This window comes from Mauremys mutica, chromosome 13 (assembly GCF_020497125.1).
Source record: "Mauremys mutica isolate MM-2020 ecotype Southern chromosome 13, ASM2049712v1, whole genome shotgun sequence".
Classification (NCBI taxonomy): domain Eukaryota; kingdom Metazoa; phylum Chordata; order Testudines; family Geoemydidae; genus Mauremys; species Mauremys mutica.
This window is the reverse complement of record NC_059084.1, coordinates 12,719,057-12,863,235: the sequence shown is the minus strand read 5'-3', so window position 1 is coordinate 12,863,235 and position 144,179 is coordinate 12,719,057. Positions and strand designations below refer to the sequence as shown.

The 144,179-nt window shown below is 41.7% G+C and overlaps 2 protein-coding genes across 5 annotated transcripts; both read right to left on the bottom strand.

Annotated features, from left to right (window-relative positions):
- Window positions 1-47,655: 47,655 nt before the first annotated feature.
- CBLN4 (cerebellin 4 precursor) lies at window positions 47,656-54,514 on the bottom strand. The gene is made up of 3 exons (XM_044986397.1): window positions 54,156-54,514; window positions 51,316-51,432; window positions 47,656-47,991 (listed from the first exon to the last, which is right to left on the bottom strand). The coding sequence occupies exons 1-3, from the start codon at window positions 54,444-54,446 to the stop codon at window positions 47,794-47,796; spliced, it is 606 nt and encodes a 201-aa protein (XP_044842332.1). The 5' UTR covers window positions 54,447-54,514; the 3' UTR covers window positions 47,656-47,793.
- Window positions 54,515-71,043: 16,529 nt separating this feature from the next.
- Window positions 71,044-128,379, bottom strand: LOC123347285 (formin-I-like). Of its 4 annotated transcripts, none has more exons than XM_044984697.1 (18): window positions 128,256-128,379; window positions 112,272-112,403; window positions 109,340-109,426; window positions 105,257-105,430; window positions 103,151-103,299; window positions 99,363-99,539; window positions 98,368-98,764; window positions 95,625-95,787; window positions 90,148-90,259; window positions 86,454-86,544; window positions 85,797-85,883; window positions 82,953-83,105; window positions 80,318-80,447; window positions 80,175-80,207; window positions 78,446-78,549; window positions 76,714-76,797; window positions 73,627-73,793; window positions 71,600-71,717 (listed from the first exon to the last, which is right to left on the bottom strand). In XM_044984697.1, the coding sequence occupies exons 1-18, from the start codon at window positions 128,325-128,327 to the stop codon at window positions 71,714-71,716; spliced, it is 2,316 nt and encodes a 771-aa protein (XP_044840632.1). In that variant the 5' UTR covers window positions 128,328-128,379; the 3' UTR covers window positions 71,600-71,713. The 4 variants fall into 4 exon arrangements, with proteins under 4 accessions (XP_044840634.1, XP_044840632.1, XP_044840635.1 ...); XM_044984700.1 differs by having other exon boundaries at window positions 73,627-73,722; XM_044984699.1 differs by lacking the exon at window positions 73,627-73,793 and having other exon boundaries at window positions 71,044-71,717.
- Window positions 128,380-144,179: the final 15,800 nt, after the last annotated feature.

Genomic DNA, 144,179 nt, shown 5'->3' with positions numbered 1-144,179 from the left:
CTATTTGCTCAGAGCAGGCCTTGAGTTTCTGTGGCTCTTAGAGAAGATGGAATACAACTGCTTTTGTTTTAAAATGGATTGTAAGAGCCATATTCTCCTTTTAATGCACATCTGTGGCTCATCTTGAGAACAGAATCTATCCCTCAGAGTTTAAAGCAGAAAAAAAAGGATACATAACAGAGAAAAAGTGAGCATCTGACAATTTATTTGTAAGATGAAAGGAACAAAATTGAAGTGCAGGTAACTTATTCTTTTTTAAAGTTTGTTATGAAGGACATGAATTATGCTTTGCTGTTGTTTCATCAGTACAGAAAAAACACAACTGTTTCTACAGTTGAAATAAACCATTTCACTTGCTAATCAAGCCACTGAAGATGTTTATTCCTTGTTCTTCTTTTCACTAGTCCTCTATTTTCTACTCTGATTCCCTACTCCCCTCCCCTGCCATGTTTCTTTAACTTTCTTTGTCTTAGAGCTGGGTGAAATTTCAGATGAATGGTTTATTCAACAACAAAAAATCAATTTCTGTTGATGTGAAACTATTTGCAAATTTGATGCAAAATTCACAAAACAGTGAAAATTTGGAAATTCACAAAATGGTCAGAGGAGGAGGAGGGTGTGGTGGTGCTGATTTCCTTCTCTCTCACTTATAGCCTCTAGCCCAGTACTTAAGACACTCACTTGGATGCAGGAGACCCAGGTTTGAATTCATACTCTGAAACAAAATGGACTTTTTTGATTCACAAAAAAATTGGAAAAAATTCAGATTTGGTTCAACTTGAACGATTTTTTTTTCAGTTTTTCAGAACTGCTACCAAACCAAGTCATTATTCAGTCAGCTCTACCCCTGAATGCTAGTAGATTGTTAAAAAAACTCCAGAATCCTTCAAGGTTTCCAGGCACTTCACCTCCTTCACACTCTGCTCAAAATTAGAAGGTTTGTGTTATCCAAGAACCAAATCCAGTTTGCATTACTCATGTGAGTCGTCCTGGTGATATAAAAACCATTGCAATTGATCACTTGAGGAACACAAGCAGTATTTCATCCCAGGGCAGCACATGAAGATACTAACATGTTGAAATTAATGGGAGTCTTTCTGTTGACGTGAATGGGCTTTGGATCAGGTGCTTGATGATATTTACTGCATATGTTTGGCTAGATCAGGGGTCGGCAACCGGTGGCTCGCGGCTCGCCAGGGTAAGCACCCTGGCGGGCCGGCCCGGTTTGTTTATCTGCCGCGTCGGCAAGTTCGGCCGATCGCGGCTCCCACTGGCCGCGGTTCGCGGTCCCAGGCCAATGCGGGAGGCAGGAAGCGGCGCGAGCCGAAGGATGTTCTGGCCGTGGCTTCCTGCCTCCTGCATTGGCCTGGGACCGCGAACCGCGGCCAGTGGGAGCCGCGATCGGCCGAACTTGCCGACGCGGCAGATAAACAAACCGGGCCGGCCCGCCAGGGTGCTTACCCTGGCGAGCCGCGAGCCACCGGTTGCCGACCCCTGGGCTAGATAGTACACACAGACCCACAAAGGAACATTAGAACCACCATATAGAGTAGACCAATTACTTGTCAAATCCAGTAATTTGGTTTATATAGCCAATACATGGTTGTTCCAGGGAAGGTTTGGTCAACCAACAACAACATCACAATCCTAGTGCACTTAGGCCTGGTCTACACTGGCGGGGGGGGATCGATCTAATTTACGCAACTTCAGTTACATGAATAACATAGTTGACGTTGACGTACTTAGATCTACTCACCGCCGTGACTTCATGGCGGTGAGTCAACTGCTGCCGTTCCCCCGTCAACTTCGCCTGTGCCTCTCGTGCTGGTGGAGTACAGGAATCAACAGGAGAGTGCTTGGGAGTCGATTTATCACATCTAGACTAGATGCAATAAATTGAGCCTCGCTGAATCGATCGCTGCCTGCCAATCCGGTGGGTAGTATAGACATACCCTCAGTCATGTATGAGAGAAGAATGTCCTCATGGTGAGAGAAAAATATTCTTCCTGACCACAGCCAATGATTACTTTATGCCCTGAAGCATGAATAGTGATAGTAAAATAAGTGTATTAAACTTATATATCATTGACTAAGTGAACCTAATTGTGATTTACTTTTTGTCTTGGAAAAAAATCTTTTATTCAAGAATCACAAGCACCAGAAAGAACAAATCAGTATTCAAACACCACATCTCAATCATCTGCAGAAGATGGATTACAGGCTTCTAAGAAATGAGGGGGTAGCAATATTTTAATTATTTTTAATTACACCATAACAAAAGCTGTTACAGACCAAAGAATACCTTAAAACTAATTATCAGTCTGAATATGATATTAAGAAAGGCTTTTCAAAGCTTAATAGAAATAAAAATGGATAGGACAAAAAATTTAAGAAAAAAAAAATACTAGAAAAGAGAATAAAACAATCTATGGAAGAAGACACACAACCCTTCTGGGAGGATTAGGGGCACTGACTTGAATAGCATAGTGTTGGATCACACCCAAATATATCTCCAACTGAAGGTATGCACTGAAATCAAATATCACCTTCTGTATATTCAGGAAAAACATTATTATACTTCTGCCACCCCTGCCAGGCATATACTGTACTATACTTCTGAATTTTCTAGCCTAGAAACCAGGACAACGTTCATAAATGTTTAGGTCAGCCTTTGAATAAAGACCCGAATAACTACAAACTCCAAGTAGTGCTTTTAAAAGAAGAATTTCAAAGTTAATACCATAGTGAGAATGTGAATTACTGCTGCACCTGGCAAAAGCCTCTCTCTTCCCCTGAGTGTTAGGAGTTCTTAAGAACATAAGAACGGCCATACTGGGTCAGACTAAAGGTCAATCTAGCCCAGTATCCTGTCTTCCAACATTGGCCAATGCCAGGTGCCCCAGAGGGAATTAACAGAACAGGTAATCATCAAGTGATCCATCCCCTCTTGCCCATTCCCAGTTTCTGGCAAACAGAGGCTAGGGACTAGCCATTGATGGACCTATCCTCCATGAATGTATCTAGTTCTTTTTTGAACCCAGTTATAATTTTGGCCTTCACAGCATCCTCTGGCAAGGAGTTCCACAGGTTGACTGTGGAAAAAATACCTCCTTTTGTTTGTTTTAAAGCTGCTGTCTATTAATTTCATTTGGTGACCCCTATTTCTTGTGTTATGACAAGGAGTAAATAACACTTCCTTATTTACTTTCTCCACACCAATCATGATTTTATAGACCTCTGTCATATCTCCACTTAGTCATCTCTTTTCCAAGCTGAATAGTCCCAGTCTTATTAAGCGCTCCTCATATGAAAGCTGTTCCAAACCCCTAATCATTTTTGTTGCCTTTTTCTGAATCTTTTGTGTGCCCACCAAAGGTTCGGTCAATATTTTGCTATCTGGTCCTCTGAGGTACATGGGATGTTTTCTTACATCACTTTCAGAATAACTGTCTTCCAGCACTGCTATCCCCCAAGAATATTCTGAATCTTAATGGAGTCTCTGGGATGGATTGTTTTGAATAAAGGACTCCATTGGTTCCATCCCTGGCTCTGCTGTTGAGATGCAAAGTCGCAGCCTCGCTGTGTCTCAGGTTACCCATCTATAAAAGAAGCATAATACTTATCTCCCTTGCAAGGCTATTGTGGGGCTGGTAATATACCAACTCCCATACAATGGACTGTGTTGCCCAAACCAGAGCTGAACTAAGTTTGTTCATTGAGTAGTGAGTAGTAGTCTTGTCATGCAGACAAGAGAGCACTGGTGTATTTGGTGCTCTTTGAAGAGATGTTGAATTGGCAGATGTGGAGTGGAGAATCCACATGTGATTAAGCCAATTCTTATTCTGAAAGCATTTAAACATGTGCCTAATTCCCACTGAAACTAATTGGACTTAATCACATTCTTAAGTGCGTTGCTGAATCAGGGCATTTAGCCACAGAACAGGTAAGGAGAAGAAGTGCAAGCTTTGCCCTCACCCACCAAAGGTCATTGGGGAACGCCATGTAGGGTGAGCGAGGGTTGCTTGGATTTCATACTACAGCACTGGTTTGTCACAGGATAGTAAATGAGGGCCTTCCCAGCTCAGTACCAGTTACAGCATAATGTGTGACATAATGTTAAGTAACACACTCCCCTTAGGGAATTAAATGCCAACCACACACAGAATTTCTGATTCACTCTGGAGTATTGCTGACAAAGTTTAATCTCTAGCCTGGTGTGAAAAATTTCACACAGACGTTGGAAAAGTGAAAAAAAATGTAGGTTTTGCTGTTTAAGCTGTTTTCTATTTTAGCAAACACAGCGGCTGAGGGAGTTCCAGATAGTTCTAGCTAGTTCAGCTTGATAACAGGAAGAACGAAGAAAGGACAGATGGGTGACAGGAGTCTATGCATTTTTTTCTTAAATTTAAACTATTAGGCTGAGGGTTTTTTATCTTTGTTCCCAGCAGGTAGCACCTTTTTCCCCAAATAATCTCTTTGAAGTCAATGGGACTATTCATGAATGAATTCCTATTAAGCATAAATAAGAGTATTAGAATCTGGCCCTTAATTATTTGCTGGGCAAAGTCATTGTAACACAATATCTCTATCTGGTGTTTAATTTGCGATATTCCTGCTTTTCAACAGTACCACATGCAAAAATGCTAGGCATTTCACTAGACATGTTCTCATTATCTTCAGTTGCAAAAAAAGCAATTTTCACAGTTAAAAATTGCTTTTCCTGTTGAAGAGCTATCTCTCTCCAGCTTGAAAAAAAAAAGCTACAGTTGACTTGCTTTAATTCCATATCCCTTTGCCTCAGTTAAATAAAGTCCTATGAATTAGAAATCCAGATTGGAGAAATTCATTGCAATGCAATGTGATCCCAGAGAAAAAAAATAAAATTAAAAGTTTGATCTTAGACAGAGTTGGCTAAATTAATTGTTAATAATCTTCCTGATATATCTAGCTCTTAGTTCTGTTTCCATGTTATGATTTTCCCCAATTGGTTTGTTGTAATTGTTTAATGGATATTTTGTGGAAACAAATTTTATCCAACAAATTGCTTGCAAATTTGCATGAGCATTAATTATCCATTATTTGTGCTGCAAAACTGATTAACTAGATCACATGATATTCTTTCTCCTCCCCAATTGAATGACCTGAGCATTATAAGAAGTGGAGTTTCATTTTTGTTTGCAAATTATTCACAAATATTTGTAATGTTGGACAAAGGTATGAGAGCACGTCCAGTGAAAGTACTCATAAAATATGTATTAATGTGACTGCTCAGGATAGTCTTACTGATTAAAACTTACCTGTCCAAATATATGCAAATAAGCAAATATGAACACCGACAAAGCATATTCAAATTTCATTTACACAAAAATGTATGAACATTTCTCTCTATATTCACCTCATCAGAGACAGAATATTAGAAAAATTAATGTAAAAATATACAAGTTGTATGAAAATATTAGATTAATGACTGTTATGTTACCATTCTTACACTGACAGGTGATAAACATAATCATTTTAATGTCTAAGCTTTTAAATCTGATAATGTTTGTTGCACTAGCTTTAAGCTAGAGGAATACGTAGACTGAGGGCCCAGTCAACTCCCATTAAATATAGTGGAAAGATTCCTATTCACGACAGTGACTCATGCCCTATGTTTGTTTACACAACTAAAGGTGTTTTTATTTTAAAATGAAATTTTAGGCTTTGAAGTAAAACAAATTTTTAGACTCTCCCTGCATAAAATCCAGCACATCTCCTTACGTTCAATTACTTTAAAATAACCATTTTTTAATTCTTTCTTGTCCTTAAAGATATTTGCCACATCTGGTAAAAATGCTGAGAGGTTTGCAGAAAGACATAGATTTTATACAAATACATGCAACTACAGAGAAGCTGCTTTCTGATAACTATTCAACATTATCGAGAGGGTATTTATGGTGTCTGACTGCTGGATTCTGTGACTATGGGTGTGGGCCAGTTATCTAGCTTCTGAACATTCTATCCTGTGTCCAGAGGTTGGAGTGAAGGAGGCCAGAGCTCAGCCGAGACAAAGGTAAAACAAAACCAAAGGACTTAAACATAAATTCACCAGCCAAGACAGAAGGTGGTGTTGGGCTGTCTTCCAATTTACAGCTTCTGGGGAGACAGTTCAGAGGTGAGCTAGGAGGATAGCATCTGCCACAGGGATGGGGATGCTGATGCAGTTTTGGAAATGACCCAACATTTAGAATGCCTGGAGATGAAGTCAAGTAGGAGCTGCAGAGCTTGTGGGGGGAACGCCACTCACAGAGGTGAGGCACCTGAAGAAACACAAGGCTAACACAGCCTCAGTGAGAATCTACCAGTTGCTCACTACTGATTCCAAACTAAATGAGATCCATCACACTCTTTTGAGGAGGCACTTTCTTTAGGTATTCAATATCTTTCCTACGCTTTTTCAGTAGGTCAATTTACTCAATAAATTAAGGGTGAAAGCCTGGCTATGCTGAAATCAAAAGCAAAACTCCTATTGACTTCAATGGTTCCACCCCACTCATAAGAGTAGACCAATGATTAACACCCACTTGTCACTAATTCCATAGAAGTACTATTGCTCTGTCTTTAGAACACACAATCCCAACTGAGCTGCTAGGAGTTCTTAGCAATGTCTACACTAGCACTTTTGTTGGTACTGAACGACATAAGTTTCCCCAACAAAAGCTCCAGTGTGAACAGTGCTATGTCAGTAAGGGATGCTCTCCCGCCAACATACCTACCACCACTCATTGGGGGGTGATTTAATTATACCAACGGGAGCACTCTCTCCCTCCAGCATAGAGCAGCTATACACAGGAGAACTTACAGCAGCACTGTGCCGCTGTAAGGTCTGTAGTGTAGTGTAGTGTAGTGTAGACACAGCCTTAGTCGAAGTGGTGCTTCATTACCTGAACTGGAAAAGCAGCTTGTACTGCATCTTGTGTTTCCTCCTCTGGCATTCTTGCTAGGAATTTGCTTTGAAACTGGGGTCACTGAGCACATTAATAAAGAATTTTAAAATAAGCTTATGAAAATTTTATGATACATATCACTAGCTAGTCTTAACAGAAAATAGTGGCGTTGATGGTAAGGAAAACAACTCTGCTATCTACTGAAAAAAATAAGGCGGTGTGGATTTCAGTGACTTGGGAAATATATGAATCACCCCAAATTATTAATAATTACGCTAGATAATGATACATTTAATAGAAAGGAACTAAAAATGTGCAGCATATTTTTACTGACAACATGTTTCCATGTTTAGTATAATTATAGAGCAGCACAGGAAAGCATTTGATTTGAGGTATTAAATAAGTGATGAGAATTCAATAAAATACTGACTTGGGTTTTTAAAATATTTATTCTTTTGAAAGCGGAAGAAGAGAGAAATAAGATGATTGTACAAAAACATGAAATTGTGGCTCTCAGGTTCAGTGGATAGTCCAGCTTGTTTCTTCTCCTAGTAGCCCAATGAAATGGAACCACATTTTAATTCAGGGTGCACATAAAATAGTCAATCTGCTGTTCCAAATTGTGTTATAACTTACCAAGCAAGTATATAATGCAGGATAGTAACAGAGTCCTCAGCATAATTGGATGATAGTAAAGTGTTCTCCTATTGTAGTGTAAGAGGCCTAGAATCACCGTAATGGCCTAGCTGGAGGTGGGGAAAAGAGGAAGACGAAAGCAAACAATAAGCACCACACTTTGACATGTCTGAGGCAATCTTTTCCAAGACATTTTTTTTAAATCAGCAATACTGTTTTTGCCCCCTCAACGTCATAGTCAAACCAATCTTACAGCCTCAATATACAGAACTAAATTCTGGATCCACATGCAAGTTCCCTTTGACCTCAAGGACAGGTGGTCTCTGACACGAGAATTGGATTATGAGAAGAAGTGGTTACATAAAGCATTGGCAATAAAAACGCAGATGCTGAAGAGAAAGTTAGTCCAGAGCTCGGTTTATTCTTCTGCACTTGACAGAGTCTCAGTCTGATTTGAACCTCAGTCAGGGATTTGATGGTTGATATGTTACAGAATATGAAGATACCTGGAAGGAAATGAGCTTTCAATTTGACAGGCTGTAGTAAGGCTAATTCAAACCATTTACCCTGGAAAGCTCCTGCTTCAATTGCAATAGCTGCTTCCAGGTGTCACTGACATTTGGAAGAGCAAGATTTTCTTCTCTCTGAGTGACGTCTGCATGTTGTGTTCAAAACTTGAGCAAGTGGGCTTTGCACAGGGTACCAATGTGGTGTGATAACTGGCATAGAATTCTCTGGCAAACACTGAGGCAGAGTATGGACTCCTTCTTGAGCTATCACATGTCCTGGCCAGAGTCTCTGTATAATTCCCTCCGATTGCAACCCTTCTTTCTCCCATAGAGATTTCCATGGTGCAAAAAGGAGACACAGGGAGTGTGTGTGAGACCAAAATGCATCTGCCTTATCTTGAGGCTTCCTCAGCTATGGAGAGAAGTGGGAGATATGATCTTTTTAAAGGTAATTTCTACTGTTTCTCCCCTGCCCTCTTGCAATGGCATAGATCGAAGGTCCAGTCTTGTACGCATCCATCAGTTGCAATAACTGTTAGAGCCCTGGTGCTGCTGGTCTTGGGTTCATGATGGTAGTTTTGGATTACATAGGCTATTTCCAGTGAAATGAAAATTTTAAAAGCTGCAAATATTGGCCACAGGAAGTTACTCCTCCAAAGGATAAAATCCTAGATGGCAGCCACTTTCACAGGTTTAAAAGCTTTTTTGAGTACCTAGAATCCTGTACAGACATAATCAATAACAACTTCAAAGTTCTGAATTTTTGAATGGAAAAGGACATGATTTTCTTGAAAATCTTACAAAAAATCCATACTTTGTTTTTTACCAGCTCTAAATAATAAAGTGAAGCTGACATATTAATGCAATAGTTCACAACCATGTTTAGTCTTCTCTCTTAAATATACAGCGATGGATCATCAGCAGGAGTGAACCAGCTCCATACAAGTCAATAACAACACAAATGGTGGATTCTCTGTACCCTCAAGTCTTTAAATCTGAGGACTTCCGTAACTCAGCCAGAGGTTCTGGGCCTATTGCAGGAGTGAGTGGTGGAGGTTCTGTGGCCTACAATGTACAGGAGGCCAGACTACATGATCATGATGGTCCCTTCTGTCCTTAAAGTCTGAGTCACTAGAATTGTGTCAGTTTACACCATCTGAGGATCTAGCCCATAAAAAAAATAGAACATTTGCCCAGAAAAATTGTTATACGGCAAGATAAATTTCTGGTTTCTGATGCATCCCAAACCATTATAGCAAGGGAAGCTGCCAACATTGGTATTATTCCAAGAGATTTCAAAGTTTAAGTGCCAGTTAACAGCATTTAATGGGTTTATTCTCCTATGCATGCATGCACGTTATTTCCATTAACACTAACGTGAGTTATGCATTTCACATCCTGAGCATGCTAGACCCCCTTAAAGATTACGTTACTCACTTGCTCTACCCATAAAACCTCACTTGGTAAAATTAGAAATGTGTAAAAATCTCCTACTGTTTGGGTACATATTAATTAAGAGCCTTCCACATTAGGCTGAAGATTTTTTTTTTGTATAACAGTTCAGTGACACTTTTATTAGCTGAGAAAGCCACTCCATGAATTAAAACAGAAACACAAAAATAAGTTTGTCATTTAAAAATAATTGGGCTCTATCTTAAGTTTTTGGCAAGAGTTGCATTTGGACATTGAGCAAGCTTGTATTATGGATGACATTATGTGGCTTAGTACTGACCACAAAAGGCCTTACATTTGGATCTCGCCAGTTTTCTAATTCTCACAAGCTAAACTAGGCCAATTCTAGTCAATATTTGGATAGGAGCTCACCACTATGTCATTCTCAGAAGACCAGTATCACCACTCAGATCAGACCTACTTAGTATTAATACTTTTCACTGTCCATAATGTTCTAAAGATTCTGAATATGAATCCCAGCTCTGACTTATGTCTATGACTAGATCTATAAAGGATCATAGCAAATCCCTGGAACCAAACGCCTATAAAACTTTGAGGAACTTTGGATCTGGATCCCAAATTTGGATCTCTTTAGTTATTTATTTGGTTTTTTTAATAAGACACAGGACCAGACTTTTAAAGATATAAGGTGCCTGAAGATGCACTTAGGTGCCTAAATCCCATTGTGACTCTAGCCCCAAGTACCAAAATCTCATGGAAATGAATGAGACCTTGGCTCTTTTGGGAAATCCCACTAAGAATCTATCTGCAAATGTAGGTGCCTAAATACCTTTAAAATTCTGACCCAAAATATTAATTAGAAAGGGCTAGCTAGGATATTCTGCTTTGACTCATACGTTGGCATGGCACAGTGTATATCAAAGGAAATAAGCCCTTGCCGCATGTTTTAGATTTACACTTCTCTGATCTGGCCACTTTCATCATTTAGGGTTTGCTGTCACACCATTTCTTACCTTACAGGATCTGGGTATGAAAAGCAGGGTTCAAAACCCGTGACCTCACTAGGACAAAGAAAGAGTGAGGATACAAATTTAATACATTAATAATTTACAAATAATTTTGTCCAGTTATTTCTAATAGAAAAAATCAATTCATCCTTTTTTTTTCTTTTGCTTAATCTCACCTGGCTTCAGAACTCTACTTTTGCTTGCTTTAGTTTATAAAATGTCGGGGATACCGCAGAGGTGGGAGGGTTGGCATGCAGTTTCAGTTGTAATTGTCATAATCTTGACAAGATTAATGTTTTGGGCAGAGTAGAAGAGAGAGGAGAGGAAGGAGGAGAAAAATGTAGGAGAAGTACAAGGAGAAAAAATTTGAAGATATAAGTTGAAAGATCCAGGAGAAAAACAGGCAATTTGTCTAGTGGCTAGAGAATTGGAGTAGACATTAGGGAACAGGTTCAAGTCTCAGCTCTGTAATCTTAGGCAAGTCATTTCCTCTGTCTGTGCCTCTTTCCCTTCCCACCCTTTGTCTCTCTTCTCTGTTTAGATCATAAGAGCTTGAGAACAGGAATTGTTCTCTCATTATGTGTGTATATATAGCGCCTAGTGTAAAGGGACCCAGATCTCAGTTTGGGCCTTCTGGTGCTATTACGATGAAAGAGGAAAGGAAGATTGCTAAAGAAGTAAAAACAAAAACTTTTTGTTTTGTCTTTATAAATTTCAGGTATTATGTATTTAAAACCATTCTAGAAACAGAAAATTAGAATTAGATTAGAATTTAGGATGAAAGATGTGTCCTGAAGGGAGGAGAACCGGGAAGTGCTATTTTAGGAATAACATTGCGGAATATATGGAAGAGATTAGTGATAATGAAGGTATAAGGATTTGATTCTCTTACTGTTTGGGAATGAAACTGTGTGCCTAACTTGCATGGGCAATTACAGTAATTGTGCATGCAAATTGGGTAACTGAATATGCAAATATATATTTACATCTATAATTACCTGATTGGGATGCACAGCCATGGGAATTGCTCAGTCAATTTAGGAAAATAATTACGCATGCATTTTATGAATGGCATGGCTACACTATATGAAAATCAGTCTCTTCAATTCATCTAATCTGAGGGCATTGCAGGACTGTTATGCAGTATATGTAATTTAGTTTGTGCCTCTATGATACCTGTACTTTGTACTACGTTCCCTACAATACATTTTACTTAGACCTTTCCAGCTATGCATTTAAATGTATACCCATGGAAAGAAGATCATATCAACCATGTTCTTCCTGTTAATTGCAAATCCTTGTTATATCTGCAGTCTAAATTAATTCTACCAGCAACCATTACTTTCCATGATGGCGGAATATTCCATAAATAAATTACCAGTCCAGAGAAGGCAATGTTTGGGCATAACAGGGAGACACACAAGGTTAGCTATTAAACCATTACATGTGTGGGCTTTTAAAATAGTGAAGAACACTATGGATTTCCAAAAATTGCTGAAGGAATTTGGAATCTTAAGTCCTATTATCAAAAGTGACTCAGGCACTTAAGATCTTAGGTCCCACTGACTTGTGATGAGACTTGGGCCCAGATCCGCAAAGCATTTAGGTACCTAATTCCCACTGAGGTCAATGGGAATTAGGCACCTAAATATCTTCAAGGATCTGGGTACTCTTTATTCAGAAAAACTCCCTCTGAAGTTAATGTGGGTGAAAGAAGTTCAGGACCAGGCCTCCACTTGTGTAACGTCAGGGCTTTTAAATATGGCAAAGCTTAATATACAACTACAGTAAGAAATATTTGGGAGTTAATCTGGCTTTCCAAATATAGACGCACCTTAATAACCACATGTTTTCTAGCTCTGATGGCAAAAAGGAGTCTATGTTTATTTACAAGTGTCAAATTACCTGTGTGCCACTGATTTACAGTGAAAAGAGCTAATTAATACAACATATTTCAAGCAGCAGGACAGTTTTTGCTACATCTTAAACAGAACCCTTGTTATAAACTAACATACACAAATACAAGTAATAACAGTAAACGCTCGGCTGGTAACAGTGAATGGAAGGATTTGAAGTCCGGAGTCCACAAACCTGACACATTGGGAGGATCAAAAGACAATAAAAACAAACTACAGTACCATCTCTCTTCTTGGCCAGGGGATGAACCCCGATTGTCCCATGGAATGAACCCCGACTACGCAATGAGGATGGTTCTGAAATCCTGGACAGAACCAATGAAACTGGAATGCTGGACCACAAGAACACTGAAATGTTGGAACACAGGATGCCATCATCACCAGGTAAGTGGCTTGTCCTCTTTCTTCTGTCTTCCATCTCCTATGCATTGTCCTGAGTAGGAGTACACGGACTTGCTGATGGAAATGCAAACGGGTGCGTGCAGTGTATGACACAGAGGTAACCTGGTATCATACACCACAATCCTGGCCTAGCTAGGATTCCTTTCAAAGGCTGGCAATGTTGGAGACACTGACTGTCATTAGGATGGACAGCCCAGAGCAGGACTGAGGCTGCCACCTAAAAAGTCTGCAGTTGCTAGGCAGATTATTCAGTCATGTGATCCTAACTGCTCCATGCCTTTTCCCACTCTAATTTGAAAAAGGCAGGGGATGAGGGGCAGGAAGCTCTCCGTGAAGGAGGGGGCCTAAAATGGAGTCCTAGTTGTTGTTTTGTAAAACAAGATGGAGAACCATGCCAATTAAGATTTTCCCTCAACAGTGCCTCCTCAGGAACTGCATTTCAGCTCTGTTAAATGAAAGTATATTCGATGTATGTGGTTTAAAGTTGGCATGCAGAAGTTCATTGACTCACCACCAAGAAATGGTTCTGAAACTTGAATAGACAGGCCCAAGTTTTGTAAAACTTGATATGTTCCCAGTTCACTATGAAAGCCAGTCTCCCTCCTTTTCCTCTAAGGATATCCCCCAGGCAGACAGGGTTGCTGGAACTAGGGGTGTTGGGGTGTGCGACAGCACCCTTTGCTTGAAGCAGTTTCCATCATGTACAGGGTTTACAGTTTTGTTCAATGGCTTTTAGCACCTCCACTATAAAAATTGTTCCAACACCCCTGCAGGCAGTTTTCAAAAGAAGATCTATACTATTGCCATATATATGGGAAAATGCATAAAATGATCTGGAAAGCACTATAAGAAGAATACATGTTCTTTGTTTTGCCCAAATGATATAAAATCAAAAAAGTGCTCTCTAGCCACCATATCATGGAGAAGACAGATATGCAACCATGGGCAGCCCTCATGAAACACTATCCCTACAGAGGCCCTATTTTAGGCTGAAGGAAGTTTGGCTGACCTGGAGTCATTTTCTAAAGAGAGATTCCACTACATCATAAGCGATAAAGTCCCTCCTCCACAAAAAGGTAATGTTTCCTACAAAGGAATGTTCATCTGCTCAGTTCAGGGCTCAGTTATTAAACCTGTAGGCTATCATATTTTAGTCCACAGTCCGGAATGAATTTAATTCCTTTCTGTGAATTAGGAGGCAGCTCCTCAGCTGACGTAAATTGTCACCACTCCATTGAAATCAACAGAGATATGACAATATACATCAACTGAAGATCTGCCTCTAGGTTTCAGTGTCTTGTGTCCATGATTCCGCTCAGCTTAATAAGGTTAGAATGTGACTTGAAGACTATGGAGAGAGTCCTTGGATGAGTGGAACTCTAGATTTTATTTCTTTTAGGCAAAAAAATTAGGGGGGAGAAGGGAGGTGGGTCAAGATGGAAGTGGCATGAAAATTTCTGAAATGTCATTGTTTGCCAATCTTCTTGAATGTTAGAAGAAAGCAGCAGAGACACTTATCTGGCCACCTTCTTTATATCCAAGATTTAGCCACCATCTCTTGGAGGTCAGAGTGTAATATTGAGGCCACTGAAAGCAGGTCAAATGATTTGTATTATTGGATTACAAATCACTGTGAAATGGAAAAAAAAATCTTAAACCACAGGATAATTTATGCAGTAATTGCCACATAATGAGCGAGTTCAACAGCAGATAATTACATGGAAAGTATTTAAATGATAACTATGTACTTTAAAAAATTGTTGCAAAATTGGGTTCATAATTAAATTATAATTATAGCAAACTCTAGACATTGATCATTCACAGAGAAATTTGTATGTTTTATTTTCAGTGTTTTGTAGCTTATTCTTTCTGTGTGATTCATCTTCTTTTTCATATTCAGTGTTCCTTTTTCTATTGCATGAAGGATGTTACCCTTTTACATTAGCTTGCATATTACTAATTATAGAGAATATTTTCAATTAAATATTAAAGTTCCTGTTGAAATAAGGTTCATGAACATGTAAATTCTTAACCATGTATATTTTGTAGGCATTGGAGGGGGATAATCTGATCATTTAAAGTATGTGAAACAGCAATAATAAGCTATGATTGGGAAAGCTTGGGACTAGCTCCTCAGCTGATGTAAATTGGCATAGGTCTGTTGGTGTGACACTGATTTTTACACCAGCTGAGGATCTGGTCCTTTAAGTCTGAGACCAATACGTCCAATTGCTCTTTATTTAGCACTTTCAATAACATAAGTTTTCTACATGGGGTAAAAGGGTAAACTACAGTACAGCAGAACCCCTATTTGATTAATTAATTGGTGACTGAGAAGATAAAATAAAAATTCATACAACTGAACATCTCAATTACAGTAGGTACAGTGCATAGGTTAATTAATTAATAATTCAGTGATGATTTACATAATAATGGTAACCAATATATACAATGTACCTGATTTTTCTTTGCCGCCAAATCTCAGTGTTTTTAAACCTGTACAGGCAGTTGAACGTTGGCTGAAGGACTGAAGTCACATTTGGTGTCAGCAAGATGATTTCAGCAGTTGAAAAGAGGTTAATCTTTATAGATAAATATTTGTTAAAAAAAATCAGGGTTCTATTAGTCTTTACACGTCAGTTGTATCTTTATATGAAATAAGGTTCTTTAAGGAATGGCATCAAGCCAAGCTGCCTCAGGAGAAGATCAGGGAGAGATTGTGCCTCAGGGAGAAAGATAGGATGCAGTGTTCACTATCTGCTGAGGAAATGTATTCCCCCACAGGCACACAGAGGGTGCCGTCCTGGGCTCCCTCAGGCACAAGGAGTGTAATTGTGGCTGACCCTTGCCTGGGGTGAGCAACAGAGGAGTCTTCTTGTGTTCTCCAAAACTCCTGCAAAAGGACCGTTCATGATCTGGTGCTAATTAAGCCACTTGGCTCTACTTGTAAATAAACATATTTTCCAATGAGCCTGTTCACTAATTTTCGAGTGCCTGACTTAAGATGTCTGATTTTCAGAGTTGCTGAGCACCTGCAGTGACTTCAGTTGGATCTGTGAGTGCTCAACAATCCTGCTGTCATACCCTAGATTTCTCAGGTTTGGCCGCCCAAAAGTCAAGGCACCCAAGTGAGTGGAGCCCTTTTGAAAATGTTGGCCTCATCATTTTACAGGTAAGTAAAATAAGGAGTACATGGTTAAAGTGACTGACTCTAGGTCACACGATGATTCAATGATAGAGCTTGGAATGGATCTCAGATGTTCTGGTCACTAGGCCGCCTTCTGTTTCCCTCTGAAATCTCTCTTACAAGGAAATTTATGTTTTGGATATAGAAGAACTATGGGGATCTTCCCATCTTGGATTCATTCACTGATGAAATAATGAATAGATGAGAGTTATGGGATCTGCTGGCTACTCGTATGGCATTTATCCCTCTTTTGACTAAGCCTGTTACTACTATTGTTAAATGGAAGCAAGTAAGGAACAGCCACTGTTTTTTAAATTGATGCTGCTGTAAATGAAAAGAGGTTAATGCTCTCACTTAAGTGAGAGAGCTTGATCTTTGCAGGTTTCAAAGAGGAAACACTTTTTAATAGCCAGTGCAAAAGATCAAACTTGATTTCTTTGAGTTCTGTTCTGCTGATAAGAGATCCTTTTAACGAGCTAATAATATGAACAGGATCTAGTATTTGATCAGTTTGTGAGGATGATGAGGAATTTTGAGGAATCTGTAGACCCACCAGTAGCAAAGAAGAAATTAAAAGTCCACAAAGCAGAGTCAGGGCCAAATCCTCATCTGGTACAAATAAATGTAACTCTACTGGAATATATCAATTAATACCATCTGAGGACCTGGCCTTCAGAATTTAAGCAACAAGAGAATAAGCACAATACACTGCAAGACTCATAAGGTCTGATTTGGTTTCACTTACAGCCATTTTATATAGGTGTGGCTCACTTTGCTTTCATGAGGTTTCTCTTGGCTTATACCAGTATAAATGAGAGAAGAGGAAAACAAACCCAAGGCAAAGATTTTTTTTCAAGAAATGCCATCTCTTAGTGAGTCACTCTCCATTACTTTAAATATCTCTCTACACACAGATGTCTGGTAAACTGCATTTCTCACAAAATTAACTGTCCTTAACATCTCCAGCAAAACCTCAAATAAATATGCAGTAAATACACCTCTCCTGCTCAGTAACACATTCACAAACCCTCTCCCACTGACAAAGGAAGACCTTTATCCAGGGTTGCAGAGACCCCTCCCCCCCCCCGGCATTTGCTTATGCTCTTCAGTGGCTAATGACAATATTCACTTCCCACTCACAGGGATTCCATTCCCTCCTCTTAAATATGAACCCTGGACCAAATCTCCCTGTGAATATATGCTTATGATATGAATATGACATAACTGAGATGTACTTTATGCAAGATGGGTCTTGTAAGATATCATTGGAAAGGTTATAATTTACTGAATGTGATTATCCAATTTATATGCCTGTATCATTTCTATATTTCAAGTTAGGAATATTGACTTTGTATCTGTATTTCAACTATGCTACTTTGGGTGACACCCACTGCTAACACTTCAGATACAACAATGGAAAAGCCAGACAGGGCTGATGGCCCATCAGCGAGGACAATGGACTGTGAAAAGGCTTGGCCTTCCTGCAGAGATTCCATACTGCCACTGACTCATGGACCCTGTGATACTACATAGTCAGGTGGTCTTGTCACCTGATACTAAACATTACCTGTGACTTCTTGTACCTTTCCACTGAAAGGGTCGGGGGTCAAGTTTGGGAAACAAAGGATTCCCGCCTTATGTAAATCCTATTTAAGGGTGGGGAGGAAGGCAAATTGGACTCCTCCTCCTCCCCAAGGCCTATCTGCCCAAGAAGAAAGATTGCTAAAGCCACCTGAAGGGAAGGCAAAGGTGAAGTCCAGACTGAGACAGGGGTCCAGTCTGAAAAGGAATATAACTGGAACTCTGAACCACAGAAACTTTGCAACCTGCCTAAAATTACGTTTAGGGTGGGAATTTATATTTTGTAACCTGTTTCTTAAGTATATTGAGCTTAGCTTGCATATTTTACTTTATTTGGTCAGTAATCTGCTTTGTTCTGTCTGTTATCTTTTATATTCACTTAAAATCCACCTTTGGTAGTTAATAAACTTATTTCTTGTTTATAATAAAACCCAGTTTATGCAATTTCTAACGGGGGGCAAGAAGTGTGCATCTCTCTCTTCACACTGAGGAAGAGGGTGGATTTTTATGAGCTTGTGCTGTGCAGCTTTTTCTATACAGCGCAAGACAATATTATTTTGGATTATCTCCCCAAAAGGGGTCAGTGCTGGGGGAGGCCTCTCAAACAGAGCTGACTTCAGTCTGTGTCTGCAGCGGGGTGTGGCCTACCTGTGTGTGTGCTTCAAGAGGTCGGAGAGCCTAATTCAGCAAAGCAGGGGGAGGGAGCCCAGGCTGATTGAGCAGGGGCATCTCAGAAGGGGGGACCAACCCATCCTACTCCCAACTCCCACTGAGAACAAGGACATTGATCCACCTCCAAATAATTGGTCCTCAATCACAAGCACATCCATGCCTGACTACATGACACTTCGTTCTACCCACAGATACACTACATGTGGGATAGAGAACTTGTCTGAGACTCCTCCCCATATATAACCCAAAGCAGTTCAATAGGCAAGCCCAAGTCCTAGGGCTAGCCCAGCATTTATATTTGCTTGTGTTTCCTTATAGAGAAGTTTTCTGGATGTTTACATGAATGGGGAATTTAGCACAGTCTTTTACAGTATTTTTAAACGTGTCGTCATGCTGGTGACACACCGAATAAATCTGCCAACCAAAGAGATAACGAGCCTGTTTAGTTAAAGGCATTTTTTCTTTTCTACATTTCCATATTCACATCTATTCCTGCATTTACATGTAGTTATGATGATTCTATACACAATTGTTTTTTCTGTACAAGTGTGGCAATTGCATGCACAAAATTCGGTGCTTATTTTAACACACATATAAATCTCAGGTCTCTGTCAATTTGTAGCTGGCTCATATGCCATCATGTCTGCTTTAAAGGGTATACAGAAGAAAGACTTGTGTTAAACTCAAAACATCTCTCTCAAATTACATTCCTTCTATAGTCCTCACCACTTTTACTTAGGGTGAATGAGCCCCAACCCTAGAGCTATACTCAACATAAATCAAATCCATCACATTAATGTCAATGGGAGTTACTTATGCCCATAGAGAGAAAGATACCCCTTCGGAGGTCTTCTCATGCACAGAGAAATCTTAAATTATTATTTTTAATGCTTTGATTGAATGACACATCTCATTTGTGTCATCAGAGCCCTTTCCTCTTGCCTCTTCTTTCAAACTGTACGAATCTGTCAATATTTGCTTTAGGAAGAGTCACGTGGAAAGCAGTGTGGCTTTGGGAGTACATGTGGGTTTTCTGACCAAGTACAATGCTTTAGCAGTGCCACAAGGGAAAACAGCTCCTTGCTGTGAAAATAACACAACACAACAACGTCTCCTGTGACAGGTATTATTTTGGTTTTTGCCATAATTTTGCTCCTAGCTGGGGTTATGAGCAAAATGGCAACACTTCCATTCTGCACTGAGTTGATTCAGAAAAAGATTTGCTTTTTCATAAAAAGAGTGGACAATATGGTCCCTTGGTTAGAGGATGAGGAGGAGAATGGCAGTCAGGCTCTGACAATGACTTGCTGCTTAACATTAGATCTGTGTCTTCTCATTTGAAGAAAGGGGATGAACCCACCTAAAGATGCTGAGGCCCTTTCTTGCTCATTCAGTGCTACTAGTAGTTCTTGTGGCTCCTGACACAGTGTTCAGGGAATGCAAGGAGCTATGTTATGGGTACAGAAAGAAAGAGTTCCTTATGCTCTTTCCAACTTGCCTACTATGTATCTATCCAAGGGCATAATTTAACTTTAAACAGGTATTTGAACAGATTACTACAGGCCTAATCCGTTCCTTCATTGTATGGGGTTATTGGAGGGAAAGAGATTTGCTTTGAGTCATTCTGCCCCAACCCAGTAAAATAGCTCTAAGGGCCAGATTTAAACATGAGCATTAGCATTACTGAAGATGCAGCTAGGTGCCTAGTAAGATTTAAGTGCCTGCGTAGGTTAGCACCTAATTCCCATTAATATCACACTTACTCAATGCTAGCACTGTTCCAGTTCAAACTCTCTTCCTCGTGCCTCTTCACACGTTTGGCCTACTACATGGAATATTGCCCCAAACTAAATATAATTGTATAATATAGATAATAAAATAATATAATTAATATTTGCCTTCCCCATCACATGTACATGGTATCTTTATAGCAATGATGCTTAGTGATCCAAGAGTACAGTCGGCACTTTCTTCTACTTTCCAAAATCAAGGCAGTCCCGGTTCCTATGTGCAAACCCCCAACTAGCTGTTGGCATCCAGGTTCTTCTATCCAGCCTTGATAATATCCAGTGGCACATTAGCTGCCACTCTGTGAAAATCCTAGTGACGGTACTAGTTTCATTCTCTCAGATAAGAAAAATGTGACCCTGATGGATATTGTCCACTTCCTCCATATGAACAGAGTAGGGTAGCTCTGCTATTGAGACCAAAACACAAAGTTTAGTTATACATTATCCATGATTTTTAAACATAAACAGCTTTTGCTTCACAATCTCTCATGAAAGAGAATAGACATAATGAAATAAATCAGCATGGCAGCAGAGCGGCCTTCTGTTAAACCTTTTATTTGCATCATTGTGATATGAATCTCTATCTCTTTGCTCTGATAAATATTTCACTCTCTCCCTCCTTCCTGCTCTAGTTTCCATTAGCACTATCCCAAATCCCTCACATTGTATTACGGGCTTGTTTTATTTATAATTAAGCAGTGGTGCAGACATATATATTATTGCATTTGATAAATATTCTCAACTCTCTCAGTAAGTTGGGGATTCTAAACAGAGTGCATTAAGGTTAATTACCTAATAATTTACATCACAAAATGCATCCGCAGACACTTTGATTTTCACTAATTGTGGCATTGAACAAAGTAAACAAGAGTTTGCTCATATTCCAGTAGCGTGAGTCTGTCAAAAGGAAGCTTTATAGGAATTTGTGATGTCCTTTCTTTGTCCTTGAGCGCAGTTTCACATGAACAGGCTTCTGTAGGGCATGCACTAGAGTACCGGCATCTCACCATATTGGTTTTATAATGATTTTCTTTTCTTAATACAATTCAGATGTCAAATATAGACCAACCAAATGTTATTGCATTTTAGGATATCAAAAGTGTTATGCTACAAAAGCAATACTAATAAGGTTTGATGATAATTCCCAGGGTTTCGGACCTAAGTGGAAGGACATACAACAAAGAACCTGAATGGCAGTATCTTGCTTACTGTTCTGTTAATCTGAGACTTCATAACAGAGCATGAGCCACATCTCCAGCTACTGTAAATCATTGTAACTCCATTGACTTCATCAAAATGTTCAATACACTAAATGTTACAAGAGCAATGCTTAATGCTGGCAATATATATATGTGTCACTCAACCTGTAACTCCACTCATCATCGTTTGGTTTATATAACTAAATAATTCTTTCTATCAAATAGAGGCTGAGAAGCCCAAACCTGCAGCCCTTGCTTCCCACTGAAGGCAAAGTAATTTACTCAGAGAACCAAAAGATTCAGGTCAAGGCCTAAGGATTCAGTGCACTAGCAAGCACATTGGTCTGAATTTTCCAAGGAAAGCAAAATGGGTGTGGCTTTTGCACCTGCGAAAGCATTAATTTGTAGGCACAAACATGCCTGGCCCCTGAGCTCCTGGCCCAGGAGGCTCGCCCTCGGCCCCTCCCCTGCTGTCTCCCCTCCCCTGCAGCCTCAGCTCGCTTGCTCCTCCGCCAGTGCAATGCTGTGGGCAGCGGGGCTGTGAGCTCCTGGGGCAGCACAGCTGCAGATCCCAGCCTGACCCGGTGCTCTGAGCTGCGTGGTGGCAGCAGTGGCATGGCTGTAGCACCACCAGTCACTGGTGCTCTGGACAGTGTGGTAAGGGGGCATGGAGTAGGGGGAGTCGGATAGAGGGCAGGGGAGTTCGGGGTGGGGGTCAGGGGCGAGGGTGTGGATAGGGGTCGGGAGGGGAACAAGGGGTTGAATGGGGACGGGGTCCGGGGGGGACAGTCAGGAAGGAGGGAGGGTTGGATGGGGTGGCAGGGAACAGTCAGGGGCAGAGGTTCAGGGGGCAGTCAGGGGACAGGGAGAAGGGGTGGTTGGATGAGGCAAGGGTCCCGGAGGGGGCCATCAGGAATGAGAGGAGGGGTTGGATGGTGTGGCGAGGTCCAGGGGCGGTCAGGGGACAGGGAGCGTGGGTGTGTGGTTGGGGCACGGATCCCGGGGGGGGCGTCGTCAGGGAACAAGGTGGGTCAGATGGGACAGGAGTCTCAGGGAGGGGCGCAGATAGGAGGTGGGGATCGGGCCACGATCCCCTCCCCTAACCAGCCCTCCATACAATTTACGAAACCCAATGCAGCCCTCAGGCCAAAAAGTTTGCCCGCCCCTGATCTATAGCTATATGTAGATATAGATGACATGAGTTTCCCAACATTGAACACAGACACAATACATAGGAGTGATGTAGATTATTTACAGACTCCTGTGAACATACTACATTAGTCTTTAGAGTAACTGTGGGCTAGCTATGTTGGAAACAATGGTAACCCACTGACTGTGCACTACTTATTACCCATACCACGCTATCTCCAACAGAAATATTCAATAATTCATGTCACCGTAGTAAATATTTATATCTTATCCTTCAGAAAGTTGATATTCTGGCTTCATCATTTGACTACTATTATTTTTTATTTAGATCTTCTCCTGCATTTTCCAAAATAGCTTTTCTTTACTAAATTCATTGCTTTATATTCCCTCCATGTATATTCTTAATTCTCCTTGGAGGAAAAATCACCCCTCCACAGATTGCTGCATCTGCCTTGTACTAGCACTTAAATTCCTTTTAATCCTTTTCTCTGGACAGGGATGAATTTCACTCAGTTACCAGATGTTTTATCACTAACTTTTTGTGACACTGACTATAACAACAGTCTGACAATCCATTAAAATACAAGAAGTTAAGGGAAATGTAGGTTATTATTCTCTAGGGTTACAGAAAACAATTCACACATTTTTGACAAACCTACAGATTTGAAATCACTTATTTGGGGTGTAAATTGAAAGTGAACACATTAATTGCATTGAAGAATTCCTCTTCAGCGTCCCAGAGTTCTTTGACAATGGTATTTCACTACAGTGAAAGATCTACACTGCACCAGGTATGTCACCCTGTGTCTAAACGAAGGATAAAAAGACCAAGCACAGGCACGTGCTTGTAAAAGGATGCTACAACCAGAGATGAGTGAAGTGTCTTTTCTTTTTCCAATGAGAAAATTTCTCATTCCACGTCCATTTTGAAATTTTTCATGAAAAAAATTGAATGAAAATTTTTCACTTTCACAGCAAAATTTAAAAAATACAGTAATTTTAGTTTCATTTTTGTTTATTTCAACTTTAATAAAAAATTTGGTTTCATTACAATTTTTGAAATCTAAAAAAATTAGTTTTGCCTTCAAGTTTTGGATTTTTTGTAGGGGACGGGGTCCCTCCTGCCTATCCCTGTTTTACTTTTTCGGGGAGGGGAGGGTATAAACAAGTAAAATAAAATTGGAAAATCCCACTTTTTCAGACGTTTTTACCACTGGAAAAAGTTGGGGGAAAAGAAAAAAATCTTCATATACTTTCCAATTTAAAAAAGTAGAGGGGGCGGTAAATCATCAAGAAAGTGTTTTCCCCCTACTTTATCAGACTTACGCCCCCCGCCCAACTTTTTCCAAAATGTTGAGAAGAGAAAGTGTATTTTTCACATTTCTCAACTTTCCCAACTGACCTTCCAGTGGAAAAAGGGAGGTAAAGTGAAAAAAAGAGAAGGTAAGAGGGAAAAAACCCAGAACAAAAAATTGAAAACGAGATTTAGAAATAAAAGAAAATCGTGCAATTTGAAACTAAACAAAAAAAGTTGTTTCATTTCAAAATTTTCAGTTGAATAATTGAAATGTTTCATTTAAAATGACATTTCAATCAAAATGACATTTTTGTCAACCTCCCATTTTTCAGTAGAAAAAAATTCAGCCAGCTGTAGTCACTACTCCCTTACCCCTAGAAGCAAGAGTAGAAAATGTGAGGATTTGTGTCCCTCTGAGTCATGAGATTTTCCTTGGACAATGGTGCTTCATGCTAACCTTACAGTTCAAGCTCTCCCACAGTAAGTTAGTGGAAAAGCTGGTTATAGCATTTGTGAGTGGGTGGGCATTTCTGAGTTCTCATACCAGCTCCGACATTGACTTTTTGTGGCTAAACTTACCACTTAACCTTTTGTATCTCATTTTTCTCCATCTTTAAAATGGAGATAGTGCTTATGTAGCTACTTCCTTCAGGGGGGTTTTATGAATATGATTTAATCAAAGCATATACAGCATTTCACAGATAAAACTCATAGATGTGCTAAGTAATAGTATTATGGGGTTGTTTTCTAGTACTATATACTAAGCATCAGTATATAGTATTTTTCCACCATACATATGCAGACACTCAACATGAGCCAGATTCCATAACCCGACTCACATTGAGCAATACTTCCTTACCAACTAAACTCATAGACTCAAAGGTCAGAAGGGACCATTATTATCACCTCGTCTGACAATGCAGGCCACAGAATCTCACCCATCCACTTCAATAACAAACCCCTAACCTATGTCTGAGTTATTGAAGTCCTCAAATTGTGGTTTGAAGACCTCATTCAATATTACTACTTATGTAAATGTTACTCAAAAGTGTGAGAATCAGGTCCTAAATATGTACAGACAATATTGGACCTGTACAATTATTCTTTAATTAAAAGAAAGATCATTAGAAAAAAATAATACAGACTATGTATACATTTGGCACTACAAACTGATTAACTTTCTTTTAACACATACTAGAGTTTTCACCTTTAAAAAGCAAAAATCATTTAATTTATGAAGCGACACAAGGTGGGTGAGGTAATATCTTTCACTGGAAGAAATTCTGTTCATGGAAAAGACACGCTTTCGAGCTTCACAGAGTTCTTCAGGACTGGAGAAGAAAACCAGTATGACCAAGCTAAATACAAGGTGGGACAGATTATTAAGCAGAAGGGGTTCACATATGTTGTCGGCGATTACTTAAAGTGAAATAGAACAGTATTGTTAAACCAAGGGTGATTTTTAAAGAAAAGACCTTAACGAATCAGGCAGCATCTTTTTCTCGAAGATACTGTTGTTGCAACTGGAGTTGAACTGTGCAGTCTTTATATTTAAAGGGAAATCAATGTAATTGATTAAACAAAATAAAAGCTGCTCCCAAAGAACCTATTACTAAATCTGGCCATTGAAATAACACTGTTTTTAAATCAAACTGATGAAAATCAGTGAGAGGTTCGTATGGCTAAACATGATAACTAAAATGTACAATGGAAAACACAATTATGCATTTTATGAAGAAAACATATGCCACCAGTTTGAAAGAGCTTCTTATCTTCCTGCTTTTTTCTCATGTAAACATCATCTCTGCAGTGAGCAATGTGCTGGGGGCCTTTATTTAACTGTAACATTTTAATGGATTTTTTTTCTTTTTCCGGAGGATACATGCAGCAGTCAATCAAATTATCATCAAAGCCCTATGCACAATGAAAATATCTGGCTTAGAATGTTTTTTGATGGCACAGCCCACATATTTAGTTTTGTATACCTTTATAGTGCAGTCCTGAGCTTCCATCCCTTAATACTTCAACCTAATGCCTTGTATATTGGAAAAAATTTAGTAATGCCAGGAAAGAGCTAAAAGGCTATTTTTCAATTTTAGTAGCACCATTCTAGCCTGGCACTGAATTTCAGTTTTAATAGTTTTATCAGTCTTACAAAGGCTGACATTAGATATTTAAACTGGCATCCAGATCACCAATGTAAATGTACAATAGAATATTTGAAGGCATGGAATGAAATAAGTTATGCCCTCGCCTGATGTAAAACAATTTTTTTTTATCACACGCAGAGTTTCTGCTGCATAGATTTGTTTCAGGAGATTGTCTTTTTAAGAATACCATCATTTAAAAAATATCAAAGTAATTGTCAAAGACACTATTAATTTTACATTTTTTTCTCTGGTAGTCATGATAAACAAGCTGTTTTTAATGTTTTCACACCTGCTAATAAACAATTTGGGATTTTCAAGCAGAATTAATTGTGGAATTTAAAGAAAGGATTTTAAAATTGAAAATATGGGTTTTGCCACTTGTTGTTATAGCTAAACTCTATGTGGCTTATGTCATAATTAAACTCAGGGGTAACATTTTCAATACATTATTAAGATTTTCATTAAACCTCATGTAGGGAAATATATGCAACAAAAGCTAACACTTCAATAAAAATGATGATGTATTTCATGATTATGCTACAGTAAAACTCAGATGGCTATCTCAGTATGTTTCCTTTACATTTGCCAGAAGAGCTGATTAAATGAAATTTTAAATGAAATTGAATGCTCAGAAATGTAAGGGCTCTACACTTTGTGAAAGAATAACAAAAGGTACCTGCATTTATTAGGCAGTCAAAGCAATGTATTTTTGCTCCTGATTTATAAAACAATTAAATGAAATTAGATAGTTGCAAGGCCAGAGTTGGTTCTGGCCCAATATACAACACTGTGCATGGGAGGCTGAGGAAATATTCCTCAAGTTGTCATAGGAGACTTTGCTTGTTAATGAATCACTCCTAAGAATCTCAAAGAACAGTGAAATCGCATAATATGAGAAAGTTGTTACATTATATTGACCTGTCTCTGCTTCAACAGATGCAAATGCTGCTGCCGCTTCTGCTCCGCAACATACAATAAGATGCATTTTACTAAAGTCTGGAAAAGCTGCTCACTGATAATAGAGGACTAAATCCTGAAGTTCTTACTCAATTATTTATTCAGTTTCTTACTCAGGCAACACTCCCATTGACTCCAGCAATCACTGAGTCAAAATGAAGTAAGGACTTTGAGATTTGGTCCAGTATGTGGAGGCGTTCTTAAGTAGATAGTGAGACTGTTACCAGTCAGTGCTTTTTGATCCATGATTTGGAGATGTCTACTGATTTTGATTCCAATAAGCTTTTCTGCCACATTCCTAGGCTTTTTATTAATAAAAAGTTCTCAGCTACTGATCCTGCATATTTCTTCTGTCAGTTTTAATTCATTATTTCTATCCCTTTAAGTCAGTGTTCACATAGTTTTTGTATTAGTATAACTATGTCTGTTAAGGGTGTGTTATTTTTATTGTATAATTATATCAGTACAACCCCTAGTGAGGCCATGATATATGATACTATAAAGGTGCTTTATGCTAGTTAAGTTTAGTACCCCTCCCAGATGAGAGAAGTTGTACCACTATAAAGCATTTCTATACCTGTATAACTGTAGCCCCATCAGGAAGGTTGTACAACTTGTGTATGTAGACGAAAATGTAGCACTTAGGTAGCTGGGAATTAGCTAGCTTCTATCTGCTTGGTACAGGCTCGTTATTAGGGCCCAGGTCCTCAAAGGCACCTAATTCCTATTGAAATAAATTCAATGAAATCATTTCAGTGGGAGTTGCATATCGAAATACCTTTGAAGAGTTAGGCCCAGAGCTCCATTAACTAGGGCTCCGTTGCTTAAAGTTAAGCCTATGCTTAAAGTGCTTTCCTGAATCAGGGTCTATTTTTTGGCCACTGGAGCCACTATCACAGGGAGCAAAGAAGGAGGAATGACTAAATTGGACTGTTGCCTGGAGTGAGTCACCAATATCTCACTTCTTGCCAGGACCTCACCTGACTTGCCTTCCGACGTGTCTTTCCTGATCTCTCTGTTAGTCCCAACCCATCCCTCAGGCTGGGAACCAGCAGGTGGGAGGCCTTAGTGTTTGTGGTTTATACGGTATTGTTTGATGTCTTATTCAGTTACCTGTTTGGGACTCTGACTGTATTTTCAGTAGCACACTAAGCATGGACGAAAGTGGAAATTATAAATACAATTATTGGGACAACATTTCTAGATGTGGCGCACACACAACTCAATTTGGCTTTTTGTTTTGATACTTATCATTGCAGGAAACTCACTGAACAACACTCTGTTTGCAAGAGCCATCAAACTATCTCAGCTTTATGTTCCTATTAGTTAGCACTGTGGATTTCCTATGCCCTGACCCCATCCTGGGTGTGTAGAGTGTGGTTTCTGATCCCTATAAGGTAATCACTGTGAGAGCTTTCTTTACTGTCATCTCATACGGACCATAAGTGTCTTCCCCAACACCCACTGTACAGGTGGCCTTCTACAAGCAAACAGATTGCATAAGCCAAACTTTCTTCTCTGTGTCCTTGTCTGCAAACCCCTATGCATTTGATTTTCACTGGCACTGCCTGTACCGAACCACTGGTTCTATAGGCCTTACCCAGACAGAAAAGATATTTACCCAAATAGCAGAAATGGTGTGGGGAAATATCCATATTTTAGAGGTGGACCAAGGAGGAAGGATTCAGATCCAGATAAGGTATAGCTGGGGGTCAAGAATAAAACAGATAAAGTTCAGGTACAGATCTGATTGCACTAAATTCTTACATCCTTGTGAAATTTCAAGCCCATATCGTGGAAGATTTGGGGCTGAAATCTATTGAGAATTTCAGCCACATCAAAAAGAAATCCAAAATCCAAAAAATCATCAATTTAGGACTTTGCGAATCAGCCTCATTATTTGCAAATATAGCTTGTATTTGAAAGTGGTCAAAAACTCTCACATACAAATAATTGCTGGTCTCTGGAGTACAGGCAAAATATCTGACTTCAGTATCCAGGTGCTTTGAAATTGCTCACCCAACCTACATGCTTTTCTTTCTGTTCCCTGATTACTGCTGCTTAAAATAGCAGTCACTCAGCTAGGCACAGAATAAACAATGTCTACGGCAATAAGTGATAGATGAACACTGGAACATGCAAAACACACTAAGCTTTCTCCATGTGTCACTAACTAGGATAGCTAAAGGATTGTCTAAAGCTCCAGGATGAAGACTGTGATTGATAAGTACACTCCTCTGGCACAGTGGAGTAAAGCTCATCTGTGCAGGAGACAGAACTTTCCCGGGGGATGGTCTAAGCCTGTGGAATGAACTCCCCCAAGAACAGCCTATCACAAACCTCACCACTTTCAGCTCTAAGTGCAAGGCACATTTCTTGGACTTAGCTCTCTGTAACATAACATTGCAACAGGTACATTTATATATATATATTTTTTTTAAATAAGCCACACTACCAAAACAAGTCACTCCACTGTCCAAGCTTCTCCCTCTGGGGAAAGGATGAGAGCTCAGATAATACATGACAGATAAGTAGTCATGTTGCTTAATGCATTATTGGGAGACACTCAAATATTACAATGTGAGCTCCTAAATAGAACAGAACAGAATACTTTCCTAAGGGCTTGACTACATAAACATTTAGTTTGCAGCAAGCAGGGGTATGAATCTACCCGACACTAGCCACGTTTCAAAGAGGACTAGATCAAAGCTTGTTAATAAACTGTTAATGAATGTCAGCAGGGTCCACATGGACATTTAGTTTATGGCAGGCTAGTGCAGGGTAGGTTCATACCCCAGCTTGCTGCAAACTAATTGTCTGTGTAGACAAGCCTTAAGTCTCCTACTCCTGCACTAATATGTGACAAAGAGAGGCCTGGTACATTTAGGGCAGGAAGCCGGGGCTATGTATTAGTGGCTCAAATACAGATATTTGTTGTCAAATACCCTATTCAACCGAAGTCTCTCGGAGCTTTGCAAAGTTGTAAATGTTAACAGGTTTGAATGAGTCCCAGTATTTATGAAATGTCCATGATTTTTTTCCCAGTAGCTGACCATCTTTAAAAATAATCCCATTCTAATTTTGATATCCCTTGTATCAAAGCCACAGGGATGGATTTGGATACTGTGAATTGAATCCAACTCTTCTATCACCTGAAATGTGAAATTCAAAATTCTGGCTAGAACCTAGCTTTCTCTCATCACTGTAACACAGAATGCTTTCAAGTGGAAGTTTTCTATTTCGAGACAGAATATTGGATTTTAAGAATCTGCATGTCATTTAGATCATCCTTTGAGTGGATCTGTTCTGGACAGACTATTATAATAAAGCATAAGGCTTCTTTTTAGTGCATCTCTAGGTCACTATGCAGAAGAAGGTTAGCAAAGACATGTTTTCCCTTAGTCATACATTTAGTTGTCTTTATTTCAGCTCTCAGCCCTGTAACTCAGCCTGATCAGCCAGTCCAGCTCCTCTGACACACAAAAACCCTGAGGTCTGCAAATTCAGTAACCAAGGTGATGCTGAGACCACCTCTTTATTGTAGTCCCAACTAAGCAACTGTTGGTTTTCCATAATCCCCCTCACACTGCCGGTTTCTGAAGCTATCAGTTATTCAGCATTGTGCTGACACGGATGCTTTCGTAGTGAAGTGGAATATTGCACACTGATTCTAAGGTATATAATCTCAGGACCTCAGTATATACAGAATGCATTCAAATATATTTATTTATTGGCATTTCCATAGCCTATGGCACCAAAATAATGAGAATATGCATAACTCTACTGTAGAAGGCGCTCATATTTTTATAAAGATAGTGGAAAGACAGCAAGACTGGGAGCTAAGAATTTCTCCAGCCTAATCCTGGCTTTGATACTGAGGGATTCTGTGACCTTAGGTGAGGCATTTAACCTCTGTTCCTCAATTTCTCCAACTTCCAGAAGAAGAAGAATACTTACCTTTCTCATAGGGCTGCTGTGGGACTTAACATTTTTACACTTCTGTTGAAAACATAAAGCACTGCAGAAATGGTTATTATTATTAGTACTACTACTGTTACACCAGTAGAGATTTGGATTCAAAGTGTGGTTTAGGTCATAAATTAAAATTATTCAAGATGTCTCACTCTGGTCTTGATTTTTCATATCGTAAAGCAATAAGAATACACTAATGAGCACAGAATTTCTAAAATCTGAATAATAATCCAAACCTCCCATGCCAAATTCCACAAATGACACTGATGCTTTGATCTGGACGCACATGTGAATGAACAGACGGCAGGATGGATTTAAGCAGCAGGCCACAATTTTATTAATTTAACACTGAGGAAGGGCACTATATGCGCGCGCGCAGACACACACACACACACACACTCACTCACTCAGCTAATGTGAGGAATAACTCAAGTTAGGTCCTCTCTGGTCTATCCCTAGGACTCGGATCATTTCTGCGTCCTCACCCATTTGGGGAGATCTCAGTCCATAAAGATTTCAGGTCTCACCTTCTCCTATAGACAGAAAGTCCACCAACAAAATCCCAGGTCTCTTTTAAATGTGGGAGTTGACCCTTTTAGTCTTTTTCTGCACTGGACACTGGCTGCAGGTTATGACAAGCTAAGCAGTCTTACTGTTCCTAATATATATATTACACTTTCATGTCCGATTCCATTCAACCTGACTGTGCCTCCATGATGCTAATCCCAAACAGGTGATCAATCAGAAAAACATAGCTCCTACACTACAACGAAGGGGAGAGTGGGCAGGGCAGCTAAAGTGGGTAAGAGGCTTTTGAAAAGCTGGGGCAACTGGTCCCCCCAGCGCAACCAGACGGCAGCAGAAGACCCAAGAAGGAGGATAGGCCAGGTCCTGCCTCAGCAAGCGTGTGCTTTTGCCTTCTCGTTCCCTTCCCAGCACGGTCTCTTATCTGCACTGGTCCAATCACCACACCTCTCATTGATGGCGGGATATGAGATGGAAGCGCCTTTCTTTTCTCCATCCCTCAGCTGCATTCAGTGGATACTGGGCACTTTGGGTTAAGCCTATTGACTTTTCTTGAGTTAGTCATTATTTACAATGGGGCAAGCGGAAGGAAAGTCGGGCCGTGTCATATAAAGGCCATGTTGCAGGAGAAAGAGCTGCTGCAATTTGTTTCTATAAATGTAATAGCCTGACCTAAAGGAAAAGTCATCCTTAATTGTCTCTATTGTACTACTCTAACTATATTTTGTTCATCATGAGGCCAGTGCTCTAGCAACTCCTCACAACATACCGTAAATTAATTATTATTTTACAAAACAGTTCTTGGTATCATTGCAAACAGCTGTTCTATAACATCATCTAGCATTGCATTTAGAAAGCTAAACTGGTTCTCCTTATCTAGTAGGAAAGAATTAGCATTTAGCCACCAGGATGCATAAAGACATGAATAATCCAGCTCCTAAATATTTCAAAGATAAATACCAGCCACTAACCTTAACTCATGGAGACCACATCAGATAGAATGCCAATGGGAAGTTGTATATTCTGAATGCCAGTATGATTTTTGACAAAACATCCTCAATATACTGAAGTACAAGATATTTTGTAACCCATTCACTGCCAATATTCCTCTATCAGTCGCTAACTTGATTGTTCAAAGGAGAATTAAATCCTATGGACTACATGGATATCAGAAAACAGTTATACTCTGCCCAACACCCCATCCCCACACCCCAAAGGGCAATAAGACCCTACAAAATTAATGTCAAGATATGCTTTTATCTGCATTATATTAACACCATGCCCATTCCATATGTAAAAAGACATAATCTTCATGGGGGAACATAAATGTAGGGGCCAGTTTCTGATGAATATCATGTGCATGAACTTATGCGTCTCCCTTATCTTCACAGCCATACCCCATTACATTCCCAGGAGATCTGTAGCATGCGCTCCCTCCCTGCACCCCAACAAAAAAATTTTTTCAAATGCCCAAGTTGCATCCTGCATGCCTGTTCATGGCTGCTGGTTTTCTGCCAGGCACATATGTCAGGATGACTTTGTTCCTCTTGCTAAATATGACAAATCCAGGCATGTACTAACTTGGCCAATATACCATGGACCTGGTTCTGCTTTTAGTTACTTTTTTTACACCTGTGACGTTCTGTCGATGCCAGTCAATTTATTCCTGCAACACACTGGGTTATGTGGGACTGGAGTCAGGCTCATAGTGCACAATGTAGCTCTGTTTTCATAAGTATTAGATATAGAGGCAATGGTTGCAGCAGGGAAGTAGGTGTCACGAAACCTAGATTCTGTGCCCATTTCTGATACTGACTCACTGTGTGACTTGGGGCAAATCAATTAGCTTTTCTGTGGCTCAATTTCCTCTTCTTTAAACCAGAGATAACTCCTTCTGCCTTCTGCACAGTGTTTTGAGATGTTTCAGCTGAGAAGAGCATTAAGCATAGTGTTGTTATTGTCATGTCTCAATTAGGGAGATTCTCGGTTCTTTAGAACCTGTTCACACATTTGAACTATTTATGCAGGAAGAAATCAGCGGGTCAAAACACCCACTTTCCTTCTGCTAAAAGGAATCCTTTCTTTTCCATGTTTTTTCCTGACCACCTGTAAGTAAAATGCTACTTTTGCTCTGAAACACTAGTTACTTTGCTGTAACAGTCCATTTCCCAATGCTTTGTCAGAGCAACACTTTTATTCCTGGCCACGAGTACACTACATAAATAAAGCAGGTAAGATTTTCTTTTAGGGATGGCACATCTGGTGGTGGTGGCCTATAGCATGGCAACACATTGCTTAGCTCAGCGAAGGTGCATGTCTTGGTGCTGCGGCAGTGATGCAGGGTCTCTGTGTGAGGAGCGTGTTAGAAATACTGGCAAGAACTAACGTTAAGGAAATTCCCCATGTGTGTAGGGAGTATCTAATGCAGAGCTAGCACTGTTGCTCCATCCATCCAATCAAACAAACAAACAAAAAACACCCGCACGAGCACAGACATAGTCCAGGAGAGAATATTCTAAAGGCTAGTTTCTAGACAGGCTTGTGGTGGGATTTTCAGAAACGCTTCAGTGATTTAGCACCTACTGAAAGTCAATTGGGCTTGTGCTTTTGAAAATCCCACTTTTGGTCTTCCCTAAGTGTGAGTCTTTGAACAGAGGAAGAAGGAATAATTGTGTTCACAGAATTCCTGCTGGGGATTCCACTACTTCAACACCTCCCTTTTCACAATGCCTAGAACAGGGAAGTGACTGGAGATGGGACAGGGAATGGCCAAAGGGCAATACTCTCCTCGGGAACTACCCCCCAACTAACACAAGTTTAATCAGCCCCCAAGAACCCATGAGGTGGGCTGCCATTGCACAGAATTAAAGTTGAAGAGCAGCCACAAAGGGACAAGTTCTGTCTTACAACAGGATCAAGTTTAACTCAAAAAATGGATTGCATTGTAGCTAAAGCAGTGTTCATGTGCACACAAATTCTGGATTAAAGCAGGCTGAATGTATTCTGCACATCCTGTTTCCCGGAAAGAAGGTGTGGTTAGAATACCTTCTCCCTGACCATATGTGCACCTTCAGTACAGAGCTGTGGAGCTTGTAGGATGAATAACATAGCCTATGCTCATATATAAAGGTTTCAGTTGGTCATCAGTAGGGTCAGGAAGGGATTCCCCCCACCCAGTGAATTCTGGGAGGGTTTTTAATCTCCTTCCTTTGAAGCATCAGGGTTGGCCACAGGTGGAGCTGGGAGATTGGGTGGGGTGAGCCAGGGCACCCCATTCTCTGTCTTCATTTCAGGTGCTTGAGTGGCTGGTTCTTGGTCACATGCTCAGGCCCTAACTGATCACCTTGTGTGGGGTTGGGAAGGTCTGATTGGCAGGTCCTTCCTCTGCAGCATGTGGGTGCAGGTCACTTGCCAGGATTATCTGTATATATTTCATTTAATTATTTCCCTGCCATTGTGGGGGCCTCAGGGCCCAGTGCACCTCCGTTCCTCCTATTCACTGCCTGTGGACCATAAACATGTAGTGTCCTGCGGGTCTCATTTACTTTGATCTCATTTCAATTGTTGAGTGTAGTGTGTGGGTGCTGGGTGGCATTGGAGACCTGGAACAGGCATCAAACTAGATGATTGAATGGTCCCTTCTGGCCTCAAACTCCATGACACTGTTGGGACAGTGCATTGCTAAAAAGGAAATGTGAGGTGTGCAGCTGTGCTCACACCTGCCCACTCATGCTGTCTATTTTGGTCCAAGGTGGAAGAAGTAGAGCAGGTGAAATGACACATTACCCAGTCAATTGGCTATACATAGCTGCATTTTCAGAATTAGCACAACTCCTTTAAACGTGGCCACACACAGTTCAGGAGCTAGCGCACTCCATGTATTTGGAAGAAGCAAGGACTGGGGTACAAATATTTTTACAGATCTTTTTGCAGAAGTTTTTCTTCTGTTTCTTCTGTATACGCAAGCGTGTGCAGTGAGCCAGGAGTCTGCCTGATTTACAAAGGCTCCTGCAAACTGAGAGAAGCTGTTCATCTTTGAGGAATGCTCTCAATTTACCACAGCGAGTGATATGATGTTTATTGAAATTAATATACCAAATTAATTTCAAAGGTTATCGCCAAGGCCTAGCTTAAGGGGAGTAGTCCGATTTAAATCAATAACAGTCTATAGCACCACAGCCCCCGTCCAGCAAAACAATTAAGCACATGCATGGCTTTAAAGCATGACATCAACCCCGATTAAAATCAGTGGAACTATTCCAGTGGAGGGTAGGGTAGGGAAGCCTGTTCTCCCCAAACAACCTGCCTCCTGTCCCCATCTGCCCTCTCCCACTTCCCGCCCCCTGACAGCCCCTTTCAGAACCCCTGACCCATCCAACCCCCCTGCTCCTTGTCCCCAACCGCCTCCTCCTTGGACCTCCTCCTCTGCCTCCTCCTTGGACCCCCCCATCCAACTGCCCCCCCCAGGACCCCACCTCCTATCCAACCCTCCCTGCTCCCTGTCCTCTGACTGCCCTGACCCCTATCCACCCTTGACATGCCCCCCCTGGGACTCCCACACCTATCCAACTGCTCCCCTGCTCCCTGTCCCCTGACTGGACCCTGGAATCCCCTACCCCTTATCCAACCCCCCAACTCCCCGCCCCCTTACCATGCCGCTCAGAGCACCAGGACTGAAAGCCACACCACCCGGCCGGAGCCAGCCACAACGCTGCACAGTCTAGAGCACCAGGGCAGGCCGGTTGCTCTCGCGTCTGCACTGCCCGGCAGGAGCTTGCAGCCCCGTCGCCCAGAGCACTGGGGACATGGCAAAATGAGGCTGAGGGGGAGGGGGGGACAGTAGGGGAGGGCTTGGGGACTAGCCTCCCTGGCCAGGAACTCAAGGGCCGGGCAGGATGGTCCCGTGGGCCGGATGTGGCCCGCGGGCTGTAGTTTGCCCACCTCTGAATTATTCCTATGTTCAAAGACATATAGATGCTTAAGTGTTTTGCTGGATCTGGGCCTACTTATGTGTGTAAGGCTTACTTGTGTACGATACTGCAAGATCTGATCCATAATTTTAACTAGTCGTGAGTTTTTACATTTCTTTACTTTCTTCCACTCATACTCAAGAGATTACCATACACATAGGAATTCCTCCAGTAGGCTGTTTGCCTTGCAGAACCCAAATATCATAAATAATGTTTATTCTTTTCAAGTTAATTTAAGTTGGAGTTGGTATACCATCAGTTCAAATCTCTCTCCCAAACTGAATTAATCTTTATTCAGCTTTCAAGTGTGCTAAATTGTTAAGATATTCTAAAACGCCTCTTCCCTAAGACTTCTGAGTGAAATACTACATTTATTCAATAAAGCAGTCTGGATTTACTAGGCCAGTAGTAGTAAGCACTTTTTACTTTCCTCAAGATAAATTAGAGTTGACTGTATACTTTTTTTTTGCTACAACTGCACAAGTTTACAAGTCACAATTGAATTACCAAACCGAGGAAAAGAAAGATTATTCCTGGGGGTTCTGTGCAGGTTGCAGACTTGTTTTCTTTTTTAAGAAGGGTTTAAAGAATTAGCAATAAATGTTATCAACTGCAGCTAGAAAATGATGCTGACTTATTACTTTGTGTGGGCCCTAAGGGGGGTCATGAAAAGCAAATTCTTTAGCTGAGCTTTCCAACGGAAAGCAGAAAAAACTATAACAATGACTGTGAACATCTTAAATTCAGATTTATTATATAGTGAAAAAGATCAAGCTCATAGAAGGCTGTGGCTTGACCCAAGAATTACATAACTCTCCAATGCTTACATGGTTAGTGATATTTTTTTTTAAGCATCATGTTTTCATTTTCACTAACAAGGTGCGGATTTTTCTATTGACAAGCCTTCATAACACTGGAAAGCACCAGCTCTTCCTCCTTCCACTGGCACCATTGTAATTAAAGTATACTAGGAGGGTGCCCAACTTTATTTTAAACACGTTGGGTTAAATTCTCCGCTGATCTGGGCTGTTCTGAGGATAAATATCTTAAAGATTGTGAGCCGCTTTGACACTCTGGTGATGGAATATTGGATTTACACACACGTCTATTTTCTGCGCTCTAGTGGCAGGCCGACAACAGGGAAATAACCTCTCAATGGCAATTTTCCTTTAGCTCAAGTGGTAGAAACTTGTGCTCGTGAAATAAAGATCTTGAGTTTTATCCCCTAATTCAAATACGTGTGGTAAAACTTGAGACCGTAGCCCATAAAAACAAATCAATTAACAGTCCCACTGCCAAGCTTAACCTTTTTTCCTCTTGTCTGGTTCCTCGATTCGACCCAGGCTGTCTAAGACTCCACCCAACCTCTAATGCCTTTATACTTATTGCCTGGCCTTTTATGATTCATGATCACTCCCTTGTGCCCTCCCAATGTTCTTAACCTTTTTATTTTTCCCTGAAAGCTAATAGTCTAATAATCAGAAAACAGCACAAATACTTGTTTAAATTGTTTACTTAAGAGTTAGAAGTAAATAGTAGAGCTGGTCAAAAACATTTTGTTGATGCTTTATTGCATCAAAGCCTAAATGTTTCATAGAAATGTATAAGTTTCAGTTACAATTTTGTCAGCAAGGATTCTCAGGTTCAGGATAAAATCTGAAAGACTGAGACTCACTTAGATGAGGGAAACTGAGATTGACGACTCTGCTCCAAATCAGGGGCTCGAATCTGCGTCTCCTACATCCTAAGTGAGCAACCCAAACTCCACCATATTGTATATTATAGGGTTACACTCTCTCATGTTTTTTCATGAACGTTTTTCAAAAGGTGTCTTTTTCATTCAGCATCAGAATGAAAACAAAATCCCTCCGCCCCAAAAATATCGCAAACCAGAATTGTTTTCTGGACAGTCCTAGTAAACAGGTTCTGCACACTTTGAGTCTCTTAGAATATGTACATGATAAAATTTCTTATATCAGGCTGGGTATTTTTAACAACACACCCAACCTTTGAACTAGGTCGGGTTTCTATCTTGAATGATATCACTACAGGAAACCCCATTTTACAAAAGCTGGGGGTTTTTTCAGTCAAACGGACACTGACTTCACTACTAGAAGGGCACAGCCTTTTGCACATAGTTGTTCTAGTAGATGGAACTGCACGATAATGAACGGTGTTCGGTATAACCTGGATAAATCAGGGACTTGGATCACAGATGGCCGGGAAGTCAGACATCTTAATCCCAACACACACACTGTTTCTAAGATTATCACTCAATCAAAGTTATATGGCTTCAACTATCCCTCAGTGACCTAAAGGAAAACATCTTCCATACTCATTCAGTTAAGTAATTCTTTTACAAAAAATACATGACAGCTGAATCATGCCCAACGAATGACTGTTTACAACAATCTAAACCTAGACTATCTTACATAAGCTATATTGAACTTGAGACAACTAAGATACATGATCTTGGAGTTCTCTTCTTCAGGAGCCTTTATTATTTTTGTAGCAATCCATTTAAACAGTCAGGTCCACAAAAACAGAAATGCTTGATGCCATTATAGAGTTTATTTCTCTTATACAACAGTGGCTGTCCAAATCTTCCTGTATTCTAGGTAATCAGTCTTCCCGTCTTTTAGTTATTTGGGTCATAGTTTTGCTTTCTAGAAATGAACCAGAGCTTCTTTCCCCCAAGGAAATATGCTGTAAATTAGGGGGTGCTCTTGAAGCCATGAAATAAGGTTTTTAAAAAGGTGTTTTCTTTTGCATCATTGACTATAAATCTCTGTCACATCAATAGCTGACAATCTTTGGCATTGACAATAAAGACTGGAATAACCACTCTGTGTTACTAAATTTATGTCTATCGCCAACAGAAGATCCAACCTTCATGGTTCTGAGTAGCCTCAAAGTCCAGTTATTTATGAAATGTTCAGCACCGGAGCAGTTTTGTGGGCACTTCCAATATTTAAAACAAACAACTGTGGAACAACATAACATCAGCTAAGTGAACTGCCCAGAAACTAATAATGCACATGGCAGCAATTGCTGCACTAAACCCAGCCTATTGGTCAGTATTTCAAACCAGCTCCACTCCTCAACCCACCTGCTCCCCAGATGTCTGAGAAAATGATTTAAGATAATGCTTCCTATTATAGCAGAAAATGCTCTGTGCGACGGTATATACTGCAAAAATAATGAAGTCTCAGTAATGTGAGCCCTTATTGCCGCACTCTGCTTCTAGTTCCAGAAACTCACTCATTCTACGTCAGCGCAGCTCCATGGGCTGGGACAGAGCCAGAACAGTTAACCCTAGCTGAGATTTGTCCCATTGTTCTTTGCTGAAAAGGGTGGCGAGATCATTTGATATCATTATTATTTATTTGTGTAATGTTAGCACCTAGAGACCCCAATTCATGGCCACTGTGCTGGGCACCGTACAAACACTTAGTAAGATACAGTCCCATCTCAAAGTACTTACAGTCTAATAGACAAGATAGATAAAAGGTGGGAGGGGGAATATAGGCACTGAGAGCTGAAGTCTTTTCCGAGGGGACATATCACTCTGTTAGTTCACCCTATATTTCATTTCCCATGTACTCTGTATGTAGTGTTGATATCAAGTGCACTTTGCTACAAAGAACTGGGAGTTAAAGGAAGTAAACAATGGTTCTGGACCCTAAACTCAACACCATGTAAAGCTATAGTTTATGTAAGTAGACGCCCATGACTTTCCCATTTAAATTATGTGAATTCAACATTCAGCCAGCAAACGGTCTGGGGAAGACATGGAATATCAAAAGAAATAAAGGCTTCCAGTCTGCAACCTCTCACTCATGCCTAGTCTTTACTCAGATGAGTGTCAGTGGGACTAATCATATCAGTATGAAATATTCATGCGAGCAAGGGGATTTGCAGTACAAAACACTTATTAAGAATGCCCTGTAAGAACTAGTGAAATGTTTTATGCATTTCAGTTCCAACAGCCAAGTGGATTTATGTTTACAACTGTAAGGGATAGAGATTGGTTTTCTTAATTGAAAGCTTACATTCTGAAGAATCTGAATCGATCATGAGACCTGGATAAATACATAAAGTGGCCTGGTTGTTTAATGTTAGGTGCTTTTTAATAAACAAAAAAAGATTAAGTTAAAGGCCACAGTTTTCTATGCCAAATACAATCGTGGATGCCTTTCTGTTATACCTCCTCAACTGAAAATTGCACCTGTTTCTGGGGTGGTTTTGTGATTCTGTGCCCCAATAACCAGTAAAGTCTTGGAAGAAATGGGCAACCTCATTTTCATTTATTAACTATATGAGAATCAAATTCAGGTCCCAAGAGAGAAACAGTCGCCGTATTGAAAGTTTTGCACTGCTAAACCCCTCATTAGCAATCATTTCAGTTTCTATACTCCATAAACTTAATGGGTGCCTAGATACTAACGTCAAAAATATAGAAAAATATCAAACACATGATGTAAATTGCTGAAGTATAAATAATATTTCATAAATATGCAAGATGTGGATTATGAACCAATCTGTAATTGTAATGTTTATTACTTTCCTGGTGATATGTAGCAATGGTTCAGGAATAAAACAAATATTGACCAATTTTTGTGCAAACAAAACAACTGTCCCTTAAACCTTTCTCACTAGAGTTTGTTCTTCTGATCCTATTTTAATTCCAGATTCCCACTGAGATCAATAATCCGCACAACATATACTACAGTATATGTGTGGGGAGAGAGAGAAAGGGGAAGGAGAAAGCAATTAGACTTCTGGGGTATCAGAATGAGAAAACATATGCACTAGTAGGGATGGACAAACTCATTGTTTCTCACTTTGCACCCGCAGGAACATCAATTCCCATAATGACATAAGCAGTTGAAGTAACTGCATGCACAAAGTGCACAACTAGGCATTCATTTTTGCATGTATCATTTTTCTAAATATTTAGGCCACACTTCATGGAGCCCTACTGTCTCCATGTGGGTACAGAGATTACCTCACTTCCGGAATGGGGGCTTATACCATATTGAAATATCCTCACCACTGCAATGTCCTCCCAAGCCCAATGCTCAAACGTTCCAACACTCAGCTCTCCTCCACACCAGGAGGCCCCAAAGGGATATATGTTAATTTGGAGTTTGCAGTGTCTTGTGGGAGTAAATCCAGGCACACACACTGGTAAAGGGTTAATGCTCTTTTATTTTCAGAGCTCCAGCAATCTGCTCTACACTCTTAAAGCTGCTTTCTTCCAGCACCACTGGGGTTATCTGATTACAATATGGTGGCCATGTAGGGACCATCATTATATCATTCACTGTAGAAAAATATTACACGTACGTAGTACTATATATCTAATCAATCTATTGAATTTGACAATAGGTCAAGGATGTAGCGGGTCAACTCGAGTTGCACGGTATAAAACTTTTATACTAGTTTTCCTTTTTGCCCCCTTCCTTTTCTTTCCCTCATCAAACACAAGTAAAAAGATTCACTCTGCACCCCCACTTCAGAACTGAAAATTTTCTGAAGATTTAGCCCTGTTTATGATCACATATTTTTACAGCTAAGCTGAACCGCAAGGCAAAAGAAAAGAAAAAAGAAAAGAAAGAACCTAAAAAAAAAAAAAAGCAACCAGTTTTTCCCTCCCCCAGACTGCGAAGATTAAAACAGTGATTGCTTCCATCAAACGCCTTAGATCACAGCTTTCACTAAACAGACTATTCAAGCCAGATTTCCATTATTCTCATCATCACTTATATAACAGTGGCTGATTTTATCACCACTCTTTGTATGCTTTTCCCTTAGTGCTTTAGAATCAGAAGGATATTTCCCCCCCTCCCCATACTAACCAGCAACAGATAAATAACTTCTCAGCCCAGTGTCTATGGCAATGTGTTTTCTCAAAGGAACTCGTTCAGTCTGGACAAGAATAGTGCAAAATATATGCTGTTGTAGCCTGTGACAAACCATAAATTCTGTCATTGGGGATCTTCATTTATGCATACGGCACCTTCTGTTTAATATTGTCTTTAGAAGACAAAGAGTTTGAATATTATAAAGACGTGTTGCTATATGCAACGTAACTATGGAGAGAACTGCTAAGGTAAAGTATTAGCAACTCAGATCCTCACAAATATTTAGATACCTAACTCCCACTAATATCAGAGTAAGTTAGGCATCTAAATACTTTTGATGATTTTGCCTACAGAAACCATTATAAAGAGGGTAGATCATATCTCATTTTCTTGCTGCAGACTATATTTCATGTTAATGGGTCAGCTGTTTGTTGTTATTATGACATACTGCTTTTTGCATTTATCTTCTCTATCCTTAATCCTGTGTGCAAAGAGTACTGTCTGCACCATACATGTATCATTTTTGAAAGAAAAGAGTTGATAACTAATTTTTAATTTCTCTGGGTACTCATAGGGTCTTTGAGGAGGCAGCATAACCTAGAGCACTTAACTAGTAGTTATGAGACTTGGGTTCTAGTCCTGCCTCAATCACTGGTCTGTTGGGTGATCATGGCAAGTCACTTCAAATCTATTTTCCCACCTGTAAAATGGGGATATTCATACTGGCCTCCTTTGTAAAGTGCTTTGAGATCTACGGATGAAAACCACACTATAAGAAGGAGGTATTATTATAACTTAGCTGTTTCAGCTGATTTAGCTTTCTAGACACGGAAGTATACATGATATAGAGATGAAATACCGCTATGTACCATTCATTCTGACATTGTCCTTTAATTCAAAATGCATTAACTCAGCAAGGTGTGATCCAGTGAACTGAGCATGGGACTAGGAGCCAGCAGCTGCCAAGTTCTAAAGCCAATTTTGACACTGATCCCTTCTATGGCCTAGGGCAAGTTGTTTAAACTTTGCTGCCTCCATTTCCCAGCTATAAAATGAGGATATCTACACTTACGTATCCTACTTGTAGGGGGTTCCTGGGAAGATGAGTTAATTGGCACTTGGAAAATACTTTGACAATGCTAGGGTACAATATGAATATAAAACATTGCTTCAGAGCAATACAGAAGATAATACAAGGAAATACACTTTCATCAAGTTTGCATTTTTCTTTTTTATACCTTAAAGTTAGTTCAACAATTTTTCTCTGAGAAAAAGACAATAGGTACAATTTTCAAAAATCCACCTAAGTGATTTAGGGGCCTCCATCCCATTTTCAAAAGTGACTTAAACAACAGGTGCTTTTGAAATTTTTATCCTTAAACTCGTAAATCATGTAGGCATTAGCTCAGCCACTCCTCCATCATAATGGAGAGGTGGTTGGACCAAACCTGAGCGGCACTAAGACCCCATGCACCATGTCACAATGCCATTTGCTCAAGTTTAGCTCACCCACCCCTTTGTCATGACGGGGGGGATAGAAGGGCCAAATTTGAGTGGCATGGGGGGCGCCAAACTGAAGTGTTGCCTAGGGCAGCAGATTGTGTTGAGTGGCCTCTGCTTGGAACCGAGGGATAGCGACATTAATCACCTATTTCTCAGTGTTTACTACAGGTGGGCCAGAAAGCTCTCCTGGACCCTAACATGCTCAGCCTTTCTATATAAGCAATCTGGCTATAAAATGCATATTTGTATAGAGAGGGAAGATAGAGCCTAAATTCCTACAACATACTGCAGCTTGGTTGCATATCTAGGGTGAAATTCCAGGGTATGTCTACACTGCAGTTACAAACCCACTGCTGACCCATGCTAGCTGACTCTGGTTTTCAGGGCTCAGGCTAAGGGGCTGTTTAATTGCAGTGGAGACATTTGGGCTTGGGCTGGAGCCCAAGCTCTGGGACCTTCCCACCTTGCAGGGTTCCAGAGCCTGGGCTCCAGCCCAAGCCCAAACGTCTCCACTGCAATTAAACAGCCCCTTAACCCGAGCCAAAGTCAGCTGGCATGGGCCAACCACGAGTGCCTACTTGCAGTGTCGACCAGTCTCAGTGAAACCAATGAGAGTTTTGCCATTGATTTCGATGGGAGCCAGAATCTCACCCCGAATCTTTAGTAGACAGCTCAGTACAGCATACACAATAGGACAGATTCATATTTTCTTCCAGAACCAATTTTTGCCTTTATTAAAATGCAATATTTCAAAACTTTAAAAAAAATACTAACCTTAGATACCAGTTGACCAGAGACAGTCTCTTTATCTGTTTTTTCTCCACAATATAAACATTAAGATTCATGTGAATGAGAAAAGAAAATAATAGATGCTAAACTCTCCTTTTCATAGACCAGACCACTATTCTGAATACCTTTTTCAGTCAAAGCTCCCACTGATGGGCAACTCCCACCTTGTCAAGGTCTCTGTATGTATCTCTATCTCCTCACTATATGTTCCACTCTATGCATCCGATGAAGTGAGCTGTAGCCCACAAAAGCTTATGCTCAAATAAATGTGTTAGTCTCTAAGGTGCCACAAGTACTCCTGTTCTTTTTGCAGATGCAGACTAACGTGGCTACTACTCTGAAACCTACCATTGATATCACTGAGAGCTTTGTGAGTAAGGCCATCAAGACTGGGACAATGCTAAGAAAACTTGATAACTTTATCCTATCCCAGTTTTTAGACCCAGGACCTTAGTTGTACCAGGGCGCTGTGCCCTAAGAGTTTTTTCACAATTGGCCATTTTTTATTGCCACTTTGGCTGTGCTGCTAAAGTTTTCATTGCTATTGTTAAATTGTGAAATATGTTCAATGGTCCCATATACACCCTTGTTCCATCAGTTCAGAAGCCACTTTTGAGTTCCTCAGATTATAGATCATATAAAGATACCTGTGTCTACATTGGACAGGTTCTAAATAAGAATATAGCAGTCAAAGTAGGGTTTTTGTGTGCATTATTTGGAGCTTGGAGAAGAGAGTACAGGAACATCTCATCAATATATACCTCCATATTTTAATAACTGCCGGGCCTTCCTAGTTAAATTTTAAATGACTGTTAATGACTGATGCAGTTGGAAATGCTTTGCCAAGAGGAATTATTCATATATTAAGGTGTTTTGGTATCATTGCTGAATGCTAAAGGCAGCCTTAAGAAATCATCTATTCATAAGTTAAAGCAGTTATATTTATACAGGGTCCTTCTCAAATAAGGTATTGGATGGGGCCTAAACACCAGACTCACTTTACAGCACATTTAAATGCATCCTGCTAGTTTTATCCTTATTCCTTCCATAAATCTGAATGCAGTGTTTTCCTTTATATTATTTATATAACGATGAGTAAGGTGAACTTTCAGATTTTGCAGATTTTATTCAAATTTTTATGTACCTTTCTGGAAACTCCTGTGGCAACGAGACAAATTACCGTTCCCATATTCCATACAAATTAGGCACTGCAGTCCCACTTTTTAATGAATATATATACTCATTTTATGTGGTGATATATTTTGATTAATTGTAATGACAAATATCTTCATATTTTTACCAAATGTAAATCAGATACCTCCTGGCCATATCTTCCTGTTACCTACCAATTTGCAGTACTGAAATGTTCTATTTGGAAACACTTTACCATCCCTGAAAAGTGGTACTCTCCATACAAATACATACATACACACACACACACACACAATCTTGAATTGTGTATATGTTCGCATCACTTCTGAAAGTATTTTACATTTATGCACAATCTTGTCCCACTAAAGACAATAGAAGTTTTATCAGGCATGTTAATGAGCTTTGGATTAGGCCGCAAAATGAGTTGATTTTCTAAAATGCCAGTTACTGATAGTAGGTAAAATGCCACATTCTGTACAAGGTGGCAAAAGATTACTCTAAGGAAGAGCCCCATTTAAGTCAATGGGGCTCTTTCCCTCAACTTCAATGGGCTTTAGATCAGGACCTTAATGCCTGGACACTCATGAATACTCTCATTTTCATAGAGTTTCTTCATTCTCTCTCATTTTGGGTCAGATGCTGCATTCCATGCAAACTCAATATTCCCATTGAGGTCAGTGCGGTATTTTAGGTGCACAAGGAATGCAGGACTGGGAGCTTTACTGACAGTCTGTGTAAAAGCATTTCCACTAAGAAGACCATACACTCTCTTATTCGTTAGATTTTCTGTGTGACTGCATTGGCTTTTAATTCACAATGATAAAAATCCCACTATCAAACCCTCAATTCAAAACCCACTGGATCCATTGACTTCAATGGGTTTTAGATTAGACTCTAAGGGTGAAGTCAGTGGGACTTTTTCCATTGACTTGAATGAGGCCAGGATTTCACCCTAAGTGTTTTATTAGTAAAATGCATAGGTTATTTCTAGCTAATGCAGACTACCTTTAGGATTCTGCCAGGCAAAGCCTGGAAGCTTACCCGCCTTCTGTGACTCCAAAAAGCTTAACTTTGCATATAATAATTAAAACTAATCAAAGACAGCATGTGAGCATCATCGTTTGAAAACCCAATGGCCAAAAAAAATCCAGCTAATATATTAACTTTTATTATGTAATGCAACATAATAAATAAATCTATGAATTCATACGACCTGTACAAAAAGACAAAAAAGTTAGCTACCGGCTATTTGGATTGAATATTTGCTAAACAGATGATCTATAATAATATACACATTTGTGGAGTTAAGGCAAAAACAGATGATACCTTTGACACAACAGAAGACTTGAAAAATAGACATAATTAAAAACAAGGGGTCTCATCTCCAGCTAATAAAGCGGTTATGTCTAAGGAAGGCCTCCCTTCGGTTTTTAATAAAGTGGATATTATCAATCATGTTAATTAAAGTTGAAGGACAAATGTGAGCTTTCCTGCCGGGCAAAGCTGTTTTGCAGAGATATGCTGGCCTGATCACTTTTAACCCTGATAAGCACTTTTTTAGTATTATAATCTGCACTACATGTCCAATTAACGTACAACTTCTTAGCTTTCAGTAGGGGGGGTCTTCATTATGATCACTGACTGGGAGTAAATATATTGGTGAACCATCCAACCCACTACATGTAGAGGAGAAATAAAGTCAATCACTAATCAATAATAATAATTATCTGTCTCAAGAAAATTGAATAAATTATGTCTATAGTGTCCAAAAGAACAAAAATATGTGTAACCAAATATATCAATATACAGTTCTTTGGCAGCAACACGCTAACTCTTGATTGAAGTCTGAAATCAAAATCTCCTAAATTATAGACCCAGTTGCCAGTCTTTTAAAAAGAAAAGAAAATCCACTTCTCCCATGAATCCAATAAGTCCAGTAAATGAAATCTGAATAAATCTTGCAGGCAGCTTTAGACTGTAACATTAAGCATAGATATTTATGGTCTGCTTTAAGTCTTAATCCAAATATACTGTATTTAAACACACAAAGTTCTGTGAAACTTCATAGTAGTTCAGATAGGGCCAAAATCCATACATAGAATCCATATTCACCCATGAGAAACCAATAAAGAAACATCAATCCCAATGATGATAAAAATGATCTTCAAATAACAGAGGCAATGACTGGTCCACACCTGGTTGGATGTCACAGGGAAGTTGACTTTTACAGAGGGAAGACCAGAAACCCAGAAAATGTAGAGTACTGCCATCCACCAACTAGATTACCTTTCTCTAGTTTCAGGTAAACCTTATCCTCCTTGTCTAGATAGAGCAGGACTCCATTAGTTGCAGCTTCACGAGTGACATCTTTGTCCCCAGCAAAGGCAGAAATTACTGGTTTTCCATTTAGCATTAGATTAACCTACAAGAAATAAAACCCACTGAAAAGTTGTAGTTAACAGAGAAACATCTGACAATATCAAGTATCTAAAGGGTGGTGGGGCCTGGTTAAAATCCCATTGTGCAGCATGTATACATTATTTCCTTTCAAACGAGTAATTAAGGTTAATATGACTGTTTGCTCTGTTGTCAAGTGTGTTATTGTTTATGTGCCTATTGTATGCTCATTGGAGTCAATGGGATGCTGTCAATGGGCTTTGGCTCAGCTAATATTCTAGTTCCTCTCAGTAATGTGGATTTTCCATTCATGATTATATACAAGCTTTAATATCTTAAAGATATATAGGAGCTCCCCATCCACTGATAATGATCTGGCAAGATGAAGCTGTAAGACACTTGCATCAACTTAGCCCTTGCATACCTGGATTGCATAGGTCATTTAGATATCTAACTGCATGTACATATCAGTAAAGGAGGCATATTTTCAAAATATTTAGGTACACAAAGATGCAAAAAGGGGCCTAGTGGGATTTTTCAGAAGCCCCTAAGCAGGTTAGGCACCTCACTCCTACTGTAATCACAATATATTGCTCTTCAGTTTTTGACTGCAATTTGGTTTTAAAATCTAGAACAAATCATCATCTTTATATGCCACTCCATTGTATTTCAATAATGATTCTATTCAAACCTTTGTCATGCACAAATGTCTAGGCTTCTGAACCCACTCAGATGCAAAGAGATTCACAGAGCTGGTCAGAAAATGGGGGAGAAAACACAAATATTTTCTAACTTTTAAATAAATTGGTGAAATGTATTTTTTTGCCAAAAATTAGTTACCAAACATTTCTTAGAAGCCTTAACTGTAATGCAGTCACAGAGGGATAGACTATGAAACGGTTGTTCATATTAAGTATTCCCAACTGCTGAGAACTCCCATTAATTTTAACAGGAGCACTTGTAGAGTAAGGCAGCAGAATCTGGCCCTTAATTGGGATTTGCTTATCTTAGAAATCCACTTAATCAGATGTCTCCAGGGAACCAATTTCACTCTAATGATACTTAATGGCACTAACAGATGTTTCAGGACGTGGTAATTCCAGTTATGTGGGAAGCCTTCCGATGATTTAGTGGTGTTCAAGTCTGCGTGGGTCTGAGACTCAAACTGGTTTAGTCTGTTAGCGCCACTTCAATAGCTTCCAGTCCCTCCTTAGCTGTGATACATGCAAAAAGTGCATGAATGGTTTGATCACTGCCTGTTCCCTGCTACTATCTTATTCCCTGTGCACCAGCTCCCATGTTGGGCATCTCACGGGTGTCCTTGTCACAGTACTGGAGAATACCTCTTTCCAATTATTGGGACTTTTAACATGAAGGGCTTGCTGAAGTTCAACCATTGACTTAGATGCCAGCATTTTTACTGGCTTAAGAATGAAAGGCCATTTACCAGTACAACCCGATTGAGAGAGTCTGTTGTATTTAATTAAATAGAGCTAAAAAGGCAGCTATGCAAAAGATGCAAACTTTGGACCTATACTACTCATATTTACATTGGTATATGTCCACTGGATTTAATGGAGCAATTCCTGATCTAAACCCATGGAAATGAGAGAAGAATCAGGCCCTATCCATGTAAACATCATAACGTTATTTTAAAGTGATAAAACAGATATTTTCAAATGTGACTAGTGATTTGGGGTGCCTTCACTTTGGGATATAATTTTCAGAGACTGGGAGAGTTTCGAGGGGTCTCAGGTTGAGCATCCAAAAATTGAGGCACTCAAAATCTTTAGGCACTTTTGAAAATCTTGGCTTCAGAAATTACTCCTAAATACATAATTTTGTTGTGTTTCACATTCAGTTGGAGACCTGAAACCCACAGTTCTGAGCATTTTAGCCCATATACATGAAAAAACATGGAAATGTGAGCTGAAATTCCATGGGAAATCATGCTGTAATTGGCCCTGCATTGTCCCATAACAAAATTCACATATTATCTCCTCCTTTGCCAACAGGTGTGTTAACACAGAGAAGATTAATGGCACAGTGCTTCTAGAATACATTTAATCTTCCATCAAATGCACATTTAATAGGGTAGAAAGATCAAAAGTATGAGCTAACTATATAGCCTTTAAATAGATTATGGATGAAATCCTGACCCCACTGATGTCAATGGGAGTTTTGCCATTGACTTCAGTGGAGGCCAAGATTTCACTTCATATCTTTAGGATGAAATTCACCTATGATGCAGAGGATTCTTGCATCAGTCTGCTCCATTGAATCCTGCACAGAGGATGTACTGGCAGCCTACAGGCAGATCAACAACCCACAGGTGCCTGTGCATCATATACCTGTGGCAGAAAAGGTCTCCCCACTCTCATATAGGCCAGTACAAAAGGCCACGTTCAGGGAAGACCAGAGTTAGAAAAGAGGCAGATCAAAGAGAAACCACAGATCATGTTTTCCATGGATCCAGTGGTCTCAATGGAAGCTTCAGCCACTATTCCAGCATACCAGCTCTGACCATTGGGTGAATTTCACCCTTTGGGAGTTAAGTCTTGGCTTAATGGGAGGAGCTTCAGGATCCTAGAGGTTGGTTCTTGGGGCTGGTGTGTATGTCAGACTATGAGCTCAACATTGCTATTGAACTGCAAAGTAAAGTATAGTTTTTTTGTGTTTTTCCAACATAACACAGTAAAATAATAGCAAACCCCTCTAAGACAGCCACCACCACCACCACCATCAATGAAGATTTATAATATTATAGTAGTGGCCCAGTGAAATCAAGTTAAATAGTCCTGGCCCACAGTAAGGCCATTTTTTAAACAGCTACCTGATGTTATCATGTGGTTTCTAGAGGTTCATGTTAGAAAAAATTACCAATAATGAAAATGATTTATTTATAGAATATGTCCCCAGAAACCTAGACATCATTACAATGGATTTCACCTAGTTTCTAACTAGCAATATAAGATTATTATGAGGGATTCACTCAATTGAGTTAAATTAAAAAGTGTATTTTAGTCATGGGTGACCTTTATATTTATTATTTTTAACAGTCTAGCCCAGATCTTCATCTGGTGTGAATGAACAGAGCAATGGAGCTATGAAGGTTTACATCAGCTGAGAATCTGGCCCTACAATTTTTATATCCGTACATTTCAAATGTATACCCTACACTGTACAATTGAGGAATGTAATACAATAAAGTCACTGGGCTTCTAAATGAACCAAAAAATGCTCTTTTTATGTGACCCATGTGTAATGATATTTTGTTTAGTCACAATATTATTCTCCTTCTAGACTGCAAACAATTTACATATACATTTCTCATGGTAAATCAACGTACCTGGATTGTTTGACTCTGATAGACTTTAATTACATGAAAACTGAAACTGTAAATTCCTTTTCTTGGTGCTACAAAGACAGACTCCAATGTGAAAAAATTGCCCACATTTACTAGGATCTACAAATAAAAATACATAATGGGAATTAATACAATTATTAAATATAAAAGAGCAAGACATCCAATCACATTTTTCTCCACTTAACTGCATGACTTACAGAATTCTGTTTTTATTCCTATATTCACTGACATTAAAATATGGAATATAAAATTATGGTTTGGTTTCATTTGTAAGTCATTTTTATCAGTACAAGTTTAGTAAAAATCAACTAGCATAGAAATACCTGTTCAGCTTAGCTGCCTGTAGATATCTCCAAATATTAGCCCTATCTGTGGATATAGTAGGTATTAGGGGGATAGCATATCTTCCTATTAGTCCCACAATACCTACTCAAAACACCAATAATTGCAGAAGTAACGTATTAGCACTGGCCAATCAGTACTGGTCAAGGCAATGTCATCATCCCTGAAAGTATCAAGCTATGAGGCAGTATGTATATGAATGACATCATTCATGACACTGGGTTGAAGGTGGATTGAGTTGCCAAAATACCTGACCTACCTATTTTAAACAACCCTGGATTTACAAATATTTGCTATTTCTCTCTTCTGCTCTCTCTCTAACTGTAAACACTTTTCTAACAACTTAGACTTTCTTAAATGACTAAAGGCAAGTAACCAAGGAGAAGACATTAAACAACTACAGTCTTCACACGTTAAATATCTTCTATAATGAAGTGTCTTCTTTCTTCTGAATTATTTATCCTTTATTTTAATTCATATTTTCAAGTTCTCTTAAAGAAATACACTTCCCAAAGAGTCAGAGGGAATAACCAGGAAGTTTGCTTAATTCTAGCATTCTAAATTACCCTATGTGAGGTTTCTTGATATGATACAGTAAGGAAAATAACTCTCAGTCTCAATTATTTTGGATCTGCTCTAGCACCAGGCTGGTAGACGAAACAGGAGTGCAGGTGTGTGTGTATTCATAGGTATGACTGAGATGAAAATAGTAGTATTACAAGTTATGGATTTTAGAGGGAAAAAGTCATTTGACATTTTGTGAACTAATTCCCAGGAATTAATGAAACAATGTTGAAACTTTGGGTGCATCAGCTGCATCTGAGAAAACACCTTTTAAACCTCTCCCTGTCTTTCCTTTCACATAAAAGGCTAACTCTTGGGTGCTTTGCACATTTCCAAGTCTCCTACACATCCCCATAGGTCTTCCTGTATCCTGAAAAGATTATTGACAATGTGATGAATAAACTCAAGAATTCTAAGCACATTTTGTCTTTACTTTAGTGCAGAAAAGCCTAGTGATTGCCGTTCTCTAGGCTGAGTATAGGAGTCTCTGAACCTTAAAAAGAGTAATTTAGTGGGATCAATTAACAAGCAGTTAATCATTCCAAGAAGCTAGCTAGGCTTCATTAGCTATTTTATATAATATCCAAGGGCTGAAATTAGTCTTTCTGGTTACAGAGTGGGTAAGGCAGCTCACAAGACTTAATGTAAATTTCAGAGTAGAGTTGACTTCCCAAAATGACTATGTCTATCTCAGCTATATTTATCATTTATCCTAAGATACTTATTCATTTCTGTGAAGACCTCCCTTCTCGCGTATAACTGACATAAAGGTTCTAGAAGAAGAGTATGATCTCTTTTAAACCAAAAACCCCACAGTGTTTTGAGGTTTGAGGGGTTTTAATTTAAGAGGAATGTTTTGCAAAGATGATTTTATTTTGTCTGCAAAGACTGTTCATCCACTGAGGTTATGTGTTTGACTGGGGAAGGGGGGCGGATACATTAGGGTTTTAAAATATTTAAAAATTCAGACAAAGGATTTTAAATATTGTACTGATACAACTAAGATGTGATGGGTCTTTTGGAAAACTATATGTGTGCCCTGTGTTTTCAGGATTAACTAAATGTAATCCATACAAATGATAAATTAGTGGCACTGATTTTCCTTTCCACCTTCTATAATGCACAATGTGTATTCTGATATAAGGGGACCAAAAAGCTACTCTGGTAGGGGTGTTATTGAAGCTGGAGATAGGCTGCAAACCTCACAGTCTCCTTGAATACTCCCTTCTGGCTTTACAGCACTAAATGAAAGGATGTTTCATAAACTTCACTGGAATACCACGGGATCATACCATTTGAAGAGTGTCCACATAAACAATGGGAGCTGAAGACTTTTTTAAAATGTAAATAAAGTCTCTGTTCCCACCCTCAGCTACCTGAAACCCTGCTGCTTGTCTAAGTTGCCCTCAGTCGAGCCTTTAGATACATGCAACTTTCTTAAAGTGCTTGAAGGCTGGATGCGAATTAGACTTGGGTGCTGCTCTGGACTTCAGCGCGAAGCGAGAATCCCCCTGCCTGGCGTGTGCCCTGCTGGCATTTCGGTGAAGCCAATCTCGATCGGGTGAGCTGACTAAAATATCAGACTCCAGTGAGTGTTGGAGACCCAGAAAGTGCAGCTCCGAAATACCCAGCAGTGGCCAAGCCTGCCTCTGAGTAACTTTCCAGCCGCTCACTTCCAGCGGGGACCCTGGGTTTTCACAAGCTCGCAGCTCTGCTCACACCTGTTGATTAGCTCCCGGCTGGATGGCAAGTCCCCTGGCCAGGGAAGTGGGGGCATCCCGAAGAAATGTCTCCGTAACACTTGGGCAAACCCGGGTTCCCTAACGCCTCTCCTCCCCTCGCCCGCTCGTGTTGGATCGATTCAAATCACGCACGCCCCCCAAAAAAACCCACAGCGCGGGGCGAATTTTCTTTACCTGGTCGAAGTAGATGATCCGGGTCTTGTTGCTCATTTCCGAGGGCTCGTGGTTGGTGCTCCTCACGGCCGAGAAGGCGACCTTCGAGTTGGCAGCCCGCACCGAGATCCCCAAGGGGGAGGAGGACGAGCCCTTGGCATCGGTGGCCGGGTTGGAGTCACAAACCACCAGGCATTTCCCTTCCAGGACGATGGGCTCCGTGTCGTTCTGCGCCCAGACCGGCAGGCCGGGGAGCGCCAGGGCGAGAAGCACGGTCGGGACCATGGACAGCGCCCTGGTTGCAGCGCCCATGTTCAGCACCGTCGCCAGGCAGCGTGTAGCGCCCCAGCGTCTCCTTCCACCTCTCCCCAAACCCAGCAGCAGCGGCAGCAGCAGCAGCAGCAGGGAAAACAACCAGCAGCAGCAGCAGCAGCTGCTTCGCACGCGCGCTTCCAGCAATCCGGGGGGGAAAGTCCAAGTCTTCCCAGCTGCCTTTTTCAAAAACAAAAACAACAAAAAAAAAACCCTTTGTCCTTTAACGAGCTCCTGAAAATACCCCACAGAAGCAAACAAACATCCGCGCTTCCCAGCGCCCCCTCGTTTGGCTCCCCCCCCTCCACATTTAAAAAAAAAGCCCTAAGGTGAATTATTGATGAGCGAGAGAAGCGCGAGAGATCAGGAAGAAATAAAAACATTTGCCGTGGCCATGATTCCCTCTGTCCGATCCTGCTCGCCCCCTCTGGTCCGGCTGGAGGCTGGAGGCGGAACTGGGCTGTTTGATTCCAGAGGTGGGCGCTTAGCCCCACCGCTGGCCAAGATTCGGTGTCTGATATCACTGCTCGCAAAGGGGAGTTTTCTCTCTCTTAGCCACAATTCCCAGAAGAGTTATGTCATAATAACCCTGCCCAGCTATCCCCTCTCGGAACAGAGAGCCTGAGACTACAGTCATCCCCCCTCCCCCCTCCCCACACACACACACTTGTCGTCCCAGACGTAACTTCTTTCAAGAGCCTAGGAAAAAATAATGCACATTTTACACCCCTTGAATACGTGCAACGTTTTGTTGTTGGTTTATTGCTTTCAAAGGGAAAATATGGACCTCAAAGACGCTGAAAAGCTTCCTGGAATACAACTTCCAGAGAAGGGGGGGGATCTGCTAGGACAATGGTCTAATGCTGCTGTGAATTTATAGCACAATGGCATGACTTGATTTGAACTGGAACATCCTGCAGCGCATACTTCTGCCGGCCACACCAGGCAGATGTACTCACGCTTCTTCATCGCAGCCTGTGTAGGGATGCAGCCCTACTCCAAAACAAACGCTGACCAATGATGGGCTAGAAAATGAACATATTCTCTTGGACTTCCCATCTCTGAAGATTAACGTCCCTGGATTTTACTTGATGGCGCTGCCAAGTGGCTCCTTTTGGTAACGTTTTTTGTAGGAGACTGCATATGAGTCGAAGGGTGTTTCTTTTGAGTGTATCGTGAAAGGATGAACATAGGATGTTGGAGGAGTAGGCAAGTGGCATTTCCTCGGATTCCCTATTTCAAGGTTGTTTTAAACCTGGCTGGGTTTTGTTTTCTGGAGCACATATTTCCTTGCAGTTTCCTCCAGCAAATAGCAATGGTCCATTGATATTCTAGTTGCACGACCCCTCTACCTGTTCTGGCCATTGGTTAAAAAAAGGTGCAGTCCTAAAAGCTGAACATGATATACTAGATTTTCTTCCCTAACAACAGCAAACAAACAGTAGCCATTGTTTATTGGATAATACAGAACTATTCTGAGATATAGGTACAGCATATTTCTATGAACTTACCATTACGGTAGCACACCAGTCTTTGATCAAATTGTTAAATAACAATAGCATTCATTTCTTTCTTGTTCAGTAATAATATTTTGTCTGGCTCCATCTTTCCTGTCTCCTAAATGCAGGGGACCCTTGGATTGGATTTTGACTCACTGTCAGTGGAAGATTTGATGCCATTGTGTTGAGCAGGATAGTTGGGAAACTGACAGTTCAGCGGTTGGCTCAGCTCAGTTTGCCAGCAGAAGCTGGCTACAGTCTTGTGACAAAAAGACAAAATAAAAGGATTCAAGAAGCAAGAAGCCTTTCAGGAGTCTTAAGCAGGATTTGCTGAGAAACCTTCCTAAGTCTGAAAAACTCACCATCTGCTGAACCTTAAGGTCTTCTCAGGGCAAACACTGTGGAGCAGTGTTTTAGGAAGACATACTGGGTGTATTGAAGTCAATGGGACATTAAGGCCATGATTGTTTGCAAAGTCTTAGAAAAGCCATGAGCGTATAAAATGCTTTGAATTTAGACTCCTGAACTTTAATAGTCATCCAGGAATAAATGTCATTCGTCATAAACTACAGAAAGCAGGACTCAAATTTAAAGAAGTCTTAGTGTTATTGTTTTCAAACTGCATGTGGATACCTTCTCCTTAACCGGACACTGACAGAGATGAATAGGACAGTCAAACTGAGAAGAGCCAGAAGCAGTAAGAGACAAGAACGAAAAGAGATGAAGAAGACTCATACCAAAATATTGCTGCTTATGTAGAAAGTCTGCAGCTAAAAGGTTCTTATATGGCAACATCTGTGTAGTGGATTCTTTTGCCAAATACTAGTGCTGTGTGAAAACAGTAAAAAAGAAATCTGCACATGCAAAAAAAAATTACAATTTTAGTCCACACCATTTCACCAGTCCCATGAAAAAGTTATGGACTTCATGCCAAAAACAATGTTGTAGTTCAGGAGTATACAGAACTAGTCAAAAATACAGTGAAAAAGTTGTGGTTTTTTAAAAAAGAATACTATTTTTAAATGCTGAAATTTCAAAATTTTGAAAAGTTTGAAAATTCCATCAAAAATTTCAAAATATTGAAAAAATATGAAAATGTCTTCATTTTTTCCATTGAAAATCAAAAAAAAGTCAACAATAATTTCCATTGGAAAAAATCAAATTGAGAAAATTTTGACCAGCTCAAGTGGAGAGATCAGAAATCGGAAAAAGGGAGGACAGAAATGAAACCTTGTTTATTGTACTGGTCAACATAAGTAAAGCCATCATGACAAATTAGAGAGTGAAGAAGATAAAATATGACCCAATTTTTAAAAAGTTGGTTTTATTTTCCTTTTCTGAGCCTGGAACTTGCAGGCACAACTATTTGGAGGCTCAATTTTGTAACCACAATTTTCAGATTTAGCATATCTCACCTTGGATGTCCAAATACCTAATCAGATAGAGACATGCAGGCACAAAAAGGGAAGCCGAATTAAGGTTGGTCTGAAAAGCACAGACATAATTTACCTTCTGTATTGGGGCAGGGACAGCTCCAGCCAGACCAATGGGGCTGTGCTTGGGGGTGTGAATTCCATGCCTACCCAAGGCTTGCAAAGCTGGGTCTGCCATGGGGTCGCCACTGGTCTGCGGGGCCAGGCACCTGCCCTGGTGTTTGTTCAGGTCTCGCACACAGACAGATCAGGGGGGCATTTAACCAGGACCATGGCGTGGTTAATGCACAGGAGCCCTCAGCTGGGGGGTGGGGCTTCAAAAGGCATGGCTGGAAACCATGCAGCCTCCAGGGGCTCGGGGTGGAGCTGCCTCACTACTGTGTATGGGTTTTAGAGCTGGTCCCATGCTCGGCCACATGGTACCACCAGGCCCCCTCCCTGCACAGCAGCTGGCAGAGCCAAGCCAGTCAAGGGACCATGGAGTCCGGACAAGCTATGCTACAAGCTGCATCCTGTGGGAGAGGCAGGAGCAACAACAGGGCACTGCAGGGAGGTGCCGCTGCTTTTCAGAAGAGGAGACTGAGGGCAAGGGGGGGTCATTGCCCGGGGCGGACTATGACTCGTGCTGTTCAGTCGATGGCCAAACCTTTAAATTGTGTCCCCCCTCATCAATGTACACAGTTTGATAGTGCCCCCCCCACTTCGTCCACCAGGCAAGCAAGTGATCATCCCTTCAGGCTAATCAAATGGGAAATCAGGCAAGCAGCTGCCAAGCATGCAGCCTGGCCTCCTCGGGCCCCCACGCATCCACCCGGGAGGGGGGCACCACATGAGTGGTTCGGCAGGGACCAGGGCAAGCAAAAGAGCAAAGGGGTCAGGCCACTGCCACAGCCCCCCCACTGACACCCTCCACCTCAGCAGCCTGCTGAGTGCCTTGAGCTCATCACCTGGCAGCCCTGCCCCAGTCACCCATCCAGCACCCTGGGGTGCCTCAGAGGCACCCCTTGCCCAGGAATGAGGGAAGGGCCTGGGGACCCTGGCTGCCAGTGCCAGGTAGAGGCAGGCAGTCAGGCCAGGCCCAGCCATTACCTGAGCACAGCATTGTCCAGACAGAGACAGAGCAGCACCGCCGAGCCCAGGTCCCTGGGGCCCATACTTCAGGGGGGCCAATAGCCACAGATCACGAGGTGTGGCGGCTCGGAGCAGGAATGGCCATGAACCCTCCAGCCTCCTCCAGCTGCGCTGGGAGCTGCCACCTCTTGGGGCCTGCCTCTTCTCCTCCCCCTCCACCCTGACAGCTCTGCTTCACTTCCTGGCACCTGACACCACTCTGCCTGGGGGGGGGGCTGCTGGCTGGCTCCCACTGACCACTTCCCAGTCAGACCTGGCAGCACCACATGCCCTGAGGGTGGGAGGGGGCCTACCTGGGGTGGGGGACTGACTCAAGCTGTATAGGGGGCAGCTGAACCTTTAAATAATGCCCCCCACACTAACAGTATATATAGCTGCAGGGGGGCAATCCCGAACTCCACCCATGCTGAAAAGCAGGCCTTACTGGTCTATTTTTTTTTAATTGTGCACATATTTTGTGCATGCAAGTATCTTGATTGCACATGCAAATCAGTAGCTGATCATGCAGATAACTAATTATAGCCATTTGTGTGTGCAGCTATCTAATTTCACTACTTAATTGTAGTAAATATGAATGCAAATTAGGAACATAATTAGATATACTTTTTGCATGCACAGCTATATGCCTAACTTGTTTAAAAATCAAACTTTTCTTAAACAAAGTACTTCAGCTCACATAATCTATTCTGGAAGAATCATCCCAAAAAATGTAACAAAATATGGCTCTCAATTTGCACAGTAAATTCCAAATAAGAAAAATACTAATAATTGACTTTAAAGCCCTTATCAGTTGCTGTCATTCTGTGAACAAATAGTGAGACATCTAACTTCAGTTTCATATTTCACTTGAAAGCTGGCACCTCTAGCATCATCAGGGCTGTTACAGACACTGGAGGTGGTGTGGTCTAGTGGCTAGGTTCTATTCCTGGCTCTGACAACTTGTGTGTGTGTGACCTTAGGAATGTCCCCTCAGTTTCCTCATCTGTAAAATGGTTCTGCTAGAATTTACCTGGCTATATGAAGCACTTAGAGATCTCTGGCTATAATGTGCTATTGACTTCAATGGCCATTGGATCGGGCCCTGTAACAAGCTCATTATTATGAGTGGTATTTCATGTCATTGGTAGTATATTGACTCAGAGTAAAAAGTATCAACCACCACTTCCTCCAATACCTGGGTTTTCCTTCAGAGTTTTCAGTCCAGTACAGAAGAACCTCAGGATTATTTATCTTATTAAATCTGAAAAGATCACAGCCAGGAGTTTTATTTCCAGTTAAGAATAGAAACACACTAATAAGGTTTCAATAAAGTACTCTGCTAATAAACAGAAAAGTGATCTATTGATGACCAAAGTAACATTATTGAATAAGACAAATTCAAGAGCTATGGAACAGAACTAAAATCTTGTTTTTAATGATATTCCACCTGCAGGGTGGAAAAGGGGGAAAGAGGAGAAAGCAGCAGAATAGAGGACCAAAAAAAAATTCCCACTAGGCAGCAAAGCTCAATAATTGAAGGGAAAATGGTACCTCTAACGTTTCCCCAGCCCCAGGCAAAACAGTGGCGAGGTCATCCAGGAAACTCTAGTGCAGAGCAGTAATGTGAAGTAAAAGTCAAAATGCAACATGATGCTTTCTGATTTTTTTTAATGTTTCCCTCCAGGAAAAAATACTAATCAGGTTAAGAAAACGTTGATACTAGTGCACTTGGCGGTGCAAAAGCAGATATAATATCAATATCATCAACAAAACAAGGCAAACTCTTTATTATTTAAATATTTGCCCATGGCACCAAGACCCACCAATCTGGCACTCCTGCTGGCAGTTAAAATAGATATTAGGGTGCCTAAGAAGTAATCAGCCCATCTACATGTGGATGTGGGCACACTATTTTAGATTCACAAGTTTCAGAATTGGACCTTTGTTACCTTTGACCTTCATCCTGGAAGTAGTTCTATACAGGCAGACTCCTGCACTCATACTCAGGGCCGGCTCCAGGCACCAGCGCCGCAAGCAGGTGCCTGGGGCTGCCAACGGAAAGGTGCGGCACGTCCGGCTCTTCAGCAGCAATTCAGCGGCGGGTCTCTCAGTCCTTCTCGGAGCATAGGACCTGCCGCCCAATTGCCACTGAAGAATGAAGCAGCTTTTTTTTTTTTTTGCCGCTGGAGCCCGCCCTGCTCATACTAAGCCCTACTGACTGCAAAGGGACTCCATGCCAGCACGAGGGGCCTATTTGTGCAGAGATGCTAGCTAGGTCACAGCCTTTGATATTCTAGAACATTGAAAGCATTCCCACAATGATCTATTTAGTTAATAAACAGCTATTAGCACAATCCATCCTCCTATATCTTTCTATGAGGGTGCTTATTTGAGCACCTATTACCATGGTATTGCAATCACTCCTACAAGAAGCAAAAGACAAAGATACCCTCTTGCTTCCAGCTCAGCCTATAGGGAGCAAGCTTAAAAGTTATTGGTAATTGTAGGTTGCTGGTTTGGGTGGAGGGTTTTTTTAGTAACTGTATGAAATGTGGTATGAAGATACCACATTTAAAATATGTATTTTAACTGCCAACAGGAGTGCCAGACTGGTAGGTCTTGGTGCCATGAGCAAATATTTAAACAATAAAGAGTTTGCCTTGTTTTGTTGATGGTATTGATATTATATCTGCTTTTGCACTAGTATCAACATGGAGATGCCATGGGAAGACTAAATTGAAGAGATGGGGTTTGCTTTTAGTTTTGAAGCAATAAGGTTAGTGGCCATCCTTATTTAATCTGGCAGGGAGTTGCTTAATCTTGGTATAGCTACCTCTAGCAGGGAGTTTTTTCTCCCTTAAAAAAAAGAAATTAATAGCAACAATATTACAGTAATGGGAAGTCAGTGAGACTAAGCAAATTTATTATATATAGAGAGAAAGGCCATCACCCATCTTTAATTAAAACCAATGGTACTTTGGAGCCCTTTGCACAATGATTTTTCTCTGCCAGACAGGGCATGCTTCAATACTCAGATGGGAAGGAATGAACTAAGGATGGAATGCCAGGCTTAACTTTAAAATCTTTCTCACAAGTTGGCTTGTAACCTTACATTAAATATAGCTTGTGTCAATACTGCACACAGTCTATTCCAGATCACTAGGGAAATACATGTAACTTTGAATAATTACTTTCTTTAGCTTACAACAGGGACAAGGAATCCACCCCAAATTTCTTCTCTGTATTCTGAAGTGCTAATTTATTCCCAGAGGTCCTAAGAATCCTGCTGATCTCTGGATAACTGAAGCCTTACTTCCTTTTACTTTTTTCTAACTACACTTGCTGTATCTTTATAACACTTTTTCTTCTATCAATCTGTAGCTTTCTGGAGTTGCTGAATTTTTAACTTTGTTTTTTACATAGCTGGTTGCTTGTCTACTTAGCCACCTGATAGGCTTAATGGTCTGTCTTTTGTTCTAGCTATCCATCATAATTTGTTGATTTTAAGATAATGGGCAGCCATATAAAATTAGACTTTTTGGTGGTGAACAGAGGGCTATAGATATAAGAATGGAAGGCGGAGATGTAAGAATGTAGATGGTGGCTCTAAAATACAATGTGATGGCTCCTGTTCTAAATGGCTCTTTCCTTTACTGGCTGACAGACTCTCAAGCTAACTAGACTACTGACTGACTTGGCTCTTTCCCTAGCTGTCTGTTGGCTCTTGTACAGACTAACTTGTCTTTTAGACAGCTGGCCCTGTGGCTCTTAGCTAGATAAACATTTTGTTGGCTGAATCCAAAACTAATTCAACTGACTAATTATGAGTTTAATGGTTCTTTTAAAAAGTCCATAAATACACAAGCAACTTCCTCCAGAAATTCTGCAATATTAACACCCTCCCTCAGAATATCATCCTTGCCACTGTAGAGTTTACTTCCCTAGACGCTAACATCACTCATGATGATGGCATCACTGCCTCAATTCTCTACAAGACAATGGATAACAACACCCAGATATCTGCCCCAAACACATCTCCAAACTCATCCATTTCATCTTCACCCATAACAATTTTACATTCAACAATAAACACTTTGTCCAAACCATGGGAACAGCCCTGGGTACTAGGATGGCTTCTCAATATGCCAACATCTTCACGGGCCACATTGAAGAAGGGTTTCTGGACAAACGCACCAGAAAAATTAATGATATACCTGAGATACACTGATGATATTTTCATCCTCTGGACAAATGACATAAACTCCCTCACAGATTTCCACCACAATTTCAACAACCACCACCCATCCATTAAACTCTCTCTCTCTAACTCTCGTACACCACCATCAACTTCCTGGACACTACAATCAGCTTCAGCAATGGAACCCTACAGAAAACTACATACAAGAAATCCACAGATCACTACACCTATCTTCACAGATCCAGTAACCACCTCAAACACACCAATGAGTGCTGAATAGCTCTTAATACTTTGGGCCAAATTCTGCTATCACGTATACCACTGTCAATCTGGAGTTACTCCATTGGTGTCACTGCAAGTACTCCAGATTTATACTGGTTACAGTGACACCAATAGAATTATTTTGGATTTACATTCATGTAACTGACAGCAGTTTGTGACTTATTTCCTCCTGGCTTTAAGACCTGAGTAAACAACAAATAACAAACACAACAAATAAATGGAGTCATTTAAACTCACCCCTTGCTAATAATAATTTGTGAATTTCTTCAATGAATCATTCATTGTCTGTAGATCATAAGAATAGCAAATATGACAATTGAATGTACAATTTTTGCTACAAATGATGCAATTATGCAATTTATAGAACTTGTGTGACTTACATTTATGAAATAGTTAATGTCAATTGTATATTCAATTGCAGTATTTGCAATTCACAAATGGCCCTCTATTGTCTAGTTAAATAAGTCTTTCCACCAGGGGGAAGAAATAATACCATGTGAATTATGTAACACAGTATGAATGGTGAATTTTACAACTGACTACAGTGTATAAGTGAAAATTCACATTTGAAGACTATTGGATAATTCAAGATGAAAAAAATACTACCCTAGATATTTGTACTACTGACTGAATCAATAAGGGATGCATTTTAATGGGCCATGGATGTGGCTGAAACACATTAACTTCCAGATATCAAAGGAAAGGTTTTTTCATTGCTGACTTAGTTCCACCAACAATCAACATATCTGAGACATGACAATGCCCAACCCTCTACGGACCAAGGACCATTTTTGTTTTGTGTGTTTGTAGTGCACATAACACAATGATTATGATTGGACACTGCTGTAATTCTAGTAATAATAAACATCAACACAATAAATCTCATTTGGTCTCATTTTAATTTCTGGGTTTAGTGTGCAGGTAATGGTGGTGGTGTGATAGAGAGGAAGTGATACTACATAGGGCAGGTGTCCGCAACTGCTTATGTCGATATAACTTACATCGCGCAGGGGCATGAGAAAGCCACCCGCCTGAGCGATGCAAGTTACACCAACCTAAGCGCTGGTGTGGACAGTGCTATGTTGGCAGGAGACACTCTCCCACCGACACAGCTACTGCCTCTTGTAGAGGTGGAGTAAATATGTCAACAGGAGAGCTCTCTTCCATCATCTTAGAGAGTCTTCACCAGACGTGCTACAGCGGTGCAGCTGCGCTGCTGTAGTGCTTCTAGTGTAGACTAGTCCATAATCTGGTGGTCCCTTCTGACCTTAAACTTTGTGATTCAATCTATTTTCTAGAGCATTGAGACTAGTAATGAACTATATGATAATTTGTCTTTTGTATTTATAGGCGCTCCATCATGGACTAGGACTCTGTTGTGCTAGGTGCTGTACAATATGGAGCAAGACGATAGCCCCAGCCCCAAAGTGCTCACAACTTAAGTTGTGTGTGACAGTGATTTTTTTCTAGCAAATATTAACTTGCTTTAGCAATTGGTAAGTTATGAAGCAGGTGTCTTTCGTATTCACAGCTGATCACTCTCCTTTTTTACATCTTATTATTTACAGTAATCATTTTCAGCCAACATGTTAGCAACATTTTTGGACTAAAATAATAAATAATAAGAAGTAGCTGAAACTTTGTAGCAAATAGAAAGTGAGAGTCATCTGGTCAAATATTGTAATGACTTTTTATGAAAGCAAAACAATGTGAGATTTTTTTTTTCATGGTTTATTAGCCTCTGGTAGGCCTCAACACTGGCAGCCCTGCATATCACTAGGAAAGAATACTAATAGAAAAGAAGACCTTTCATTTAGTGCCGAGGCAAATATTATGTATATTTGAACTTTTCCATCCATATGCTCCCCCTGCAAACTTTCAAAACTCCTCTACTGATATAAGGACTTTGGCAAGAAGAGCAGTGCGGATCATTTACAATTTTTGCTTTTTTCACAGAAAGTAGCAGTTAAAAATTAGAATATAAAACAGCATTTTGATTTATCCCTGTTAAAGTATATGATGCGTCATGGATGAAAAAAAGGGTACACAGATTCTAAGGATTTAATTAAATATTAAGAAGATCATGCTAGGAACGTCCATATTATTTAGCAGCTGCACACTATTTTACCACACTGAATAAGGCACAACGCCATGTGTGCTGCTTTTCCCTGGTACTGTGCATATATCATTTCCTTGGTAAAAGATGATAAAAGGTATTTTACTTTGTTCCTAAATCATTTTAGCATTTAAATAGTGCATTGGCAGTAAATTAGATAAACCATGTTCCTAACATGTCTTGCTATTCCAGTCTATAAACTCAATAAAAAAATTCCAATCATTTTTCATTATTACTTTTTTTCATTATTATTTATAGACTACTGTAAGTATTTGTGGCACTTTACAAACAGACCAGCGGTAAATGTCCTTGGAGCAAAGAATTTACAATCAAATTCAGACCACCACAATACAAACAATGATCAGCCACTCTAATGGAGACATATACTGTACTGGACTGATCAGTCGTGGAAGGCTTTGAAGAAGTGAGTCTGGAGGAGGAATTTCAAGGAGGACAGATTCATCTGTGAGGTCCCCCAAAAGAGCCCCTGCTGAGATGAAAAAAAGAATAGCAATTTCCCATAAACTTTGGATAATTTTACCGAATCTTCCATTCTGTAATTTTCATGCAAACCTTTCTAGTTCAAAGAAAAAGCTGTCAAGTACAACAAATATCTGTTATTTAAACTGTGAAAATAAATGCTTTAAAAAGGGGGAAAGAGGAAAATAATAAATTCATCTAGCAACTAAGTAGTGTAATGTTTCCATTCATTCAAATACTGTCCATCAAAATCACTAATTTCTATCATTCAGAGAATAGACATCTTTATCTACTGCTATTCCTTTGTCATTTTTCTTCTCTTAAAATGTCTGTCTTAAGATTTATTGAAATACAGATGATACAATAGTTACTGGTGTATTTTATGGGGATACCCAAATAGTAAAGACAAACAACTCAAGAAAGAAAGGAGTAGAAGGACCAGATCCAAGTTGTGAGTGTTTTTGAGAATACCTGTATTGGATTTACAGGAGGAAATCCTGGCTCTGTTAAAGGCAATGGAAAAAGTCCCAGTGACTTCAGCTTGGCCACTATTTAACTCCTACGGTGCTTAGAGGGTTTGTATAGGACATGCCCAGCACGTCTGATGCTGCTAAGGAACTATCTGAACTCCAGTGGCCTAAATAAGATTTAAAAACTTCAGAAAACAGAGTTTCTTGCATGATTTCAATGTGTCTTGTAAATCATTCAGAAACAGACTTTCTGGTGATAATATAGTATTTCTACGCTTGGTCCTACTCTAAATCAGGAAGGGCTAAAGCATGTACAAGCATCCAGAGGTAGACAGCACTAGATCTGCCCCCTTTTTGCTCTCTGCAGGCCTTCTACCTTCTGTGTGAGTATGCTGGGGGAATTCTCTCTCGCCCTTCGTGCAAATGCACTGAAGTGGCCACTGTATGGGGAGACTTTGGCAAACCAGTAAAGTGCCTGAAACCACTATGGCTTATTGTTAAAGGCAAGTCTCATCTTGACCAAGGCAGGGAGGGAGGTTTAGGGTGCCACCGAAAGGACAGCTTGACCCCACGTCCTTCCTGATAAGAATTGTGTTGAAGTTGCTGATACATGCATTTTAAAAGAGTAGGATATGCCCCAGGAATGTCTATTGAGGTCTCAAGGCTGCAAGTTCTGGAAAAACCCACACCTGGTTATTCAATTATCAGGAGCCTCTTGCTTGATCATTGAAACTGCTTACTTAACAAGGTTTCTTTAAGGGACATGTCATTCCATTACTAATGTATAAATAAGGGAACTCATTTGGGGACTCTTGGAGACTGGTCTCTCTCACTGGATGCATCTTGTTTTCCCCAGCAGCAGACGAGCTGTTGCTGTATCACTCGGCCACACTCAGCTTTGGTAATTATCAAGGGTTGGGGGTGTTTTACTAATCTTGTTGCAGATGTGTGTAAGTGCTTGAGACTAGTAAAGTTTAGCTTTAAGTGAAAGCACTCATGTTGTCCTGTTTGTGCCAGCCGTCTATCGGTCGGACGGCTGCATCTCCCCTGATTTATTTCCTGACACCTTCTCGCACAGAGTAAAGTTACCAAGAGCTTTGGGTTGAAAGAACCCTGGGTAACAGCCACAATTAGGCCCTCTACATTATATGTCCAAAGATGGCAGAAAAGATGCAGTTACCTCAGCACATTGAAGATTCTACATGGTTACGCCATCAAATGCAATAACAATTGTACTTTAATACAGAGTCTATTCTTGTCCTTTGGTAGGGCAAGATCATGACATCCATAATAAAAAAGGGGTTGTTTGTTTTTAATATTCTTAATCAGCTTAATTCCTGACAACAAAGTAAGACGTCGGGTTGTTTTAAATGGCAAGGCTCCAAATAACAAGGTTCAATTTCAGCATTAATGACAGACTGTTACTAGATGACTGGAGTTAATGTTTTGAAGAACCACTGAAGAGTCAAACAAATTTCTATTTTAAATCACTTTTGTGTTTTCTGTGCTAAGTCTGAAGTCATTTCTTAGGCAAAATTTAAATTGGCTACACAGAAAGTTTTGCCTGAGTAAGCACTGCAATATTTAATCATAGAATCATAGAAGATTAGGGTTGGAAGAGACCTCACGAGGTTAACTAGTCCAACCCCCTGCTCAAAGCAGGACCAACCCAACTAAATCATCCTAGCCAGGACTTGGTCAAGCTGGGCCTTATATTTTATCCTATGCATTTTTTATTTTATTTTAAATGAGTTTTTTAAGCAGTGTGTTAAGGCACTCTGTGATATAAAGATGGAAAACAACTGAAATAACCAATAAACCCAACCAAATGAAGGGGATGATCATCGAGGAATTAATGCTTGGGATTGGAAATCAGAATTCCTAGATTCTTTTCCCGGCTCCGCTACTTGCTAGCAGTATATCCTTAAGCCAGTCACTTAGTACCAGATTTTCATATACCTATACACATGCAGAGATCCCATACTGCATGCACAAATTTGGAAATCTGGACATTAGTCTGTGTGTTTCTCATTTGCCCCAGTTGTAAAAATGCTTGTAAAGCCAGGTTTACTCCTTGGGGGAGTTTTTCATAACTTAATTATCGCTGACTGTTCTTTACTGAAATCAAATTCATGGGTTAAATTAATACCTGGGCATGCAGCCAGCACAAGGCCTGCTTACACCCCTGCAGAGGCAGGCATTTCACCCTGTAAGTGTAAGGTATAAATGAAAAACATCAGCAGAGGTATTTTCAATTCCAATATAGTTATTCAGAGTACAACGCCAGTCATTTCATTTTACTTTGCTTCAAAAAGAGGTGCAGTAATGTTCCTAGAGCATATTTATGTCGTGTCAGCTACTGTTTTCAAAGTACGCTGCCCGGGCTCAGTGCTGCAAACTGTTTCACACACATGGGCCATACAAATGTGAGTAAGCGTTATGGTGCAGGAGTAGAAGGAAGGGATTTCCAAGGGGCTCCTTGTTTGTTAGAAGTTCCTTGAATGAAATAGACTATTCAGCTTCATAGTATCATGGTTGGTTCTAATTACAGTGTACAACAACCAATAATAGTGAAAGAATGGAAGTGTGAATTTATTTGATCAAGAGAACTTTTGGCAATAGAGCTTCTTATTACTGGTAAGCATTCTGGCAGTTAGGAAATTAACTTATGATCAATCTTGGTCCCACTGAAGTCAATGGTAAAACTTCCATTGACTTCAGTGAGGTAGGATTACACCCAGAATTTCACCATTTGAATTTATGCCACTCAGCACTACGCAGAATCAGCGCTTGGATTGGATTTTTTTTGCTGACATATTCTTTTTTTAAGTGAGCAGCTTGAAGTTGATTTGTGGTTCTGCTGAGGAATCAACAGCAGTGACTTTTGGCATAAGGAAATAGGCATTTTCTAGGAATACTCACCAGCCTCTTTATGCTCTACAGCAAGGGCACAGCATGCGCTCTTTTAGAGGCCCCATGGTTTGATTCTCTTTGATATAATTTCCCTTCTGCCACACTTTGCATTTATATTTGAATTGTAGTAAGTCAAACTAAAAGGCTAGCATCATTTCTGAGTATTAAGGCGTTAGGCTCAGAACAATCTAAGAACGTTCATAACCCAGATCGTATTTTTGTTTACACTATATATTTGCAGGGCAACATTTCTAGTTTTGTTAGCAAGAAGCAGTCTGCATTTCCTGCCATTGGTGACTTTGTATAAAAGGGGTCACATGAAGGAGGACTACTTTCACGAATAAGGATTGGCAGGAATGGACTCTCAGAATCTTATGGAAGTCATCTTCTAGGAGTTCAAAGATTAGGAGTCCTTAAGATTTAGAAATGCTCAAAATAGCCAGGAATGCCTAACCATGATCAGTATGTCATCAGAAAAGCAAATGAGGGCACGGATGTGGCAGTTCTTTATCTTTACAAGTAAATATTAAATTATTGGAATACTTTTGACTTCAGCAGACATTAGAAAACTGTCAGAGAGATGCAAAGTCAATAAAGGCGGCAGTGGAGGAGGAGGGGATTTCTGAAGTTAAATCAGGGAGAGCTCTGAAACTCCTGGCCACTGATGTAGTAGCCTGTTAGAGAAAATTGAAACATGTCTTCATATCAGATTCCACTCAGAAAAAAGCTTCATTCCCTCTACAGGGGCTAGAACACCTTGCCAATGAAGTACTTGAATATTATTGTTTTTAATTAATGCGCTAGGATATTCATACAAAGATGTAGATATTGACTACAGAGTATGATTTTTTTTAATGGGAAGAGATCATGTCAACTGAGCCATAAGAACGTGAAAGCTGTTATTATTTCTAACAAAAACAGCTAGGGAGGGGGGAAGGAAGCATCTCTCAAAAAGAAAACTATTTGCTAACTTAATGGAAGAAAAACATGAAAATTATCATGACCATCACGGATGCTGTTCAGGGACACAGGGATCTGGATACCATGGAAATGGCAATTGTATTCAGGGTTATGTTACCTGATTCACATATAAATGAAGATGATTCAGATTTGGGAATTTAATGATCCACAGCAAACCATGTGGCTGTAATAACTGCATATTGTTGATTATAGAATATGTGGACAATAATAATGGAGACGCATAAAAATGACAAAGGATTGCCTTATGTAGAGGAAACAATGATCTAGCCCCAATTCAGCAATGCATTTAAGCAACATGCTTAAGTCCCACTGACTCCAACATCAGCCTAACTGTGGTGCCCTAATGCTGATCTGAGTAAAATGTAGCACATATGTTTGTAGATTTTTTTTCCCCTAGGGTCATGTTCCTTTTCCTTGTGGGGGAAGGAGTGTTTCAAACCTGTTAATCCCCATCTCCTGAAAATCCTTTTGCCTGTTCTTAACTTTAAGCATGAGTAGTCCCAGGCAATAGGTCTTCAAAAAGGACAAATGACATGCCAAAAGCTAAGCAAGTGTGTGTTTGCAGGCTGTAAGTGCCTTAGATGCGGAAGTCAAATTCAGCACTTCACTAGAGGTAAGTAGCATCTTCCAGGACTGGACATTTAGATCTAAAATAAGTTGAGATACATAGTCCTCTCAATCAACATTGCTTTCAGCACTAGTAGACAAAATGGCTAATCAATAAAGGGCTTGTACCACTTTTCTCCCTTCAAGGTTACAATATGCAAGACAAAGGTTTTACTACAGTTACAGACTTTTTTCCCCTTCTGTAATTTGTTGCGCTTCTGCTAATTATTCAAATTCAAAACCGTAGTTTTCCCAACTAATGCACCCAAAGTGCTTTTCATGTTGAAAATCATGGATGATCTTCCCCAGGATCTGTTACTTAGATGCCTCATGACAAGTTTTCATTCTGCTTTTCTGATGTTGTACCCTGCCTGCCAACACAACTAAAATCTCAGATCTTCAGTCACTCCAATAGCATGTCACTTGAATCTACAACATTAGTCATGAAAAAAGCACAATTTTATTGTACTGCTTTATAAAAAAAAATTATGCAGCCTTACACTCTTCTCATTATTCATTCTTAGTTGCCAGGCTGTAATAGATGCAGATGAACATGAATTTTTGCTAAACGTTTTCCTCTGTGGGTAAAGAGTCCACATTTCATTACAAAGCAGATGATACATTATTTAGTAAAATTACAGTAAGGAGAGTAAAAAATTAGAACACCACACAGTTATTCTTTCCTTGGGAGGACTCCATAAAATTCATTCAAAAGACTGGGTATCAAAGAAAAGTATTAAAAAGAGAATTTATAATATGCTAAGATTTTCTCCTCTCATAGTGTACGAACATTTCAGTGGATAAAATATTTTTGGCCCTCAAAATAGATGCATTGGTAAGAAAGTTAGAAACAAAACCAAGACGATGCACATAGATAATCCGGGATTTTGAAGGTCAAATTTTAAAACCTTGTAAGTGTATAGTATCTACTTTAACTATACCACACAGGGCAAAATTCAACCCTGCTCAGAGAGCAAGTACAATTTCTATATACCATCTAAGTCCCCCCAAAAGCTCTCAGTTCCATGGCACAAAATTTAAGAAAAAGTTATTTTCCTTTAACATTATATTGGTGACTTTATGACATAATGTCTGCAGAGACCTTCCTGAATTCCCTAATGAATGCAGAAATCCAGCCAAATAGCTCTTGAGAGTCTTGATCTGGTGATTCCCCAAATTTTACCTGTGAATTTGAAAGAGAAAAAATACTAAATATTTAACATTATCCAAGTAGCTTGAACAGCATCCTAGATTTTCAAGATCAGTACCCAAGATTAAATGCATTCATTATTATTGGTATTATGATTACAGGAACATCTAAAAGCCACAGTTGAGACTGGGGCTCCCTTCCACCAGACATTATGCAAATATACAATAACAGGTGGTCTCTGCCGCAAAGAGCTTAAAATCTAACATGACAAGTCAGAGAATGGAAGTATAATTACCCTAGTTTTACAGATGGGTAATACAGAACAAAGGGCTTCTTCCTAAAAACTTCCATTGACATTAATGGTGTAGGATCAAGTCCAGAAAGATTAAATGACTTGCCCAAGGTGATACAAGAATCTTTGGCAGAGCAGCTAACTGAATCCAGATCTCCCACATCTCAATACATTGCAGTTAGCTCAAGATTATCCTTCCCCTTAATTTAGTATTATTCTGTGGTTTCAATTCATACATCACCAAAATTCCAGGTCCATCCACAAATCATCCGAACTGATCACTGGACCATAGTGACAACTGAGGGAAAAGATTAAATAACCACGGAAACTGACTTATCCATCCCGCTGATTTTTTCATGTCCCAACTGAGACATACACAGGGGGCAGCATGGCTAAAATTATATACCTGTTGCTGACAATTTGGCTAAATGTAGAACTTTGTGTTCCAGGGATAGCAATTTAACAGATTACACAATAACCACATTAAATGTTAAGACTATTTTTAATTCTATATTTTAATTAAATCATTTAGCTAATCCACAAAAAATAGAGCTGTTCATAAAAAGAGGGGGGAAATGGTGAAAAAAGGAAATCTTATCTTGTTTTTTATTGAAAAAAATCATTTTTTTAAAATTGACTAGCTCTAGATTTGGTAAAAAGAGAAGAATAACTGAAAGTCTTATCTACAGTTTTCTTGATTATTTTTTCAAATTATGAAATTTTCATCATAAATTTCAAAATTCAAATCACTTCAACCAGCTCAAATAAAAACAGCAAAGTTCTCAATGACTCTTGCTGAAACTGTTTTACTTTGTGTAAAATGCTGGAATAATCACTGTGAGGGACAATGAGGCAGAGAATGACTCTTTAGCAGTGGTGGGCAGCCTGCAGCCCGCAGGCCACATGTGGCCCATGAGGGTAAGCTGACTGTGGGCCACGAAACATGTGGCTGATATTGACCATCCACAGGCCCGGCCCGCCGCAGCTCCCATTGGCCGGGAACAGCGAACCAGGGCCACTGGGAGCTGCGGGGGGCCGTGCCTGCGGATGGTCAACGTCAGCAAAATGTTTCACGGCCCACAATCAGCTTAGCCTCATGGGCCTGCGGGCTACCGGTTGCTACCACTGCTCCACAGCCACGTGGTTAGGGCACTCACCTCGGTTGGTGGCAGAACTGGATTTCAGTCCCTGCTCCAATTAATATTTAACTATTTGCAATAAACAGAACAGCTTCAGCAAGAGAGATTGATGGACACAAACCCTACAGTCCAGTGGTGAGGGTACTCTCCTGGGAGAAAGGGTTCAACTACCTGCTCCAGAGTGCAAATTCAAACCTGGGTTTCCCACATCAGTTCCCTAACCACTGGGGTATTGAGTAGAAGCAGGGGTGTCATTACCTCGTCCTTTGTTTTCTTTCTCTAGCCCTTAATTTCCTTTCATTAAAACAAAAACACAACTAGTTTGACATAGTTAGCTCAACTTGAAACTTTTTTATTTTGAGTCACCAGAAATCCTGAAAAAAATCAGTTTCAGTGAGATCAGAACCAAAATTTTTCTTCATTTTTTTTAGCTGCTAGCAAACTTAAAAATAAATAATAATAATCTTAATCTTCACATAGCTCTCCCCATGCTCCCATTGTCCCCAGCAACCTGGTCAGACTGCATCTCCTGCAATGCACCATTTTCTCCCCTCTAGCAGCACATCCTGGGAGCTGCTGGACCTGGTTCATCACAGGAGGCGTAGTCCTGGTGCACAGAAGAAAATGGAGACATTTCTGCTTTGACCCAAATATTTCTGTTTTCAGGCATTTGGTTTTCTAATGAAAAATAAAAAATAAAAAAAAATTCTGTGGAAAGCAGACACTCTGAGGCCTGGTCTAGACTGGGGGTGGGGGTGGGGGGTCAATCTAAGTTATGCAACTTCAACTACATGAATAACGTAGCTGAAGTCAACATACGTAGACCTACTCACCACGGTGTCTTCCCTGTGATGAGCTGACTGCTGCCACTCCCCCGTCAACTCTGCCTGCGCCTCTTATGGCGGTGGAGTACAGAAGTCGACAGGAGAGCACTCGGGGTCAATTTATTGCATCTAGACTAGACACGATAAATCGACCCCTACTGGATCGATCGCTATCCATCGATCCAGCAGGCAGTGTAGACATACCCTTAGAAGAATTTCATTTAAATTAAAAACACAAATTCCACCCAAAAAAAGGGGGGAGAGAGAATTTTGACTCTCTCTAGAGATAATCCACACAATGTGCAATCTATTAGAAAACAACAAGTTAAAGCAGCCATCCTATAAAAATCCAGAGCTAGGGATGGGATTAAAGGCTCAGATCAACTACAACCCTATTTCAGTTCTCTGGCTTTAGGGCATATGGTGGTTCTTAACTTTAAATCATTTACTGGGGTTTAATTAAGGAGGTTTGTCATCATTTTCAAGGGCAGTTCCTCAATGTCATCAATAAGTTAAGACCCTATAGTGCTAGAAATGGCTTTTCTAACAGATCAGGAGAAATCATAGAACTTGCTCAAAAGGTTCATAATAAGAGAAGTTTAAAAAGGCATTTTGTGATTCTTCAAGGCTTTATCTTGTCTATAACTGAGAGCAACAGTCCTCCCAAGACTGAATAGCATTCTAGTAGTATTACAAGCTGCAACTGAAACAGAATGAATGATCTGAATGAGGAGATATTACTTGTTCAATTGATTAACAATTTCCTCTCTCTCTCTCTCTACTTTATCATTCCAATAATCAGATTCCTATTTGCGACCATGGGTCTAGCATCTAGAGAAAAGGAGATGGACCACCCAAAACATTATTGGTTGGTATCAGCTCAGTAGTTTTGACACTGTGCTCCTAACTGCACCTCTTGGGTGCTGGAAGCCTTTGGTCTTTGGCAGGCCTTTCTCAACACACCGGGGGTGTACCGTTATTTAAGCAATAATGAGTGAGGCATTTCCTAGGGCTAAGAGCCATCTGGGAACAGTTGACAGCCCACAGCTACACCATGGGAAATTATCCCCAGTTTATCATAATACCACAGAAATGCCATGTGCTAAGGTCATTACTGCTTTCATAAGTAGAAATGAAATAATAAAGATAGACCTGTGGGGGTCTATTTTATTGGCACCTGCAAGATATTTCCAGAACATGTATCCCCTGTACTATTGCCTATGGGTGCTGTTCAGTTGATAGGATAGGATAGGATAGGATTCATGCAAACACACACAGTTGTCTGTTTGCTTTAGACAATGTCCTATAAACCCATGTTCCAGAATAGAACCCTCTAGAAAAGAGCACTCCTTTCCTTCTGTTTGAGGAAGCCAAAAATCACAATATTGAAATATAATTATAAAACCAAATCCTGAGGCACCTTCTGTCCACAAGACAGCTTGAAACCTGTGGATCTCCTGCGAAAGGGGGACAAAGAGGTCCTATAGGGGATGATGGCTTGTTGGTGCATGTGTATAGTGTAAATCCTGATGGTGGGGCTACAGAGCAGCAGTCCACATCCAGCAGCAGCTGGACCGGGTGACATGGTGCAGCTTCATGGGTAGACTGGCTGCAAGACAATTCTGTTTTGCGGCAACTTGCAAGGTTTCAAAATTTGTTTTCCTTCGGCACTGGAATAAAACCAAATTCTTTTGAATGCTTTTGCAAAAATGGAATGTGTCAAAATGTCTGTTTTCCAACCAAAACTTGGGTTTTTCAATTCAGGGAGGTGCATGTCATGCTGGGTAAGGCATGGACCTGGAAAACCTAGGTAGAAGACCTAGGTGCAAGTCCTTGCTCTTCCTGATTCTGAGCAGTTTTCCATCCCAGATCACTCTGAAGCAAGCAGAGCAAAGACTTGAATCTAGCTCTTTCACCTCGCAGACCAGTGGCCCTAAGCACCAGGCTATAGCCTCAGAGTTGCTGTTGCTGCAATTTCACTGAAAATGTTCTGACCAGCTCTATCCATGAGTGACCCAAGCCCTAGTTCCGAGTTGAAGATAAGGATCCTTTCCCACTTCTCTACTGTTTTCTTTTTACACAGTCTTTGGTTGCAGGCTCAGGATAGGATCCTTAGTGTATATCCTGTAGTTCACATCTGGCTTCTTACACTAGGTTGAGGCTGTTCTGTTTTTCAAAAGCAACAAGCCTCTGAAATAACCTCCAGCATAACACCACTATTGCTACAGCCAGCGGAGCTGAGCCAGTGATACTACGATGCCAGGAGATTTTTTTTTAATGTCATTGTGGACTAAGCTTTAGAGTTTCTGCCTCAGTTTCCTCTCCGGGACAATTGGGATGTACTTCATGTGGGTGTTATGACTTAAGTTTTGGAAAGACCTTGAAGATGAAAAGTCTATGAAAGTGCTAAATATGTATTCATTTTGTTTACGAGCCTTGTTTGTTATATAATAATGGCTTGAATTTTGAAGGTGAGCACCTGCATTTCCTGTTGTCATCCACAGTAGCTGGAGGTGCATAGCGCCAATGAAACTCAGGCTATAAACCCTCAGAAAAAAGAAATGGCAAACGCTTATTCAAACCATTCTGCCACTGATCTATACACAAGGTGAGATATGGTATTTCTTACCAGAGTTACACCTAAATCTATATGTACTGAGGGAAGTGTATCTAAAACATGTGTGAACTCCATTTATGGAAGTTTGTGCATTTTTAGAAAACAGCTTTTAAAAAAATGTAGATTTCTTTCACTTATGTTTTAATATAGTATGTACCAGTGTGTCAGTGTAGAGCTTCTTCATTTCATCACATCTTTTTGACAATTGGGAAAGGTGTCCTTCATACTTCTGAATTAGATCCTGTAATAAATTTTAAAAAACCCACAATGTTGAGTAGCTACAAGGATACAGTATGAAAGCAATACTTGACAGCAGTCAGAAGATTTACTGATAACAAAAAAGAGAATGCAGGTCAAATTTTCCATGTGCCACCAAGACTGTGAGATGTGCAAAATATAAGCCTACTCACAATCTTCTGCATTTCCATACAAATATCAGATTAATGAAGCCAATAAGAGAGTTTCAGAATTTGAGAGCTCTCAGGAGTTTGTCCACTGAGATGACTTAAATCTATTAAAAACAATTAAAGTAAAAAATGCAAGTTCAAAATTGTAGGGTCCTTGAGCTTTATTAGCCACTGTGCATGTGCAGCTGCATGCACTGTTGCTGCATTCTAACACTTGTCCATACAGGATTTAGTGCATCAAAAACACATGGCTTAAGTTGCATGGACCTATATTCAAGTTACCTGCTGGAAATAAGGCTACAGAAATCTCAATTTTGAAACTGGGGATGTTTCTTAACAGCTGTTCTCTTCTAATTAGTCTTATTAAAACAATGTATATTATTACAATAGCTTAGTACTCATCAATGGCTAAAAGATGACACTCCAATCTGCCCAGTCTAAGGGATAGCATGTGGTTGCATTGCTTCTGGAGAAGCCAGTGGCGTGGGAAATCAGTTTCTCTGCCAGTCTCCCTGCTGTTTGGGGACAGAGTAAACTCTACCAGGTTTATTCCTGGGGTAGTGTACTCTCTACCGTGCCAGCACAGTATGGCTGACGCCATGTGCATTGTGAGGGAGGAGGAGGAGGGCTCTGCCACCACACCCTACCCAACTGCATGGGGAAGGGACGTAGCAGCTCTGTGAAGCCTTGTCATCAAAACCAAAATGTTTTGGGAAGGTTTCTCAGGCCCAGGATGGAATTTCTAATCAGAAAAGAGAGCCCTCTGTGAGCATAATCAATAGTCAGGGGGTTACCACACTCACCAGCAATGTGGGAGACCCAGGTTCAAACTCCTGCCCTGCTGGATTAGGAGTAGGGTCTTGAATCTGGGTTTCACACATCCCAAGTGAGTGTCCTGGGCACCAACCTATCAGCTATTCTGGGCCAGCCCCCATTCCCGTTCCTTCTCTCATGATAGGACAAGAAGCAATGGGCTTAAATTGCAGCAAGGGAGGTTTAGGTTGGACATTAGGAAAAATTCCTAACTGTCAAGGTGGTTAAGCACTGGAATAAATTGCCTAAGGAGGTTGTGGAATCTCCATCACTGGAGACCTTTAAGAGCAGATTAGACAAACACCTGTTAGGGATGGTCTATCTAATACTTAGTCCTGCCATGAGTGCAGGGGACTGGACTAGATGACCTCTCGAGGTCCCTTCCAATCCTATGATTCTATGGTTTTTTGCAAAAAGTTTTCACAAGGTCTCATTTTTGTTCTGCATCAGAACAAAACCAGATTCTGAAATCTCAAAAATTTCTGTGGAACAGAAATGTTGGTTTCCAGCCAGCCCGAGTAAGTAGCCGTCACAGAGACATAACCGTCAGTTTGTATCCTATTGCACCCTGCGTCAGCTGGAAAGCCAGTTTATACTGAGCCCTAACCAAGTAGAATACATTACTCATCAGCTATCTCCAGTCTAAAATAAAGTTCTGGTCAATGTTACCTTTAGTTCCTTGTAGAACTGAGACTCTTGGGTTGTTGCCTTGATAGTCTTGGACTTAATAAACTTTTTGTACTGAATAACATTTTCCAATTCTTTCTTTAACACTAATCACAAAACAGAGAGGAATTGACACATTTCAAGAACTTTGGTAACAAACACTCATTAAGTTGTGTAAAGGCCTGCTATGCTTCACAAAAAATCATACAAACTTGAACCTCCAGATCCATAGCACTGGCTGCTACCAGTTGAGCTATAGGACTAACTGCAGTAGATGGCAGCAAGAGAAAGCTATTATCCCAGAGGTGGGGTGGACCACTAGAGCTGGGTGCTGAGTTCCAGAGGGCTGATTGGGAATGCAGTCCAGCCCTCTTTCTCCTCTACTCCAGGAGTTGGGGGAGCTTCTGCCTTATGTGGTGGCCCCAGTAGGTAGGACTGGTCCCTGGGGATGCAGGCTGGGTATGGGATTGGCTGAGCGGGGAGTTTGACCCATCTTTCTTTCTCCTCCCGCCACCTTGGGAATTGGGGAGCTACATCTGGTGTCGCTAGAGGGAAGGGGAATGCATCATGTGATGGGTTCAGGTTGATGGGTGAGCCCAGTCCAATTCTCTTTCCCCCATCCCCCAACACTACAGATAATCTGGCAGCTCCTGGTAGTTCCAAGTACACAGTGTCTGTTGTTGCAGATTTGGCCATGGCAGCATGAGCCTGGCCTTAGAATAGCCAGTGATTTGGGCAGGCTGCCAAAATGCTCCCAAGGAATGCAAGTGACAGAAGGGAAATAGTGATTTTTAATAATTTATAGCTCAGCAAAATCTGAGTGAAATTTCATGGGATGAGCTAAAAAGGCACTTCAATAACCCCGAGGGTGTACACCCGATCAAATGCTTGGTGCAAAAGAAGCATAGAGCTTCTCTGAGGAAAGCATAGAGTTTCTCCGTCCTTCATAAAAATGGCAATCTAAATATAGGGGTCACTACCAGCTCCCCCTATAGTTAGTGCTTCTGTCATGTTGCCTAGCATAGAAGATGGACTTCTTGGTCAACAGTTCCAATTATCATCCATAGCACACTTTTTAAAAAGTAGATTAAACATTTGTAAGCGTCCTGCTTCTGATAAAATTGAAATACACTTATATTTGTTTTTTATGCCTTTGTTGCTCTACAAGAGCAAATCCAAAGCCCATTCACTTCAATGGTCCTCACACCGATGAATTCAATCGCCCTTTATATCTAGCCCCAAATTCCTTCAAAACCTTCTCAATTGCTATCTTATATTTGACCTCCCAGTTTTGCTCCTTTCTACCAGCTTCACTAGCGATGCATTTCCACTTACTGAAGATACTGGTTTAGCTAAAATGGCTTCTTGAGCTTCATTACTTAACTATATTGAGTTTTCCCTTGCTTTTCTGCATGCCTTCTGTGACTCTCCTAGAAGTAATTTTGATAGAGCACCTGTATCACTTAACATCTGAGTTTAAGGCAAACTTAATGGATTTTGCTATTATCAGAAAGTATATTTCAATAGATCATTTCTAACCATATGGACACACAAATATTTCTTTTTAAAATTCCACATGATAACATGACGTTTATATATAGCCATGGCAACCTCTTACCTCAATATTTTGAACCTCTTTACAAACTACAAAATAAGTGCAATAAAACCTGTTTTGAGTGACTGCACAATGTATGAAAGTCTTTCTGTGAATTTAGAAAACGTATTTACATACCATCAACTTCAGCACGGAGACCTTTGATGGACGCTGGAAAGGAACAGAATGGGAGATTGGAGGGAGGAAAAAAATGTTAATAAAAATTATGCACATAATGTGAAGATGGGGACTTTTGCAAAAGGTTTTTTTTATCCTCTTACCACCAGGAACAGCTTCAAATTCTGTCAACTCCTGAGAAAATTTAGCCAAATCAGGCTCATGTAAGAAGATCTGTTCCACAAGGGCATGAAGCAAGGTGATCTTCCTCTCCTTACCCCGCAGCAGTGATAACTACAAATAGAATACAGCAATAAATTGACAGTCTAGGTTATTAGACATTTTTTAAAAATTGGAACAGCAGGGATGTTGATAGCTCCTAGGTAAATTTGACAGGAATAGAAAACACAATGGAATTAAACCTCTCTCTTTTCAATCTGCCATCCCACATACATTTCTGCTTAAAATTAACTTTGCATTTTCTCAAGTCCTTTATTGTTCCTTTGTAATGTTTCATTTTTAAAAAACGTAAGATATCTTAATTGACTGCAATTGATTCTGCATCTCTAAATATGCTCCTGCCCCGGGTCCCATTTAAAAGCATTATGTGGTGTTCATGTAGACAGAAAGGTTTCTTAATAGAATCTGGGGAGATGCTTTGTGTCAGAAAATGATTTTGAACACATTTTTCATTATAATAGATGTGGCATTACAGTACTTATAAAAAAATTTACTGTCTCAGAACTGTCACTCGCATTATAAATTACACACACACACACACACACACACACACACTAAAGTCTCCTGTGGGAAAAGAAATCCGAATAATTTAAAAAAACAACAACCTCTCTTCTATTTACAGATGAGGCATAATCTGATAATATTCTTAAAAGGTTCAAAGCATCCTACAGAATATCAATTCAATTCTTAATTCTGGGATCAGATGAGATTCCGTTATTGCTGAGTGGCGTGGGGAAGCAGGTGTATGGATGGGAAATGTGCTCAGTGGCAATATTTTCTGCTGGCAAATTTTGATGAGGCAGGGAAAGATGTGATAGAAAAGTTAGTTAAGAGATTGTTTGAGAACTAAGGGCCAAATTATGGTTGTCCCAAGGCAAGTGTGGCAAGTGCATAGGATTGATATGGCTGCATAGGGTTAATGTGCCTAGCGGAGCCAGTTGGGCACTAAATTGGCCAGCAGCTTTGAGCAGCCCAGAATGGATATATCAGAACGGAGAGCCTGGTGAGCTGTGCTGGGGGGACTGAATCCTTTGCCTTTGAAAAGGCATAGCAGGTACCACCCCAACCCCCACACAGCTCTGCCGCGCCTGGCAGCTTTCCCACCGCCCTTAGTTTAAAAAATCCTCTAGAACCTTTGTAATGTTAGATCCCATCAGTCTGTTGCATTTTGGTTTAGGTGGAGCCCATCCTTCCTGCACAGGTTTCTTCTTTCCCAAAAGGTTCAAGGTTCCCCAGTTCTTGATGAAGCTAAAACCCTCCTCCCTGCACCATTGTCTCATCCACACACTGAGACCCTGCAGTTCTCTCTCTCTTCCTGCCTCCGCATGTGGGCCATTTCAGAGAATGCAGCCATGGAGGCTGTGAAACAGGAGTGCTGCAGCTGCAGAGGTTCAGACTAAGGGGGCGGTAAGTCTGCATGGCCTACCCTGTGCACAGGGCCGGCTCCAGGGTTTTTGCTGCCCCAAGCAGCAAAAAACAACAACAACAAAAAGCCGCGATCACAACCGGCGGCAGTTCCACTGCGCCGCTTTCTTCTTCTGCGGCAATTCAGCGGCAGGTCCTTCCCTCCGAAAGGGACCGAGGGACCCATTGCCAAATTGCCGCCCTTTCCCCTTGGCCGCCCCAAGCACCTGCTTGCTGAGCTGTTGCCTGGAGCTGGCCCTGCCTGTGCAGGAAGGGTCAGACCCTTGGAGGTCTGGCACACTGAAGGGGTTCCTCCTAGAGACTATCACAAAGCTATGGGCATAGCACCGATCCTGTGGATCTTTGACAGGCTGTCTGACTGCGGGTGGTGACACTCTATTGTGTCCCTGAAAGTCTCATCATCATACCTGTCTGTCTCCCTTAGCACCTCCAGTGCAGCCACTCTGGCCTCAAGAGTCCGTACTCTCTCTCTGAGGGCCATGAGGTGCTTATACCGTATACTCACCTACGCCACCAGCCCCTGAGGAAGGTAATTGTACATGCTGAATTGAGGGCAATAAACTAGATAGCCCCGACTCTGCTGCTGAGCTTCTGTCTGCATTATTTTTACTCTTGCAGGTTTTTTTTGCTGGGGAGAGTTATTGGCCTAAGTTTAGAGTATGTTTGTTAGATGTATGGGGAGGGGGGGGGAGTTCTCTCTCTCCCCTCCCCCTTTCTTCCTTCCCGTGATTCTTTTCTGGGAGGCTTTTCTGGCACCCACCTAGTACTTAGGTTACAGTCCCTTAGCCTCCTCCTCTGCGGCTGAACACTCAGCAGCCAAATTTTCCTTACCTTGTTAGCTCACTCTGTCTTATGCACTCTCACTCGAGCTTTCTAAACTCCCGGGCTTGTTAAACTGCTGCTCTCCCTGAGTTGGCCCTGCCCCCTGGGCAAGGGATCCTGAAGGGGTTATGGATCAAGGGACAGCAAGCTACAGCCTTGTTAATAAGCTCTCAGAGGTTAATGACAATTAGTTACCCCATTTTTAAACCCAACTGTGCTTGCCCACGCTAAAGGAAAATCAAGTTTAACATTGTGTTAGTTAATATGTGCTGTAACACAGTGTTTTCAATGCTAGGAAAAATGTTAATTCACTTTGGTCAAAGAAGACAATCGAAATCCTTTAGCCATCTCTCTTCCAGCCTTTTCATTTAAGTAGTTCCCAATGGCTAAGATGTACTCCAACACAGCAACAAATTTCTGGCTGGCTTGCAGCTCTTTGCACGCTCGGATCTTCTGGTTTATTAGCTGAAACACAAGAGCCTGACTTCAGTTCAACTGGAAGGTGTGAGTAAAATGAGGTCTTCACCTCTCTCTCTCTTTGTTAGGTCTAACTGTTCCTAGCTGAAGTACACAAGCTATAGTTTAGCTGTTGTAGGCCTGTCTTTCCATTAATTTCTCTTGGAGAACAGGCCAGAGGTTCTCATGAACCCCATGTTAAAATTCTGCCATCAAGATAAAAGGAGTGTTGGCACGATTTGCCTGCTTCTGATGAGGACATGCCCTTCCTGAATCCTGCCAAATTATCCATGCCAGAAAGGATTTATCCCTAGTCTCATAAAAATGCCATGAAGAGCAAATATTTTGCTATTGGAATATACCAGATTGCACCAACTATCAGGGGAAATGGATAGCCTAGAGCCCAGAAGAATGTCTCTATCCTTCACCTCACTCTGGCCCATTTCTAGGTATACCAGCTGAGCACCGTGCTATCTTATCAAAATACTCCAGACATGTTTTTTCCAGGAACAAGCTTCATCATTTCCAGCAATCAAACTTAATATCACTGTTTGCCCAGTGAGGCTGCCTTCTTTCTATGGTTAGGGATAAGAGAGCCTTTTTAAAAATAGGAAAAACAAATGAATCAATTCTCCAGTGCCTCACACAAAGCATACAAAGTTTGTGGGAAGGGGGAAAAACCCTTTTTAAAATATTGCCTGTACATCAGAGTCAGGCAATGTAGTAAAGTATATTGATAAGACACTACTACTTTATGTAGAAATTCTACACATTACACACGCATGTTATTCAGCCCAAGTAATAAGACACCTAGGGAACTAATATACCGTGCAGTGAGTAATAAATCACCCTTGATTGTATTATAACTTCAAAGCAATCATTATACCATATTCCCCAAATATTCACGGTTATTTGGTTTCAGTGTGGGATGGCAGGAGTGTAACATGAGCTAGACAGGGTCAGGTGTGTGTGTGTGTGTGTGTGTGTGTGTGTGTGTCACCAGTGTTCTCTCTCTATTCTTGTTCTGAATTGTGCTCAGTGTTACTATGGTTTTAATTAGAGCTAGGGTTGCCAACCCTCCAGGATTGTCCTAGAGTCTCCAGGAATTAAAGATGATGTCATGTTGATGGAACCTCCAGTAATACATGCAAGCCTAATTAGAGTTGCCGGGGGACGACAATTCCATTTTGTGGCAACTTTCATTTGTTTTCACTGCAATGCAGAATGAAAACAAAATCTTTTGAACATTTTTGCAAAAAACGAGTTTGCCAAAATGTCCATTTTCAGCTCAAAATGTGTGTGCAACCTGGTGGTTAGGGCTCAGGCCTGGGAAGATGCAGGTTCCAGCATCTGCTGTAGTATGGAAGTTTTTTTCCTCAGCTTACTCTGAATCAGAAAGAGCAAGGACCTGAACTTGCGTATCCCACCTCTTTGGCCAGTACTCTAATTAGGCCAGGGGGTCTCAAACTTCATCGCACCACAACCCCCTTCTGACAACAAAAATTACTACACAACCCCAGGAGGGGGACTGAAGCCTGAGCCCACCCGAGCCCTGCCGCCCTTGTGGAGGGAGGCTTTGACTTGGGCTTTGGTGGGGCTCAGGCTTTGGCTTCAGCTCCAGGCGGTAGGGCTTGAATTTCAGCTTCAACCCAGGCCCCAGCAAGTCTAACACCAGCCCTGGTGACCCCATTAAAACAGGGTCGCGACCCACTTTGGATTCCCAACCCACAGTCTGAGAATCACTGAACTAGGTTATAGAGTCAGCGAGTATCTAACTCTGAGTATGTGTCTCTCTCTCCCATCAAAACCAATACATCTCTGTGAAACATTTTTATTTCACCAAATTGTTCCAATCAGCTCTAGTTTTAATGCCATTCCCGCAGCTATAGGGGCAAGAGGCCCTGGAACTCAGGAAGGGATTTAAATTAACAGGGGAGCACTTCTCCTGCTTGCTGGCCAATGGGAGATGGAGAACCTGACGAGGCGTGTGAGGAGGGGCCCAACCCAACTGTCACAAGCATGGACTCTCCCCTTGCCACTCTACTCTGGGCTGTCCTTCCCACTGCCAGTCCAATCAACACCAGGGTGAGTCAGAGCAGGTAGCATTTAAAATAAAATACTACAGTATTTTACCATAGCAGCTCCCCAAACACTGCAATGTCACTAATAGATGCTGTTCTAGTTTAGGCTTTTTTGGAGGGGGAGACTAACATTTAAACATTTATTCCAGGCAAAATGTCAGCTGTGCTGATTGGTTTGAACTGTGTCTCATGTCATTCCTGAGGTCCTGCATTCTGCAGGTGGCACTGTGTTAATAAATGACCTCAAGTTTTGGCTTATCCTAGAGTGTTTTAAACACACCAGCAGGTAGTACATATTGTATTTCAAATCTAGCCCGTCTCTAATTTAGTTTCATGCTAGTTTCGACTCCCTTGGCTATAAAAGCCATGAGCCATATAGATCAAAACCTTTTTGCACATTGCTTTTGAATAATGCGGTGAAATGACATCTTATACATCAGGCTGCCTGCATTATTACAATATGAGCTGTCAACATTATGGCTGGTGAACTGTTTTCCCATCGAAAAGCTCACCTCACATACACTGACTTTTAAAATTTGCATCAAAGACATCTGGTGCTTTAATATGTAACTGGTGGATTAGAGTTAAATGCAAACCATAAGCAAGTCATGTCACTTACAGGCTCCAGATCACCCATGCACACGGGAAGTTCTCGTATCGTAAGCAAAAGATCCAATCTTTGGCCTAAATGAGGAATTTTACACATCTGCATAGAACAAGATGGAATCTGAATCAGTTGTGAAATGATCATCCAGCAAATATTGTGTTCATCAAACATGTACTTTTAATAATGGGTTTGCCAATTCAGACATAGGTGCAGATTTTTATAGTGCTAGTCTCATGTATTAATTTTACACTACCCCTTAAAAATTTAGTCATGCAATTGCACACATAAGGAGCATGTGCAAATTAAGCACAGATACACACACACATTTGGGGCCAGATGCCATTAAAGGCAATGACACCGACCTCTTGGGAATAAGAATAGGCTCTTTCTACACACAATTCTGCGTCTAAAGTTTCTGGAAATCTGGCCCCAAACAATCCAATCCCTCCTTATTTTTAGTGGGAGCAGGGAGGATCATAAGATTTGCTTAACTTTTCTCCATATGCTCTCCCTCCTGAGTGCCCCTCCATATCCCTGTCTGGGATTAGAAATATAAATGCCAAAATTACATAGAATGGGCAGTTTCTTGAAGTGTTTTAACCCATGCTGGAAAATAGAATCCCAGAAATCTCACGTGACATGTTTTTAATGACTGCTACATTTGCTTACCTCTAGCATAAACTGATCAACCACATGCAGCTCTGAAGGAGATCCCTTGAAGGACTGATACATTTCTAAATCTTTTGGAGTGGGCAGATATCTGAAAAATAATGAATGAAAATAAGACACTCTCTTTCCCAGAAAAATATTGTATTATGATACAGTTTGTCCATTCCATATATTGCACCTCTGGTACTGTGTATTATATTCTACTTGTTCTGTTTCGGATTATTTAGTAAAGGATACTTCCCAGGAGTTCAATCTAACTGCAGGGGAAGCGAACAATAAGTGGCCACAGTAATGATTACAGTAATCAGTATCTGGTGATCACAGTAATCAGTTAAACACATACATGTGGCTGGGAAATACTAATATGCAGTACTTAAGCAGTGGCTTTTCATTTGTAGATCTGAAAGCACTTTCCAAAGGTGGGTATGTAGAATTATCCCTGTTTTACAAATGGGGAAACTAAGGCACAAAGACATTAATATCAACATTTTTTTTAGTGACCACTAATTTTTGGCATCTCCACTTGGTGGTGCCCAGTTTGAGATACCTAGGGTCTGATTTTCAGAGGTGCTGAGCATCTGCAGAAACTTTTGAAGTCAAGTGAAGTTGTGGGTGCTCAGCAGTTATGAAAAATCATGCTTCAGGGTCTCAAGCTGGACACTAAAATATAGCATATACTTCTGAAAATTCTGGTCCATGTGACTTCCCAAAGTCTCCCTCATAATACTGCTTGGAACAATCAAACTCACTATAGAGACGGGTGCAAATCCTTGTGTTTTGCTACTGATTTCAAAACATGAATAGAGAATTCACTCACAGAAGTAAGGAATGGTTTCTGAATCAAAATAACGCCTATGTTTGTCCAATAATATTCATCCAGTTCCCCAATGCAATTGGTTGCAATTAATTTATTTCATATTTACACCAGACAAAAAGCAGAATTTTGTCCACTGGCCATGACCTTAACATTTTAATGTTGCATTTAACTGTAAAATTTTGTGCATTTTCCTTTGGATAGTAGGATTTGGATTTCCCATTGATGTTTATATACTGTAACAGCTTCATTTTACACAGAAGAGGAATGCTTCAGAAAAAGTTTCCTGACTCATTGTAAACGTGTACAGTATTTAGACTCCTGTTTTCCTAAATAATTGGGGACAAGTTTTCAAAAGTTCCCATTTCAGCACCCAGATGTAGTGGGCAGATTCTCAGAAATGATCATTTTCTTGCAGTTTCTGTTGTTCTGAGTCCAGTGTTCTGAAGAGAAACTGCTAGGTACCGAACACTTTTGAAAACCTGCCCCCTTCATTTAGGTGTCTAAACGGGAACTGCAGGACACTGAGCTCTTTTGAAAATCAGCCCTTGATTCTGAAATGTATACGTATTGTCTGTTCAGTAACATTTTGAAATCTGTTTCATATACGGAGAAAAAAAGCTCTCAAACTCATGCTGAAATTTGTAACTCTATTAGACTCTGACAATACATTAGCACAGAACAGAACACCTGCCCTCCTATAGAATCTAACATTACATGCAGCTGCATCTGTTAATGCTTCCCTCAACATCATCACTATATAAAAGAGCATTTTGAAATCTTGAAAAAAAATCCTCTTCCATTTTATATCATTGCTTAATGGGCTAGAACCCCAGCTAGTGTAAATCAGTGTAGCACCCCAGTCTTCAATGGAGCTGAACTGATTTAAATCAGCTGAAGATGCTGGTGTAAATATAGCGTGGTGTCTTGAGGTCTGAACACTGGGTATATATTCGGGGATTATATGTGTTTGCAAATACAGGGTAGGTCTACGGCAAGGGCATTGTTTAATATCCTGAGTCATGGGGATTGTTTAATATCTGAGTTATTCTTGATAAAAATGCTCCCTGAAAACCCTCCTTTAATTTCAATAAGAGTTCCCGTAACTAGTGCGTTCTCTCCTAAGAGAGAGTTTACATTAGTTGCCACCTGCAAGTAGGGTTGAACTTGTTCTGTGCACTCTGCCAGATTATGTGACCAGTAGCATTTGTTCATTCCTATTAGCTCCACCCACCTGTTTGCTTGTATTAACTAAGTATTTCAGGAGAGTTAATCCTTCATCAGCATGTACTTTGCTCAGGATAGTTAGGAACTAGAGAATAAGGTCACTTTTTGTAACCAAGGCTTCGGAGTCAGATCCTTTGCTGGTGTAAGTCAGCATAGCTCCCTTAACTTCCACAGAGCTAGGCTAGTTTTCACCAGCTGAGAATCTGGCCCACAGATTGCATAAACTAGTAACTGAGTTGCACCCAGGTACCAGGAAATCTTTCACCAGAATATCAATGCCTTTAAAAACATTAATATGAATTTGTTTGTGCCCATGATATAGGGGAGTTATTGAATTTTCTAAATCTTCTTCTATTGCAGGCAGGTTTTTGTACAAACATCTCATTCCAGATATGCAATACCACTGATCTTCCAGTTCTGGTCATCTTCTAAGCATAGATATAATTCCATACATTTTATAAGTGGTGTGTGATGTGGACAAACGCCCGGTACAGAGTAGGTCAGGGTTCCAAAATCACTTTTCAAAGGGCAGATTTAAACCTACGCTCTAAAGCAGAAGGAGCAGTATTTTAATAACTCTTTAAACACCTGCTTCCTTCACCTCTCCAACAATGTCTTGATCAAATAAGTTGAAGATGTTCTTGATTGGGGAAGAGAAGCAGCTGCCGTTGATTTTTACATGAGAATTTTAAATTTATGGCTAAGGTACCAAACCCCTGGAATAGGCACATACACATCTGTATGTATTATGGGGAAGATTTTCAAAGGCAAAAAAGGGCAGTTAGGCATCCAGGCTCACAAACTATTTAAAGGGATACTACCCAGTTCCTATACACTGAAAGCGGTTATGTCCTACTTGTGCCTTTGAAAATCTGTCCCTATGGATATAAATAAGCACAAATTTAAAAATTACAGAAACTTCATATTCGGTGTTGGATCAAAAAATCTCTACCCCTAATAAATACTGTGTGTGATGTCCATAACATCCTGTCTGTCCAAAAAAACTTTTATAAGACCTGCCCACCTTGCCCCTCTCCAAACCAGTATTCAAAAGGGAAACTGGATTCTCTTTTCAGAGTAGCAGCCGTGTTAGTCTGTAACTGCAAAAAGAACAGGAGTACTTGTGTCACCTTAGAGACTAACAAATTTATTTGAGCATAAGCTTTCGTGGGCTACAGCCCACTTCTTCGGACATGCAAGTACTCCTGTTCTTTTTGAGAATTCTCTTTGTTTGTCTTTTTCTCAAACAAATAACTGATGGCATACCAAGCTAACACTGGATCGAGGTGTAGTGGATTTTCCCCATAAAGATAATGCTGTCACGGACATGGGAAATCCCACTGACCCAATGCATTATCATTTCACTAACTTTCCACTACACATAACCACTACACCCAAAATCATGCCTGACTTGCTGTCACTTCTCAAACTCCTGCTTTCCTGAAGCTTGCACTAGCAATAGCACGGTGGCTGCTGGTTTCTTTGGGGAACAATGGATAGCAGACAATGACATTTATACATGCTCCTCTAATTTTCAATGCAGCAGTCAGGGTACATCAGATGCCTGGGTAAACACTTTCCCTGAATTTCCCTTTATTTGCAGAAAACGAATCTGGTAATAGATATCATAAAGAATTGAATCCAAAAGGTTACCTTCTTAGGGCTGTAATCTGCTCATCTGTAAGTCCACCACCGTCTTCATGTAGAATGTATAATTTTTCTTTCAGCTGGTTTGGTTTTATATGAAAACTTTTCAGAAAAATGTCTAGAGGGAGAATAATTCTTTGATTACTTGGAGATAAATGTACAAGGGAGGGAAACCACGGGAACATTTCACATTCACTTCCCCGATAAAATTAGTTTTCACTTAGCAGCCACTAAAAATTCAGGTGAAAACCCCTGTCTTTATATTCTCTGCAAGTACAAATAGCAGTAGAGCATCAAAAATCCATATTATTTTTTGTTAGCATGCAGTCATTGCATTAGACAGAACTATCAAGATACTGTCAGCTGAAGGCACACAAGTGCTTACTATTAAATATTCCTGTTGAATTCAGTAGTCAGAATACACTTTCATTTGCTTGGAATAAAAAACAGCATACAATTACACACTAATCTTTATTTTATTTCTTCTGGTGCTTTGAACATCAAAGATATTAAACCTTCCATTTATTGTTGTTTTTTTTAAAAGCTCATGAAAGGTACCAATTGACAGCCCTGCAGACTAGTCATCTGTTTATCCACAAAATAAAGGCAGCAGCAATGCAACCTTCCCCTACACTGCACTTCAACCCTCCCATGGAAGGGCCACCCCTAAAGGTATGTCTACACTGCAAAAAGCGTGCTCTTAAGTCAAGTTAGCCACGTCATCTGCAAATAGCATTGAAGACATGGCAACTCAGCTTTGCAGCTAAAGTTCAACCCCAGTCTCCGCTATAGGCTTTCACTCAAGCTGCTAACCTGAGTTGTCACGTCTTCACTGCTATTTTAACGTGGGTTAGCTAACTTGAGTTAAGAACACACCTTTTTAGCAATGTAGACATACTCTAAGGGACACCGTTTCCTGGGGTTCCATGCTCTGAATATGGTAGTTTGGGGGTTTTTTTATAATGTGCTAGAGACAGCCTGGCTCATATTAGAAGCCACAAAAGGGAAATGGGAATAGTCAAACAGGCTTATTTGTCTGTTCCCAAAAATGGTGGGTTAAGATCCCGCATTCTAAGCTAACTACCTGGAAAAAATGACTGCCAATCTCTCTGTGAATATCAAAGTTCAGCCCCTAAAGGCACAGCCCATAATACCATAACTTGTTTGGTACTGTGTTCTCAGCCTTCAGCGTCATCACCACAGAGCAAAGGGAAAAATATATCTAGAAACAGAAGGAAAAGTGAGACGCTTAAACATGCATCTAAATGTTGCTATGGACTTTGGCTCAGATTCTCTGCTGGACTGGAGCTCAACAGAAGCGGGTTGTCAGGAACCACACTTACGGTTCACTATTCTCTGCCTGGTCCCAACCCATGTTACAGTAGCTTTCGGGGGGGTTGCACCAGCTGGCAATGGACCCCAAGGGACTGTCTGCCAATTGGGAAGAGATGGAATATAGCATGTTCAATCTGTGCCTCCTTCCCCCCCACCCTTTTCCGCCCACTGCATTGGTGTCATGGCAGCCTACGAAGGACGAATCAGGATTAGAATATATTCCTGTTCCAACTTTCTCTTAAGTAATACTGTTGATGTGAGACCTGAAATACAAATGGATCAGAACTGTGACATTTCATACACATGCTTGGCCCAAAGTGAATCTGTGGAGACAGGAGAGCAGATGGGAAGAAAAGATGAAATTCTATGCACTGAATGATTTATTCAACAAATTTAGCCTCTTCCTGATCACAAACTGTCCTCAAACAGTTCATGATTTTCTTGAATGTATTCAGATTTTGAAATTAGTCACTGACTAATTTTTGGTCTGCAGACAGGTGAAATTTTTCAACTCAAACTTTTTTTTCTGGTGAAAAATGCAGATTCACCAACACCATAATATTTTGTGAATTTACTTCATCAAATTGTTTTGGTCAAAAAGAAAATGTTTTAATTCTAAAAAAGTTAAACATTTTTGTTTTGACATTTTCACAATAAAACATTTCAGTTCAAAATGACTTTGTTTTGAAATTTCTTTTAACTTTAAAATTTTTCAAACAAAAAATTCTCAAAATTGAAACAATGATTTTTTTCAGTTGCCGACGAACCAAAAAAAATCCATTATTTGTCTAACTCTGGTCAGGAGCAGTCCAATGTAAGTATTTAACAGCTAAAATTCAAGCTGCTGTATGTTGATTAGTCACAGAGGTCACATGGGCTTGCTTCAGTTTCTAGAACTCTTAGAATCAGGTTGCTGGTGCAAATATTTGTGGTCTGAGGTCAGAATTGGCCTTCCACTAATATTCTCTAATAGGTGCTTAAAATTAATTGTCCATAAACATTGGTGCCATTGAACTTATTTTCTAGAATAATCAGTGAAATCTGACACAAAAAGGATGTACACAAAGGTGAACTGAATTGAGTTGTTTATTCAAGGGAATATCCACAATTTTTTTTAGGTGTCCCCCTAACTTTCATAGTATTTGAGCCCAAATCTCCACTCTACTTCTCCTTCCCTAACTCTATGTCACCATCAGAAACTTTTACAGTTCCTTCAAAATTAAATTTATTACCAACAGCTCCTTGGAATAATATTTTGCTCTCCTTACAGAGCTTTCCATTTACAGATCTCAAAGCATTTCCAAAGTCACTTACAGGATCATGCCTCATTTGCACATGGGAAAATTGAGGCTCAGAAAGGTGAAGTGGCAAGCCCAAGGTCACACAGCACAGTCTGGTTTTCCAACTCCTACACCAGTAATTTATCCATTAGATTAGACCACACATTTTCCCATTAGCATAAACTTTTCATTGTGGCCCTAGATCAGTGGTTCTCAACCTTTCCAGACTACTGTACCCCTTTCAGCAGTCTGATTTGTCATGCATAAGCCAAGTTTCACCTCACTTAAAAACTTGGGCTTTGGCTTCAGCCTCATGCAGCAGGGCTCAGGCTTCAGCTTTCTCCCTTGGGTTCCAGAAGGTCTAACACCGGCCCTGGTGACCCCATTAAAATGAACTTGCCCTCGGTTTGAGAACTGCTGATATAGTACATCGAACAGTATAAGCAAATCATTGTCTATATGAAATTTTAGTTTGCGCTGAGTTCACTAGTGCTTTCTTGGTAGCCTGTTGTAAAACCAGGCAAATATCTAGATGAGTTGATGTACCCCCTGGAAGATCTCTGCATACCCCCAGGGATACATGTACCCCTTGTGGAGAACCACTGCCCTTGATGTCCACTTCCCTTGTGGAGAACCACTGACTGACAGTACTGCTCTTGTCTCTGTCACATTGACACACATAAGCAGGTTCTACAGCAGTTTATTTCTTCTACAAGAAACCATGAAATAGCTAAAAATAAATTAAATAATGTAAACTATATTGGGCTATAATTCTAGCTATATTTTAAGCTATATTGTGTGCTTTATTATTCTTTTTTCTCTTCCAATTCCTTTCCAACTCTCTTTGCTTTGAAAAGAACACGCAAATTTTTAAGAAATTATAACCTAACGACTTTTTGAGACTCATCTTGTTATTCATTAATTTATTTAAGAACTGTGGTTGCCAGCACTTACTGTGGGATTAATCTAGCTTCCTTTTTAGAATTAATTTAACTTGTGATCAAAGTTTGATCAGCTTGTAAGAGAAATCAAAATAGTCTCTGAAAAACAATTATTCTTGATCCTTTTACAACTATCCCTCCTCATTAGAGTAATTGAAAGAGTTTCCCATCATCTTACTAGTCAGGTCAAGTTAACCCATTGATCTGTTTCATTAGCTGTGAGAGTTTGTTCCAGTTTAGGTCTTCTGCAGAGCCAATGAGTAGTACCCCTGATACAAGAAGGAAGGCTCCAATTGATGATCTGTCATTCAGACTGGTATCTTACATTAGTAGTTTGAACTACCTGTGCCTGCATGGATAAAAAGCCAGTACGCTCCCTGCAGGGATCTGTAAATAATCCAAAGCAGTGGTGAGCAACCTGCAGCCCATCAGGGTAATCCGCTGGTGGGCCGCCAGACCGTTTGTTTACATTTACACGGCTGCCCGCAGTTCCCAGTGGCCGCAGTTCACTGTTCCCGGCCAATGGGAGCAGCTGGAAGAGGTGGCCAGGCCCAGGCCGCTTCCCGCAGCTCCCACTGGCCGGGAACGATGAACCACGGCCACTGGGAACTGCGGGCAGCCATGTAAATGTAAACAAATGGTCTGGCGGCCCGCCAGTGGATTACCCTGATGGGCCGCGTGCAGCCCACAAGCTGCAGGCTGCCCACTACTGATCCAAAGGGTGGATGAACTAGATTACTCCAGCTCTTTGTGTGTCAGTGTTTTAAATTCAACAAAAGAAAGACATTGTACATTTAGTGCACTTGGCACATCTGAACAGCATGTGTGTGTTTTATTAGAAATTTAGAGGAAGTTATGAACAATTTCTGCTTCTCTGAGGCTTCTTATGGAGGCAGCTCCACAAATTGGCACCTGTGCAACCTTGACTATGAGTTGCATTCTCACATTTCCAAAGCATTCAGAATATTAACTGTACCACTGTATTCCTGGTACACTGTACCTCACTCTATCCCCACCACCCCGTACCAGTGACAGGTGCCATTAGCCTCATGCAAAGCTCTTCAAAGTCAATGGGAGTCCCACCACTGACTCCACTGGGCTTTGCATCAGGCCCATATGCCCATCTTCTGTGACATCATGGGACGAGATGCAATATATACTCAAAGCACAAAAGAGAAGTACAGCTGTACCATACAGAAATATATATTCATCTCTTAGAGAGAGCCAGGTTCTAAAAGTAAAAGGTCAGTAAACAGCAACTGAGCTTGCTTTGTGACTTTTAAAGCTAGTTTTTGTGGCCATGCAGGACCCTCCTGAAATAAGGCCAAAACCTCAGCAAGTAGGGAGACTCCTGGCACAGGAGCATAGAAAAGAGCTTGCATCATCCAGTCCATCTCCCTGTCAAAGTAGGACCATGCTCTGCAGGACCTGCTCAAATGTTTTGTCTAGTCTAGATTTGAGTGTCCAAAGCATGAGGCTTAAAACTGCTTCCTTTGGGAAAATAATCTACAGCCTAATAGATCTCACTGTCAGGAAGCTTTTCCTGATATTCAGCCTACATTTCCCCTTTTTTCAGTTTCATCCCACTGCTGCTAAGTATACCTCAGCACCCTAAATAATTTTCCTCTGATTTTGGTGCTTGTGCCCTTCAAATATTTGTACACAGTGCCCTTGTCCTTCTTCCCAAAGCATCTTTTGGGGGAGGGGGTAGGAGGAGGGGCGCACACACACATACACACACAATCTTTAAGAGTCAAATTTAGAGAAATTGGTCCATGCAGTCCTAAAATTGTTATTTAGATATTTACATATGAACCTACCTACCTGATTTACACATGATATTGTGGTAACCGTAAATACAAGCTGCAGGCAGGCTTTGCCTTATGCATGCAGAATATGTGCACATGGTTCAAATTATTACACTTACTGAAGGTATGCGCAATTTTTTGATTTAACATAATATGCCGATTCACTGAAGGTTCATTGCCTGAAAATACCGCCATGTCCTGGATATGAAACTGGTCGTAGATTCTAGATTCATCTATTTTTTTCTTATGTTGGCTACATGATGCCCAGATTGATTTCTGAATCTAAAAATACAGGAGCAACAAAATAAATTTAAGTCACAGTAACATTATCACAAAGTTTCCATGCAAACAGGTTCTTTAAATTACTGTTGTTCTTACAGTGGCAGACCCATCATTTGAAATGACAAAACCAGAAAACAACAGGAGTACCAGCTACATGGAAACATGAAATCTCTCTGTGTGCGCCAGGGTATAGCTGCAAACAATCTGCACATGTGGTAAGTGGAGTGGCCATAATGTACCCTCCTATGGGAAGATATGCATTGAACCTTGCAGAGTTTCTGACACATCCTCCCTTTCGCAGGAGACCTCCCTGAAGGTGATGCAGGTATGCAGCTGAAGCTAGATGCTACCTAGACAACCACAAGGTTCCCAGAGCAGTGTTCTACAGAGAACAGCTGTTCCCAAGTTCCACCTTTCACCCAAGTTACCCCCAACTGCATGGTATGTACTGTGCTCTCTCACTCTCTCCCTCCCCCCCTCAGTCTGTTTTAGCTCACCTCCGACTATGTTGCTGGAAAGCACAGCACGAGACTCTGAGATGGGAAGCTGTAGGTCAAAAGTCATATGTGTTTCCAGGGTTTGGGGGGGGCCACTCAGACCAAAGGAGCTAGCTCAGAATGGATGAGTTGTCACAGGTAAGGGCAAGGCCCGGTGTTTCAGCTTGAAGTGGAAGTACAGTGCCAACAATACTACAGGAACATTCTCTGTGTAGCTGCTGGCTTGCTGGAAGCAGGACGTTCTGGGCATCTCACAGGAAAGCCTGTTCTCATCTTGTGAGCTTCAGGACATTGGCTCCAAGCCAAACAGGCAGAGTCAGATAAAGAAAATGGACAGAGTAACCGGGCTTGATCTGCCCAATGCTGCGTGCATAGTTTTCCTCAAGGAGGAGATAGGACTAGCAAGTGGAAGGAAAGCCATCATGTATTATCAGGTGCAGCCTTAGGCATAGACTATGTGGCAGCCTAGGGCGTCACATCTAAGGAAGTGTCTGACGAGTACTAATACTGCTGTTATCACTCAGCAGCAGACTAGTCCTAAACTGCTTTTCTCCAGATATGAAGTTTAATTCCCACCAATAACCCCCTCCTTTCATTTCTGGAATAGGTGGCTTGATAGGTCTCTTCCCCATCTGTTATTTCTAGGTGCAGCTGGTGCTCTGATGAGCCCCAGAATATTGAGTGCAGCACTGCTTTCTCTGAAGCACCTGTGTCACTCAGGCAAAGGATTCTGGAGCATACTGGGGAATTCAAGGCAACCACCAGTGGTGACTAAGTAAACACTAGCTCTGGCTTGAGGAAGTGACAGAGACAGCAGAGCAGGTGGGCTGAAAGATGCCATTAAGGATGTGCATGGGATGGGCAAATACCATCTTTGACAGATATGGCAATCACCTGCCATATCCTTGGGAGACCTTATTGAATTCACTTTAAGTATATTTGGGGTCCATTGTATTAAATGAATGGTTTATGTATTATTGTGGGACAGGACTGTGTGTAACCTTGAGAGAGGGGAGGCATGACAGATGTGAGACCTGGGGGCTCAAGGGACTATATTGACCAGTGTGCCAGACAAGAATGGACTTTTGGAACAGAAAGTGTTAAGAGATTTTGCAGGGGAATATCTGGAGGGAAGTGAATGCAAATTCCCCCTCTACAGTTATGCAAAAACCCAGCCATTTGAAACTATGCCCTGAGGAGTGCATAGTCATTGTCTGCTGATCTCCTGTTATGTGAGGCCAAGATCAAAACCCCAAGCTGTATAACAGGAAAACATAGCTGTTCTGCTTCTGAACCTGAGATGGCTATGAACTTGAAACCACAGGGAAAACCCAGTTGTGGGTTTTAAAGGACTGACATTTACCACAGCCCAAGGCTGGAGTTGGGGTGACCTCTGGTATGCTTTTTAGCATGCATGTTGGTTATTTTGTTGTTTTTAATACGTTCTCTCTGTAATGCAGGCAATTACACTGTTCTTAACTCTGAAGAGAAACCAAATCACAGATACTGGCTGAGAATATCACAATGTGGGCAGGGAACTGGGCAGCTTTTATAAAAACCCAGTCCAGAGGGGAAGAGATGCAGGTCTCGGCCCAAGAAAGGTGATGGCTGAGGAGCTGGGAGCCTAGAGTGGGTGCTCTCAAGGGACCGTGAAGAAGTAATACAGGTGCAGTTGCCCTGAACTGTGACAACATCTTCTAATGTGCCTGTGGATTTTGCCTATTCTCAACATTTCAGAAAAAAACTGGCATGAGAACATTGTCAGGTTCATTCCTTGGTAATTGTTAAATACATTAACATATAGATTTTCAACCAAGTGTACAACTGCCTGTGCAAAATGTGCATGTACAACTTCACAACCTATGTGAATGAATATTTGCTGCAATCCCACTTGCAAACTGGATAACTGCACATGCAGTTAGGTGACCAGGTTCTTTCATGGAACAATTATTCCATTTGCATGGATAATTACTGCAGTAGTACATGCAACATAGTTGCATGTCCTGTCATTTTTAAAAAAAATGTTTCCGCTTCCCACTCCAGCTACTTGATCATGATGAAGAGCAGTTACTTTTATCCTGACCTTGTCTTGAGGAACAACATCCCAGTGAAAAGCTTTTGTTCTTTTCCATGCTGGAGAGAGGCGGGAGGGCGGAGGGAAAGAAGGTGGTGGTGGCACCACTGCCTGAACTCTGGAAAGCGGAAATGATGATCCTGGCGTTGTTTGCTCTGTGAAGGGGGTTGATTGGGGGGGTGCTTCGGAACCCACAGCAAGACAGTGGGCTCCTTCTGCCTGCTTATTTGGAGAGATGATGAGTTTTTCATATACAGCCTCTGAGGTGCCTTCTCCAAAGCCATCCTGAGGCTCTGAGCGCTTCTTCCACAGCATGCAATACCTGTCTATAAGCGATACCCATTCATTCTGGAGCTTGCTAATGTCCTCTGCCCTGTTATTCTGGACAGTAAAGGGTATTCGAAACCTAAAATTTAAGAAAGCCATTATATAAACCCAAGAAAGTGTAAATAACATGCTGACTAACACAACCACAAGTATTTCTGATTTAAGCAGAATGGTGCTAGACAGCTTTACTTGTCAAAGGAGACCAGCGCTGCTGACTCTGACCTTTTCAGTCAGAATTAATTGCTTAGGTTTCTAAAGTTAGAGAGCTGAAGCTTTGCCATATATTGACTCTATGGTACAGTTTCCTCATAATTCCTCTTCTCCTCATGGGGGAAGATGAACAATCCCCTCAGTATTGCCTTTGTGCTTAGTGTACAAACTAGTCAGAAACTATTTACAACTAAGATAGCCATTGAAGGATAAATCCCTCCATGGCCTCTAAAGTGACGACTAGACAGTCTTTGTTACCCAGGTTTAAACATAGGCATTTGACTTCATTCTGTGGTACTTTGAGACCCACTTATACAGCTCAGTTACCCAATCATTTATCCACGTGATTTTGACAGCCTGATTTTTCCTGCTGCTATATTCTACTTTTGGGCATCTAGAGACGTGGTTATTCAACCTTATTTTTAATTGCCCTGTTTATCAAATTATTAATTACTAGCTATACTTACAAGTAATTGTGTTCCTTGGTCTGGACGGAGAAAGTATCATATCCATTCTCTTTAATGACACTCACATTTCCATCTGACAAATTAATTGTCTTTGCTACAGGGTCTGCATTCTTGTTCTCTCCATTGTTGCCGATGCAAGATAAACTCAGTTCTCCTTCACTTAGCTGCACCAAATATCTCAAGGACAAAGGAACAGAGATATCAGCACAGTCCTCGCTTAACCGCTATCACCATTAGCCTTGCCTTCTGCTTTAAACAGCAGAAGATACATTCCTTTATCAAGAAGTCTTCATATTCCCATTTCACCTTTCATCCAAGGATCACAAAGCATCTCACCAACGTTAAAGAATTAAGCCTAACACCACACCCATAAGGTAGTCTTTATTACCCCCATCTAATACATGGGCAAACTGAGGCAAAGGAGGTGAATGCCTTGCATGATATTACAGTGAACCAATGACAGATCCAGGAGCAAAGCCCAGGAAGCTTGACTAAAGGGCTAAGAACTGTGCACATCCTACTATTTTTGTTACGCCATCTTCCCTCCACTCAGCCCCAACTGCTTATTTCTCTCATCTGCCTACTGTCTCTAATCTTTTAGACTGTAAACTCTTTGTGGCAAGGACTATCATTTACTATACATTAGTACAGCACCTAGCACAATGGGGTTTTGAGATTCTTGGCCTCTAGGTTCTACTGTAACATAAGTGTTAAATAATAACATAAGGCTCAAATTCCTCTACTCTAAATACTACCCACGTTTCTGACCCACCTCTCCTTTCCCTAACTTAAGAACTATCTCCTCTGCAATGTGGAGGAAGAGAAAATACATGAGTGAATGCAAGTTAAACGATATAGGAGAAGGACAATACTTCACTGAAATTAAAGGCAGAGAAGGCAGTGTAGTCTTGCGGTTAGGGCATTGAACTGGGAGTCAGGAGCCCTGGGTTGTAAACCTAGCTCTACTACTGACCTGCTGTGTGACCTTGGGCACATTTCTTCACCTCTGTGGCTGTTCCCCTTTCTCTTGTCTATTTAGACTGTAAGCTCCTAAGGACTGTCACACTACGTACAGCCTCTACCACAAAAAGACCACAACCTTGGCTGGGCCTTCTAGCCCCTACTTTAATAAAAGTCTCTCTCTTGGGGGTTATTTTGCTTCTTTATCACTCTGACACTAGTTTCATCGGTGCTCCCAGAGGTGAAGGTAAGCCGGTATGCCCCAGTACGGCGTACCAGCAAGAGCCGGTGCACTGTACCGGGGCGGATAGGCTTCCCCTGGTGGCAGTTTAAAGGGCCTGGGGCTCCCAGCAGGGTCTCCTGCTGCAGCTACCGCCCTGGGCCCTTTAAATTGTCCCTGGAGTAGCGGCGGCGGGGCTCCGGCAGCTATTTAAAGGGTCCAGGGCTGCGGCAGCCACTACTGCCCTGGCCCTTAAAATAGCCACCGGAGCCCAGCCACCGCCTCCCCAGGGCTCCGGCAGCAGGGCTCTGGGGACGATTTAAAGGGTCCAGGGCTCTGGTAGCTGCTACTGCCCTGGGCCCTTTAAATCACCGCCCAAGTCCCCAGCTGCCGCTGCTACCCCGGGGCTCCAGCAGCAGGGCTCGGGTGGCAATTTAAAGGGCCCGGGGCTCCCACTAATGCTACCCTCCGAGACCTTTTAAATCGCCACCTGAGCCCCACTGCTGGAGCCCTGGGGTAGCAGCAGCGGGGCTCTGGCCGGCACTGCAGCAGAGCCCCGGGCCCTTTAAAGCTCCACCAGAGGCCGGGGCCCCAAGGTAGCAGCGGCAGCCAGGGACTTGGGCAGTGATTTAAAGGGCCCAGGGCAGTAGCAGCTACCAGGCAGCTGGGAGCTCCGGTGTGATTTAAAGGGCCCGGGGCTCCCAGCTGCTGCTACCACAGCCCCAGCCCTGGGCCCTTTAAATCCTGATTTAAAGGGCCCGGGGATTTAAAGGCACCACCTCTTCCAGTCGAGGCCACACCTCTTCCAGTCGAGACACCACCCCCTCCTACGGACTCCGGAGTACCGGTAAGTCCTTTTAATTACTTTCACCCCTGGGTGCTCCGCTCCCACTTCTCCCCAAGGTGTGGCAGGTTGATTAAGCAATTATAAGGAATTACACTCATAGACTTTAAGGTCAGAAGGTACCATCATGATCATCTAGTCTGATCTCCTGCACAACGCAGGCAACAGAACCTCACCCACCCACTCCCGTAATAGACCTACAACCTCTGGCTGAATTACTGAAGTCCTCAAACCATGATTTAAAAAGACTTCAATTTGTAGAGAAAGTGACCTGGGCCCCATGCTGCAGAGTAAGGCAAAAAAACCCCAGGGTCTCTGCCAATCTGACCCAGGGGAAAATCCTTTCCAAACCCCAAATATGGTGATCAGTTAGACCTTGAGCATGTGGGCAAGACCCACCAGCCAGACACCTGGGAAAGAATTCTCTGTTGTAACTCAGAGCCCTCTCCATCCATTGTCCCATCACTGGCCATAGAGTATAATTTAAACAAGTTTAGTTACTATAGAAGAAGAAAACATAAAACATTAAATGTAAGTTATAGCTATGCCTACATGCTGAGTTAAATTGATAAGAATTATTTAATGGAGCTGGCAATTATATTGATCGCTCCTTCCTTTAAAACGGGGACTTATGGCTTAATAGGATCTCCGGGTGTCTCCGCCATTATTTACTTTTCCAAAAAAAGAAAGAGGATTAATATAATGTCGGAAGCAACCAAGGCTTTGCTTTGCAAGATAAATAAAAGTCAATTTTTGTTTGTTAGCAAACCTGTTAAATGTAGCAGGGTAACAAATCCTAAAATGCTCTTGAGGATACTGTTTACAAGATATACAGTGGTAGCCTTTTAAAAATAATTAAAATCATTTCCTTGGAACTCTGAATTCTTTTGAGGTAATTGCTATGTGCAGATAATTACCAAGTTAAATGTTTTCTTTCTCTCTTCCTTGCATTATGAGGGATCCCCATAGGCCTCTTCCCCCCCCCCCCACCCAAAAAAAATCTTTTGACAGGATGACCTGGCATAACAACAGAACAAACTGAAGAGGCATTTTAAAGCCTTCACTGAGAGGGTCCTAGTTTAATAATAGCTCAAGGGGTAACAAAAAGTCATTGTTACCAGCAGATGGCTATTTAGTGGCCTCTGTAAGTTGGAGGTTCAGTCTAAATCCTAGCACATCATTATTCATAGCTCTAAAGTTACCTTCCTTTAGGGCAGTGGCTGGTCATCTCTACAGGAAGCCAAGAGGAGAACAGAGAAGGACTTATTGGCTGCAGAACAGCCATTTGTCCAATGAGAGAAAACTGTCCTCTAGCAGAGAACTTACGATGTACACTTACCTTCTTTAGCTGCTTTGACAGAAGTTTTACTTCTTTTCATTAGTGGTTGAAAATGGGGTGGTTAGGAAGGTAAAAAGAAAAAAAGGTGAAGATGAAGGAGAAGGAAATTCTCCAGGCTCACCTATTAAAATCATTATTTATTTATTTGTATTGCAGTAGCATCTAGAAGCCTCTGTCATGCACCCGGACTCCACTGTGCTAGGTGCTATTGCAAGCCTACTAACAATACCTACCTTATATGTTCTTCATTTCAGATAGACTGATTCACTAAATTTGAATCCAAAAAGTGAACCAAAACAACATTTCTTGATCCACAAGTTAAAATCCTAGAGTTAGATAATTATCCGAGCCTGTGAAAGATCCACCCCCTTACTGCAACTGGGAAATAGAAATTACTGCTACGAAAAGAAAAAGATATTTCATACTTCACCCATTTAATAGATGCAAAACTGTCTTGCTGCAAATCCAGTAGTCCTTCATGTATCACATCACCTTTGGCAGGTCTTCCAGAGCAGGACTCTGCAGGTCTCCTGTAGGAATTACTCTGGGTAACTTTGTTCACCAGGTGTGATATCTGTGTAAATGACAGTAGCTAGTGTATGTTTTACATACCAGCACCCTTGCAGCCTATGTTAATGGGTTGGATTTTTTTTAAACGTATCCATGAATAAAATGGACATCTAAAGAGGGAGATTAATTTCATCTTACATAAACTAAGTGATGTAGCTCAATGCAAATTTGCTGGTATGCCTCTACTCCTAAACATGTAGATGTGTGAGCATGGTATATCCTCCTCCTAAAAAGGCTTATTGTCAAACACAGATCTCTGTTACTGTTCTCATATTGTTTCCTTACTTAATGTACAATTAGAGTTTCTGCAAATCTCCAAGCACTCAGTTAATACACAGGTAACATTTGTCTGGTTTGAGGTCTCATTCCAAACTCTAGACTCGGAGCGGCTTCACTGACAGCTTTGTGACCCATTTCAGTTGAATCCAGGCTTAGTCTCAAATGAACCTGGACAGAAAAATGAGCAAATCTAAACTAGTATATGGTTTTGTTTGGAAAACCTGCAAACTCTCAAAAGCTTTGCAAGGTTCCAATTAGAGATGGGCCCAAGCGAAAACCCAAGAGCCAAAATCCCTCCACATTTTGGGAGAGTTCAGAATCAGACCTGAACTCTCTAGCTGAGTCCACGTCTACATCTGGCTGAATCAGAACAACTATGGGCATTGTGAAAGTTTGAATCCTAACTCAAACTTTGCAGGTGGCTTTAATGCCTCCCATATAATGGGCTGAATCAAATCTCCAGACCTGAGCATCCCTGACCTTATGGAGAGTTTGCTTGAGTCCATATCTATCTAGACTCAGTGTGAAATTTAGGATTTATCTGAACCTGAAACTCAAAGGGAAACTCACTAGTTGCAAGCCTCCAAACCAAAGAAGGGTTCGCATGAGTCCTTGCAACGTTAAATTGCAGAGTTACTGCAAGCTCCAGTAACTGTATCCAAGTTGGTTTTCAATTATGTTCTGTCCCCACTACTTTTAGCTCCTGCCACTCACTGTATTTTACTAGGGAAAGACGGAAGCCTCTGGCTCTTTCTGCAACCCAAGGATGGCCTCAGCTCATTTTTCTCAAATATCTACATATATTTTTTTTCTCATATAAAGAGGAAACAGCGGCCTGGAGAATTTTAGGCTTGAGTCTGAGTTCAAGTACAGGTAATGGGAGAGAAGTGAATTGGTTTGTTTAAATAGTCTCCCAACCCAACCACATTCCAGCTAAAATTAGAGAAATGAATCCATCTTCTTTGTGCTGGACCTCCAATCACAAAGCTGGACATGTTTCTTTAACACTAGAGTGAATTATAGAAGAACTCCTCAGGTCACATTCTGCTTTCATTTATGGTATGCTTTCCCTACACTAAGAGCAGCCATTTACTTAATGACTTTTGATTTGGATTAAGGAAAAGAACAAAACAGGGAAATAAGAAATGTGATGTCTCCCTGAGAGAGCATAGTGTGTCTTCTTGCTAGCATGCTGCACAAACAAAATGGCTGCTACTCCTACAGACAGCCAGCTCCTTAGTCATTTAAAGATGCAGCACACAAAAGCAAAATATGTAACAGCTACATGACTACATATGCCACATGCCCCTGACTTAAAGGAGGCTGACTAAGAACACAACTGGACAACTGAGGGAATGTCTCATCCAATGACTCGGTGGAAAATTGTACCTATTAATTAGTTCTCACCAGGAGAGACTCTCTCTTCAGAGTTAAAGGGTTCCCCTTTCCAATGGGCCACCTTACAGGTCTGTCTGAAAATAGAAGCATTTGATGCTGAATTCTGCCCTACACTTACATTCCTATGTCCCATGTAAACCCAGTGCAATCACTAAGGTGTAAATTAGGTGAAAGTCTGTTAAAAAAATATATTAAGGATATATCAACCTCTCCATTTGCACAACACATAGCATATCTTAATATTAAATTGATGATAATAAATAAATTACAGCAGATTAACCTACTTTTCTTTTATCTTCAAGAGACATTGCTTCCAGCTCATAATCCGCACGCCCATGAAATGCAATGCTGAAGCGCCTCCCTTCACTGTCTTCATAGGATTTAACTTGTGAAAATGGGAACTGTTTCTTGATGATCCCTTTCTCAATGTTAAAAATGGTCTCTGTGTTAAAATCAATCTGGAAGAGAAAGATCTTTCTCATTTGATTTCACCCCTTCCCTTCATTAACAAGGAAGGGCCCATCACCAAAATTAACATGAAATATTTTGGTTCCTGGCTAAAGGGCCAACTGAGAAAATGTATCTGTTCTGTTGACAATTAGAATTAGAACAAACTTTTTTTTATACAACCACTGTCTTGTATTTACTGTCGTTACCAAAGAAATATATATTTACTGCATCTGCGTTTCCCTTATCTCTTTGATAAATATACATCAATTCATCATTCTGAAGCATTGTTTTCTTTGAAATTTTCCACATATCTTGTATAAACCAGTGCAAGAGCTTGTTCTACAGCAGCAACACAGGCTAGTGGAATAATCTTCTCACTGGAGCATTAATTACTGGGCAAAGAACAGGCTGACGCCTCTAGCCAGGTGTCAAAGTTGATTGGCAATCACCAGTCAAGTGGCCATTCTTTAGCAATAGAGGGGAGCAAAAACAGATTGATCTGCATTTTAACAAACAACAGCATGGAACTTCTTTCACCATGAGGCTCCATGTCTCTGTCCTCACAGTGGGAACAAACTTTATTTACGGGTAACGCTCAGGAAAATACATTTCAAAGGGTGACTGGTCTATAAAAGTGAGGGGCAAAAAACACCCCAGATATACTCTCTCACACACACACTCTCTCGTTCACCTAAGAAGACAAAGGAACCTGCCCTTTGGCCTTTGAGGGCAGATCCTTACTTGAGAATTTGGTCAGCTATATTGCTGAGAATATGTGGCACTAATTTTACCTTGATCCAAGTCTTGTTTATTAAGTTTTAGTTACTAGGAAGCATTTTCATCTTATTTCTCTTGTAACCATTTCTTACTTTAATACCTTATACGTGTACTCATTTAAAACCCACTTCTTTGTAGTTAAATACATTTGCTTTATTCTTTAATCAGAACTAATCTACTAACACAGTAGCAAAGGGTACGTCTACACTACGGGATTATTCCGATTTTACATAAACCAGTTTAGTAAAACAGATTTTATACAATCGAGTGCACGCGGCCACATTAAGCACATTAATTCGGTGGTGTACGTCCACGGTCCGAGGCTAGCATCAATTTCTGGAGCATTGCACTGTGGGTAGCTATTCCGTAGCTATCCCATAGTTCCCGCAGTCTCCCCCGCCCCTTGGAATTCTGGGTTGAGATCCCAGTCCCTGATGGGGCAAAAATCATTGTCGCGGGTGATTCTGGGTAAATGTCATCAGTCACTCCTTCCTCTGGGAAAGCAACGGCAGACAATCATTTCGCGCCCTTTTTCCCTGGATTGCCCTGGCAGACGCCATTAGCATGGCAACCATGGAGCCTGTTTTGCCTTTTGTCACTGTCACCGTATGTGTACTAAATGCCGCTGACAGAGGCGATTCAGCAGCGCTACACAGGAGCATTCATTTGCTTTTGCATGATAGCAGAGATGGTTATCAGCCATTCTGTACCATCTCCCATGCCATTGTAAATTGGCAATGAGATGACGGTTACCAGTCCTTCTGTGCTGTACCATCTGCTGCTGTCATAGGTGCCCCTGGCTGAGATCGGCTGGGGGCGCAAAAGACAAAAATGGGAATGACTCCCCGAGTCAATCCCTCCTTTATGGTATCTAAAAATAGAATCAGTCCTGCCTAGAATATGGGGCAAGTGTACTAGAGAACCAGTGTATCAGAGAACCAGAGAGCACCCAAGGTTGCAGGGCAGGTGGTGACAACCCCTCACTTGTTTGGATTGCACCCTGGAATGTGATATTATGTCTACACTTAAAACACCAGCACTTCAGTGAAGACGCTACCTATGCTGATGGGAGGGCTTCAAGGTGGCAGCTAGGTCGATGTGAGAATTCTCTGGGGCTAGGCCAACTTAACTGTGTCGCTCAGCGGTGTGGATTTGTCATACCCCTGAGCGATGTCATTACAACCGATCTAATTTCCTAGTATAGACCAGGCCTCACAATAGCAACGAGTGTGTTTCGCCCTTCACTGTAGTTAATCCACCTCCCCCAGAGACAGTAGCTCGGTTGACAGAAGAATTCTCCCGCTGCTGTAGTGTTTTAACGTAGACGTAGCCTAGGTTATTATCCTTCCTGCACAGAAACAGAGTCTAGTTAAAGCAGAATATTTTGCGTGCAGACAAGCCCTTACTCTGACTGGGCTCACTTCATCCCAGCACAGATTGTGTGAATCCCTTCTGAGCACACAGGGCATTGCTGGTTAAATGAGCTGTCAATTAGAGCTGTGTCAATTTACACCAGATGAGGGCTTGGCTCAGTCAAGGGCAGGGGCAGGCGGGAAGAGCGGGATAGTTTGCTGTGTTACTGGGTTTGTGAAGCTGTTGTAAACTTTCTAAGGGTATGGCTACACTTGAGAGTTGCAGCGCTGGGAGTTACAGCGCTGGTCGTACAGCTGTGTAGGGAAAGCGCTGGTGTGTGGCCACACTCACAGCTACCAGCGCTGCAGTGTGGCCACATTTGCAGCATTTGCAGCGGTGTTGGGAGTGATGCATTATGGGCAGCTATCCCAGCGTTCAAGTGGCAGCAACGTGCTTTTCAAAAGAGGGGGGTGGGGTGCAGTGTGACAGGGACTGGGGGAGAGAGAGGGGGGGGGTTTTGGAGCCGACACTGTGTATCAGCTCCCTGCCTTGCAAAATCAGAAAAATTTCCTGACCCCTTACTCTTAACTGCAAACAGCCTGCAGACCAGATAAGCAGCTGCTCCAACGACTCCCTTTCTCACCCGTGCCCCCGCTGTTTCTCTCGTCAAGCAAACACTCGGATACCCCTGCCTGCCTCATTCACAGCAAGGTAGTGGGTTTATCTCATTTGATTGTTCAGTCAGTTACAGACTGATCGCGGCAAACAGAGCTGTGTTTGTTTTTTAGATAAGCAGCTCCGGGAGCCCCTAGTTCACAACAAAACAAAGAGAGGCAGCATAACAAAACAAAGGGAGTAATTTATAGACTCATAGACTCATAGACTTTAAGGTTAGTTAAAAGCATTCTGGGACATCTCCTGGAGGCCAATAACAGCGCTGGTGTGTGGCCACACTTTACGAGCAGCGCTGTAGCACCAGCGCTGCAATCCTTATACCCCAAGCAGACCCAGGTGTACGGCCAGCGCTGCAGCCAGGGAGTTGCAGAGCTGGATGTGCCCTGCAGATGTGGACAGTTACTAATTGCAGTGCTGGAAAGCCTCCACCAGCGCTGCAAATCTCAAGTGTAGCCATACCCTAAGATAAATCAGGAAATCAGGTTTGTGATTTGAAAAATATCTGAATGTTTTAGAAACTAAAGTAGCTAAACCTTAACCTAATGGTTTGTAGATCAGAACTTTGGGGAGAGATTTTCAATAATGCACAAAGGATTTAGAAGCAACTAGTCCCACTGACTTTCAATAGGACTTGTGTACCTAAGTCCCCCAGGCATATTTGAAAATCTCTTCCTTAGTTCTGAAGTGCACAGGTAGGATTTATAGATCATTACTACAGAGACATGCTGTCAAAGGAAATTTTAAAAGAAAATAATCACTTTTATAAGTGTCAACTTGTAAATGAAGAACAGTGTGCAAAGGGAAACCATCACAATCAAATATTTTTGTCATGGAGCACAATAGCTAGAGATGAAAGATGTCTTAGATCTTCAAGTCCATCCTACAACCTACAGGTTATAATTCCCCAAGAGAGGAGGTATCAAATATTAATTGCACAGAACTTTTGGTCTAAAAGGCAGAGAATTAGTTTAATATTTCAAACATTTCCACTGGATTTTAATTCAGGCGATATATTGGACTACAGAGTATATTAAACCCACATTCACATTTATGCAAAAATATAGTATGCGCAATATTTCTGCAGTGGCAGGGGGTTGTATTCATGAAGTTACCTGCAAAATTCGTTTCTGCCACCTATATCGTTTGTATTTGTAGACACTGAAGTTGAACTGTGAACCAGTCAGCAAATCCTGCGAATCCTGGAAAACATTATTGATATCAACTAAAATCTTATGTTCTTTCAATACATGTTAATATGAAATTCATTAAGACTCTTGAGTGAAGTCCCCCTCTGTGCAATATGTCAACAGTGCCAGAGGCTTTGTCAGGACCTCTGCACTGGGAAGAATTGTGCCACCATAATGGCTTGATTTTCACACGTGCCAAGCATCCACAAATCCTACTGAAGTAACTGAAGCTAAAGGCGATATCATGAGAGGGAGAAGGAATGAGCAAGAGAGAGAAAGAGGAAGAAACAGAATTGAGAACTGGTAGTAAGGTGGAAAGGGAGTCCTCAGAATCCTACTAAATGTACTTAAAACAACATAAATGCATTTCGTACAATGCAATAGCCAGTCTAGTAATCAAACTAGCAAACTAAAAGGGCATCAACCTTTGTAGAAAGGCACTTTCATCATCAGATTACTGAACAGGATGAAGTAGAACTAGAGATATAGGATTTGCCCATGCCCATAAATGCTGGGGTGCACAATTTATCACCTGGCTTCTAAAATTGGCTATTGCACTTACATGTACTGATTTTACAAGCTATAGGATAATGTGCTCTGTATTTGTGCACCAAAGGTGAGGATATAACTGTGTTCAAGTTTGATTTAGCGCTCAGTTTAATTATCACAGACTATAATACTGTGGGCAGTAGCGAAGAAACCACTTATAATGTGTTATTTCTAGAACACATCATCCATATAAATGTCCTGTTAGTGATAATATACTATAAGAGAGGGAATTTCCGCTGCAACAAAGACTTATTCTGTGTATTAACTCACATCAACACAACCTCTTTCGTGTTGTAAAATTAAAGAGAGACAGTCATACAACCTGAAATTTTTTATACAATCATCCTTACAGCTCTCCTATCTCATACCACAGAGCTATAAAGTCTAAACCACCAAGAACCAAATTCTGAATTACTTACACAGAGAGCAACCATCTACTTACAGTATGAACTGCTTTTACTTTAGATTTAGGGAATGCAGAAAGACTCACAAAATGGCAGCTGCCTCTGCTGACAACTGTCCAAAAATGTTAAGCTGCTGTACACAGAAAACAAACTGATAATATCACATAACTATAAGCACCACAAACCAGTTCTCAGTCACTCAATTTTTTACTTGGGCAAAAGCAATTAGTAAAAAAGTGAGTAAGAACCATCAAGATCTGGGTGCATAATTGCTAGTTCTAACTTCACTTTGTTTCATCACTTGAAGAAAATGATGTCCATGCAGCCCTCTATGTTCCTGGCTAATCCCCAGCTGATAGACTGTTCAGTTCTGTGTTGCAAGAGGACACCAAACTGCTGCTTATTTTTTTCCCTCCTTCTAGATGAATTTTATGCAAGCAGAGCACTTATTAAGCAGCGTAGGAACTTATTAAAAAGCAAACCCAAAAGGAATCTAGAAGAGGCCTGATGACTCCCATCTCTCAAAAATCACTAACAGCTTCTCTAATATAAAACATTTTCAAATTGTGCTATTATCATTGTGTGAAGATTTCTCATAGACATTCCCATGAGGAGGCCAGTTTTCAAAATCCAGCCCTAACGGGCTTGCAGAGGTTGAAATATTAATGAAACCTGATGAATTCTGATGGTGACTGGAGGGAGATCATGGGATAAAGATGGAGAGCAGAAGGAGGAGTTGGAGATACCTGGAAGAACTGAAGGAGAGTAGGAAGGGAAAGACCAGATTGAGAAGTAGGAGCAAGGAAATGCCCATTGGAGGAAGAGGATGAGAACTGGGGGATGAGGGAGGAGTGTCTGGACTCAAACCCACACTTTACATGAAACCAGCATAGAGCTTGTGCTTTTGCTCCATTTCAGCTCACTTCTACTCCTACCTGAGCTGTGTGTGTCAGCTTATTCCATGTGTCATAAACAAAAGGGGAAGTTGTTAATCAATTATTTATTGTTTTTCAATGAACCTAGTGGAGGTTTTAGTGGCAAGTAAATCCAGTCTTTGTGCCAAGTCAAATGGAGCGTGCCACGTCATGTGCTCGGGCCTGGTCTACATTAAAAACGTATGTTGCCATAGCTACAGTGCTCAGGGGTGTGGAAAAGCCACACACCTGAGTGCCAGAGCTAGCCAACCTAACCCCCGGCATGGACACAGCTGGATCAATGAAAGAATGCTTCCCTCAACTTAGTACTGCTGTTCGGGGAAGGGAAGTTCCTATAGCAATCGAAAAACCCCTTCTGCCAGTGTAGTCTGCATCTACACTACAGGGTTATAGCAGCATAGCTACAGTGCCCTCGCTATGCCTCCGTAGCACCCATATAGTGTAGAAATGGCTCCAGACACCTCCCTAAGAACTCTACTAAAATCAATTGAAGTTAGGAATCTAAATACCTTGGTCTGGGCCTAGATTCCCTTGACTCAGCTGACCTGTGCTCAGTACAAGATCCAGATAAGGGAAAAGGCACCTTTAAGCCACTGTTATGCTCCCCTTATCCTTGGTGGGCGAGGGACCAAGCCAATCCCAGGCATAAGTAAAAGTTGCTCTAAATTACACCAGACTACCCTCGGAGGCCGGGGACCTGTCCCTTTACTCCCAGCCATGTCTCCTCCACTACGTGCCACACAGACTGGCATCACAGGAGTGCCTATGGTTGCCATACCCCTCTTGAGGACTCTTATACTGAAGGAATCCCCAGAAACGAGATCCATTCCATTTGCAGTTGCTGTGCACTGTCAGAATGACACAAAGCAGCTGGAGGGGGACCTGGATCTGTCCCAGCATATACGCGTGTTAGACACACAAACAGTTTGAAATTATTGTAGAATATATTTTAAAAGTGAGCAATCTTACCATCGGGAATGCCATATTCATTGCTTCCTTTTCTGCATGGGTCTCTTTCTGTGCCAAATCCAAAGCTCCTTCGATGCTCAGTTCTTTATTTTTCACCATGTTCATAATTTTCAGGATTTTTTCCTGGCTTAGCTAGAGCACAAACCAACCAGAAGTGTTTTTAAGAAGTGTGGCACTAAGCTAGTGAGGCTACGACAGAACCTGTGGCAACTACAGCTACAATATCTGCCATAAAATTTCCATTTCATTCATACCGGTATTTTGTTTTAATCGGCAACCTGGCTGGTGAATATAAGCTCCCATTGAAACAAAGTGTGAGCCAGTAAGATATCAAATATACAAGTGCTTGTACAATTTCAGAATACAGGGTTGGTCATATTTGGAGCTGAAATTGCTGGGAAGAAATTTTTTTTTTTTAAACTTAGAAAATTTAGCAAGAGGTGAGAATATCAGTTTTATGTGCATGCCTGTGTCTTAGCCATGGTGCAGAGTATTGCATTCTAACAGTGTGAAAGCAAATCAGCACCATCAGAAATTTGAGGGGGGATTGGAAAAAAAGAGTTTGAGCTGTGTATCACCAGGTCTAACGGTCATCGAAACTTGTCAAAATATGTTAAACAGCAAAGAACTGTGCTTATTTCAGTGGTACATAAACAAAAGGTAACATTGTTAATAAGTCTAAACATAAATAAAATTGTTTTTAAATGAAGCTAGTGGAGGCTTTACTATCAGATAAAACTCAAGCAAGGCAAAAAAGGAAATTGGAGTAAACAGACACCTTGAACTACAATAGCTTATGTTGTTAGCAGAGCACTTTCACGGACTTGGTTTCTCTTTGTAGCAGCATGTACAATTGCCATGTCAGATCAGACCAGTGGTTGATCTAGTCCAGTATCCTCTCCCCAGGAGAAAGTATTTGCAACAGCACATACACGGGGGGGAATTGCTTTCTAACTACAGACAATTACGCCCGGATTTGTAAAGATATTTAGGCATTGCTCTCCTCAGCCTTACAAGGCCTAACTGACTAGCCAGAGTCTCGTTTTCAAAAGTGATTAGGCTCCTAAATTAGGCCTTGCAACACTGAGCAATGCCTAATTATCTTAAAATATCTGGGCTTCAGTGATTAGTCTAATGGTCAAACTAACAAGTACAAGGAAGCCCCAGGAGAGATCCATTTAGATTCAAGCAGCACTATGGAGTAGTTCACCCCCACCTCCCTCCCACACATGCACTCACCTAATATGAACAGAAAAATTTTCAAAGCAAACCTGTTTTTTCCTCTTCAATTAAAGCATTTTCCTGACATGCTGGAAACTCAGACATAATGACATTGTGCTACAGCAAATACCCCAGGAGTTAAAACTGATTGGATCATTATCCAAAGTGAATGAAATGCAAAAGGCAAACAAACAATTTAAGTGAATTTCCTATTTAAAATTCTAGGGGATTATTAATAGCTCCGGTAAGGATTTTGTTTCGGAATGCAACTTTTATCTTGACAGTGTTCCTTTAAAGGGGAACAAATACTTGAAGTCTCTGTGATGGGTTGGATCACAGAAACCCCCTTGGGAACTGCCAACTGATGTGCCAGGACTACTTCTGCCTCTGCTTTCCCTGCCAGCCTGGGACTCCAGCACCCTGTCTTGTTCAGCCAGACATGCCAGTCTGCTTCAACACAGACCCAGGGTCTGAACCACGTGCCCCAAAGCTGCAGACTTAACTGAAAGCAACTTACAGAAGTGTTCCTGTCTTTAACACTCAGATGCCCAACTCCCAACGGGGTCTAAACCCCCAAATAAATCCATTTTACCCTGTATAAAGCTTATACAGGGCAAACTCATAAATTGTTTTACACTGAGAGAGAGAGTAAAAAGTGATTTTATTAAATACAGGAAGTAGGATTTAAGTGGTCCCAAGTAGTAACAGACAGAACAAAGTGAATTACCAAGTAAAATAAAATAAAGCACAAGTCTATGCCTAAGAAAACTGAATACAAATAAAACCTCACCAGTTCCAGTAAGCTTCCTTTTACAGACTAATTTCCTGCTAGTCTGGGTCCAGCAATCACTCACACCCCCTGTAGTTACTGTCTGTTGTTCCAGTCTCTTTCAGGTATCCTTGGGGTTGGAGAGGCTGTCTCTTTAGCCAGCTGAAGACAAAATGAAGGGGTCTCCCAGGGGTTTAAGTAGACTCTCTCTTGAGGGTGGAGACCCCCTCCTCTCTCCTATGCAAAGTCCAGCTCCAAGATGGAGTTTTGGAGTCACATGGGCAAGTCACATGTCCATACATGACTGAGTTTCTTACCAGCCAAGCCACATTCCTGGGAAAGCTCCGATGTGGACTGGCATCTTCAAGTTTATTGTTGGCTTAAGTGGTTCTTGATTGAGCACTTAATTTGAACATTCCTTTCTCAAGAAGCTGACCAAATGCTTTACTAAGGCTATCAAGCAAGTATACAGCCAATATTCCTAACTTCAAGTACAAGAATGATACATGCATACAAATAGGAGGAATGTATTCAGAAAATCAGAACCTTTACACAGATATGTTACCTGGCATGTGTGGCATAAAACATATTCCAGTTATATTATATATACATTCACAAGCATATTCCCATGAAGCCTTCTGGGGTACACCCTCACAGTCTCATTAGCGTTGCTAGAGAGGAGAGAAAGAAACAGGGGAGTAAAGTTGATCATTCCAACTGCAGTTTGCTGTCTCCGTCATACTCCCATTGGAGCATACTGTACATCTCCAGGAGGTCTGAGTCTGCCACACGCAGCAGTGTGGAGGGTTTCACTCTCCAATTTCTCTCCAAATCGCTTGCTTTCCAGGAGAGTTGGGAACACAGCAGTCACTTCTTCCTCTTCCCTGCTAGGATCCCTCCCAAAGATTCCTTTGTTCCAGTTTTTGGGATTCTGTGTGCGGCCTCCAGGTGCTGTACAGAAGGCACAGCCCAAGCCAGGGGCGCTTCCAATTCAGGCTGCTCTTGGGGCCAAAGCAGCACTTTGCAGGGGCTGCTAAATTACAACGGTTTCCCCTTGCAGCATAAGCCAAAAGGCCATGATGCTACAAACTAAAGTACCATCCCTGAGTCTTGTGAGAGTCCAGGATATACGGTCCAACACAACATCTGCAATGGAGAAGGTCTCCCCCAGGCCCGTATAGCTAAGTCCAGGGGCAGAGTGGGCAGTAAGAATCCCCCCCCCCCCTCAGTTTTCTTCTGACACTGTGTAAGGCAGTGGTGGACAAGCTGCGGGCCACGGGCTGCACGCAGCCCATCAAAGTAATTCACTGTCGGGCTGCGAGAGTTTGTTTACGTTGACTGTCCGCAGGCACGGCCACCCACAGCTGCCAGTGGCCGCGGTTCATCATTCCCAGCCAATGGGAGCTGCGGGAAGTGGCAGCCAGCACATCCCTGCAGCCCGCACTGTTTCCCCCAGCTCCCATTGGCTGGGAACAGCGAACTGCGGCCATTGGGAGATGCTCAGTATAAACAAACTGTCTTGCAGCCCACCAGAGGATCACCCTGATGGACTGCATGTGGCCTGTGGGCCGCAGGCTGCCCACCACTGGTGCTAGGTGTTGAGGTGTTGTTTTTGTTTTTATTTCCCAGCCCTAATCACCTGACACGGGCCTAGGTTATAATAGGTCAATGCCCTGTCACGTGACAGATGTCCATCTCTGCTCCTGTTATGCATATGTTGGTGTCACTAGGCATAACCCTAGGTAACTCAGGAGGGTGGAAAGCCATAAGTGTCAATAAAGCCTTCTGTAGTAGGCCTGAATGAACTAAAGTCACTCCATGTCTGACCAAAGCGCTTCCATGTTTATGTTTGAACTTTAATCAACCTAGCAGGCCAGTAACCGAGAATGGAATGTACAACAGCTAGCTCAACTGTGGTACTGCCAGGAGATAATGATGAAGCCTGCTTACACCTGGCTAAGGGGGGGGGGGGGCAGAATAACAGATCCAGGAAAGTAAAACAAGATAACTGTTCACAGAAGAGTTACTAATGAGCTAAAGTGGTTTTTGCCAAGTATGACTTAACTGCTTAAGGTAATTGCTATTGCAAAGTGTATTTGCTGCATGGGAATGAAAGGTGGGGGAAGAGGAGGAGTGTGGGGGTGATGGGAATGCTTAGCTGAAGTTATGTATAAAGAGAGGAAAACCGCTTGTATCTGTGTGCAGGATTTGAGATTGCTATGTCTCCCTTGCACCTTATTTGGGCTCAAATAAACTTTTTTTTGCTTCTCCACCTTGGTGTGTCTATTGGAGCGAAGCACACCGGGCAACGAACCACTGTTGCTGTCGCCTCGGGCCTTTGTGCCGGCAACACATAGGCTGCCACACTCTGACTATTTCATAGTGATGGTGACGTGCAGTGTATGTGGAGCTTCATGCTGCAGTGAAAAGCAGACCTCGACCACATTGTGGTGTGTAACAACATGTGTCAGAGAAACCCCCTTCAAGAGCTTTCTCCCATTGATAACAGTCTCTCTCTGTTGTTGGAAAAGACTCCAGCTGCCTGAGGCTTTCCTGACCAGAGCCTTTTCTTACGGTGGAGAAAGGCTCCAGCAGTGGGGAGACAGCCGGACACGACACTGTTAAAAATAGCCATGTAGACAGGGAGGCACATCTGGGTGAGTAGAGAGTCATGTAAGGTATGTATTTACATACATACCTGCTCTCTTCAGGCGTGTCTTTACCTGCCTAAGCTGCACCTCACAAGCTACAATGCTATTTATATCCATGCTGGGAAGCTACATGCATAGGTACACTACATGCCACTGAAAAAAGCGTGTAATGTAGACATACCTTATGTTAATCACCCTCAGCAGGTAAATCAGCTTTTGTATCAACAGGTATTGTATAGAGAAAGTAAATAAAACTAATACTTTTTTTTTCTTCTAAGACCTTGGCATTTTTCATGCTAAATGCAAAGATAATTTATGGCACAGCTCCAAATAGTAATACGAACTGTGAGGAGTGAATAAAAGCATGATAATTCCTTCATATCTGCTTAGGCACATACAGTTCTTACAATAACCTCCCCATTCTGTATTTGAATTTTAAATGGTACATGTACTTACCACACACATATACAATTATCTCTTAACACTATGATCCCCCCACTGAACAGTTTCAATGTAAACAAACAGGAATCTGAATATATTTGAATTTTTAAAAATGGTTTCCTTAAGGCTAAATTCTGCCAACTTTTAACTACTATATCCTATTTGCAGAGCAAACCATCTCCCTATAAGGAGTTGCTTAGTGTGGCCAAAATTGTTATGTGAAAAAGGTGCAAAACTTTTGAACAGGAATGAAATGTATAGTCCAAAGGTCATAGCTTGGCCTCATTCTAGTCAACGGCACAACTCTCGTTGACTTCAACAGGGCCAGGATTTCACCTTACTTGTTCAAATCCCAGTTTAAGTGGACAAAATAATGTATTTGCACTGGTCTGGATTTGTGCATATAACCATGTTGTATGCCTGTACAATGCATGTGTTTAAATCCTAATCTGTGCACATGCATTGGTGTATTTTCTCACTTATACAGGATATACAGAAAAGAGTAACATTTGTGCATACAAAAATCCAGCTCTGCATTTTGTCTCACCAGTTACATTTCGCTGACAAAAGTCTTCTTTAAATTAGGAAAACTGAGCCCCTAAGACATGAGAACATAGTACATCTTTTAATTTTTTAATAATGCATAAAGACTAATGGTTGCAATAGAGAAGCAAGCGGTTTATCGAGTCAGAAGTTGCAAATTATTAATTGCTAAGTTAGGCTGCTGCCATTTCACAAATTCCCCAGAAAGCACAAAATATAATGCTTGTTATAGTTCTTTTTAATAGCATGATAGTTTCTAATGCCATTACTTTGCTCCCATTGTAACTGTCAATAGGGGGAAATGTTTTAAAGACAAAAGAGGAAACAAGGTAGCTTTTCAGCTGGTGAGATCTCTCAGAATTATTTGTCAGAAATCTGTCTGGGTTGCTGAGGTTTTTGACAGCCACATGGTAGCATGCTATTTTACTTGCAAACAAGACATGAGTAGCAGATCCTGACCTTTATGGTTAAGTATTGAAAGACACTTTTCTCTCATCATGTCACAACTTCTGTAATGCTTATGCTTTTATTTGTTTGGGAGGGAGGGTTGTTTTCTTAAAAAGAAAACAGCTTTCCTCAAATTAACCATTAAATGTCACCAAGTCAGATTGTTTTATATTGTCTAACAGAATGTGACTGGTGCAACCAAATGTAACATTCTAATCCAACACTGGGCAACAAAGCAGCTTGAAAAGAAAAATTAAACTGTATTTATGACAGAAAATAGACATTATGGAAATAAATAATAATTCCATTAATAACATAGGCCTGCTACTGCCAAGTTAAAGTTGCTTGTTCACTACATCGTCTACCTGAAGGATGGTCCACTGGTTAGAGCCATAGCATAGGACTTGGGACACCTGCATTCAATTCCCTTGCTCTGCAACAGACTTCCTGCATGACTTTGGGCAAGTCACTTAACCACCCTGTTCCTCATCTATAAAAATGGGGGTGATGATCATTCTTCTGTACCTCATAGGGGGTTTGTGAGGGTAACTACATTAAAAGTTTGTGAAGTGCTTTGAGATATACTACTGAAAAGTGCTATTTAAGAGCTAGATATTTATTATTAATGTGTCTAAAGACTTTGGGTGATTTGAAAGTAAAATCTATTCTCAACTGAGGAAAGGGTGCAGGAACTCATCATGTATCCAGTACTTCTGCCTACAGGTTGGAATGGTGGATAATGTGCTTATATGCTACTTGGGTATGGTGATAATGGATCTTTGTAATGGTGGGTTTTGTGACCCTTTGCTTTCTCTGAGCAGCTCTCGGCACTCCCACTATACAAATTGTTCCAGCGCCCCTGTTCACATCCCATGAATTTCTGAGTGGAAGTTTGATTGAGTGTCAGTGCTGCCTGAGACAAGGTGGTGAGGTGGTATCTTTTATTGGACCAACTTCTGTAAGAGGTACTAATACCTAAGGAGGACGTCCTGCAATTGCATCGGTACAGCAGCCGGGGATGCTACCACCACTTGGTAAAAGGAGAGGGAATAGCAAGATGGGTAACATTTCTAATTTTACTAATAAGAAATTAAAGTGGAGCCTTACATCTGCATTATTTCTTGGATTCTCAAAATTTGCCATTACAAGAGAAAAGAAAATCCCAATCTTGGAAAAATAAACAAACACAGGAAGGAAAATTATTTGAGCACATCAGCCTGATTCTTTATATCCAGCATCTGGTTGCACTTTCATTCATTTTAAGGTGCTGGTGCTTCAAAACAGAATCTTAAAGAAACAATAAAAGGGTCTGTTCTTATCTGGCAAAGCAGGATAAAGTGACTTTGAGGTAAAGCCTTTAGGGCATTTCCTGTTGACTCAGTGCCTTCCAGCTACAGGGCCTTCTGCAAAACAAGTTTAGTGGGTGAACTTAAAAATAAATGCCAAGATGTAGTGCAGTTATTGACTTGTGATGAAATTTATCATAGCAGCTTCTATGTTCCAGCCTATGCCTTAAAAAAAAAAGAATAGCTTGTTTCAGTATGTTTTTTAAGGGAGCTGGCTTAGTTTGTGGCAAAGAAGCCTAGGCATTTCCAGACCTCACCATAATATGTTGCACTCCATTCTGCTGGGGAATCAGAGATGGTATTTAAGTGAATTCATGGACATATGGCCAAATTCAGAGATGGTGCACAGGGATTCAGTTCCATTGTTATTAGTTAAGTAGCACTCACTTACTCCAGGTCTCAACCTGGTGCAGAGCATCCAACCCTTTGCCCCTACACATTCATTTCTGGCTTTTATGAATAGGGGATATTTGAAACCCATCCATTTCTGAGCTAGCTTAATTTACAATGAATATCGGTACAGATGACTGATGTGACATTCCTCACTGGCACCACTGTCTTCAGTCAACATCTGAGGAGCTGTTCAAATGCTATTTTTTGAACAATGCTTCTATTCCTCAGATAAATTGCCTAATAATATTTTGCATTATTTGACCAGCTCTGCAACTGGCTGAATAATATCTGTCAACATTTATTCATAGAAGATATCAATCACAATATATTCCACTCCCACTGGACTCCCTGGAAGCTTTGCCATTGGCCTCAATAGGAGCAAGAAGAAGCCCAAGGATATATTATTATTTTTTCCTTTCATGGCATAAAGTTGCATGGTACTTAAAAGACAATACACAGGGCCAGATTTTCAAAGGTATTTAGGCACCTTAAGATGACAATAGGTGTCTAGTGTGATCAATGGGAGATAGCCACATAACCTGCTTAGCCACTTTAGTAAATACGTATGCATCTTTAGGCACAATGATTCCATTGTATCAGAGGGGTAGCCGTGTTAGTCTGGTTCTGTAGAAGCAGCAAAGAATCCTGTGGCACCTTATAGACTAACAGACGTTTTGCAGCATGAGCTTTCGTGGGTGAATACCCACTTCTTCGGATGCAAGACTTGCATCCGAAGAAGTGGGTATTCACCCACGAAAGCTCATGCTGCAAAACGTCTGTTAGTCTATAAGGTGCCACAGGATTCTTTGCTGCTTCTAATGATTCCATTGTAAATCCAGCCCACAGTCCCTACTCTGAGAAGCGTATAGCCTAAAGCCCCAGTCATGCAAACACTTAAGCATGTGAACAGCTTTACTTTTGCAAGCAGCCCCAATCAAGGGAACTTTATGCATGTGACTAGTCACATTAAGTAACTGCATAAGCATTTGCAGGATCAGACCCTAAAGTAGCCCTTATACTAGGAAAAGGGCTCCTTTGCCCTAACATCATCTAGGGTTGATTACAATTGGCCGCTTGGATAGACAGGACCAAACCGTTTTCAACTCCCAAAACACACAGTGGACTCCTGCTGAAACAACAATTCAACAAGGGCCAGGAGGTAACATCCTGGATTCCTTTTGTCACCACTGGGTCACTTTCTTGGTATAAACAGACCCTTATAAATCTGCACTGGGAAAGCCTAGTGGAAGCCTTAGGATGATAGATCCCTTACTGATTTTGCTCTATGCCTGCACCTATTGTTACCTTTGCTTGCCATACTATTTGCACATGTGCATGTTATACATACACACACACACACACCCCACAATTTACTTGTTATAGCTTTTGCATATTTATTTTGCATATTAAGACCAAAATCTGGACATATGGGACAGTCTCATTACTTTTTCCAATGAGGAGCTTCTAGGAAAACTGCCTGGCAGATAATCAGATAAACAAAGATAACACAGTCTTTGACTGCAGCAAGCTCTCAAGGCCCAGAAAGAAGGATGTTCTTTAAAAATCCCTTGTTGCAAGGGAGCATATCCTACTCCCTTACAACTGACAGTGCTCGGTTGATTATTACGCAACCCCGGCATTACTGTAATAATCAAGTGCAAGACCCAGAGAGAGAAGCCCTTTGCAGCAAAGGAGCTCAGCATAAGAAATATGCTGAAGTTTCACAGACCCTAACTTCAGCACTCCACCTCCCCGAAAGACGGAAGCTATATTGACAGGAGAGCGTTTCCCATCCACACAGCACGGTGTAGACGCCACTGTAAGTCGATCTAAGCTACGTTGACTTAAGTTACATATTTTACGTAACCTAACTAGCATAACTTAGATCAACTTACCTCGTTAGTGTAGACCAGACCTATGATTTCAAAACAGCACATACTTCCTTACAAACTTACTGTTAATTTTCTCTATAGAGTTGCATAGATCCCAGGTGCAACTTTCAATTTTTACTACTTAATGGACTGAAAAAAAATATTATAGAAAGTGGCTGATATTTCACTGCATCAGTTCATTACTAAAGTAATAATGCCCTGTGTCTTTTAATTACAGTAATTAAAATAATCCACAGTGATAAGAACTATAAAGATTATCATATTTGCTTATTAACATGATAGTCCACTTAGTTCTGTGATGAAACAATGATTACCAGGCTATTATGCAGTGACATCTAATTATTCTGGAGAAAAGTATGAGTATTTCTGTTTGTAAGTTTGTATGCGATCACATCTCATTCTATCATATCTTATTAAAGCAAGGATATACATCAGAGAAGAATCTGGTTGCCAGTGCCAGATCTCTGAAATTCTGGTCAAACCATGCCAGGGGTTTTTCTTAACTGGAATTTAAGGGTGTGTTATTGGAGCATATTAGTTAACACATTCTAACTAACATGATCCCATAGTCTAACATATAAAAGGCAATGGAGACTTTCATGTGTGTTAAGCTGGTCAATTGAAGTCTAGGCTTTAACTCAATCAGTTTAGCATATTCTCAAGTCAATACTCCCTTGCCTTCATGAGTTTTAGAGCCTGTTAGAATATGCTACCCATTTGTTCTAATAACTTACCATATATACTCGATCATAAGCCGGTTCATTTATAAGCCGACCCCCCGCTCAAGATGGATAAGTAAAAATGGCTAATTTTTATGACCCATTCATAAGCCGACCCTATAATTCAGGGGTTGGCAAACTTTGTCTCCCAGCCCATCAGGATAGGCCGCTGGTGAGCTGAGACAGTTTGTTTACCTTGAGCATCCGCAGGCATGGAGGTAAACCTAAGTCAACAAAATGTCCCAGCCTGCCAGTGGTGCATCCTGACGGGCTGAGACAGCAACTGGGAAATTACAGGGGAGGGAAGAAGCTGGGGGTCAGGGGAGTAACCCCTGTGACCACCACCCACACAACTCCACGCCTAACACGGGACCTCCCCCACATGACCCCTCCCCGTATAGCCCCTCCCTCCCCCGCCCCTAGCCCAGGACCCCCACACTCTCCCCATCTCGTCCCACCTTATCTGTGGCGGGCCAGGGAGATGTCTCTGGCCCAGAGCTGCAGCTGCTTCAGAGGCTGCAGGGAGAGCAGCGTGGCCAGAAGCGGAGAGACTCTGGCCTCGCCTCTTCTCCTCTGGCTCTGCTGGCTGGGCTGCCTCTCCTTGCCCCCTCTGTTGGGGGGAGGGGCTGGGGAGCTCCCTCTCTATACCCGTTCATAAGCCGACCCCTTCTCTGGTGCTTCCCTTTTTTACTAAAAAAATTCAGCTTATGAATGAGCATATCTGGTACCTTTAAATCCTAGTCAAGACAAGGCCCAAGGAGTTAAGGTTATCAATTGACCTGTGGCTGTTGACAAATTTGGGGACTAGTTCTTAGTTCTGTCCTTGTCAGTTTCTCCTCTCAAATGCCTCATTTTACTGGCATAAGACTAGATTGTAACTCCACAACATGCCTGCACAGTGCTCTCTCTTTCCCTTTACTCTGAGTCAAGTGTTTTGACACAGTTATGTCACTGATTATTCAGAGTCAATATAATTCCAGTCATGGGGTGGTCCCTCTTCCAATATCTTCTATTATTTTACCAATATTCCCTGTCCATGCATCAAACTATGGGTGAGAAGAAAGATGGGAAAGAATTTCTGGCCAACCCGTTCATTCTGAATGACACATTAACGGGATTTGGTTTATTAATTGATAATTGTCTTAAATAAAATGTTTCTCATTTATTATTTCAGAAAAGGAGAAGGGACTTTTCTCTTTGCTATTCTGCTTTTGCATTTCAATCACGTTATCACAAAATTATGCATATTAGTAATGCTTTTACTGCTTCCCTGCAAGTAAACTAGAAATAGCCATACAGTGCCGCAGTATGAACTCTCTCAGCGTCATTTCACTAGGGTTATCTAGTTTCTTGCTATTTGATTTGGCCCTTTCCTAGTTTTAGACCACCTGTATTTCCCTTCTAAGACACTCATGTTATGCTCACTGGGATCCAAATTTCAGGATCTTGTACAGTTCTGTGGACAAAACACAGTCCATTAACAACAAATCTCTCAAGGCGGCTCCAAAGGGCTCAGTGACAGGAGGCTTCAGGAATTCCAGCAAATATTAATCTGTACTTTCATCTCTAGTTTGCCCAGAGGCTTTCTTCACTACCTTATCCTTCATGTTGGATAGCAGATGCATGGAAATGCAACACTCGCAGTTATTTTTCTTTTAATCATGCTCAAGGAATCCAACATCACTATCTTTTAAGATGAAGAAAGGAGGTTGAGGGTGGGCCATATGACAAATCATTTGCAAGTACATTAGTTATCATATCTGCAGGTGGCTTGGTGTTTAAATGCAGATGGAAACCCAAAACATTTCACAGTGAAACGGCAACTTTCATCCAAACAATCTCAAAGTGCCATGCAAACATTAATGAATCTGAACATCACCAGTGGGAGCAGAAAAATTGTTCTACCCTGTGCTATGTTTGACATTCGGTAGCAGTTAGCTGAAGGAGTTGGCGGTGCTGCATCACCATCTCTGGTCATATAGTAGGTCATTAGAGGTCCCAACTGAGCAGGATGACAACAGAATGCTGAATGGGATTCTAATGAAAATAGTCCATCTTTCGAGCTACCAGAACTACTCCAGAGGCCAGGTACATGTGCATGAATATGCATATTGTAAAATTAGATTCATTTGGCCTTATTTAAATGAAATTGATCCCTTGATAAGTATACAGTAAAAACCCGCCTTAAGCAATCTTGCAAAGGACCAGCAAAAAAACCCACACACCCCAACAATCACGTAAGAGAAATGGCATTTAACTAAGATCTAACAAAAATTGTGTGGGAAAGCCTTGGGGATATGGTACTTTAAAGTGGTAAATTAAAGCAAAACAGGGTGTGAAGGAAGTAGGGGAATATTTCACCTACAACCATACCACCTAGCAATGTGATCCTATCAGCTCCCACAAGACAGGTAGAGTTAACACTTACATAAGAGGCCTTAAGGGAGATTTAGGGCCAAATTTTCAAACAGGTGTACAAAAAAGGCTTGTGCACTTTTGCAGGCTTGTTTTATGCATTCACAGACCTCAGTGCACAAGTGGGATTTATGCACTTGCATAGTGATGTGTGCATGCAAACCCTGACTTGTATTAAGCATCAGGATATTTGCACATCAACTCTCTGCCCCCCCCCCACTCCCGTTTCACTTTTCCCATATTAGATGCTGCAAGAAATGTTGTTAATGATTCACAAGATACTACTCTGGCCTCGGAGGGAATGCCTGCACAGCACCAGAGCAACCTCTCCGTCCAGATTCAGGCAGGGGCCCTGGAACAATTTTTATAGTGGGTCACTGAGGGTGCTGAGAGCCATTTAAAAAAACTGTAAACCCTGTATATAATGAAAACCACTTCAAGCCAGGGAATGTTGCAGCACCCTCAGCATCCCTAGCTCCAGCACCTATGTATTCAGGTTCACAGGGCTCAGGCAAGTGCTCTAAAAAACAGCTATACCAACAGCTCTTTGAAGTTGCCGCTCAGGCAGGAGCGTGGATCCTCTCCTTGGACTTCGGAGCCCAAACTCCAGCCCTAGCTGCAACTTCAAAGTGCTCTATACACAGATATCTTCAGTGTTAGTAACGAGCCCTGCTAGCCCAGATCTATTGCTCTGGGCTGGCAAGCTGGCGCCCACTTGCTCTATAATGCTGTATAGATATACAGCGCTGAGCAACACCACACAGACGGTAGACAGTGAGGAGAGAGAACGTTGCTAAGATTCAATCTGCGCCTTCTTGACATCATTGTCAAAGCTTTTCTAGATGAGGCCTGAAGCTTCAGCAGATTGTTACACTAAGCGGCGCAAGATGGGACATGCAATATAACCAAAGATGGGGTGTTATTTCTTAGGGCTCATCTACACTTAAAACACTGCAGTGGCACAGCTCTGCTGCAGTAGTGCTTCTGTGTAGCCGCTACCTACATCGACGGGGGGTACGTTGATCAGTGTAAGTAGGCCACCTCCTGGGGAGGCAGTAGCTAGGTTGACGGAAGAATTCTTCCATCAACCTAGAGCTGTCCACACGGGGACGTAGCTACACCACTCAAGAGTGTGGATTTTTCACACCCCTGACCGACATAGTTAAGCTGGCCTAATGTTCTATTGTAGATCAGGCCTTGGTGTGCAACAACTGCAAAAGCTGAATAGCTCAGCCTTTGGCTGACCAAATACACATCCCTCTGCAAAAGCTTTGAGGACCAGACTCTGTCCTCAGTGACTCTGATGATATTGTGTGGGTGTCACTGAGGGCAGAATTTAGTCATCTGCCTCTCATTCTCTCCCATGGGCCAAATGAGCAACAGAGGGAGTCTTCACTCCATTCTGCCTCATGCGGTTTGGTTTTTAGTAAGCCTAGCCAAGGAACTTCTCAAGTTTCCTAGTGAAAGTTAAACTAGCCTCACAAATAGGACTCAATTGTCCCTAGCATCGAAGCTCTGCTTGGTGCAAGGGGGCTGGGGAGGGATTCAGGGCCATCAGGGAGCTGTTTACAGATTTCTGATTCTGTGCTGGCCCCAACTCAGCACGTCCCTGTGGCCCCCGGGTGGGGGGTCAGAGGGCTCCGTGCATTGCCCTTGCCTCCAGGCACTGCCCCCCACAGCTCCCATTGGCCGGGAACGGGGATCCATGGGCAATGGGAACTTTGGGGGAGGCATGTGGAGGTGCAGCAAGGGCAGAGCACATGGAGCTCTGCGCCCCCTCTCCCCCAGGGGCCGCAGCGCATCCTGGAGCAGCGCACGGCCAGGGACAGGGCAGGCATGCAGGGAACCTGCCCTGGCTCTGGTGCGCGCCATTGCCACCCCGGAGCCACTTTAGGTAAGCGGCGTCAGGTCGGAGCCTGAACCCCTCCTGCACCCGTCCCCCAATTCCCTGCCCTAAGCCCCTTGCCTGCACCTCGCACACCTCCTGTACCCCAACTCCCCGCCCTAAGCCCCCTCGTACACCCTGCATCCCTCCTGCACCCGAACCCCCCGCCCTGAACTCCCTGCTGCACCCTGCACCCCTGTGCACCCCAACCCCCTGCCCTGAGCCCCCTGCCGCACCCCTCCTGCACCCCAACCCCCTGCCCTGAGCCCCCTCATACACCCGGCACCCCTCCTCTGCCCCAATCCCTTGCCCTGAGCCCCTTCCTGAACACCGCACCCCCTCCCACACCCCAGCCTCCTGCCCCGGCCCTGCATACTATTTCCCCACCCAGATGTGGCCCTCGGCCCAAAAAGTTTGCCCACCCCTGGCCTAGGGACTACTTCCTCTAACTTATGCCAGTAGAGGGCTGGTATAGCTCCACTCCACGCCAACTGCTACTGATACTCCCCTCCCCCAGCATGCTCTTTAAACCAGGAAACCCCCATAAGGATACACCATCACTGTCCCTCTCCACAAGGGGAATTCTCCATTGGCCATTTATGGCGTGGGTCTGAATCTGGGCCCAATCCAGTTAAGCATGCAAGTTCTTGTAACTATAATATCACTTGCTTAACCCAATGTTACGCTACAAAGATATATATTTGTCAGGCACTATGGGATAATGCAAACCTGGTGTCAGTGGTGAAACCTCATTGCCTTTGGTGGAGTTGCAGCTGCTTACACCAGGCATGAATCTGGTATTGAGGGAGCTTATCTGCTTTCAACAGAAACCAATTTAATTCATATGTTCCACTTTCTCTGTATATGGTCTTTAGTGAAAATACCCTACAGGTTCTATATTAACAAGGAATCCTCCAAAGAAATTATATGTTAGAGAATCTCTCTCTGTTTGCACAATGTTCATTACATTTAACAGCTATTTTTATAGCAATAGAAAGTTGCTTATTTAGCTCTTTTAAGATTAAAGAAGCAAAGTTCCTGTGACAGGACATACTTACTACCCCTAGTGCACACAGTCTCTAATATTACATATTAAGCAGTGAAGGTTGGTATCACATACTAATCACTGAAGCTAAACAGTCCTACTGAAAAATTCCCTGCCAACACAATACAAAGTTGTTCTCCGTTTTTGCAAGGCTGTCTCTTCAGTTATGCACAACTAACACAACTTTTGCATAAGCAATAACAATTTCTGCCTTTACCTGTGGAATAGTGTCTTGAGTTCTTGTATTATCCATGGCTGCGAAACTTCTATTTGTTTCATCAGTGCCCATAGGGTTACACACTATATGAAGCACACCTGCTTTTCAGCAGCACAGCTCTCTCTCGATCTTGCAGCGAGTGTTGATTATTAACAGTTACTTCCTTGTACATTGAGACCTCAGAAACTAGAATGGTGCAGTGCTTCCTTATGGCAAGCTTGCTCTGTGAGAAGAGAAAAAGTAGAAGTTGATTGTTTGCTTTCTCTTGAATTGATACTTATCCTTTAGTTACTTCCTGAAATCAGTGAATTATACTCTATTATTAGACACTGATTCCATGTGAACTCAAAGCACGTACGTTGCTAAAACAATGTTAAAAACTAAATATAATACAATCTTCCAAAGAAATAGTAAATGTTCCTGCCACCGGGACTGGACTTTCAGTATGGTTCAGTGCACACCCAGCAACCCTAAGTGCATGTGTTCGAACTTCAACTTGAACATGTGCATACTAGGCAAGGGCACAAATGCACCTACACTGAAGCTCTAATTTCCAGCTCAGGTAGATGTACATGCACTACCTTTGATCAAATATAGAAGCCCTACAGTCCCTCACTCTGAGGCGGGTGGCTGTGGACCCTAGAAGCCCTGGCATCCCCAACCTCAGAGCTGTCATCCTGGTCAGCTGCCCCAGAGCCGCAGACCCTGAAACCTAATTTCCCCAGCAGCCCATTGGGCAGGCAGTCTTCCTGGATCCCAGATCTCCACATGCTTCCAAAACCTGTGTTGGATCTGATGGAAGTTCATCAAAATCATACTCTGTAAACATTTAAATGTTGACCAATTGGCAATTTCTGACAAAAAAGGTGTTTCATCAAATTTTTTCTGAGCAGCTCTCATAATGAAAGCCTTCCTGTTTTATCATAGAATATCAGGGTTGGAAGGGACTTTAGGAGGTTATCTAGTCCAACCCCCTACTCAAAGCAGGACCCATCCCCAGATAGACTTTTACCCCAGTTCCCCAAATGGCCTCCTCAGTGATTGAACTCATAATGCTGGGTTTAGCAGGCTAATGCTCAAACCACTGAGCTATCCCTCTCCCCCAAAAATAAATTAAATATATGGAGACATACCTATCTCATAGAACTGGAGGGGACCCTGAAAGGTCATTGAGTCCAGCCCCCTGCCTTCTCTAGCAGGACCAAGTACTGATTTTTCCCCAGAACCTTAAGTGGCCCCCTCAAGGATTGAGCTCACAACCCTGGGTTTAGCAGGCCAATACTCAAACTACTGAGCTATCCCACCCTTTCATTACAGTGAGGCTTGATGGCTGTGTAACATTTGGAGATCCATGGAGGACAGGCATAATAGAGATGCAAATAAATGTTGCTAAAAACAAGTTTCCTAATTTGAATAGACAAAGCATAGGGGCTTATTTTAGTAAGGATGTTAACTTGGACACGGGCTGTTGACTCAGTAGCTCTGGCAAGCACTGCTCTGTTGAAAGTTTAATAAAAGATTTTCTTTCTTTGCAAACACTTTTAATCCACATTGCTCTGATAGCCAAAGTGATGGAGTGGAAGCTGTTATTTTAAAAAGTGACAGTTTGGACAATATATTTACCCATTTTTATGGAATTTGTTGGATCATTCAATTAAAAACATACATTATTCATAAAATTAAATATCTAGACATCTGATTTCCCTTTAGAATCTTTCCAGCTCCTGAAGAACATCTATTTTCTTTTTGAATGAAGGAATCCCATGGAACTTTGTCGATAATCTGATTATGGCACTGCAGAACATTTTAGCATTGCACAATTATGGGTTTATTTTATAAAAATTCAGTGGCATCATTAGACATGCTCCCTCTACAGTCTACAGAACAGCACTTTTTGCAACATTCATAATATGTGAGAAAGCAATTAATCAGAATGGAGCTCAATTGCTACTTTTAGAGCAAACATTTTCAATTAATCTGAAGTCGATAATTACACCTTCCTTTAATAACTGCTCGTGTGATTTTTTTTCCCCCAAGGCCTTATGTTAATTGACTCAAACATATGCCAGGATTGTGGGTTGCAGCAAACACTTGAGAACACTCTCTATTTAAATAAACTCCTCTTCCAATCTCGCTTATGAGCAAAAGCTTCTTGAAGAGGTGGGACTTAAACCTCCATGCAAAGACACCACCACGTTTGAAGTTCAGAATACAGTGGCTGACTGAAGGAATGACAGGGGCAAATTGATTTTGTAGGAAGTCAACGCTAGAGTGCTACAGGGGCATAGCTGCATTGGTGCAGCTGCCCCGCTGTAGTGCATCTGGTGAAGACATGCTATGCCAATGGGAGGGCATCTCCTACTGGCATAATTAGCCCACATCAGTGAGCAGCAGAAACTATGTTGGTGGGAGAACATCTCCTGCCAACACAGCACCCGTGTGAACAATGTAAAACTTGCATTGTTTGGGGGGGGGGGGGGGGGAAGAGACACGACTTTTCATACCCCTGAGCGACGTAAGTTAAATCGGCTTAAGTGCTAGCGTAGACCTGCCCTAACACTTCTTCACAGTGGGTGAAATCCAGAGAGTCACCTCAAGGACAATGCATCACTAAACACAGATTAGTTTGGATTTGACTGATGCTTAGGACTTGTGCTGACTCTGTGCAAGCAGAGGAAAGGGAAATTTTACCTGATATCATAGAATCATAACCTGCATCACTTCCCCGTCCCTCAAAAGATTCTACAGTTTCATTGAGATTGTTCTTTTGTTAAAGAACAGCCTTTCTACCGGGCTTATCCACAAGGCCCCGACTCCATCCACCTTTAGGTCCCTCTTAAAACCCATTTCTGCCATTCTGCTTACAGTAAACTTAGCTGAGTTGTATATAAATGCCTTATTGCTGTTCCCTAATTTCTGTCCAGGCTTCGCCTCTGAGCTCCTCAAACTAAGAAGCATCTTCCTATGTGTTTGGAAAACACCTGACCCATAGTGCTGCTACTATTAACAAAATATTGTTACAGATATTAACTGGTAGGGTCAAAAAGAGGTAAGAGGATAAATTGATGCTGGAGATAAGTATCTTTGATGAAAACTTGCTATTTACAAAGAATGTACAGAGTCCTATTTTCCTGAGCACAGGAGCACTAACAGTAGGAAGCCATAGCATAGAGTTATAAGATCTCGAGCCTAGCCCCCTCCCCTGAAGTCAATGGCAAAAAAACTCCCCTTGATTTCAGTTATGCAGGTTGAGGCCCTGAGACAATACAAGTAGTAGTAACTGTACATATAGGGCATGAGTGGGACTAATGGCACCTAGAGCCTTCGCTTCATGACAATAGGAGACCTGGGTTCAAATCACCCCTCTCTGCCTGAGAAACACAAGGACTTGAACCCAGGTCTTCTATTTTCCCTGTAAGTAGCCTAACCACTGGACTAGCAGGAACAGAGCTGTAACAAGGAATTTTTGCACCCGAGGCAAGGGCCAGCTCCAGGCTCTGTGGCAGCAATTTGGCAGCAGGTCCCTGAGTCCCTCTCAGAGACAAGGACCTGCTGCCGAACTGCCGCCAAAGAACAAATGAAGTGGCGGCGGCATTTGGCGGCAGGTCCTTCCCTCCGAGAGGGGCTCAGGGACCCGCCGCCGAATTGCCGCCAAAGAAGCGGCACCAATCGTGGTAGAGCTGCGCCCCTCCGCTTTGTGCGCCCGCAGCAAGTGCCTCACTCGCCTCGCCCTTGTTACAGCACTGAACAGGAATCCTGGGACAGTGCTCTCATCCTCTGCTGATGAAACTCTTCCACTTTGTATAAAGTAATTCAATATTAAGGGTGCTAGCACCTGCGCAACAGTATAGTGGTAGAGACACTCCTGTGGGATGTAAAGGCATTGGGTTCTAGTCCCTATGCCAATCAAAGTAGAACACATTAGAGCTGCAATTATGGACCTAACTTCCTTTGAGAGGTGGGACTTGAGAACACAAAGCAAGAACTCAATGAATACAGTGCACACCTTGGGCCAGATTCACAAAAGGGACTTAAACGTTGCAATGCTGGGTGTAACTTATTTATTCTTTGTATTACAATAGCACCTATCAACCCTACCATGCATGGCATTACTACAAATTCCAGGAACAAGACCCATACACTAGTGGTAGCTTTCTTTCTTACTTGTTTGAATTCCCCATCAGCTTTTCTATAAGTGTATCCTACACCTTGGGTGTATTCCTCTTTAGAGCAGCCTCTGAAAAGAGAATACCAAAATCCCTAATGATGCTATGTGCACTATTATTGTTTTTAACCAAGTACAATGGAAACTGTACCAGGACTATCAATGGGAAGAAAGATGTAGGGAGACAAAGTCATAGTAAACTAAAGAAAAAAGAGCTGGGAAGAAATGGAGTGTAATAGAAAAAAAGGCAGGTCAATTTTTTGAGGGAAAGAGAGAAAAGAAAGGTTCACTGAGCTCCCACGAAAGGATCAGAAGAGGTGGCAGACGTATTCCAAAGGAAATATAGTGCAATTGAAAACACCATTCTTCAGCCTTAGCTAAGGGGTGCATCAGGGAACTAACTAAGACGGATTGGAAAGGACAGTGTCACAGTGAAAGAGTGACATGTACAGTTCAGCTACCAAAGCAGAGATTTTGCATTGAACTGCAACATACAAAAGAGGAAAATGATACATTTTGCACAGTTATGGATCTGCAGGGCAAGATGAGAAGACAAGGTGAGAAACATTTATATAAAAGGAGACCAGTAAAAAAAAATAATAATAATAAAGCCTACAACACTGGGATTGTACTGTATTTCAATTGGCTGCTTAAGTACCGTAGAACCCTGGCTTCCCACTCAAACCTCCACTCACTGCAATCTGTAACCTCTACCATTTTTTGGTTTTAGTTGCTATTTTAAAGCTGCCAGCTTGGCAGTGGGAGAAGATTGATGTCCTTTATATACAGACCTAGAATACTATGGGCCCTGTAAGCTTCCACACACACTGCCCTGCCTGTGTGGCCTCAGTCTCCAACCTGGAGCTACCCTGGGTCAGATTCTGCATGGCTCCTTTGAGGTCGGTGGAACTTTGCTGAGTAACACCAGTCAAGGGTCAGGCCTGAAATTATCACTAGGCATGACAGTCGTACAGCCAGGAGGTCCATTCAGTCCCAGCCCCTTTGCTGAGAATGCTGACAACCTATATGTAACTCCTTTATTTTAATAGTTTGGATACAAACATTAAAGAGGGGCGTGCATTTAATCATACCCCACACACTGTCCCACCAGTTGATGTTATAATTACCAGTCCAGAGTCTGGATCACTAGGCTGACCACCCATAGGAAGGAGCCGGGTTCCATCGGTCACGACACGATGCTCCAGGGAAGTCTTGGCAGGATGAACCCAAAGTTTTATGGCAAGGCACCCTGTTTAGTGATTTTTCTTCATTGGGGCCAATGAGTTTTGCACTGTCATGCTGTAATCAATTGTTATTGGACAATTTAACAAGCTTGTCATTCTCATTCTTTATCACAGATATCAGTGGGGACAAGATATGTGCCTGTCTCATCTTTAGAGTCGTCAATCTGCCCTCCTTTGACATTTCAATAGGGGCATCTGTCTCCGGCTCCTCCCTCGTACATCTGGCTCAGCGATGGCCTTCACACTTATCTCTTTACATATACATTCCTCATTTACACACAACAGAATTTACACAGAACATTTTGAACAGGAACATCAGATTGCAATGCACAAGAAAACAATCAGGGCATTCTTTTACTTATTTTAAAATGCTAAACCTACAACCAAATAGTGACCTTAAAACATCTGTTACTGCCTTGAAATCAGCCCAGAAAGATTCTGGCTGATGCATCTTTACCAAATGGCCCATTAGGCCATTCCTTTCTGCTATTCAAAAAGGATGGCTGGCAGGATCTGATCAAATCATACACCAATAGATTTAATACATGCTACAATTTCCTTCATTCTAAATCATAGAAAATACAAACATTAAAATCCTACTACTACATATCCCCCTTTTGACATCACTGCTTGGCTCACTGGTGGGGGGTAACATTCAAGGCCTGCATTCACAAATGAATAGGAAACAAAGTAATTCAGCCACATCCTTCTTATTTGTCAGCCCTGGGATTTGGGGTTGTTTGTTTGTTTTCTTGGGAGGGTGGCGGGAGAACATAAGAACAGCCATATTGAGTCAGACCAAAGGTCCATCTAGCCCAGGGGTGGGCAAACTACAGCACGTGGTCTGAATCCATCCCACCAGCCATTTTGATCTGGCTCTCGAGCTCCCGCTGGAGAGTGGGGTCTGGGGCTTGCCCTGCTCCAGCTGGGGGAACAGGGTTGGAGGCCACTCCACACAGCTCCTGGAAGCAGTGGCCTGGCCCCTCTCCAGCTCCTATGCCTAGGGGCAGCCAGGGGGCTCCACTCTGCATGCTGCCCCCACTCCAAGCACTGCCCCTGCAGCTCCCATTGGCTGGGAACCACAGCCAATGGGAGCTGCAGGGATGGTGCCTGCAGACACAGCAGTGTACAGAGCTGCCTAGCCACACCTCCACATAGGAGCTGGAGAAGGTACATACCTCAAGCGATTCCCGAAAGCAGAGGTAAGCGACACCTGGAACCTGCACCCCTGAGCCTACCCCCATGCCCTAACCCCCTCCCACCCTCTGAACCCCTTGATCCCAGTCCAGAGCACCCTCCTGCACCCCAAATTCCTCATCCCCCGCCCCATCCTAAAGCCCTGACACCCCCACCCCACACACACACACCCCACACTCCACCACCCCAGCCAGAGCCCCCTCCCACACCCTGAACTCCTCTTTTCTGGCCCCATCCTGGAGCTCGCACCCCCAACCAGAGCCTTCACCCACTCCCACACCCCAACCCCTATTTTGTGAGCATTCATGGCCCACCATACAATTTCTATTCCTAGATGTGGCCCTCAGGCCAAAATGTTTGCTCACCGCAATCTAGCCCAATATCCTGTCTTCCGACAGTAGCCAATGCCAGAGCCAGAGAGAATGAACAGAACAGGCAGACATCAAGTGATCCATCCCCTCTTGCCCATTCCCAGCTTCAGGCAAACAGAGGCTAGGGCCACCATCCCATCCCAGTTAATAACCATTGACAGACCTATCCTCCATGAACTTATCTAGTTCTATTTTTAAGCCCTGTTATAGTCAAGATCAGGTATTTGTTTTGGGGTTTTTGGTATCTTCAAGACCTTCTGCATCCACTCAGGAAATTTTAGACACAAGAAAACAGTGGATCTTAGAGCAAGACAGAGGTCTCCAGACCTTTGGGGATAGAACAAGAAGTTTGGTGCAGCACAAAATCATGGACCATCAAAACACAAACACTGTCAATTTTAAAGGAAAATGCAATGAAATAAACAAAAAAAAAATCACATTATGAGACAACTACTATAATCTTAAACTTATGCAAAACATTTCACTAGGCAGCAAAGCTAAATTCACTGTGGACTGAGAGGGGCATTGTTGTTTTACTGCCTTAACATGTTACATTTCTGCCCTTATCTGTCTATATGTTATAACAGCTTCATTTTGTTTTGGAAGTTGAGAATCTATCCAGATGTATTAAATGAGGACCTCCCTCCCCCACACCCTTTAAAAAAAAAAAAAAAGGTGAACATCCCAGGCATAGGACTGAAAGACTAAGATGCTTCTATCTGACCTGATTTTGATCCTGGTTTTAATTAAGAAAAATATTTATGAACAGATTAGATAATAGAGGGTCCCTTGTCCATCACATACAAAGAAGGGAAAAAGTTTATTCAAAATACAAACTTCTGACTGATCCATCAGTTTTGTACACACAAGTATAGCAGGGCAACAGGGACATCTAGTGGACATCACCAATCAGTACAAAATTCTCTCACAAACAGCATTAGCATCCTACATAAGAGGATGTAGGAGCGTGTACAGGTAACTAAAAGACAGGTATCATACCTACATTATTGTCACACGCCCCATAGCACCTCTGGATGGCCAAGTGTGGCACTGGAGGAATTCTCTTCCTCCATTTCCCCTCACCAAGGGCTGCCATCCCTTTCAGGGAGTCATGTGGCTCAGACCTGTAGCTAGGTCAGTCTCGGAGTTCAGCCCCTTTCCAGGATAACAAAAAGTCCAAGTATATGAAAAATGTCTTCCAGCCTCCTTGGGCTCCTCTTCAGCCCATCCTCTGGGCCCCATTCCCAGCCCCTTAAGGGCTACCTTCCAGTCTTCTCTGCTCTGGGTTAGAGCCCTGGCTCCCAGGCTGCTTCCCTGGAGTCCCCTGGTAAAGGTGGGGGACTCACTGCTGCGGCACCTCCTGCTGGTCATTGGGAATTAGCTCTTGCCCAGCCTCCAGAGCACCCTCTGCAGGCCAGTGTCCTGCTGGCCCCCATGTCCCTCCAAGGACCCAGTGCCCCTTGTCTTTGGGGTGCTGCCCCCTGGCAATGCCCCCACAGTCTCAGGGTCTCTCCACCCAGGGGAACCCTCAACCCTCTATCCCCACCTTGCCTCAGTCATGGGCTACTGCCAGTCACCATCTAGCCCCCAGTCACTGAGGCAGACTGCAGTGTAAAAGCCACTCATCACAGGCAAGGGCGGGGCTGGACATGCTGCCTCTGCCTACCCCTTTGGGCTGCCCCCTGCAGCCCCAGTACCTAATTGGCCTTCCACTAGGCCACAGCCTGGGGGGTTCCAGGCCAGAGCTCCCCAGCTCCCTTGGCCTTCCCCCAGCCTTGATCCATTCCAGGTACCGTCTCTCAGCTCCCTGCAGTCAAGTCCCTCCCCCTCAAAGCTAGAGAGAATCTCTCTCTGGCTTGTGGCCCCAGCCCTCTTATAAGGGCCAGCTGGGCCCTCATTGAGCCAGCTTAGGCCTGATTTGGGCAGTGCCCCCAGCTGAGGCTGCTTTCCCCAATCAGCCCCGCTTTTCCTTCCCTGCCACAGCCCTCTTCCCAGGCTGTTTTAAGCCTTTTAAGGCAGGAGCAGGTAACCACCCCACTACACTCCTCCTCCTTCTTCCAGACCCTACGTCAAGGCCTTCCATAGCAGCCCAATTGACTCCCTGTGGTTCCTCCTCATCCAAACAAGAGTTCTCTGCCCTTTTATGAGGCCTGTGAGTTTATCAGCCTGTTACCTCACCCCAGTTAGTCCTGCCTCCTAATTATGCAGCCAATTAGGGCACAGGCAGGGCAGAATCTAATTATGGCACAGGCAGGGCCAACTGAATAGAACTGTCTAGCCCCAGGCTCCTGGCCATTAAAGAGGAATGTCACCCCATTACAGTCAGCCTTGGTTATTTCTATGCTCAGCCTCTCTTTTTAAAACAGAAGTTATAGATGGTGTCTTTAAATACAAAAATTGCTTTGTGTTATGTTCAGCCACCTAGTTATCATTAGATTAGGGCCTGATCCGAAGCTCATTGGAGTCAATGGGAGTTTTCAGTCTTTCCTGTCACAGTGTATCTGCAGTCATGGAATAGCAAACTTTAACATTGTGAGAGCTGGATTTTATTAAATGGCAGATGGGGTTTTGCAGGAAGTTCCAGGGCAAAACCTTAGTTGGCAGAAGGCAGGTGTGAAGGTCAAAGGTGCATGATAAATAATGAGGAGGACAGATCACTGATGCAGAGTGATCTGGATCACATGGCAAGCTGGGTGCAAGCAAACAATATGTGTTTTAGTATGACTAAATGTAAATGAACAGAATGTACGCCCTCCGTACAATATGCAGGACTCTATCCTGGGAAGCAGTGGCTCTGGAAAAGACTTGGGGATTGTGGTGGATCATCAACTGAACATGAGCGCTGGGTCCAAAAGGACTAATATGATCCTTGGATGCATAAACAGGGGAACCTCAGACATGTCTAACTTCTCAGACAGTGAAATCCTGCATGATCTCACCTCGGTGTCAACTGTCTGGAGGCATTCATTATCTCGGTGAATATGTCCTCGTGCATTCTCTTTCTCATCACCAAAAGTCTGCTTTCGGGTGTTGATGACATGCCGAAGGACACATTTCCAGCTGTCAGCCAGGGGAAAAAATAAAGGAGCCATTGTACATGAATAAAATGTTTCCATAGCAAGGCCATTTTCATTAAAAAAAACACACATTACGTTATGGCTTGCACCTAGTTTAATCAGAATCCATAACCGTTCACTGTGCTGTTTTGCTGCTCCAGCCATGGTGAGTATGCCCCCTCCCCCCCGGGTCATGGGTGATCGCACTTTTATTGAAGTTTATGGCAGGGTCATATCAGGAGCAGAGGTAGCTAGTCGAACAATGGCCCTTCCCTGTAGCACCATGGGAAGCTGTTTACGAATGGGGTGGCGGGAACGTTTTCACTCCCAAATTGCGAAATCTCTCATGTGGGGCCCCAGTCCCCTATCATCCTCTTTAAACTACTTGCTGACCCATGCCGAGCACAGTAAAGGCACATTAGCTGCCGCATGGTTTGGTGATCTGGAATGTGGGGGGACGGGGTGGGTTTACATGCCCTTTTTTTCCCGTGTAAGAGCACTTTTAATGAGGACTTTCTCCATTTCCCCTAGGCGACCCTATGTGATATCAGTCTCCCGCAGGTAACAGAGGTGGAAAGGGAAGAGATGTTGCAAGCATCTGGCTATAGACACGGTCTTTATGCTGCTATGCTGTGTACTGCAATGATGCCAGCAGAATTAATTCAGGAGTTGCATGGGAAAGTGTCCTACCATGGTGGAAGAAATAAGACTGCCCTGCTCAAAAACCTTCTGCAAAGGATTGCAGAGTACCTCCATGAAAGTTTCCTAGCGATATCCATGGAGGATTCCTGGGCTATCTCAGTCCACATAAACAGTCTTTTCCGCGGGCCACACTCTGCGTAGCTGGAGCAGCTTCTTGTAAGCAAGCAGAGACCCACAGCACCTCGCTTTTCTTCATAGTAAACATGCAATAACGCCGAATGTGTGTGTGCCCACTAAAGTTTAACTGGACTTTCATTGATAATTCTAGAAATACTCAGCCACGCCACAAGGTGGTGCCAGATTCTACCTTACCATGACTAAAGATGTTTTTAAAAATCCAGTTTGCAAAGCGGAGTAAAACTAAAAGCCATACATGAGTGTTGTAACTAACTCTAACACCTTAGGGATGCAGATCAGCCTGTGAGCAAAGCCCACTACATAGCACTGGAAGTTAACCAGTAGAGTTTCAGAGCTTCCACATCTTCCAGTTACCCCAGAAAGGTTCTCCACATTGGTCCCACATGCACCTGTTTTAGGGGTGCGTTGAGGGCAGGCTTCTAAAAGCACCATGCTAAACTGTGGTCCCAGTGTACGATGAAATCACTGTTGAGGGATAAGGCCACTATTCCAGCTTCACTAGTCACATCGCACTTAATTAAGGGCTGCAAAATTACAGCTTTGCCTCCTCTCCTGTTAACAGTGCACCTACACTGCAACTGCAGGGTGTGACTGCACCTCGCCTAGACATACCTGGGCTAACTCAGATACTGATGCAGTGAAGCTGCGGCAACATGGGCTGTACTAGCCTGACCAGAACCCTGGGTAATTACTCACGCAGCTAGTCCATGCCAAAGACTGTGCTGCTGCTGCAGGTTCACTATTATTGGTTAGCAGGGTTGTGGCATGTCTCTGCCAGGCCAGAGACAATGGGGAGTGCTGCTGATCACTGACCAATCATCTACTCAAAGTAAAACACCTTGAGACGCTTGCTTTGCTCTACCTGGGAGAAGTCACTTCCTCCTCTTGTCTGAAGGGAGGAGTAGTAATGGAAAATTACCAAAAGGCAAAACAAAATGAAGCAGGCGGCCCCAGCAGGAGTCTATATAGGGTCCTGGGAAGGGTGAGGGGGACATACATTGAGGGAGAGCCATTTTGCACCATATAAAGAGAAGGGAGGCTGATCAGGGACAGAGTAGGCAGTGGGGTAGAGGATCCTGCCTGACTGACAGAACACAAGTGATCCTCCAAGGGAAGTGTGAGCTAGACATTGCGTTCAGGAGGTTTTATTGTTTTGTATGATCTATGCTTTCCTGTGCTTTGCATCATTAAAATAAAAGCGCATAAAGATGTTAGACTGGGCTGGGTTGAGGTTGGGGTAGGGTTGGACTGCTTCAGAACTACTGTGTGCCCCTGAGAGAGAAGCTGTGAATCAGACACTTCTCACCTTTGGGAGGAGTTCTGTGTAGACCACGTTCAAGTACTGGTGAGTCTGAAGAGTCAGCACTGCACCTGTAGGGTGAACAGCAGGTTCCAACAATCAGAGAGGGAGTACCAGATAGGTCTGAGGAAAGCATTAGGTTAGAAAATTCCTGACCAGCTCTAGAAAATGCTACTCCACAAATTAATGCTTAATGCAAGTGTGGCAGAAGTGAGACCTTACTGGTGAGTGATAGCCTCTATTGTCTATCCTCATTTCCAGAAGGTTCATTCACACACACACTTTGTTTAAAAACCGAGACCCAGTCTACACTTAAAATTTAAGTCAACATAACTGCATTGATCTGGAGGGTGAAAAAATCCATACTCCTGAGCAACATAGTTATGCTGAATTAACTTAGGGCTGGTCTACACTGGAGGAGGGTATCGATCTAAGATACGCAACTTCAGCTACATGAATAGCGTAGCTGAAGTCAAAGTATCTTAGATCGATTTACCTCAGGTCCTCACGGCGCGGGATCGACGTCTGTGGCTCCTCCTGTCAACTCCGCTACTGCCGCTCGCTCCGGTGGAGTTCCGGAGTTGACGGGAGCGCATTCGGAGATCGATATATTGCGTCTAGATGAGACGCGATATATTGATCCCCGAAAAATCGATCGCTACCCGCCGATATGGCGGGTAGTCTGGACGTACCCATAGACACATAGACACAGCTATGTTGATGGAAGGATGTTTGTCAACCTAACTACCATCATTCTGGTAGCTAGGGTCCTACGTGATGGAAAAACCCCTTCCATCAATGTAGGCTGCATCTGCACTATGGCGTTATGGCAGCATAGCTACAGCAGTACAATCCCCATATTGTAGACATAAACCCAGCCCTCGGTGACTAGGGCTAAGAATTAAATTTCAGGTTTCCAGTGATAATTTAGGCACTTAGGACCCTATGCACACAATTGTGTATCTAACTTGAATATGTAATTACTACCATTACGTGCTCTGGTTAGATTGCTGTGCAAGCAAAAGACCACTTATCCACCTAGTTGGCAAGCTGAATGTCCACCCTACCTTTTCTCTAAATACAACCGTGGTAACTGCATGAATAAGTTAAGCATACAGTTATGCAGACATCTGCAAGCTCAGCTGCATATCTCTTTTGAAAATCAGGATCTATGTATCTAATGGGCCAGTTGTATCATTTTACCGAGCATTCACATGCAACCTGACTAATCAGCATGCAAAGTACAACTTTGCACATCTTGAATGCACACTTTTTGAATCAGCTATGTCAATGTAAACTTTTAATGGATTAATGTGTTAACATTTAGGTGAAACAAGTCTTGTGGCAGTTATAGATCACTGAGATGGTAACACACAGAGAACAGTTCTGCATCATTGAGGTGTAAGGACATTCTTCAGGAGCAACAGAGGAAAGATTAAATGAACTAAACCAAGATCTCAATCTGCTGCAGTATAGCTGATTTGCCCTCCAGGAAGTGTCTATCATTATCCTATATTTTAGGATGTGGGGAGCACTCTGCTGCACTCTCTCTGTGTATTTTTAGCCTTTTTCCCTTTACGAATTACAGCCACCAACTGTTTGTCCAATGGCCAATTTTCACTAAAAGCTTTTCAAAATTCCAGCCTCAATTTCACCAGAATTACCCATCATTGGGTTATTACTTTAAAAAACAGGGGGGAAAGGTTAATAGTCAGAGTCTCATTTAGGCTCAGCTTCACATTTAGTCTGAGAACATTTAGAGATTATAAAGGAAAAAATCTCACCCGCTTTATGTGGATTCACAAAATGTTACTGAAAATGTGAAGCCCAGACTTAAAGATTGACCACATAGATTTCTGTATTTTGGCGGGGGGGGCATGGTAAGATCTTGTGGTTTACACACTTGACTGAAATTTGTTAGATCTGGGTCTAATTCTCAGTCATGCCACTTGCCACAGTTATTCTACGTGCTCTTGGCCAAGACACAATCTTATTGTGTCTTTTCTGTAAAATGGCGATAAAACTTCATTTCTCCCACCCCATTGGACTGTCTTGTTTATTTAGATGGTAAACTCTTTGGGGCAGGGACTCTCTCACTCCGTTCATGATTGGGGCAGCTACTACAGATTATAAGTACACACTATAGGTTGCAGCAGTGGGTGGCAAACAATTCTGCTAGTACTCTGCACCATGGTCCCTCCTGAACCTCCACAAGATCCAGTTAGTCTGGGCTCGCATGGTGGATTGAATGCAGAATTTGGCCCAGATCTCACACATACAGAAAATGCTTAGCAAGATATGTAAGTAGCATCATAACAAATGCACTGTAAGAGCAGATTTATCCATCAATATGGTGACCAAGAACCACAGAAGTCCGAGACAAGGAGAAAGCCCTCTTAGATCTTCCACCCTTTCTCCTTGCCAATGCTGATTTAACAGTAAGGCTCTTTAGGATAACGATGGAACCAATCCTGTGCCCAGTGAACCCAACAACAAAACTTCTATCAACTTCAGAGTTGTCTATTGATTTTATGCAGCCATCTCACATAGCCTTGGGAAGAACAAAACAAAATAAAAAATAAATCCCCCCACACATATCACTATAAAGCATAGATTGAATATTACTCTGATTTGAATAATCAAAGTACTATACTTGACTTCAATGGAGTTATACCAGCTTGTACCAGTTCAGGAACCCATCAAGAATATCAAGGTTATAAAACATTAAGTTCTTAACTGAAATAAGTCAACAGAAGTGGCCTTGGTGAATTGAAATTAAATATAATGTTCCTTGTCATCAGGAATTATGTAAGATGAACGACAGATATAAGCTTTGCACGACACCACTTTATCACAAGGTTTCTGCTCATGTTGAGTGACAGATTACTTTCAGTATATTGAACAGAAAAGTGTACCACACTGCAGCTGCTAATTATAAACAATTGCAATATATGAAGAATGTTGTGCAAGTGACCACATGCATTTTTTTTTTATTTACAATGGTAAGGAGAAAAAATGACTGAGAAATGGCTTCACTGTACAGTTGCTAAGCACTTTTCATGTATGTTTATTATCCACAGGTAATATGTAAAAGATTACATGAACAAGACTGACAAGTGTATTGTGACTTCTATTTGAAGAGATTCCTGTGAATTGTTTCCTATCGTACTTACTTCTGGATGCACATAAATATTAAGGCAAATACCAGAATTCCCAGTCCGATAAGCCAAACATTGCTAGAAATATGATGCATGAATCTGGAATACAGAAAAGTGAAAGGCTCCAACTCAAAGGAAGAATGTCTTACATCTTGATACTAGTGCTGGGCAGGAGTCAGTGGCAATATTACCTATGGAAATAGCACAGTAGGATCTGATCACACTTATTCTCAGCACTGACCAGCTCTGTGACCCTGGGCAAATCACTTCACTTGTCTTTGCCTCTATTTCCCCAACCATCCTTCGTGTGCCTGATCTGTTTAGATGTTACATTCCTCAGGATGGGGACCAATCGCTCACTATGGGTTTGTAGCGTACCTATCACAATGGGGCCCCTATCTCAGTTGGGACTGCCCACTGCTACTGTCTCACAAACAATAATCTGAATAAAGATTGAATAGGAACTTCTGGATTTGGCCTATATAATAAATAATATCAACTGACTTCTGGGGGAGTGAGGGTCACTCAGCATCATCTAGGATCAGACCCTTTGGCTTTTCAATTCAGAGCGTACCCAATGTTGGGATTCCCGC

Coding starts and splice junctions, on each gene's coding strand:
- LOC123347285 (XM_044984697.1), bottom strand. CDS start 128,327: ATGGGCACTGATGAAACAAATAGAAGTTTCGCAGCCATGGATAATACA. Junction 80,448..82,952: donor GATTGTCTTCTTTGACCAAA/GTGAATTAACAT, acceptor TTCTATTTGTAG/TTATCACTGCTGCGGGGTAA. Junction 80,208..80,317: donor ATTTGAAGCTGTTCCTGGTG/GTAAGAGGATAA, acceptor GTTCCTTTCCAG/CGTCCATCAAAGGTCTCCGT.
- CBLN4 (XM_044986397.1), bottom strand. CDS start 54,446: ATGGGCGCTGCAACCAGGGCGCTGTCCATGGTCCCGACCGTGCTTCTC. Junction 51,433..54,155: donor GGATCATCTACTTCGACCAG/GTAAAGAAAATT, acceptor TTTTATTTGTAG/ATCCTAGTAAATGTGGGCAA. Junction 47,992..51,315: donor ATCAGAGTCAAACAATCCAG/GTACGTTGATTT, acceptor TATTTCTTGTAG/GTTAATCTAATGCTAAATGG.